The sequence below is a fragment of the Lepisma saccharinum genome, chromosome 25 (assembly GCF_977018435.1).
Source record: "Lepisma saccharinum chromosome 25, izLepSacc3.1, whole genome shotgun sequence".
Taxonomy (NCBI): Eukaryota; Metazoa; Arthropoda; class Insecta; order Zygentoma; family Lepismatidae; genus Lepisma; species Lepisma saccharinum.
The window spans coordinates 2,632,169-2,776,347 of record NC_139253.1 but is presented as its reverse complement, the minus strand read 5'-3'; the positions used below and the strand labels follow the sequence as shown (position 1 = coordinate 2,776,347).

Sequence of the window (144,179 nt, the reverse complement as noted above, 5' to 3'; positions counted from 1 at the left end):
TGAACATTTCCGCAGAACACACACTATATTACGCTGATGTGTCGACCTCTTGTCGGAGTGTTTAGAAGAGTACGTTAGCTACGACGCTAGAGGTCCGGGGTTCGAATCCCGATGGGCATGGTGTTCTTTGTGAGTATCCCTTCATCACTCATCCTCATCGTTGCGATTAATTATAAGTGGCAGGCTTTTAAGTAAAACACAAAAAAATACGCTGATGCATTTGCAGGAGGTAAAGGTAATACTACCTCTATACCTTGGAACATGCCATGGAGTGGGATGTGTTGACGTAGGGGCTCCACGATGTCGGCAATTTGTGGAGTTGGTGTGATGAACACCATGCTCCGGCCGCTTTCGTCCCCTCCCCCCAATGTTTCCCCCGCTCAAGAGGCTGGGAAAGTCCAGAACTTCTCCATGCAAGTGGAGAGCTTGAAAATTTCCCACCAGAGATCAACAATCTTGGGCCTCCTGCGCAGCAGTCTAACGGCATACAGACTACCAGAGGGGGGCTGTAGCCTCATTAGGCAACTACATTCTTGATGAAGGGTCTTTGGACCCACTTGTGTACATTTTAATCGCTTGGATCTCATTTTAAAACAGCCAAGTCCAATCGCAAGAACTTACCTATGGACTAACTGGAATTTTGATTCAAGTTTTCCAAGAAGTGAATGGGGTAGGATGACATTTGCTTGCTTGTTCCTAGACGGATCATTCGTAATTATCTTATCGCTCTGTTACTTGCAAAACGGGGCTGATTGAGAGACAAGTGTTGCGGTACTGCCGGCGGACTAGTTCCAGGTTATCAAGACCAAAGGATTCACGTCAGGTTAATTGGAAGAATTCCTGATAAAGTAAATGCTCGCGTGCGCGTATAACCTTGAACACCGTTGCTCATTTCAGTCTCCAACCAAACCGTAGAAACAGGAATTACGTCACAACCGCGCCCACAAACGTATGGCAACCAGAATCAATTTCTCCGAATCCACGCGTAATTCACCATCACAAAAGTTATCAGGAGGATGTCAACAATAGCGGTTTATCTTATCTCGAATGTATTTTCCACCTGTTGTTGTCAAACCCCTGGTTATTTCTTGATTAAAAATTAGAATTTATCCAGGATTTTCGTCCAACGATGGATCAAGCACACGCATAATTTATCATGACTTGCCACGTATGCATTAATTCACAAAAGTTGCCTAATTAACATAACTATCAATTATAACTTCTTAACGTTTGAGTAATTAGTGGCGTATATATTGTCAGCAAGTCTTTATCTGGTTAAATCTTATAATTCATTCCCATTCTGTTGGTTTTTATTTCGAAGCATATATTCTTGGGTAAGTCCCACTGGAAAAAAAAAAGTTTTGTTTTGACTGGGTACGTGCGTGCGTGGAGCTTCAGAACTCATGGTATGGTAATTTTGGTAAAAACTACTTATATATGTACTATATATAACTAATTATATGTATATAAAGGGTGTCTCAGAAATATTTTCGTTTTTGAATCCGCCCTCTGGGGCAATTCGCACATTACGGAGAAATGAGATAGATCGCAAACACTTGGCAACATTGTTAATATTTAGTTGCCGTGGAGCGCTTTACGGGGCAGCAACGTGCTTTTTGTGTTCGTGCGTTTTACAGTAAAACCTGTCTACCCCGGAACATGATGGTTCCGAGCAAAATTTTCTGTCTTAACAGTTTTCCTTCTTATACAGGGTTGACTTTAGATACAGTATAGAGCGCTGCAGGAAATAATGGAAAGACAGATTTACATTTCGCATTACTTATAATGTAGAGTACTAATGAATGTACGTACATGAATAACAAAATGCGATACATTCATCAATTTCATCATATCATCACTCATCCCCATCTTCGCAAATTAGCCAAAAGTGGCACAAAAAGCGAAGTAAAATGGACACTCACAAACATCCATACCAGGATTCGAACCCGGGACCCCTGGCGTCGTAGCGCGATGTGCATAGAGGGAAAGAGAAAGATTGAAAGATGGAATAAGAGAGGTTAAGAAAGATTGAGATAAAAGTGAAGAAAGAAAGAAACAAAGAGAGATAACAAGAAAAAAGAAAGATGACGAAAGAACAGGAGAAATAGACAAAGAAAGGTGGATAAAGAGTATTGTTGCGCATTCTTTCATATCGACAATGTTACCGATAAGCGAGTGGCAACAGAGGCGCGTTCCACTTGCATTGTTTTCTTGCGAGCGAAAAAAATAAAGGAAAAAAAATTTCGTCTTACTGACAATAAAAACATCTCGTTGGTCTTAAAATGGTGTTCAGTTTCCGCTTTAAGGAGGTTTCCGCCGTAAGCAGGTCATTTACAGGCATAAAATCGGTCCGTTCTTGGAACTTTTTTTTTCGTATTTACAGGATTCCTTCTTATAGAGGTTCCGGGATATGCAGTTTTTACTGTATTAATAATAATGATTATTATGTTGTTGTGCATCGTTTGTACCGGCATCATTATAACCTGGCAGGAATGAGACGTCCCAAGCGCAAATTTAATTAAACATTGGGTGAGAAGGTTTGAAGACACTGGAAGCACTATGACGAGTAAACCGCCGAGACGTCCAAGTCATCAAGATCGAACAGAAGCGTTGACCGTGTGCGCCAGTCTGTAAGTGAGGATCGTCGCCAATCTGTAACTTCTGAGCGCTGCTATTCAAGAATAACTGAAGTGAAAACCTGAACGGTCACCATTTGTCCAATACTCTTTTCCACAAATAAAAATTTAATGTTTAAGCTTTCTTTTGGTAATACATTTATCTTTAAAGGTAAAGTGTTCCCCTGTGCATAGCACCACGCCATGAAGGCGTATAGGGGGTGCGGGGGTAACGCCCCACACTTTCTTGATCCGGTCGTGAGTGGGGGTGATGTGATCAGCATCACGCCCCTGACCGCCTTTACCCCCCAGGGTTTCCCGCAGGTACCCATGTTATTCGACGCTGGGTGGGCGCCGGGGCCGCTTCCACCGTTAGAAAAGTTCCCGGATTTGAACCGGCCGGGGATCGAACCCGGGACCTTGAGCATGGTAGTCAGACGCGTTACCGACTGAGAAGTATTTATTTCAGTAGTTTTAGAAACGAAAATATTTCTGAGACACCCTTATTATGTACATGCATTCCGGAACCACGATAAATAAGGACATCTAGACTCACCACAATTAAGTCATTATCCCATACAAGTTCCTGTAAAAACTAGTTACATATGGTAATTACTTTCGGCGAGTTCCTCAACTGCACTAGCAATTATTATTAGTGCTGCACATCTATATATTTCCGCTCTGAAGCAATCGTTGTGGTATACGAGCGACGGAATATAAAAATATATACTTGCCTGAAGAGTGACATAGAATAAGCAAGAAAAGATTGAGTAATTTATCCTGCAAATTACTTGCACACCATATTGTAATTGTCTACTGTAGTGCAAAAAAATATATATATATATATCGTACATAAAGTATTGTTCTGCTCGTAAAGTAATATTATAAATGTTCAGCACATTAAAAACAAAGGCTGGCAACCGTATGTAATGATGGGTAGGAAGTTAACGAACATCCACGCCGTTGACGACCAGGAAACTCGAGGGTCGCATAAAAAGGTAATTCGTGGCGAGTCCTTCAAGGCGTTTTATGTAATACCCTTCGTCACGCAAACCCTTCACGGAAGACGAGTATTCTGCTTGCATTCCGTCCATAAGAAATGCGACGCCGAGACAAATTCCGCTTGAATATCAATCAAAAGAAAGGTCTGTGAAATTTACTTCTAGCACTTCGTATCTCAAGAAACAGATGTTAAAGAATCCTTTTCTGCATACGATGTATCTGACATGGGAGGAAGAGAGGTATAAGTGCAGTTCTGCCCAAATAAGTTTTGAATATGAAGTACTATTTTAAGTACACTTTATGCACACAAACTCTAATCAGGACTGGACCTGCTGTTTTAAGTGAGACCCGAACCACTGTGCACCTCCACCGGGTATCGAACCTCAATTACAAGGCAACGACGTTGCTACAACACCATCCGGACGCCGAAAAATCATCTCTTATCCCTTTCTTCCAAGTGCTTCCTTACCTTTAACTCTTAGGTAGAGAATTCCTCCATCACATCAACTTCGGTCTCTTATATGTATTGTTACTATCTATTGGGTGTTTCATTGTGTCTACGCCCTATACAGACATCACCACTCTAGAATTAAGGCTGTACTAACGTACTTAGTATGTTCTCTTACAGCAAAACCACACAAGCCGGCGCCCGTTGCGGAGTGGCTAGCACATCGCGCTATGTCGGCAGGGGTCCCGGGTTCGAATCCTAGCCCTGGTATGGATGTTTGTGAGTGTCCATTCATCGATTTCATCATATCATCACTCATCCTAATCTTCGCAAATTAGCCAAAAGTGGCACAAAAAGCGAAGAAAAATAAAGCAATCAAGCAAAACCCCCAACCATCTGAGCTACTGTGGGGGACTTCAAACCCCAGCTGACCGTTACAACAGACAAACTGTGGCGGAGTGGTTATCATATCGCGCTTTCGAATCCTGGCCTGAGCATTCATTCTGAGTGTCCATCAATTTCATCGTATCATTCTCATCTTCGCGATTAGCCAAAAGTGGCAGAAATGCGATGTAAAATAAAACAAATTATCAACACACAAACTATAGTAAAAATGCAATTCATAGATACAGACACTGTTCGAGGCTACTTACTCTGTCAGAGCCTACAGGACATGGGGTTGAATTTATCAAAGGGTGGAAAACATGTTATTTGCGTCGGTATGATTTCTGTTTCCCCCCTCAATACAACACAGTATATACAGAATCTCGCTCTCCCCTCTGTAGATAACATTGTCGTTCCCTACAGCCGATGAATAAAATTGAGCCCTGACCTCGAGGAGAGACGACTTATGCAACGTAAATAACATCGTGAACCACATCTCTATTACATAAGAGAACTAATCGACGATTGTATTCAAAGTACACTCCAGCGACCAAATCCCAACAGGGGAAACTGAACGAAACGAATTAGCACGTTCTGTGCCATTACTTAGAATAGAAGCACTAGATTTTGTTCTATTCAGCACAAGGTCACGTATGAACAAAACGTCCGTCAATGCTCTTCGCTTCTTGGCTACCAGCCACGTTCAGCCTATTTACCTTGCGAACACACATCGGGACCAGTGTTATAATTTTCAACCTAGGATCTCTAGCCCAAATGTATATCAAATTGTTTTAATTCCTCAAAATTTTGATGCCAGCATGAATATATGTATTTAAAGGCGTAGTTTTCGGAACAAAATCAAGATGGCCTAATGGCAGGGAGGGATGGGGATGAGTGATGATATGATGAATGGACACTCACAAACATCCATGCACAGGCCAGGATTCGAAACCGGGACTCCTGGCATCATGGCGCGATGTGCAAACCACTCCGCCACTGGGGCCGGTTTGACGAACTAGAAATGTGGATCTTGTACTAAGAAGTGTTGTATTATAAACAGCCTCTAATATTAACAACGATAAAAAGTGCCATCTATTTTCACCTCGAGCGAGCTGCAAAAAATATTTTAATTCTTAATAGATTTTGACAGTATTTTCGTAGCAACTTTCTGTCAGGACATGGTGGCCTTTCCCCTCTGAGGGTCCTGGGATCACAGGTAAATAAAAATCATTGTGCTATCCACGAATCGAACACAGGGGAACGAAATGTCGACCTGAGACGTTGAGTCAGAATGCACGACTCATTTTTAAAATCAGGATGCTCGAACACTAAACCTTATCATATCAATGTCTGCTACAGATTTCCATCATGAAGTATTTCATTTATTATATGTAAATCCTTTACTGATAACTTTTATCTATAATGGTTCCAAATTTCAAGAGCAGAGAGCACTGTCTGCAGGGGAAAATACCGGATTTTATAATGCCATTTACTGTGCTCCTTGACACCTTCACTGTTGACAAGAGCGGCCTCTGTCACCAAAATTTCCGGCTTTGATACAGCATCGAGAAAACGATTCAGGAGCTACTTGAAAAGACGGGTCTTCCCAGTGGCAAAATGTCTTGTAATCAGGGGGATTCGGGTTGATTCCTCGGTGGAGGGGCATAGTGGTTCGCATCCTACTTTAAACTGTAAGTCCAGTCCCAATTAGCTTATCTGTCCGTAAAGTGACAAAGTCAACTGACTTTGAAAAGCAAAATGTAGACATTACAGGGAGCCGCGATAATAGTCGTTAGGGAGTCTGTCAGGCGGAAGATGCGGGTTCGATTACCGGGGCGGGTGGCACAAGGTGGGAATTGTCCCTGTATAAAGTGTCTTTGGGGTTCACCCCATGGTGGAATGACAAACAGGTGGATGCACGCGCATGGCTCTCAGCCATACGTCAGAGCTCTGACGTCAACATAGTGGCCACAGCCAGGAGAGGGGGTGCTTTTCAGAGGGTAACAAGTGGAGTTTCCGGGTTTGTTCTTTTCTGTAGACCATTGAACTGAGTGTTTATTTTTTTGTTGTCTTCGTTTCACTTCTAGTGAGAAGAATCTAAGTGCTTTGCGAAAGAAAATATGCCTAACTGTACTATTTACGGCTGTAGCAATCATTACAAAAAGACGAAAGGAGCGAATATCAAGTATTTTGGGTTTCCTGTTAAAGAAGAATTTTCTTACGAATGGGTATTGGCTTGCAGGCGAAAGGACCAAATAAACAATTTTATCTCTCTCTCTCTCTCTCTATATATATATATATATATATATATACACACACACACACACACACACACACACACATACATATAATATATATGTGCATGTATTATGTGCTTTCACATCACATTTTACGTTGCTTTTCTGCCTACTTGGGCTGATTGCGGCATAAGTCATATGAAATTTGATCAAGGGACAAACACAAATACTCTTACCCAGTTCAGGATTCAAACCCGATAACTTCCGTGGCAATATCGCGAGTCAAGAACCCGGCGCCCTCAGTCACCGAAGCGACTCACGTATATGTATATATGCAGTCTTAGGTGTGTGTATATTTACGTATATGTATGTATACGTACTATACATATGTGTATATATAAGGTTATTAATGCAGTCTGTGTTATATGCTCTTTCGTGCCTCAAATTTATTTCTAAGTTCCCCGTGCATATAGTACCGTACCATGAAGGCACATTTTAGAGGTTTTAGGTGTAGGAACCCACACATTCTAGATCTAGGCCATTTAGGAGGTGATGTGATCCCTACCACGCTCCAGCCGCCTTCTCCCCCCCCGGGGAAGGAAGTCTTCTACAGAATACAGCTGGATCGCGAAACAATTTTTGCACAGTGAAAACCCTTCCGTTCCCAACACATCTAATGTTTCTTCTTCCAATATGATCAAATGCTTACTCATTTAGGTATCTCCAGTGACGTGCCCAAGGGAGGGTTGGTGGGGTCATTACCCCATTTGACACAGTCCTTAAAAAAGAACGTCAAAAACAGGTAAATATGGCCAAATGAGGACTGACCACCAAAAATAGTATGCGTAATCCCTCTCCCTGCCGAAAATCGTTGGCACGCCACTCTTTATCTCGGACACATTTTTAAAAACAACTCACCAGAAGTTTTTATAATTTCGTATTACAGACTGAAGTAAAGCACCTTTAACACGATCAAATGAATCATGAACAAGTCCTTGAATTGAACGCTTAAAAGGAAATGATGTCAGAGACAACGCCATTTTTCTCTTGGATCCAAGGTTCGGTCAAAGAATTTCTATTTAAGAATGGTTCTAATTAACGCGTATTTACGTATATCCTCAGTATATTCTAGAACGTTGCGCAGATAAATGATTTATAAATATTGCCAGTAGTTCGACTCCACTATTGAAGAACATTTCCCTCTCGCGCCTTCCAGAGATTAAAAATTACAACGAATCGCTCTACGTGTGGCGATACCTTTGCTGTGCAGCTTCCAAATGCTGACAAACATAGTGCTCAAGTTTGCTGCGACAATACTGAAAGCTCAAGAAAAGTTTACGTGCAATATTATCAACAACAGGGTTATAGAACATTCTCCGTCTTGCCTTGATAAGTATTTCTTCCCTTAAATTATCGTCACATTATTCAAAAAGTAAAAATCCTAGTTTTATCTAATGTAAACAGAAATATTTCCTGAAGGTGTGTGGGAGGGGGGCTCGAGCCCCCTGATTCCCACCTTGGATACGCGCTATTAACAATAACAGGGTTATAGAACATTCTTCGTCTTGCCTCGATAATTGTATCTCTTTAAATTATCATCACATTATTCAAGATGACAAGAACCTAATTTTATCTAGTGTAAACTGAAAAATTTCCTTTCCTGGGGAGGGGGACTCCAGCCACCTGACGTGCTAGTAACAATAACAGGGTTATAGAACATTCTCCGTCTTTTCTTGATAATTATTCTAGTGTAAACTGAAACATTTCCTGGGGGGGGGGGCTCGAGCACCCTGATTCCCACCTTGGATACGCGCTATTAACAATAACAGGGTTATAGAACATTCTTCGTCTTGCCTCGATAATTGTATCTCTTTAAATTATCATCACATTATTCAAGATGACAAGAACCTAATTTTATCTAGTGTAAACTGAAAAATTTCCTTTCCTGGGGAGGGGGCTCGAGCCACATTCTCAGTCTTTTCTCCATAATTATTTCTCTCAAATTATCATCACATTATTCAAGAAGCCTAAATCCTAATTTTACGTAGTATAAAGAGAAAAAAAACTAAAGGGGGGGGGGCTTGAGCCCCCTGATTTCCACCTTGGATACGCACTATTAACAATAACAAGGATACAGAACATTCTCCGTATTGCCTCGATAATTATTTATTTCCTTAAATTATCGTCACATTATCTTATTTCACACCACAAGAAACCAACAACCTCATTTTATCTAGTGTAAACCGAAAACTGTTGGGGGGCGTCGAGCCCACTAAGCCCCCTCCTTGGATACGTGCCTGGCTCAGTGCACCATGTATGGTTATTCCGCGTATTTTGAAGTTATATTGAGTCTGTAGTTGAAATTTGTTTCAAGAAGAACGCTTCACTGTAAAGCGAACGGACTCCCTGTAGTCCTCTCCTGCAACGATGATGACGTCATGCGCCGGAAGGGAGAGTTTTCAGGATCGGCTTGCATCCACCTCTTTAGTCTTTACACCATGGGTTCACCCTGCCTCGAATATAATTGGCACCTGAGGGCAACCCTGGAAAGGGGGGGGGTAAGGGAGGACAGAGAGTAGTGCTTGCTGATCACATCACTATACCGCGTTTGGTAGAACCTGTCCCGCTTCCCGCGCTAGGGAGCGCTCAACAGTTTCGGTGTCAATGAGAAACGAGGAAAAAATCGTCTGCTGGGCAGCGAGGAGCGAATGAAAGCCAGAAGAGAGGCGTTTACGTAGACGCTGTTGCGACGTTGTGTATTTTAATTGGCTGCCTGGCTTTGACTTTCCCCAGCACGGAAACTGTTGAGCGCTCCCTAGCGCGGGAAGCGGGACAGGTTCTACCAAACGCGGTATAGTAACCCCCCCCCCCCCAAAGGCCAAGAATGTAAGCATGCTCTTCTACTTCAGATGTCCAAGTTTTTAGTTGATGAACTACGCTTTTGCGTATGCAACAGTTTATTCTTCACACAGTTTAAATCACCGGGTGTAATATATTCCCTATCAACCCCCACCCTTTGTATAACAACATATACACAATCGCTTCGAAGGAAATCAACCTCGTGTCCCAGGATTCAGGCAACATAAAATTTGTATTAATTACTTCATCCGAGGCAATGGCCAGACGAGAGAACACGGGGACAAAAATAGATTTTGCAGAATCTGCCAACATATCTAGCCTATGTATTGGAATAGGGGAGAAGCTCATACGTCTGGATAAGAACCCAACGCAAACACTTTACGAACACATTATGTGCGCACAAATATCTACGAAAATATAAGTGACAAGAAATGGTAAAGGAACGTGATTAACAAACAGTTTGGCTTAAACTGTGTGAGTCATTAACACCCCAAAAAAGTCGTCCACTGACCTAATTATTAGTAAATTTTTCAACTGTTCTCAATAAACAAAATTAATAAATTAGACAGCAGGCTTATAGGTACAGATGTATCTTCCTATTCCGGTTATTTTACGCTGCTTTCCTATGTATTGGATTAAATGGGTCTTGGTGAAATGTTCATAGATGTGACAAACAATGATATATATCCATATATTTTGTACAGTATATTTATTATTGAGCATCACTTTTCTGCCACTTTTATCCAATCGCGACGATGAGTGATGATATCAAACCGGTAAAGGGGCACACAAGGAACACTCATGCCCAGGTCGGGATTCGAACCCAGGACACCGCGCTGTGATTACCACGCCGCCACGGAGGCCGACAGGATTAAAGGAATCCGGCATGAAATATATTACCAGCAACAATGTCACTACAATGATTTACGATTAGAACCAACGACTAGAAATTCCTTACACAAATAGCTATTCCGTGGGCATCGATTACAAATTATAAACAGTTAAAATCCTTACAAAGAGGGCAACATAGTAATAAAAAGTAGCGAGGGAAATCGGTTTACCATTTATCGAAAACAACTTCTTGTTAGAGGAATAATACACACATAGAAAGTCTGTCTCCATACACAGTTGCAATGACGTGGAAAATTTGTAGTTTAGAAACGCTTTCTTGCCAGGAATTTGCTGATACTATGTGAATCATGACATTCCAATGAGCAGCCTCCTCTCAGCAAACTGACCCAGGATACCGTTGATGCTAATTTAAAATTTACAGCCGCAGTTCTCTCCCATATTAACTGTATGTGTTGATACGACCACGCATAAAATAAACAGCTGTTATAAATCATACTCCACGCTACAACAATAATACGCACGGACCATTTCTCAATTCGTGGACCGTTAATCACAGGAAAGTTTCAAGGCAATGCCTTGCTATTATTTAAAATTAGAACGCGCAGATGGTGGACGTAGCAGCCTGTTCACTTCATATTGCAGTGAATGTTCCCACAACACCGGCTACGTCCCACTTCGGATAAACCATCAAGGTTCAAATTAGGGTTAGCTACAAAATGCGGATTTAAAATTATCAGATATCCGTTTCGGACGCAACGGATTATCCGAATATTCGGATTATTCGTATGTGCAGAGTTATTTCTTTTCTTAAGTTCAGTAAGTTATTCGGGTAAGAATAGTTTCTGAAATTAAGGCAATAATCCTTGCACAAATGACCACATTGAAACAAACAAACGTGATAGACCCTGAACTTAGTAATGCAGAGATCTGTTTCAGAAAAAAAGTAAACGTTTAAGAATACGCTGAGAACTCTTAAAAGGATGAACTAACAGATTTCATGACGGATATACGAACAAGCAGAGAGGACGTAAAACGGATAAATGATAAAACTGGCCGGATAATGCACATATTTGGATATTTCGGACAAAAATTTTATCCGGATCTGGTAATCTCTAGTTCAAACCTAGGCCTCCCGCGTTGTAGTCACTGCAGCCACTGAAAGCATAACAAGATAAAATCCTACATGGCAGAAATGGAAATTTACCTATCTAGCCAATATAATTCAAATACCGTGCCCCTCAGACATACGTGATCTAGCTGGAAGTAGAACAGGCAAGACTGTGAACCCAATACTAAACATGCTCCACATGACACATTATTTAATTTTAAATTTTTGGTATTTAGCGTCGTTTTCTACCACTTTGGGCTAATCGCGAAGAAAAGGATTAGTGATACGAGCGATAAAGGATAATCAGAAAGAACACCCATGCCGGAATTTGAACCAGGGTCCCCTGGCGTCGTACTCTTCTACTCAGAGGGCCTTCCCGATGGTGTAGTGAAACGTCATTGCCTTGTAATCAATAGGTTCCAGGTTCGATACTCGGTGGCTCGGATCATACTTTACACTGTAGGCACACTCCCGATTAGCCTATCAGTGCACAGAGTGCAACTCGAGTGAAACTCTGAATGAAACAAAGAAAAAGAATTTCAACGAACATTTATGGCGCTTAAACTGGAACACTAATAATTGGAATGGAATGTTTGCACAGGACTTAAGTTGTTTAAGCAATAGAGCATAACAATATTGCAAACACGGAAAAATTACGTCGTCTTATAGAGGAGGGGAGTTCCGAAGATTTAATAAACTTTGGACAAACACTCGTGCTAAGCAGTTATTTATCGATTTACTGATAACCAAATCTACAACAAATTAACAGGTGATGTATTACGAGACTTTAGTCTGCAACATGCGAGAAATTACGTTATCTATACAATGATGGACGCGCTAATGTGCAACATTATCAAATAAATATCTGCCGTTACATTGTTCTAAAAGATACACACAGAAATTCCCAGACGTTATTCTTTTTCTCAATAAGTAATTTATCAAGTGTGATAATCAGAAGGCAAGTTGGACTCTGGTTAAGCATCATGCTGTAAATTAAAGTGTAAAAATTTAAAAATAATAAAACGAGCGTGTGTCGTGTTATCGTCTTGTACTTCCTCTAATGAACTGCTTTGAAGTTGTATTTACGCCATGCAAAAAATGTCATTTCCCTTTTTCCAGCTGCATTAAAAATGCAGGAAGCAATGTCATTACAGTAATCACTTTTACTTTTTAAACATAACTTGAATTACCGTAACATTATCACTCAATGCTTTCCGAGCAAGACCAACTCTGTGGGTGAATCAATTTTTCACACTCAGTACTATGCCGAGTTTGAGTTTGTATGTAAGTCTGCTTTATGCAGATATGATCATCGGGACGGGACCTCCAGTTCGAGTTTGCATTATTGTTATTTGATGTCACTTTTCTGCCGCGTTTAGCTAATCGCGACGATGAGGATAATTGATAATTGGATGAAAGGCCACTCGCAAAGAACAACCACGCCCAGGCTGGGATTTGAACCTGGACTCCTGCGGTTGTAGCGTGCTGTGGAAATGGATGAACTTAAACTCGCAAAAACACCCAACCCGCGAAACAGCCAGCTTCACGACCGATGCGTTAAGTGGTCGACTTTCGGATCGAAGTTCCCGAGTTCGAGTCCCGGCCTGGGCATAGACGGCTTTCCTTCATCAATTTGATCTAATCATCACTCATCCTCGTGGTCGCGATTAACAAATAATGGCAAAAAAACGTCAAATAAAAATACAGGAACTTGTAAATTTACCGAGTAGGTGGCGAGATTTAACACGCTCGGCTTCCGAACATGTGGTTACTATTTTAGTGTGTACGAATGCGCTCTCGAAAGACATTTAAATAGAATATTTTGGGGGTACGAACATTATTGAAAGGCCAAACTGAGAAACTGAGACAACCGCTATGCGGCCAGCACCAGTTGCTGCTCATTTCGGGTAGTCGTACTCCGAGGATCCACTTCATTCCGTGACGTAGAACATGTAAACGAGGCCCCAGTGACAGGCCGCCACGTAAAGACGTCCCCAATGACTCAAGGCCAGCTCGGATTGATGTGTTCCGCCGTGTACTCGGGTCGGGCAACGAGTCCATGCGACAGGCATTCAAGAAAACACTGCATACCAATTCCAGCCGAAATGTAAGACCGTAAGGAAAGATTATTTTCTACCATATTTTTTCCCATATTTTGCCATCTTTTTAGGAATCACTCTCCTTGGCCAAACCACTGATGGTTAAATCATATCTATTCACATTAGGAAGAAAAGTGGACCTACTATATGTTGTGGTTTTGAGTTTGTGTTTTAAGTTCACCTTATGCACAGTAAGGCTAATCGGGACTGGACGTACGGTTTAAAGTGAGATCCAAACCACTGTGCCATGTGCCTCCACCGGGTATCGAACCCGGGACCCCTTGATTACAAGGCAACGATGCTACCACTGCGCCATCGGGGAGGCCCACCTACTCTATGTAAATAAGAAAACGAATTAATATGGAAAATGTTATTGCTTTTAAATTGATTAATTGCTTTGTTTTACTTCCCTTCTTGTGCCACTTTTAACTAATTTGCGAAGATGGTGATGAATGGACTCACGAACATCCATGCCCAGGCCAGGATTCGAACCTGGAACCCCTGGCGTTGTAGCGCGATGTGCTAACCACTCCACCACGGGGCTGGCTATTGTTTTTAAATGCATTAAGGTTTTGGATGCTTGTGAATGCATATAATTTGCACATTTCACCAATAAAAGTTACTACCATCTGCAGCCTATATGCTTCACAGACAAATGAAGTCAAAATTTGCTACATTTTTATAGCGTCACACACGTTTTTGTTAATGCATTTAGCCTATGCCATCAAGTTTACTCAAGTTTGTTTTCATTTGATAGGAGACACCACACAGTATTATCAATATTTTAATCCAATCTCATGTCTAGAACCTTACATTTCCACTGTAAAATATCACATACAGAAAGCTGGAATGTCCGATTTCTCGTGCCAGTTGGGACGTAAATGGTGATCTTTTGGTAAGGCAACCGAGGGTCAGCCTCACTTCCCCGGTAACTGTCTCTTGCAGGCCAACGAGGCTCTGGCGCGTATCGGCCAGGATAATTCTCTATGTTGTTCTCGACTGTTTTGAGTGCCCTTCACAGCCTCAGCTTTTAATAGCTAAGGAGATTTATCCTCTGAAACAGTTTAGTTACCGTTACGTAATGAATGAACGAGTTTTAAAAGCGAGTTGTGAAGTTTCTAATAAACATCTTTCATTTTCTTGTTAGGGGGTCGATCCTCAATTTTGTTTTAGTTAAGGGGCGTATCCCCGTATTGTGTGAGGGCAGAAATAGCCAATGTCCTGATACACCCATAATATAAATATCAATCAATCAATCTAGTTCCAGCTGACATGGACCAACACCGGTTCTTTTTTTTCCACCAGGTTTGCTAGCCTTAAACAGGAAAAAATAACGTTGGTATTGGACGGGTTCGCTTTTGGTGAAAAGAGCCATCCAGTTCGTATCTGGCCTCCGTATTCTGTCCTGCATGTCGCTCTTGACAACTGTGAGAAGAGACACTCAATGTAGGTCATCCGTCCGCGTATCCAATAACTTTGGGAGCACGCCAGATAGCAGACACCCAGTGCCCATAACAGCTTACACTTTCCAGTTCTGTCTTTTCCTCCTTTCCTTCGAAGGGAAGTTCCCGAGGTACAGTGAACAAAAAGTAGGCGTTCATTTCGACAAGGAAATTAGCAGGTTATTCAAAAGGCAGTGGTCTTGATACTACAAGAGTTGTATTTGGCTGAGGATTGGGTGAGATTACCCCCTCTGGATAATGTATCGTCTCGTCTCTATAGTTACAAATTTTTGACCCCTTCAAAAGGGGGGGGGGGGGTAGTGCATACCGTATTTTAGACCGGAAAATTGCGCTGAACTGCCATGAAGAATTTATGTTCGTCGATTTGTATTATTCCATTTTTAACGTATATATACACGACTATTCCGTGCATACTAATCTTGCACCAAAGGCAGTTTAGTAATAAATGATTTTTCCGTACTTGTAATACCGGCACTTAAAAAAGAAATAATAAAGGTTTCACCGCGGCTCTCATAGTAAAATGACGGTAAAGCAAAGGAACAAAAACGTACTTCAGAAGATGAGATATGCCATCTCGGTGGGCAAATGCATCGAGTGGTCGGCTCAATATCCTGCTACCGAAGACTTCGGATTCTGGGTCGAGTGTAGATGCTTCATTCTGAGCGTTACTTCATCAATTTGCCAAAAGTGATACAAAAGCGTTGAAAATAATGGGGGAAAAATACTAATTCGAGGATAACATCCTTGTTAAGCCCACATTTTTCTAGACAACCAAATGCATTCAACACTTTAGTCTCAAATATAATATTAAACATTATGCCACAAGAGCTCTTGGACGACAGTTGAGACGCTCGATTGTCCCTATCGCCCTCCAAGTAGATTCGCTCTTTGCAATACAAATCCTCCTATACATTCCACGATTACGTCAGAGCTTGTATACTCTGTTCGATATTCGCTCACTAATCAAATCAATACAGAAGTCGACAAGTCCACTAAGATCAATATCACCGCAGTGCTAAATGACGCTTACTAAGCGATAGGTATTATGAATTTAATCTTTAAATCTCAGTGGAAAGTTACAGTTTAAAGTACGACAGACTGCTACAGGTTCTACGAAAAATCGCCAGGTGGTGTTACGTAATTTGACTTTGTCGAAACCTGATGACGTCGCATGGTGAACTGTTGCTAACTCTATTCTCTTAGGAGCCAGACCTGGAGATTTTATCCTAAACGAATTGGTACGTGAAGCTTTTTCAGACGCACGAAGAGAAATCTAGCCCCTACGCTGGGCATTTTAATGAGGACAGATCAATAATTCATCACCACGTGAGAAACAGCATAAAATGTGTAAGATCACCTATGTTTTCGGGTGTTGAACGGGCCCGGGGTCGAATCCTCGCCTCGCCAAAGTTTCCCACTGCCAGGGGGTCGGCCGAGTACTTTGAGTATAATGTGTACCCTGTACACTATCTGTGGAGCAAGGCCGCGCATAGCGGCACAGAAGGGGAGAAATCGAGTGGGCAGAACGAAGCAGTACACGCTGCTGCGAAGGCTGCTAACTGCAGTCGCTTTTCCCTCCACGCAATCCCGTTCCCTCTCACGTGTTCATTGGTGAAGCCGTCTCGCGTCACTAATTACGCAGACACTTGTTTTCGCTAGCTCCAGACATAGCCGAGACAGGGTATAATTTTGTCATCTCAAAGATTTATTGCGTAGCGTAATGTGCCAATTTACAGGATCGTAACACTATGTTTTTCATTTAAGTCCCCAGGAACCAGGGTGGAGAAGAATGTGGAAAGACATTCCATTTCTGCAGGATAATGCTCCCCCACACTAGGCCGGGAAAGGATTTTTTTTTGTTTTGAAGGATTTGGGGTTTCAGTGCATAGATGATCCATCCTACTCACCACATCTTGTTCCGTCTGAGTGTTAATATTTCCTAACCTTAAAAAGACACAGAAAGGGCAGAAAGTTTGCAAGGGTTCAGAGGTGATAGCAGTTTCTTGAAGACCAAATAAAATAATTACTTTTGGAAGGGGCAAAGTACTTGAGACACGATACGCTAAGCGCGTTGAACTTCGGATTGAACCTGTGGAATAGCAGGAAAATTTGGGGGGGGGGAAGCGAACCGTGCCACCGCCCAGAGCGACAAATTTTAAAGAGAAGAAAAAATAAGCCTATGAAAACTTGAAAGTTATAATATTATAACTTGGAAGTTAATATATGCCAACCCACAGTTTTTAAGGAACATATCAGCAGTCTCATTTTAAAACCAAGTGCCACAAATTGGGAAAGCAAATTCGATGCCTTAACTCTGTTGAGCTATCGAGTGGGAGAGGTCTATGATGCGCTCCTTATTGGCGACAATAAAACTGTCCAAATGGTCGCACATGAGGCTCAATGTATTGCAAACCAGTTGTGTGGCTTTCCATTCTTTTTCTCACTAGTTATCCACGTAATGTAATGAGCAAATGTCTTCAAAACATTAATCTACGATTTGTTAGATGCTGTTATATTACTTGGAAACATATCAGCACTTTGAAAAAAGCAGGAGTGATGAAAAATTTCAGTTTCTTAGACGCCACTTGGCAGCCTGGCAGGGCCTCCCTCCTTCCACTCGCGGAGGTGTCTGGGGGGGGCGACCTGTGAGCCCCGGTCGGTGAGAAAGAATTGCCATCGAATTTAGATATAGATGATCCACAGATATGCAACAGTGTACAGAGCCGAAATCGAAATAAGCAGTTTCAGTATGATGAAACTGTTGAAAATCCACAAAAACGGTACAAAGTTGATTTTTATTACCAGGTCCTAGACTATTATTTTAGCTCTAAGAGAAAGATTTGATCAGCTAAAAGATCATAGTGAATTTTCAAATTTATGTTATGATATTAGTAAGCATAAAGACTGATCTTTTGTCTGAAAATTGTAGAAAACTTGCCGGAATGTTAACACATGAAGGCTACTGAATTAAAGTACTTTCGGCTATAATAAAATAATTACACAAAAGGAGAACAAACTGATAAATGGTCATGATTTTGCACCTAATGTGGGTGTAGAATTTATTAACTTTGTCGGTAACCGTGGCAAGTGGCGAACAAATTTTTTGTTTTGGAAATTAAGGCTAATAAAAAAACTATCTTTGGTCAATCATGTCTGAAAAAAGTTTGTTTCCATTTTACGCAAGATAACATTATACGAAAGAGAATATTACATGCAAAGGTAAAGTTCCCTGTGCATTTAGCACCATGTAATCAAGGCACAATTAGGGGATGTGGGTGTAGGGCCACACACATTCTCGATGTCGGTCATTTTGGAGATGATCTGGCCAGCACCACTCTCCGTCCGCCTTTACTTTCCAGGGTTGCCCCAGGTACACATTAATTTGAGGCTGGGTGAACCCCAGAGCCGCTTTATGCGGAGACAACGCAGGAAAGAATTCAGACCTCAGATCACCCACGCAGGAGATCAGGGAATATTACATGTAATTATCTTTAAAATCCAATCATATATCACAGACCTACAACGTAAACATATGAAGTCAAGCCTTGATTTGTTTCGTGTCGAGCGAGATATCATTTTGTGCTAATTGTATTGAAATAGCGTAACAAGTTTCAATATTTATTTTATAGTTTGATATTTTACTTAGGAATATATTGATTTTCAATTTCCCGTTTCTGCATAATGACGGGGGGTCGAAAGGGAGCGGCGTCTGCCGCCACCGCTCAGGGCGGCAAAATGACTAGCGCTGGCCCTGCGGAAAAACAGGAGGTGCAAACAGCGCGTCGCACGGGGGGGGGGGGGGGGGTATGCTCCGTTCTTTCTGTCTGTGAAGTACCCCTCTCACTAGACTTGTCGGGGCCTCTTGAGCCACTACCTGCACAGTCTGGTTTTCGTTCGCTCGCTCCAGAGGTTCCAGGGAAAAGTATAGTTTCTAGTTTTGTACTACAGATGACATGAAATTCATAGCACAGGGACTTAACGAAAGCGCTGTTTTGTATTGAACGCGTAACTGCACTATCGTCCTTAAGGGTAGACATGCGTTGGTTTATAGGCACGGGGAGCAAAAGGAGGACACGCACCTGGTCCCCAACGTTTTACTCAGCACACTGCTTCTTAGTCTGGCCGCGAACTCTTCAGCCACCCCTCATACTTCCTATTACACGCTCTGAAAATATGGTAGCCTTGTCTATGCAATCCAATAATACCTTGGGGTCTCCCCGATGGCGCAGTGGTAGCGTCGTTGGCTTGTAATCAAGGGTCCCGTGTTCGATAACCGGTGGAGGCACATAGTGGTTCGTATCTCATATTAAACTGTAGGTCCAATTCCGACAAGCCTTTCTGTTTATAAAGTGGACTTAAAATCTCAAACTCAATAATACCTCTAGTCGGCCCGCGCTACGACGCCAGGGGTCCCGGGTTCGAATCCCGGAATGGGTGCGAGTGTCGCTTAATCCATTTCATCATATCCTCAATCAATCAATCTTCGCGATTAGCCACAAGTGGCAGAGAAGCGCAATCAATAATACCTTGATGGAGAGAACTGCGGTTGTTTGTAAAGCTAGCTCTCACGCGATACCATTGTGTGGCAACACTGCCTGAATCCTCGACGCAAAGCCGCGCAGGTACGGTAGTTACTTCAAGTACACTCGAGACATTTCACTGTGCACACACAGGAAGAGCGTATTTTCCACATCTTTCTCGCGTTGCTGAATCGGCGATAATGCACGGTATCTCGGAGGTTCATTGAACACACGTGCGACCACGTAACTTCCCGCGCCACACGGCCAGGTAAACTTCAATGTCAAGTCGTGGTACGCTGACCTCTGCTTTGCATAACCGGTCCGTGTGTCAAAACGTCTACCCGGAAAACTTATAGAGTGCGAATAATACGTGGACAGCGAACGAATTGCCGAATGATCAGATCAACCCTTGGAAATGACATGTATAAAGGTACCTACCGCGTATTTTCAGCACTTGTAAATCACTTGGAAGCTCAAAACATTTCGGTGTGATCCTTTCTGAGGACATCCAAATGTCAACTTCCCTTCCACGTAGTATACCCTGGCCTGCAGTTTGCAGACTAGCGAGGCTCTGGCGTCTGGATTCACGGCCAGTATAATCCTCTGTGGGGCGCGTGTTGTGTCGTCCTTGACCCTTCATTCATCATCACAATTCATCCTTATCTTAGAGATTAGCCAAAAGTGGAAGAAAAGCGAAGCAAAATGAACCAAATGAAATATATTTGGTGTTGACCCAGCCAGCATCGTTAAGAACAATTGGGGAGCTAATTACTATATTATAAATATTATCGCCACGAGGGTGGGGGGCACAAGGAAGTCTCCCGAAAAAAAATCACTTGTCATATTTACGGGTACAACACCGGTGAGCCCTTCATTAAAATGGCTCCCGCAACCCCACCGACTTTATGACATTCCTGCCACATTGCCCAAAACTGTAATTTTCTTCACTGCGTCTGTCTGCCATTTTTGGTTAATCGTGACGATGATGTGTAGACAAGGGACACTGGCAGGCACCCCTGCTCAGGTCAGAACTCAAACCTTTGGTGTCGAGATTTCCCAAATCGTTAATGTTATTTTAACTCCATCAGCATCCTCGCTGCTTCATTTGTGTAAAGACTGGGCAAGGTGACAATTTTGTTTCTACAAAGGGTTAATTTACGTCGCTTTTCTGCAACTTTTGGTTAATCGCGAAGATGAGGATGAGTGATATGAAACTGATGAAAGGACACAAAGAACAGCCATGCCCAGGCCACACCATCCTTCTCCCAATAACATACTTAACATATTTAATTTGTATTGAATTATGTTTACTTGAGTATATACACATGTTCCTAAATTTCAGATATGTGCTTGTGAAGCTTTCAAAGATGTCAAGTCAACTTTTACCAGTAACATGTATGCAGTGCTGGGATTTATGTCAAACCTGTTCTTTGTTCACTGCATGAGGCAGGTTTTCTGCATACTCTCACTCTCTCTCAGTGGAGGTGATGTGATCACCACCATTCTCCAACCACTGCTACTCTCCAGGTCATGTTGCCCAGAGCTATGCATGTACGGACACTGATGGAAAAACTCATCTCTGAGATAACTTCCACTAGGAACTGAAAGTAACTTTCCAGTGCATAACTTTATTGGTATTATTGTAAATATTGATTGATTTGGTTTATTTTACTTCCCTTTTCTGCCACTTTGATTAATCGTAAAGATGAAGATCGAGTGACGAAATTATGAAAGGACACACAAAAAACACCAATGGCAAGGGCAGGATTCAAATCTCAGACCCCTGGCATTGTAGTGTGCTGCGCTAACTAATCTGGCATGGAGGCTGGCAGTGTTTCTTTAGACATAATTTTTATTTTTCTTACATGCAGCTATCCTGAATTTGATAGGGTAACAATTAGTTACTTACACCTTGATGGGTAAATAACAGCAGCCATCAACATGACATCCTCACCTTCTGTAGCGATTGTTCATAATTGCAAAAATAAAATGAGGACCACACACACTATAGTTATTACTTAGTCAATGAGAGATTAGTACACGAGGTGTCGACTGGTCAACTCACGAGTTCAGAATTAAAGAGGATGGGTTTGAATCCTGGTCATGATATGCATGTTTCATTGTGTTGTTCCTCTCACCTATTTTGATTTCAACATTCAACCTGATCCTAGTTAATAAATTCACGATTCAGAATACAGAAATAAATGAAAATTACTCCTTATTCCAAATACTGGTGTCTCAAATTAGTGCAAATTGCCAGTGTCATGTCCAAAGGGGAGATACCGAAGGAAGATCATAGCTATAATCTGTGTCGATATATCGGCAAAGAATTGAAAACCACATCATACATCAACATGAAAGTTGGAATGGCAAAATATCAAGTTTTGATCTGAGCCTTGGAGTTTGGACCATGTGTACAAAAAGATAACTGTAATGGACTAAACAAATTATTTAACAGTGATTGAATATCACAGCAAAATTAGTATAAGGAAACATATGTAAAATAATCGTAAAAATGTTACTTCTATTATCCAATATAATGCACAGGAAGGCTAGTCAGGACTGGGCCTATAGTTTAAAGTAGTAGAGTCTGAATCACTAAGTGCCTTCACTGGGTATGCACACAGAAGAGAATCTATCCCAATAAGAAATACAATCACTTTATAAACCATGCAAGATGTATCTTACATCAAGGACTTGCACGTTCCTGAACATTTAATTCGCCCCATAAAATCATTCCCAGTAGTCATTTTGCCTATTTTCAACTACTACGAGTACAGATCGGAAGAACTTGTTCTTAACGTGGAAGACATTTTTATTCAATAAATTTCTTCAACTTATTTGTACACTTCTGTTAAGATCAAGTAACATCTTCAGTGTAGTTAAAGAATTAATGCTATTTTATTTGATGTGTAGATTTCCAACACAGATAGTGAACATAAAAAAAAAGTTCCATCATTTTCTCCAAACCTCTCATCCAGATATGCATTGATTCGAGACTAGGTAAGCCCCAGAGCAGCTCTATGTAGGGGTACTTTTACAATAATTCATAACTGGGATCACTAATCATGGGAATCAAACCTGGGCTTCCCCATGCTGGTCAGGAGACACAGATGTTCAAGCTAATTCTTGTATCAAACCATAACAACACTGTTACTACATGAAATATATAAGAACACTGATATTATTCCCATGTAAATTGAGTGCACAAAGTGGAGAGAAAGAGAGACTCTACACCTAGTCCAAAATAGCCTATGTGCATACAATGGATAGTTTAAAATCATAAATGTGATTACAACAATAAGCTTCCGGCAAAATTCAACCTTATGTAATGGATGGGCCTTAAAGTCCACGTAATGTCGATCAAGCTATGTAATAGATTGTTAAATTAAAAACAACTATACTATTGCAAAATTTGCAACGTAACTACTTCATTAAATAATGACACACTTTCACTCAAATTTCAGCTACATATTCATGAAATCCTACAAAAGCGCAAATCGACATAATTTAAAATGTCCGTAATTTCAGCTTCATGCAGTTTGTATAAAACACGTTTATAAAACATTCCCAACTTTCCTATAATGTAAAACAGCGATTTGGAAAAAATAGCATCGTCGTTCACGTAGTCGATGAACCAGAAAACTCAGTTTCGTATATGTTACTGCATGCAACATATTTCATTGCTATTATTCTTCGGTCTGATTTGGAGAATATTTTATGGAGGTCCTTCATTCATTTTACTTTATAATCGACGCATGGAACAGGTACTTGCGACCTACTTCGGCGCCTGTACACACGTACATTCACCTTGCACGGAAATATTCTCGAGTACGCTTAAAAACCCGTAGACAATTTTAATGTCAACGTCAACCAGGATTGCTTAATAAGGTTTTTTGTATATAATTCAATCTAAATTACTCTACGAAGAATATTTACGGCAATTTGTTGGCGGCATTGAATTTGGTAACCCCACAAATACATAATCCAGAAAAATAACAAATCGCATTACTTGCTTGTAAGATTACTTTTGTACTATTACTATAAACACTGACCTGTTGTGTGGTTATAAGTCGAGATGAAGCTATTCGAAACAGTGCCATTTTCGCAAGTTTTCTGCACTCTGTGGGTCACCGGCAGCTTGCTGTTTCAATCTGGCAGAGCAGGGGAGACTAAAAGGATGGTCACGTGACATATATCACTACTTCGACATCAGATGGCACCACATGCCGGTTTCCTTTTCTTCCTTTTTCGGAGAACGTCAATAGCTGTGAAAAGGAATCAGGTGGGTGTCACAAGTGCTCAGCTGATAATTTTCTTCTGATAACAGAAAGGGAAATATTCATGCAATTTACGAATTTAAGAAAATAATTATGCTTATGTAGAATTGCACCCTTCCTCCCAATATCATTACAACAGGTCATTTTTTGAACTTTCGCATGATAGACTGTAGACAGCAAGTGAACACATACGTTTTATCTATAAATATTGATACTTGAAAATAATTACAGCACCTTTGTACACATAAATTCATAATAGAAAACGCACAAAAGCCTGTTGTGTAACATTCATTTTTGCACAATTGACACAAAATGCAAAAGTGTTTAACGTCGCAATGACAAATATAGTGTATTATGCGTTTTAGACTATTTTCTGCATTTCTATAAGTTTAAAACTCACCATTAATGTAATAAACTCTTTTTCACGTGGAATTCAATGGAATGTTATTTTGTTTGTGATGTTCATACATGTATTCATTGAATGTTGATGCTACTCCAAACAGAATGACACATTTACTTAAACGAAATTTATATTCATGTTGCTCTAATTGTAATTAAAGTGACGACCATTGCCACTTTTGATCGTTATGCATGCAGTCTGCACAGCGTAGTTTTTATGTACGACACTGAAGAACTGTATAATTTGAAAACGTGCAAGTTGTTTTGTAACCAATAATAAAAATAGAGTAAGTATGAAGAGTGTATGTACCTCATCATACTCAAACTGCATCTTGTGGTACAAATTGTAAGTAACATTTTTTTTTTAATTTGAAGAAAGGATCTGTTACACCCCAATGTACTTTTCTTTTTCCAGCATATTACTGTAATACAATGGATGGCATACCTAAATCTTGTGATACCTTTGTTGTACTTCCTCCAAATACTGCTAATGGCTTGGTTGTATTTGGGAAAAACTCAGATCGTCCAAGAGACGAGGTTCAAGAGGTTATTTATCAAAAAGGACAGGATCATCCAGATGGAGCAAAGTTGAAGGCAAGACTTAAATATTTTCTTACTATAAATGGTAACGATTTTGAATGTGTCTCCGGCTTATACTACTGTTACCTCACAGATAATAGCTTCACTAAGTATTAGTTACTGGAGAAATTATGATTTGATATGTAGCTTACACAAGCAAACATTCAGCACCTCCGACTGACTCGGACACAGGTTTTTGCCGATTTTAATTCAAGCTTAAAGGGAGTTTTGGGCTTGAGACCGGATATTATGCGATCAGGTGGGTGTTATTTTTTAATGCTAAGAGCCCTAAACCTGACCAACATAACCTAACAGCGAAAGCATTTATCAATGAAATACCCTTTCGCATCCAACACACATGAAGTAGATGACAGAATCAGTCGATATCCAAGGCAACAGTAAGCTAATGGCTGCTCACAAACAAATTATCATATGTGAATATATTTAAGGGAAAAATTATGTTCCAGGAAATGCACAGTAAGTAATCACTAAGTCTGTGAAGTGTGTGTTATCAGACAATTAGAAATCGAGCCATGTAAAAAATGTACACCATGATAAATTCAGAATTACTCAATTGGAACATGGGCCGTATACATTCATGGCCAACGTACGAGAAAAAAAATCATCATTATGTTGAGAAATGTGATTTGAATTTAGTGTCTAGTTACATAAAATTTAGTTATGTTATACCAAATTCCTCCCCCCCTGCATTTTACACAGTTTTTTGACATTTTAATATAAGAAAGTTTTTTTTTTCTCACCTACTTGTGTATAAAGATGTGGATGGTACTTTTTAAAGTAGCAAATCACCATGGGAGAGTGGTTAGCACAGCATGCTACAACTCCTTGGGTCCCCGGTTCGAATCTCAGCATGGGTGGTGTTCTTAATGTCATTTCATAACATCATCACTCATCCTCATTTTCGTAATTAGCCAAAAGTGAAGTAAACTAAACCAAATCAATAACAATACTTGAAAGTAATTTTGTTGGTGCTTATTGGTAGCTTAAATGTAATAGTTCCCACTAAAAATATTCTGTGAGAAAGTTTCACATGTACATGTTAAGAGTGTTCTGAGCCTCTAAAATAATTGTCAATATTTCTGATTACATGCACGTGATATCAGTTAAGATTATGTGGCAAATGGTGAAATGATGCAAAATTTCTATGTAAGTCAAAATTTGCTAAGTACATGGAATGTAATGTCTGCTTATTACTAGAATAATTGATAGCAGTTGAATATTAAGTGAATTTCCTTGCTCTACAGTGCACCTACGTTGAGATAGACCAAGCTCCCCACACGTATGCTGTTATCCTAAGCAAACCAGCTTGGATGTGGGGAGCAGAGATGGGTGCCAATGAAAAAGGAGTGTGTGTCGGGAACGAGGCTGTGTGGACGAAATTGAATGGTGCAGATGACGAGACAGAGAAGTTGCTTGGAATGGATCTTGTTCGGTATGTATTCATGCAACCTCTCTTAACCCAGCCTGGCCTTAGATTTCTAATACTTGAGGAGGTGTCACTCCTCCAAAAAGTCTTCAAAGATGGCCATTGTTGACCAGAGTACAGTCCCTAGGTTCTATCTAGAAAGCAGATCATCCCATTTATCTATATTTGAGAACCCGTAAGTGGGTAATTTGCAATGCGAAATAACTTCCGTAGTGGGTGTTTTTAAAAATGACAATTCCTCATCACTCTCCAAAATGCATATTCAATACTCAAAGACACTTCTTTACATATAAATAAAAGTACTCCTTTTTCTGCTTTGAGCCATTGTGCAAATACTCAATATTTCAAATTGTAAGAAGCAAGGGGTCCTGTATTTGAATCTCTGCCTGTGCATGGGTGTTCTTTCATCAATTTCATCATATCACACATCCTCATCGTCGCGAATAGCCAAAAGTGGCAGAAAAGCAACCTAAAGAAACCTATTATTTTCCTGTAGTTTACGGTTATTACAAGCATAAGAAAACAGTTTTTTCTTTGTGACGTTTCAAATAATAAATAAACAAAAAACCAAATCAAAAAACAAGTTGCAAGAAAACTAAAGGAAAAGAGAAATACAGACAAAGATGAAAAATCTGTTGAAAAGAAATTTGTGTGCATTCCATTCCACAAGGGATTCTCACATAAAATTGCAAAAATTTTTAAAAGTTTTAATTTTAAAATTGTTTTTAAAGCACCAAGAAGTTTGGAATGTACATTTAATGAATTCAAAATGAGAAACTCGCTACCAGATGTGGAAACCACAGGAATATATAATATAAGTTGTTCATGTTCAAAAGATTATGTGGGACAAACAGCAAGGAAAATGGCAATAAGATGGCACGAACATGATTTGGACATTATAAATCTAAACCCAAGAACAGGTTTGTCAACTCATATCATCGAAGAGAAGCATTTGATTAAAAAGAGAAGGGTTTTAAAAAGATTAACGGGAAACACAGAGTTGAATGTCTGGGAAGCCTCGTTCATTGCAGAAGAACACTGGAATAAATTAAATAATGAAAATGGTAACATAGATCCAGTGTGGAGTTTTCTTTTTCACAAATGGAGTAAGCCACCATCTTTAAAATTTAATGTAACAGAAAACATCAAGAGACTTTGTGAAAACAATGATGAATTTGAATTACCTGATGATATTTGGGATTCATAATTTAAAAAATTCTAAAATAAAAATAAAATAGACTGCTTTTTTCACAGTTAAGTTGCTATATTACAACAATGTAACATTGACAACATCCATTATATAACAGATTCTTTTTCTTTTTGTTTAAAAATTACTAACCATTGTTATAACTGTATCTTTAGTCAAAATGAAAATAAATGTCTGATGAAAGGAGCGTGTGTTCTCCTGAAACGTCACAAAGAAAAAACTGTTTTCTTATGCTTGTAATAACCGTAAACTACAGGAAAATAATTCTATCATGCAAGCAATGCGTACATACAAGAAAAACTATTAAAGAAACCTAATTCAATCAATCATTCAAGAAAGATGCTCACGCGGCAACTGAATTGGTACACACTTTGGCTCCAAGAGTAGATTATATACTATCTTATAAAGAAGTGTAAGATAAACACAGCTAGCAGAGTGCCAACATGGAAGCAGTATCTCCATCCCAAGGTGATTGTGACAAGTTAAATACTGTGGAGAGTGGTATCTCATGGCAGAAATGTAAACTAACTGAATAGTGAAAGAAGCAGGTCTGTAGGGTATCATGCGCAGGAGATAATACCCAGAGAATTTTAAGGATGGCATGACGGATATTCCATCATACCAACTTGAGGGGTTAATGTTGAATAACGTGAGCCATTTCCTACAGAGTTGCAACACAAAGCAATTTGTTGCTTGTTCTCATTTTTGACGGTAGAGAGAAATGATTAGGTTAGAGAAGAAATGAAGTGCTTGTTTCACTTTTTACAAGATATCAAATATTTTAACAAATGTTCATATCATATGAACTAAGGAAAAGTATTTCTTACTGCTGATGCAATTTGGTCATCTGCTAGCATTCACAATTAAAATCTAAATGGAAAGAAATAATATTCCAAGCTGTGTTGTGTGCACTAACAAGTGTTGAGATGTAGTATTCTTAGCAGCTAGTAAGCTTTGTCTTGGTGGTATCAAGATAAGCAGATTTTTATTTGTGAGTTTGTTCCCGGTGAAGAGCGAAGGCACTATTTGTGTAACTTTTCCAGCCTAGGATTGGAGCGTGGTGCCTCAGCCGAAGAAGCCTTAGAAGTCATAACCTCCCTCTTGGAGAAGCACGGCCAAGGGGGCCAGTGTTCTGATGCCTTTAACTTCACCTACCACAACTCGTTCCTCATAGCTGACCCAAAGGAGGCCTGGGTGCTGGAAACTGCCGGGCAACTCTGGGCTGCCGAGAGAGTCACAAGTGAGTCTCGCACTATCATGGTTCTTTTATAAATAATTGCACCACTGAGTGCAGTTTTCAACATTACACAATGTATATTATCACAGTTTGCAAGTTTACCTCCATGAAAACTATTTTGTACGTTTTTGTTCTAATTCTTCCAACAGTGACATATCCAAGGATTTTGTCAAGAAGTGGTAGGTCTTCTGCTTTTTTTTAGCAGTTGCTCCCACTTCTTGATATCTGTTTTCACATTGAATCTCTGTGTCATGTCACTGTCTTTTAACATGGTTGTACATAAGCATGCAACGTGGTTCTGCACAGGTTCTCTTGTTTGTGGTCCAACTATAACAGCACTTCTCTTGTCTTCAGGTGAACAAATTTCTATTTTTGCTGGTGGTGGGGATCAAATGTATGACAGACCTGTGAATTTACTACAAATCGGGTGCTCTAAAAGAAACATAGGTCTGTTGTAGGTTCAGTCCCCACCACCGGCACAAGGAAATTTGTCCACTTGAAGACGAGAGAAGAGGTGCTCTCTTGAAATACAGTGTTATAGAAAAGCACTAGACAATGGATAATGTCTAATTAAAATTGCATTCTAATGCAGAACAATTGTCACTAATATTCAGAGAATTATGGTTGTACATGCCTCCACACTGGCCATGGAAAGAAATGAACAATATTTGGTAACTGTTTGTGAACAAGTTCTGTCTCAAATTGCACATGAATTGAAATGCACAGTGCACTAGAAATGAGAAGTCACTTTGTTCTCTTGGGAATGTTTTTAACGTGCGTTGTACAGGGTGGAGTATATTGTATCTAAAATTGGTAACTCTGTCTCAACCCAGTCATGCACGTCGAGGAATCTCCCATGCTTATACCACTTCAAGACTTGCCGTCAGTCTGCCATGATTGGTTAAGACACGAATGTTGGCAGTGAAGGTGTTCATCCGAACAGGTTCCATTCAGGACTCGCTCCTTGTGCTGTAGCATCTTGATGCTTCTCCTCCGACCTAGAGACTTCTAATTCTACACACTGTCAATGGTTCTTCATTGTCTGATGCACCTCATCACACTGTGCTGCTCTGGCATTGGTTCATGGCAGTCCTCGTTGGACCGTCACCACAGTTTCCACTTAGTCTTCTGAATGGAACCTATTTGGAGGAACACCTCCATTGCTGCAATTTGAGTCTGAACGTGCCAGTGTTCCATTGTAGACTGATGTGAGCCTTGAAGTTACCTGAGCATGGGAGAAATCCTGTGCATGCATGCGTGCATTGAGACAGTTTATAAGCTTACAATTGGTAGATACAACACCACTCCTGTAGTTATAACAATAATTATCAACGAGTATTGTGTTGCACAAACTAAACACGCTTTCAGTAATTGAACATATCACTCTAAAGAAACTAGAATACTGCAGTAGGATTTTCTCTTGTGTCTGCTGGGCATTCAAAGTTTGCTTCATATCTGGTCTTTGTAGTATCATGTTATGTTACAGTTTGTTATTTTTTAATTCATAGCATGAGTATGGTGCCTCTCCGATGGTGTTGTGGTAACATCGCTCCCTTTTAATCAAAGGGGCCTGGGTTTGATGCTCAGTAGAGGGACATAGTGGTTCAGGTCCCACTTTGAACTGTAGGCCCAGTCCCGATTAGCCTATCTGTGCATAAAGTGGACTTAAAACAAAAACACACACCTAATAGCATGGACATGGTTGAATTCTCTTCTGACACAAATGTATAACTCTGTGTATATGTGCAAAGTGAATTATTCTATTCGCCTGTTGATTTTGGTGAGTCACTGTCACCATTCACAGAAGGCTGTGGGAAGTGTACTTAGTTTGTGCAACAAGATACTCAATGATAATTACTGTTTATAACTATAAGCTTTGTTAAACCTGTTGGAACCTACTCAAACCAAAAGCCTTCTGTGAATGGTGACAGTGAATAACCACAATTGATAACAAATAATGTAATTTTTTGAAAGGACACATGAAATTATTATATATTGGTGTAAAAAGCATATAAATTGTAACTTTTCATAATCTAAAATAAAATCTCCAGCGGCACCGAACATAACCTCATATAAACAGCTGTGGATTATTAAACAAATCAACATTGAGTGGCATTACAAATGGAAAAATAATAAAAAATCCCTTTGTTTGGCAATAGTAACAATCATTGTTCACATTGGGATGCTGTTGCAAAGGCTTTGTTTCTTTTTGAGCATACCTTATAAATTGTTTATTTCCATGTTGATTATAGGTGGCTGTCGTAATATCTCCAATACACTGAGCATAGGAACAAATATTGACAAGATGTCATCAGCCTTAAAGGAACATGCACAGAAAGAGGGCTTTTGGGATGGCCAGGTATGTTCAGCAGCTGCTTCAATATATGAACCTTATTGGTTCTTAGTCATTTACTTATCACAGACCCCTTTAAATATCTTTTTTGTTCGCAGACCGCCAGGACTTTTCTTAATATTTTACATCCTAAAGTGTTTCAAATGTTTATTTAAAGTTGCTCATTAAGTATCTTTTATTCCAACGACACAATACAATTTATTATGTGATAGATTAATCGGTACTCTATCGGTACTAGCCAATAGAGGCATATTGGTGCATAGGTTTATCAGTAAAATTGCCGATAATTTTACCGATCCGATGTATCTATAAATATCTAATAATTTAGTGCAATATTGTGCCATTTTGTTGTAATTTTGTGAACATAAACAAATCTCCATTTCATACTTTTTTTTTAAAGTAAATGTCTAAGTATGCAGCTTCTTTGCATTGCAAAAGCTTGAGTCATCTGGAAGCATACAGTTTTTTAGGAGGTCAATGAACCATTTGGAATTTTATATCAGATCGGTAGAATATCGGTATCTCTAAATTTATATCGGTGCTTTATGGGTATTGGCCAAAATTTCATATCAGCCCATCCGTAATTATTATTAAGGCTGAGCCAATACCCACACTGATGACGATACTCTTACTGAATATCGATGATTGAAAATTGTAACAATTAGAAGTTGTTCAAAATATTGATTACTATTATAGGATAAGCATTCCACTCCAAGTATGTGCACCTATTTAAGAGAGTTTTGATTTAAAATACTTAAGAACTACATCAGAATATCAAAATCAGAATATCAAAATTCCTGTTATGTAATTACAAAATGCAGTTTTGTTTACACAATCTGGGCACAAAGTAATGGAAAACTGAATTTTGCATAACCTTCCAGGATAATTAGACTGTCAAAGTTTCGCATGGCATTTTTTGCAGACCCCACGAAATACGAAACTGACAGTAAAATATTGGCCAGTATTGGTAAATAAAATCCAACCAATACCAGTGGTATCGGCAAGTACTGATACATCGCTGTTGAATTAGCCCTAATTGTAACATTTACAGGCACTTATGTGGTTTTAACTGGCACATATCTGTTTCAAATGCATTATTTTACCTGTATCAGAAACTCATTTACCATAGGCTAAAAGCTTTGTTAACTATTTAAAAGTGTATTGCTTAAAAGATGACTGAGTGGAGGAAGTTACTTTACTTTCATTTTCAAGGTCGTGTTTTTCCGTAACATAGTAACATTTTACTTTGAAAGGAACGCATTACCAATAGCTGAATCATATTTATTAAATGTGTTATCGCACAGCATATACTTTTGTGTACATTTCTGCCACTGTGATTCAAAACACTAAAGTTTTTCCAGTAAAGTCAAACCGTCATTCTGTATTTGGTTAAAAAAAGAAAGGTTCTATTCTGGTGAATATATTGGCCAGTTCTGGAATTACAAACTAATGCAAATAAAGTAACATTACTATTTTAGTTCCTCATGTAATCTCAGTAATGCAATATTGTCATAATTATAAAAAAAGTAAAGGTGACAACTGTGGTTGCATGATCAGTTGAATTTTTTCCTATCTTCTTCCATTTTAGGGAGACTTTAATTTCAGCAGTGCATATGGTGTACCAAGTGAATCGGCTGTTAGTCGACAGAAGTGTGGGAGGAAGCTATTAGATAAATTTTCAAGTGAAGGTGAGTTTCTTATTTCAGTGCGTTATGCAAAGGTTATTTCTCTTTGAACGTGGTATCAACTTATCACATGATTTTTCTTTTAGTGTTACATTTTCTGCATATGGAAAAATGAGACAGTTGATGGAACTGAATGTGCTTTTGAATTTGGTTAGAGCTCTGCAAGTTATAAATTTCAAACAGTATAGTTCGTGTGCAATTAGATATTTGTTGTCTTATTATCAGAAACACCTTTTGAAATCAATAATTACACTTCCTGTGTGCTAATTTTACTCAAACGTTGTTTCATCTACATTAATATTTGAATTTTAAGTCTGTTTCTGTGTAGAGGGAGAGCCGTGGTTGTCTACTTGGTAGGGTGTCTGACTACCACACGGGAGACCCAGGTTGTATTCTCTGTGTGGGTGATCAAAGGTCAGAATTTTTCCGGCCTTGTCCTCGCATAAAGTGGCTCTGGAGCTTGCCCAGCCTCAAATCAGTAGGTACCTGGGGGCAACCCTAGGGGGTAAAGGTGGCTGGAGCATGGTGCTAATCACATCACCTCAAAAATTGCTGAGATCGAGAATGTGTGAGGCCCTACCTCCACATCCCCTGAATGTACCTTCTTACCTTCTATATAGAGGAGATGTATCACACTGACATACTCAACATGTTCAACAGTAAATTAGAAAGATCTTTTTCAGAATTGTAAGCCCCCAAATAATTTTGCTTAAAAGGATCTAATGTATTATTTTGCTTCTCTTGTAAAGTTTACTCTGAATTGTGCCACATGAACTTATCTTTAAATACACATTTGAAATGTTCTAGACCATCACCTTTGGGGAGCTGAGACCGCTAAACCATCAACTTTGGGGGGGGGGGAGGGCTATGGCAAGAGACAGCAAAACACATAACTTTTTACTATATACTAAGTATGTAATTATGAATATTGTTAAAATTTTTACTAAAAAGAGTTTCAGAAGACGATATGCATGAACTAGGGTAGTGGATGGGACGTTCGGGCTACAAGTGGCTGTCACATGACATTCAGAACGAGATCATTGATATATTATGGAGATCTGTTTTTCGCTCCGTGGTAGCAGTTATTATAAGTCTGGAATATTTGCTATTATGGTTGACGAAACTTGTGACATATCCATCCGTGGACAATTAATATTCTGCATTCGAACTGTGAATAAAAATTTTGATATCTTTGAGGAATTCATGGGCGTTTATGAGATTCCGAACACTGAGGCCAAAACTTAAAAAGGGAGAGAGTGAGTCATTCATTAATTTATTTCAGTGATCAGAGCCCCCCCAATAATTTTGACAAGTCAGCGCCCCTGATCAGTTGTTACGGTTGTTTTGTATGTCATTGTTTAGTTACTTGGCATAAGGGAACGTTTAATTTAAAACTGTTATGATTGTGTTTTTGTATGCAACATTTTGGAATTAGCCTGTAAAAGTGTGTGTAGTTAACAAAAAACAATTATGAATATTGTGGTATACCAATGACGTAAGTCCATAATATTTATTTGATGCCCAACATTAATAGAAACCTGTGTAGATGGGCATAGTGGTAACGTCATCACCTTGAAATGAAGGGCTTTTTGTTTAAATACTTGGTGGAGGCACATTTCACAGTGGTTCAGACTCCACTTTAAATTGAAGCTCCAGTCCCGATTAGCCTCCTGGAAACAAAAACTACATTGGTCAAATTTAAGCAAAAACTGCAGTTTTCACCTGGACTCAAACTGGTTTCACCTATTTTGCTGTTGCTGTTTCACTTGCACGGAATTATCTCTGTCAGTGACACCACAATGAAATCTGTTGTGTTTGAAACACTGATGATGTCAAGGGTGCCTAGTTGCTTCCTTCATGGAGCTGTACGCTAACAATATTTTGGCATGCACAGGATATGTAAGCAAGAAATGCTGAGTGTAATGCATGAATACATTTATAAATTATGTTGTGTATTTTATAATATGAGTTTGCTCATGCAACAAACACTTCAATACTGTTGATCATAATTAATTCACTATTTTTTTTCTAATTTATAATTGAAATTTAGATTTTGTTTAGTTGCTAAACTGGTGTTCTAAGCGTTCTGTCTAGGTTTCACAACTTTCAGGCTGCTTTTCACTCCAGCACATGGCGTCTGTGCTGCGGGATAGGCCGAGTGGAATATGTATGACGGGAAGCTTTGTTTCTACATCATCTCAGGTACAGCCACATAGTTTGATTGGTGGTGAATGAGTGAACACTTGATTTGTGGATTTTACTCAGATGTTTTCTGGACTCTTCTCTTTGTCTACTGTACTCATTTGAAAGATAGATTATGCACTGGAGAAAACAGCTGACCTCCGCAGCGGAGTGATTAGCACAACAAGTTACAATGCCAGAGGTCCTGGATTCGAATCCCAGCTTGGATGTTCTTAGCAAGTGTTCCTTCATCAATTTCATAATATCGTCATGCATCCACATCTTGATAAAAGTGGTAGACAAGCGACACTAAATATCAAAAAATAAATAAGAATGCATTGAAGAAAGGGATCTTTAAATTTTAAATGATTACACTGGGGAACAGTGAAATTGCGGCACAGTATTTGAGAGCTAATTTTGGACGATTACATGCTGCTGAATAATGATATAATAATATATTTCCTGAATTGGCTCTAATTTATGAAATAAATGCAACTAAACCAAAATGGCGGTAACATAAGAAACACATATAAATGAACTTCCAACAACAATTTAATATTTCTTTTTGTGATTACAATCATTATTATAAAAATAAATTTATATAGGCCTATGATCATAATAATTAAGAAAATATATACACAATAAAGTAACAAACTATGTGAAACGTTTTCTATACGATTTCCTGCTGTATTGCTTTTTAGGACAATCCCTCTGTAAGCTCCAACAGTAGTCGGCCATCATGTGGCGATCCCACCGTCCCTGGTACCTTTCTTCCATTATCCTTATATCCTGATGGAACCTTTCTCCCTGTTCTTCACTAAAATCACCAACGTTCTCAGGGAATCTGTCAATATGGCTATGTAGAAAATGTATCTTCACACTCATATTAGCTCCCAATTTCTCAAAATTTTTCAACATATTTCCAATTATATCGCGGTAGTTTTCTGCTCTGTGATTCCCCAAAAAGTTTTTGACGACGGACACAAAGCTCAGCCAGGCCTCAGATTCGATGTAAGACATATAAGTTGTAAAATTGGCATCATTTATAAGTGTACGAATTTGTTTTCCGTCAAAGATTCCTGCCTTCAATTTTTCAATACTTAGTCCTGGAAAAGTGTGGCATATATATTTGAAACAATCACCACTTGTATCTAAGGCCTTCACAAACTGTTTTATCAACCCAAGTTTAATATGCAGTGGCGGAAGGATGATTTTGTCCCTATCTATCAGCGGTTCATGAATGATATTAGCTTTTCCCACTGTAATATTTTCCCTTGGGGGCCAAACTTTTATCGTCCAATGCTTTTCTCTAGCACGACTATCCCACAAACATAGGAAACAGGGATATTTTGTGTACCCACTTTGCTGTCCTAGTAAAAAATTCACCATCTTCAAATCCACACACACGAGCCACTTATGTTCAGCATATTCAATTTTTTCTAAAACCATTTTTATGTTTTGGTATTCTTCCTTAAGCTTTGTTGAGTGTCCTATAGGAACTGAAGGATGTTTATTACCATTGTGTAGTAAAACACATTTCAAACTTCTTTTAGAACTGTCCAGAAATAAACGCCAATCCTCTGGGCGATATGTTGATAGACCTAACAGCAGCAAAAGCTCAGGAATATTGTTACAATACACAAGATCATTGTCTTCGCTAAAGTAAGGAAGAATATTGTCTTCTCTTGTTCTATATGATGTTACAGTAACACCAGGCTGAAGACAATGTTTTTCTCTTAGTCGCGATGCTAGAATCTCAGATGATTTTTTTGACAAATTTAGGTCACGAATCAAATCATTCAGTTCGCTTTGGGAGAATGCTTGCGGTGTAGAACTACATCCTTCAAAATCACTTTCGTTTTTATTGTCACTAGCACTTTCATCTGATATCTCAACGTCATTGTCGATATTTTGCGAAAAGGTACATACTGGTAAAGGTAAATTTTCACTGTGCAGTATTGGCCGCTTTGCTGACTCTACATTAGGGTATACCCAATTACGCTTTTTGAATCTATTCATGCCTTTAACTTTCACAGCACAAAAATAGCAATCATTAACATGATTTTTTGGTTCACTCCATGTCATGGGCACTCCAAATTTGAGTCCCTTTCGTCTGCCTTGGCCCCAATAACGAAGTGATTCCAAACAAGTTTTGCAAACTATATGTGGGACCCATTTTTTATTCTGTTGTCCCAGATTTTTGGCAAAATAAGCCTGATACAAATCTCTCACTACATCCGTGATATTTCTTCTCTGTGATGGTAGACAATATATTCCACATATATAGCAAAAAACATTTGGGTTATTGAAACACTTACTACGTGAGGAACTCATATTTCCAATGTATTCACATTAAACGCATTTCGCTTAGTTATACTACAAAATTCAACATTAAGAGATATATTGCCTAGCAATGATTCATAAGTTGCCTAGCAACAATTTACAACTAAATAAATAAGTTTGTTAATGGGAATTTCAGCCCATTATCAAATTTTGATATTACCGAGAAAAGCGTGGAGTAATTTTAGCTCCTACATTTTCCATGGTGTGTTTATTTTTATAACTGGAGTCAATTCAACTGAACCAATCATACAATTGGCAATCACAGCTGTTTTGTGTGATGAAACTGTTATTAAACTTTATGCCACAAAATAAAATATTTTTTTTGTTCCCCAGTGTTATTGGCCAAAATATTTACTTGTCATGAACTCTGGGAATTTTATGTCACTAACCTTTAGACAAATTCATAAAAAATAGGCACCAAAGCTGAAAACTAACTCAAATCAAATTTGAATCACAAGCGCAAAGTTAAATCTATGGAATAACGTGTCCAAAATTATATCAATCAACTCCAAAAGTCCACCGTCAAAGTGATAAGAGGGACAATAGAAATGGAACATACATGAACAGTATTTACTGTATTTAGGACCGTGTGAAGGTGTGTCCATGGCATCACGTGGCTAAATATTACGAAATGTACAACACACTTTGTGTGCTTGTTTCCATGTGTGTAAAGTTCATGCAGGGTGTTAATTTGAACATCTGTTGACGTAATACTTTTCCCTTGGTATGGGAGGAGCCTTTACATTTCAATAAATATGTATAATAAATACATTCAATCTGTATTACATTTTCATTTACTTTTCCTTATATGTCTTGCTTTTGGGACACCTGTGCATTTATTTTTTTAATGAAAAAACAGCAAAGGATGTAAAGTAATCTGAAGACAAAAAAAATAATGATTCATTTTTGTGTTGTCTTCAAAGAAGAAACTTAAAACCCCATGATACCTCACACCATGCTGATAGTGATTGGTACAGGAAAGCTGGAAGTCTCAGGTTGGAATATAGAATAAAGCATTCTTTGCAGTTGTTCATAGCTTCCACCTAGCTGAACGGGTAGTGCTCTTGCCTTTGGTGAAAGTGATCTCAGGTCTGATTCCTGGTGCGACATTAAACATTTCTATGTTGACTTAGCATTGTGAGTATAATTTTGGAACTACTTGAAAGCAATAGGAGCAGACTGCAATCTTGAATAAAAGAAAGTGTTGCTGTGAGACAATGCATCGATTGTGTATCACTCAAGAAAAGCCAGTTGGTGGTTAAGCACATTAAGCGGTCATCTTTCAATCTTAATACGTACCAACTTATGCAGGTTGTTCAAATACCATCTGGGTATTACATTCCCGGATTTTACATTTTCCTGTATTATACATTCAGTCTTCATGGTCCGAACATAGTAAAATGCTATACAATTTTCCTCCATTTTCAATTTTCCAGCATTTTAAGTTTTTTCAGCTTGGACCCTGAAAAAATCTAGGTTTCACTGTAGGCGTTCGTCGATTTCATTGAATCATCACTCATCATTGTCATTGCAATTAGCCAAAAATGGCAGAAAAGCTAAATAACCAAAGTACATTGTTGCATTTAAGGTACACAGAAAATATCAGCTATCAATTATCCAATGAAAGTCTATGAACAGTCCTGCTTTGTAAAGATCCAGGAAAATGTGCAAAATTTACATCATGCCGATAACCAGTTTCATTACAGTCAGATTTTACAACTTGGTACTGCTAATTTCAAACATTGATTTGCAACTATTGGAATGGAAAAATAAATGTAGAATCTACAATAAATTTTCTTCAGAATTTGAAATATTCATCAATTTTCAGTGGTGGTTTATGTGAATACAAAGTAAGGAGTTCAAAAAACATCTGGGGAAGTGAATGCATTAACTAGTATAGCTGAATAGTTGTCCGTAAAGTTATTTTCTATTTTAGCAGTGCAGTTGAGTGTGTGTTCTCCATATCATCTCCCTAGTATCCTTAATACTGTTCAAGCATGGCACATCATTTCAACCCTTGAGTCATTGGGTGGGGCACTGAAGCAATAATTCACACCTCATTCAGTGTTTCAGATCTTACCCCAGTAGTCAGCAGTAAATATAATGATAGGCAAATTGTTCATTCTCATGGGTGTTGGCAGAAATATTTGTAAGATGGTCAGACCATTGATAAAACTTGAATAGTAGAAATAATAATAGTAATAAAAAAATAATATTAACATCATTATTATGTTTTTTTTCTTTTATGTACACATTGCTTGCATTGTAGAATTATTTCTCTTGTACATTACGGTTATTACAAGCATAAAAATACCGTTTTTCATTGTGACATTTCAGGAGGACACACGCTCTCTTCATCAGACATTTATTTCTAGTTTAAAGATACAGTTATAACAATGGTTAATTTTTTTTAACAAAAAAAGAATCAGTTATACAATGGACGTTGTCAATGTTACATTGTTTTGTAGCAACTTAACTGTGAAATAAGCAGTCTGTATTATTATTTCAGAAAAAAGAGATCACCTTTTTTTTTTAAAAAAAAATATGAATCCAAAATATCATCAGGCAATTCAAAATCATCATTGCTTTTACAGAGATTCTTGATGTTTTTTATTACATTAAATTTTAAAGAAGGTGGCCTACTCCACTTGTGGTCTATGTTACCATTTTCATTATTTAATTTATTCCAGTGTTGCTGCAATGAGCTTTCCAGACATTCAAATCTATGTTTTCCGTCACTCTTTTCAAAACCCTTCTCTTTTTAATCATATGCTTCTCCTCGATGATGTGAGCTGACACACCTTTTCTTGGGTTTAACTTTTATTATCATGTCCAAATTGTGTTCATGCCATTTTATTGCCATTTTCCTAGTTGTTTGTCCTACGTAATCCTTTGAACATGAACAACTTAAATTCCTCTGGTTTCCACATCTGTTACAGATTTTCTCATTTTGTATTCATTAAATGTACATTCCAAACTCCTTGGGAATATAAAAACAATTTTGAAATTAAATCTTCTAAAATTTTTGCAAGTTTATGTGAGAATCCCTTGTAGAATGGAATACAAATTCCTTTTCAACAGATTTCTCATCTTTATCTGCTTTTCTCTTTTCCTTAAGTTTTCTTGCGACTTGTTTTTTGATTTGGTTTATTCTGTTAGTGTAAAAGCCATTTTCTTTTCCTATATTAAAAAAGCTTTTCTTATATTTTTGATATCCTGAAACGTCACAACGAAAAATTGTGTTTTTATGCTTGTAATAACCATAGACTACAAGAGAAATAATCTTTATTATGACTGTTACCGCACAATAATAACTATTACAAACTCATACAAATAAATAAGTTCTAGTTTTTCTTGTATGTACGTATTGCTTGCATTGTAGAATTATTATTTTCCTATAGTTTACGTTTATAAAACAGACTATTTCTTTTAACTGTTAAGTTGCTATATTACAACAATGTAACATTGACAACATCCATTATATAAGGGATTCTTTTTGTTTAAAAAAATGCTAACCATTGTTATAACTGTATCTTTAGTCAAAATGAAAATAAATGTCTGATGAAGGAAGCGTGTGTTCTCCTTAAACATCACAACGAAAAACTGTTTTCTTATGCTTGTAATAACCGTAAACTATAGGAAAATAATAAATAAATTCTTTATTATTATTATTTTTGTCATCAACCTTATATCCACCAGATGAGTTAGCACAACATGTTTTCATTATTTTGTATACAAAAAAGTTAGGAGGAAAATTTTAGTTATGTTTATGTTGTGTGACCTCTGACACAAAACACATTTTTTTGGAATTTTGAAAACTGAGGAACCTCTTATTCTTTGAATTAAATGGTAGAGTATGAAAAATAAACTGGTTCCTGTTACTTGCACCAATATTTTTCGATCTAACACAGTATTTATTTTGGTTATCCTGTTCAAGTATGTACTAACTGTCGTTAACAATAAAAATAATAAACCATCTGCTTTTTTGTAACTTGAAATGAACGATGCCAATTTCCAAGGGGTTTGATGGACTGATTCGACCTCTGCATTCCTGGCACCCATGTTCATTCATTCGTTCTTTTTTTCCCCCTTCCTTTCAATGTGGAGTTTAAGAACTGAAACAAAAAGCATAAATAAGCAGAGACCAGCCTCTGTTCCAGCACAAGTACAATTCTGTTCCCTCAAAATACAATGAATGAAGAAGAAAAAAGAACAAATACTCATGGACAATTTGCTGACCATTATCTTTATGGCTGATTGTACAGCTCGGATAAGCATAAATTTCGAAATTAGTTAATTTACTTACGTAAAGTGATTATATAGTTGTCATAGATGATGTTCTGGTGGCAACTGCTCCCTTCTTCAGGTTAATTTTTAATAGTAATTGAACATGGAGCTGTGATAGAGTAACATTATGGGTTTTAACAATTTTTACAGCAGTTTTAACAGTTTTACCATGTTTTGGTCATCCTAATATTCAACCTGCCCATACATATACCTTGATCCTTTCTAAATGACGAAGCTTTACGTATGCACATAATAGCCGACTTCATGACCTGAAAAAGGGGGCAGTTGCCACCTAAACGTCGTCTACGACAACTATATTCTCACTTTACGTAAGTAAATGAACTAATTTCGAATTTATGCTTATATATGATAGTGAGTAAGTTGCACGGAACCAAAAAATGAGCTCGGATAAGGGTAACCATAGTTCCTAAAATTGTAACCACATGAAATTAACACTGAAATACTAATGCCAGTTGTCCTGCACTGTTAAGATGGAAAATAAGCCTACTAATTTTGGAGGGGAATGCTCTAACCTGAGGGTGGTATTGACTTAACCAAGATGAGAGTGCATTGGTTTCAATGTTGAAGTAATTGACGATGGTTTTCTGCCAGCTGCCTTTTCCACTTTGGATATGTTCAGCGTCTTAAGGGACAAAGACAGCGGAATAGCCCGTGATTCAAGCCATGAGTATCCTACTGCTGCTAGTCAGGTAGGCTGTAGAAATGTGTGAGTGAAAGCATGCTGGTACTTTGTGTAGTTCGTGTTGTTCACTTTGAGTTAATATTTGGTTTTATAGTTTATAAATGCACAGTGACCACATTGGACTAGATATTGAGGTTAGCAGAGCACACTGTAATGCCAGAGGTACTGTGTTTGTATCCCGACTTTCTTTGTGTGTGTCCTTTTATCAATTTAATCATATCATCATGCATCCTCATCTTCATGATTTGCCAAAAGTGACAAATAAGCAAAGTAAAATAAACCAAATCAATAAACAATCAATAAATTAAGTTACTGAATATCTGATCAGTGGTTTCCAAACATTTTTTTCAGTTATAACACCATTAAGCCTTGTTTCCATGATAACCAAAATCTCAATACTTTTCTAGCAAAGACTTCTTCAGACTCTGTACCAAATAAAATAAAGTACAAAACCGGAAGATACAGAATATTCACAAAAATCACTCCCCTGCAGGCATAATATTATTAGAAACTTGTTTATCTGGAACATTCCTTTCCAGGTGTTCATTTGTATTTGGTCCAGAGTCTGAAGAAGACCTTGCTAGAAGGTTGAAACGTAACGTTTAGTTCATGTTTTAAAATAAATTCTGCCTTGGTACGCATATTGAGTTTTGATTTTTTTAGTTCATTTCATCTTCTCAATTCCCCCTTACTTCCACATGCCGCCTCAGTGGCAGAGCTCATTTAATGGAACACCAATGATCGTGTCAACAAAGGTTTCCATGCTTGAGTTCCAGATCTGACATGGGTGTTTCTTTGTGTGTGTCCTTGGTTGATTTCATCTAAGTATGATCCAATCACATTGTAACAATTGGCTAAAAGTGGCAGAAAAGCCACATGAAATGGGGAAAACACAAAAGTTCTTCTTTAGGTATGATGCATATAAATCTGTACCCTACCATTATTGGCAATGTAACTGAGTGTTAAAAGTTATTTGTAAATCAAAAATAGCTTTACAACAAGACAGTCCTTTATAAGTGGACTTTTATGGGTAATGTAAATAGATATGCACTTGCATGAAATTTGGATTGTATAACTGGATTATTTTACTGTTCTAGTGTTGTAGTATAAATGTATTCAGACTACAATTGTTGAATGAAAATACTTCTTGCAGGTACTTAAGTGGACAAATGGTGTTCCATTCCAAATTAAAAATTAGGAAAGTTTCATGCAAGAACTGAATGGTATATATAATCATTGTGTATGATGAGAAAACTCTTATGATTTTTTGTAGCAAAAAGAAACTGCACATTTAGAAATATACTTTATTGAAGCATGTATATATATATAAATTTTGTTTAGCTTACCTTGGAGTAAGTACATTAACAACACAGCAAATATAAATTTAAAACTTAATTCCGAACTTTTGACCCTTCTTGAGGTCATGATCAGAGAAAAATACATGCAAGCTGGTAGAGGAAGGAAATGTTAAAGGATTGTTTTCTTCTTCTTCCACCCTGCATGTTTTTACCCTGATGATGGCCTTGGAATGGGGTCCAAAGCTTGTAATTAAGGTTTTAATTTTGTGTGTGCTGGTGGTTTTGTAATGTATGTACTCTTGAGGTAAGTCAGACATAGATGCACTGCCACATGGTGTAAGAAGTTTTTTTAGGGATGGGCTGATATGAAATTTTGGCTGATACCGATAAAGTACCAATATAATATTTACGAATAGTGACAACTGATATTCTACCGATCCGATATAAAATTCAAAATGATCCTTGAAGATCCTGAATGGTTCATTGACCTGCTTAATAAATATACCAGGTGTTCCAGAAGTCTTTCCCTCATTACAAACTTTATTCATATCTGCTATATGCAAGGTAGAGATGTGAAAGTGGAGCCAAAATGTTGGAAAACTAACCAAATTTATTTGTTGCAGGTTTGAGTAAAGTGGATGTAGGGTAGCAGTGTCAGTGCTCAGAAAACCGGAAATGTTCACAAATCGGGAAAAAGCTCAGCATATCCTCTGGTATCACGAGACCCAGTCACCAATAACAGTGCAGAGGAACTTTCAAATGTACAGAATTCTTTCGTCTAGAATATCTGCTATCAATAAGTTGGTATTTAAAAAATGGAATTTATCTTCATTCCCAAATCCTGTCAAGTCCAAGAAACATTGTATGGAAAGATTCCACCCAATGTCAAGAGGATTAATTCGGGATTCCTTGGCACTGACACTGCTATGAGGGTCACTATTTATATTTTGAGCCTAACAATGAAAAAACAGGAATTTGGCATTGAAAACTGCTTTATTGTTTTTCGAAGTATTCTCCTTTATGGTCAATACATTTTTGCATTCGTTCGAACCATTTGTCGAAGCAGTTTTTCCAATCTTCTTGAGACACCTCCATAATATGGCTTTGAACGCATCAACGGCATCCTCCGCCGACGAAAATCGTTGTCCACGCAATTTATTCTTGAACATTCGGGAACAAGAAGAAGTCATTGGGTGCCAAATCAGGACTGTACGGCAGATGACCCATCAATTCGATATTTTGACTGTTCATAAAGTCGGTTGTTAGACGAGATGTGTGACAGCTGGCATTGTCTTGATGAAGAATGATCCGACGGCGTTTGTTTGTTTTCCGTATTTGACCGAAGACCTCTGGCAAACAAATTGTTGTGTACCATTCAGAGTTGACCGTTCTACATTCCTCTAAAGGCACAGTTGCCACATGACCAGTTTTCCCGAAAGAACAGGTGACCATTTGTTTCTATGTGTTTCGAGGGCGAACAACTTTTGTTGGATTGGGTTCATCTTGAAACACCCATACAGTCGACTGCTGTTTACGTTCCGGCTCATATGCATATATCCATGATTCGTCACCTGTTACAATCTTATATACGTCTTTTGAAGCACCACGATTGTATTTATTGAGCATTTGTTTGCACCAATGGACGCGAGCGTCTTTTTGAGTTTTTGTCAAATTGTGTGGGATCCAACAAGAACATACCTTTCTCACAGCTAAATGATCATGTAATATTTTATATATGCTGGTGGAACTAATACCTATGGTTGCCTCAATCTCACAGTATGTCACATGACGATCTTGCAGTATTAGGTTTTGCACAGCATCAATGTTTTCTTGAACAACAACTGATTTTGGACGACCTTCGCGAATCTCGTCGGTGAGCGAATGGCGGCCACGATTAAATTCGTTATACCAGCGTTTCACAGTGGCAAAGGATGGGGCTTTATCGCCAAATGTGGAAGTAAGTTGATCGATGCACTCTTGTCTTGATAATCCATGTCGAAAATCGTAAAAAATCATGTCACGAAAATGTTCACAAGTTAATTCCATTTTATTGTTGTTGCGCAATCTCCAAGGCAACATAAACAACATAAATGAAGCTATTGACAAAACATTTGGAGTACGTTATGGTCAATAATGCCAGATGATTCCGTGCAAACGTCAAATTGTGCCTAACTTCAATCAGTGTTGCCAAGGCTCAAAATATAAATAGTGGCCCTCGTACACTACAGCCACATTACTGAAACCTGCAACAAATATACTTGGTTAGTTTTCCAACATTTTGGCACCACTTGCACATCTCTACATTGCATATAGTGGATATGAATAAAGTTTGTAATCAGGGAAAGACTTCTGGAACACCCGGTATGTTACCAGATGACTACAATGCAAGAGAAGTTGCATATTTAGTACTTTTTTGAAAAGTAGTGCATGGAGATTATCTATTTTACACTAAATTATAAGAAATTTATAGATAGATCAGTAATATTATTGGTATTTTTACCAATAAACCGATAGACCGAAATGCCTGTATTGGCCGATACCGATAGACTACCGATTAATCTGTCCCATCTCTAAAAAAAAATACATTTTGCCTTATATTGATGGTGATGTCTTTGTTATTGGAATCAGAAAATTTCTGGTAGAACTTAAACAGCAAATACAGGTCAATACTTTCCTCGAATCTGCATATTCTCTTGAGTATGGAAAATCTGCAGTTTTTGTAAATTCTGTGCAATATTGAGTATAATAATTTTAACGTTAAATTGCCTCATGAAATTGGTGTAGATTTATTTGGCTTAGTTGCAATGGAATTTTTGTTTTCTAACATTTATAACTATTCAGAACAATGAATTGGCACTGCTCAACTTTATTTTGTATTCATAAGAAAATAAAGTGACAAAATTTTGTAAGAAAATTAGAGATTATAATGAATTAGCATTCATTGTTTAATCAAGCTATTCAGAAAGGGACATCTAGCAGGTTTAACAACTGACATACATTTGTCACAAATTTATTACCTTCAGAACCCTTACACTGTAAGCAACTTCTTGATAAGGTACGGGAAAACAGGATTTGAAGGCCTTCATTGAAGAAATCTGCTTCTTGATTATCTGTCAAGAGTACTAACTAGTTTCTATTCACACAGAACATATCACTGCTGTTCTATTGAGCGTGTGCATATTTCTTTGACATAGCTCCACAGCTGAATGAGGAAGGAAAAAAAAAACCTCTGGTGCTGTCACCAAGTTTACAAATTTATGTGAGCGGTAGGAGAGTGAATGATGCTGCTTGCATTCTGCCTTTGTGTTGCCTAAATGTGCAGTGCTGTCAAAAGCTTGTTGCCTTTGTCTTTATCCAATGTAAATACAGTAGTCTCGGTTTTACATTTTTTGAGAGGGCTTAGAATCCATGAAACTGTAAAATGCAAAAACCATAAAGACCAAGAGAGTTTATTAAAATTTAAAAACACTTTACATGTAATGTTTCTACCCTCTATCAGGATCTTCCTTAGATGAAGAACTGCAGGGATGCAGGAATGTAAAATTGAGGTTCCACCGTATATATGTTAAATATGAATAAATAAATAAAGCACATGTTCGTTACACTTGCATGCAAACATGGGACGAATGTAATTAATGTGGCAACACATGTACGATTGAAGAGGAAACAAGACTAGAAAACATATGGCTGCCCATGTTAGTTTGCAAGTTTGCTAGGGTCTCTCACCTTGGTTGAGCTGTACAAAAGTTTGTCTCCCGGTATGACAAGTGCCTTAACGCTCATTGTAACTCTAGAGATAAGTAGCTTATGATGTAAAGATTGTGATGAATATGGATGATGTTTGTTTTAAAAGCATAATGGAACATACATTCCAAATAGCCTAAATATTTATTTGCCACATATGAAATTCAACCTGTAATTGTGTAAATATATTTCAGGTTTCAATCCTTAGTGCCAGTGACGGTCGACCAAGTTGCCATTGGTTCACAGGGACTCCGAATCCTCTGATATCTGTGTTTAAGCCTTTCATTTTTACACCCAACGTACGAATATCTCCACATATCCAGAGCCCTGTGTATCCCGACGAGGAAGATCCAGCTAAGGTGAGTGGGTAGAACGAGTTTGCTGCTTTCAAGTTTTTAAGCAATTAATGAGTACAGGGGGAAAACCTGATAAGGCACATTTTTTTTGTTTTTACAAGAGAACAAAATTCAAAGTTTCGAGACTTGCTGCTTTTCCCCTGTATACCATTTTTAACCTTTTATGTTTCTCAGGACTTGCCAAGGTTTTCGCATGTATAGTTCCACCATTCCAGTTTAGTTCTCCATCTGAGGAACACCCTGATATAGGGTAGAAATGTAATGCGTAAAGTGCTTTTAATTTTTAATAAACTGCTTTGGTCAGCAAATTTAGGGTACTTACTATGCAGTTATTCTTTTTCAAACCTTTATCTTTTTAATCAATGCTTCTCCTCAATGATGTGAGTTGACAAACCCATTCTTGGGTTGAAATTTGTGATTCTAAAATAATTTGTTAACCACAAAATAATAATTAAAATTTTTCCCTTGCTTGCATTTGTAGGTTGTACCCAGATTTCAAAAGCAAGTTGATAGAGAGCATAGACTGTACAAATTGCATAAAGTAGCCACTGCTAGTAAAGAGGATGTTGTGAAGCTTCTGCGAGAGCTGGAAGCAAAATGCGTGGAGGACATGGATCGCTTCCTGGAGAATTTTGCAGAGGACCAGCTACCGGAAGTCGACGATCTGTTCAAAGACATCGTGGAAACTGAAATCAAATTCTACAAGTAAAGAAGCCATTATTTTTGTTTCTGTAGCTTCTTTGTAGCACGTGCGAAGCGTTCTTTGGTGCTTTTAGAAGGTTGAGTGTAAGCTCTCTCTCACTTTCTCTCCATATATATAGCTGCTGATCCATGCTCCTTTCCAATGTGCCACTTGTATTCCCCTACGGATATACTGCTAAAGGATGTTGACACTCTTAGGTTTGTAACAGATGCTTTTCATTCATCTGTCTTTGTGAATTTGTTACTAATATAATATGTAAGAACTTTTGCTTACACTGTGAATGGCTAAAAAGAAGGCTCAGACTTCTACAACTATGCTCATTAGAATAGTGTACTAGTAACATACTAGCTTCTTGGATGTTTCGATAAACACGAATCAGAATTGTATAGAAAGTTTGTTTTCTTATGGTTGACTTCAAAATTTCTGTTTTGGCTTTGCTTCCGTTTTCTAAGTACGTCTTGAAGAGCTATATTTGTAAAATCACCTCCTTGCCAAGTGAATTTTCCAGCGTTTCCTTACCACAGTTTAAAGTTTGCCATATTGACCAATTTTGCTTGAATGCGATACCAGCCTCGTCATTCAAGGCAGCTACCATAACAATTTAAGCTCTAAAACAGGGTGGCTTGGCTCTGGTTATTACGTGTGAATTTTGCATGATTTTTTCTTCATACTCGTAGATGTGAAAAATTACAACTGTTATTAATCCAAATCCCATTGAATTTATTTATATTTATAAATGCCGCGAGACAAGTTTTTCACTGTTTAGCTTTTATTTTTATCAAGGAATGAAAAGAAAGCTGCGTGGAAAATAAAACAGAATTATTTCAATTTGTTTACTTTGTTAGTTTCCTTTGCAGAACAATCTTATCTGACGAATGGAAGATTCTTGCAAGATAAGATATCTTTAAGTTGATTAGTTAAATTTGAGTTTAAAATTCTTATGCAATGAACAATTTTTCATAGATTAGTATATCCCGTAACATTTGTGACGTGTGTGTTTATGAAGTTGATGCATTTCAAGTCTGAATATGTGAAATGGCAAATGTAGACTCTGCACCTTCAATATTTTAAATATAAATACCATTTAATTTGTGTGCATATGTGTGTGTAATGAGAGACGGTAATGAAATAGAGAAAACATGCGCTCGACCCTTGAATTTTTGGAAAGTTCGCCTTGAAAACCGGGAATTATACTTGAATTTTATCATGATCCTAGAGTGTCACCTTGTAAAATTATGACAGTTATTGTGGTCAAAAAATTAGTATTTCCGTAATTATTGCACAAATTGAAAATGCATTTTCCTTTCTATAATGTCTCTTGTTAACTCTATGCCGGTCACCCTGTTTTTTTCATAGATTACATTATATGCATGTGAATATAGCCTATTGTTTATATGCAAACTGACGTCACTAGCATAAACTGTCAGCTTCAAATATAATTTGCCAAACTGAAAATTATGGTACGGAAAGGTGAGGAAGATGCAAGGAAATGGAATGATGCTGAAGTGCAAAGATTATCATAGCTAGAATATTGTGCCAATTATCATTCAACAATTTTTGACTACCGTGTTCTCTGTAATAAGCATTTTTTAACCTCCATCTAGAATTTTGTGAAGAAATGCAAACTGATTGAAATCTTCAGAACTTGGAAGTCAACCACATGTAAGCAAGCCAAGTTTTTATTCAGTCAAGATTGTTGACAGCTATTGTAGATAAATTTATAACCTTGAACAATATTGTGATTGTCGTAAACAATCGTTGTTATAATCATCATGAAATGGAAGTGATCTTGAGCTTTTCTAAATATAAGGACAATGGCTGTGATTGCATATTTGCATGCGTGTAATTTTTCTGTTCCTTGTGCATTGTTTCTAGTCGTTTTTTTGTAGCTTTTGGAATCCAACATTTATTCTTTTTGTTTTTAGTGTACTTGTATGAGCAGCAAAATGTTTTTGGTATTATATACTAATGTGGAAGGGTATTTTTAATACTTAATGACACCATAAACCATTAATATATGCTGAAATTCGTATTAAAAGACAGTAGCATATTTAGAGAATGCATTTTAGCAAAGTTGAAATACTAATGGAATGTTCCAGTTGTGGGTAGATTTGTATATTGTATTGGGTGCTTGACAATGAAGTGTGATTGATAGTCATTGATACAGGAGTACTTTAATATTTTGATCCTAATAGCTACACTAAATAGTGTTCATATATTATATTGTTAGTAAACACCCTATTGTGTTCGTATGTCAGTTTATTGGAGTGGATCATGATGTGTAAGTAGCAGTAACTATGTCATGCTGAAATTATATTGTGATGATTTTTAAAAAGAAATATTAACCTGTGGTTGTAATTTGTAACCGAGGTACCCTTGATGTAAATGTAGTTTGTTCTTGTATCTTTAAGATATCTTTTGGTTACACTTTGTAAGCTTCAGTGAAATTTTCATTGTATAACGGGAATCACACAAACAATAAAGAGCTTGAGGTATGCAACTTTCATTACTGTGTTTGTGATTTCTTTTGCTTCATATCCAGTATGTTTGAAATAGGGTCATTCCATGTCAAATCAACCAATTTTAAAGTAATTGGGTTCATGACAATTTTAGAAAAATTTAATTTTTAGGACATAGGTTTGTATATGTTTCTAGATAACAAAGCCAATGTTCAAGAAAAATTCGTCCTTAGTTCTCCTGGGTCAGCTATTTTTCCAACATGATGCATGGCTTTTTTTGCTCATGTAGCAGTTTACAGAAACCTTAATATCTCAAAAACCATTAAAGCCAGAGACCTGAAACAAAATTAATTTTGTAGCTAATGAAGTATACTTTCTATGATATTCAAGTATATTTTGCTCTAAATTGCATTCTAAGTACGAAAATTATGGTGGAAATTCGGATAAGAGTACAGTGGAACCCTGATTTTACATTCCTCGATTTTACATTTTCCCGCATTGTAAGTTTTTTTCAGCTTGATCTCCTCAAAAACTTAAAATCAAGGTTCCACTGTAGTTTAAAAAATTAGATTTTTAAGCTAGATTTTTTTTAATAATTGGATTTTTAAGCTAGATTTTTTTAAAGAAATGTTTTAGTCTAAGGCTTGAATTTTTTTATGTGTAGATCAGTGGCATGGCTTGACTTTTTCAAAAGTGTTACCACCCATCAGACATTATAATCTCCACCCTACCCCCCCCCCAAAAAAAAAAAAAAATATGCCTTCCATCTAGATTTTTGTTCATTTCGTTCTTTATTTGCAATCAGCTCAGTGATTTAGCCACAATCACTCCTAGAAAGAACTACCACTTGGAGAGTTACCGCGAAAATCCAGTGAATAGTCGAGCCTTGTCAATTCTTCACCTCTGTTTCTTTGCGAAGAGGTGGAAAGGGGAAGAAAAGAAGAACCACACATTTCTCGGGTCAGTTTGACATTTCTGCGGTGAGCAGACGACACAATTTTGCTCCTCCAGCAGTTTGAAGGGAACTCCAGCTGTACGTACTACTGTTGCCAACTTAGTTTTTTGGAGCAAGGTTTGTCCAAATCACGACTCGCACAAAGTACTTATCTTTTCGTCTATTACCTAACTGGTCTCAGTTGTAGTTAAATCCAGCCTTGGCTTTGAAGTCTACCTCTAGTTGCTTCACAGAAATTGTATCCCCATTTTAGGCGGGATTTAGCTCTCTTCTGCCAATCCAATGTGACAACACTGGCTTGTGTCTGGCAGGCCTGACCGGTAACTGGACGACTAAACAGGCATATGAATAATGCCATAATCACTCTTGCCCCAAAGTCTTTCCCTGCTCTTCCCTTGCATTGGCACCCTATCCTCTTGTTACCTTTTGAGGTTAGTTGAACGACCTCCCTCTTTGCTTTTGTCGGCTGCAGAAAAAATGTCCTCTGCAATATACACTCGACTGCAACGCTGTCGGTTAATGTATTTAACAATGTTGTTATTTTATTAAAATAAGTTTTTAATTCTTTTACATTTTCCTGTTACTGGTGTTACCCGGTTACATGCACACCATGCTTCTGGTGTAGATCTACCTGCAGGGTGTCTGCAAATAAAATATCAGTGCTTAGAAATGCAACCCTTTTTTTCAGCATGTTCCCAAACATGGCTGTTTATGGAATTTTTATAGTTTTCAGGATTAAATATCTCCGATGGGTCCTCCTGAAAAATTCTAAAATTTGGCATAAAGGAAGCTCTGCATGAACCTGGGACAGCATTAAAAATGGCCACCCCAGGAGAACTAAAGTCAGGATTTTTTTTAACAACTGTTTTGCTATCTTCAAACATGTACAAACCTATGTAATAAAAGTTATTTTTTTCTAAAATGGTCATCCAACCACCATTGGATGATTTGGTATGGAATAACCCAATATAACTGAATTACCAAAGCAGCAGTACTGAAAAACAAAGTGTGTATGCTACATGCTGCAAATGTACACCGTGATTCAAAAGTCTCTAAAGCATTTTAGAAATTCACTACTGATAAACTATGCAATGGATAGTCTCTGATACTGAGAGAACAACAGACTCTCCAAGTTTATTTAGAAAACCACACAAGCGCATTCTAGGGCCATTCAGAAAGTAAAGAATGTTTCTGCATATAAAGATATTTATTGATAATATTGCAGAAACAGAATATACATGTTTTCTACATACTTTTACCTACTTCTCCACATAGTCACCTTTGATATTGAAGCACTTGCCATACCTTGACACCAGTTTAACTATCCCCTCCTCATACCATGTTGCCGCCTGGCGATTCAGCCTCATCCTGTAGTTTCTCATCACCTGCAAAGCGCTTACCAGCAAGGTACTCCTTTATCTTCGGAAGAAAGGTAAAAGTGAGAAGCTACATCAATTCACTTGAATGACATGGTCCACCATTTGTTTCAGTGTGTCCATGATGATCGAGGGTTGTCCTCATCGCTCCGAATCATGAACATCTGTTCACCCATTCTTAAACAACACATGAACTGAGATGCTACTACACTGAGGCATTTGACTGTTCTCTTCTCTACCACTTCAAAATCATCCACCTCGCACAAGTTACAGAAAATGGTATTGCTAACCACAGGAACAGAATTCATTACAAGGAGTTAAACCTATATATTTCAATTTCTTCCCTTACTTTTATCATACATGGTCACATACATCAACTATAGACGTGAATGAATCACTTAGGTTCTTCATGAAATACTTGCCATTTTATATTGAATACTCGGTCAGTAAATTTTACATTGGTACTTTATGAATATCTGTTGGAAGAAATTATACCTACATAAAGTCTCGCTGCTTTTCTACTCGCCACTTTTGGTTTCTTTCTGTCTGGTTTCATTTTCTCTACCTTCTTCAGCCAGTTTTGCAGTAAAGTTTCAGACATTGTTAAACTAAGCAGAACGACATTATACACCATTTCTGGATACTTGCTGCATTCATAACACCTTAGCCACAGATTGCCGTCTCCGATGAATTTCACTGGGGCAAATGATTTCCACCTGAAAAGGAACTAATCATGCCATGCACAGCAGGATTTGCAATCAGCACCTTCATTGTTACTACTTGTTACACTTGCCACATGAATAGGTCAGCGGCGCACTAACTGCACATGCAGCTATCTACACCACACTGAACACAGCGAATGAACTACAAGCTGCAATGAAACAACTGTGCGGGCTATATGTGCAAACGTTCTTTCTTTTCCAAATGACCTATGTAGTTACCATGGTTTGCCACTAGAGGCACTAGTGTAGCAAAGTGGAGCTAAGTAAATGTGAGAAAGTGTTTTGTGTGTTGGAATAAAGAGAGCCTTGTTGCCTTTGATTGTGCGGTGAAGATTTCTACGACTTTGTGCCCCAAGTCCCTCTCTGATCTGGAGGAACTTCGCAACTGTATGACTGCAGCTGTGGCACCATAGTATGCTAATACGTGTATGTGATGAAATGCAGTATTGGTTAGATATCTGCCGCATCAGCAAAGGTGAACACACACAGATTTGTAATGTGTGTACAAAAAACTTGGAGAGTTTGTCGTTCCACTGGCATCAGAATTACCACTGTCAGTTGGATTACTTACCTGTAGTAAATTTCTATAATGTGTCGGAGACTTATGAATCATCCTGTATTTCATATCCTTAAAAGCTTAACAAATCCTGGTGTGGCAATACAGAAAATAAAAACCACACTTAGAAATAAATTAATAAATACAACACAGTATAATAATATGTTTGGTGGGGGAGGCACTGAAGAGCCAATCTGTCCAAGTAGTACTTGGCTGACCAGATTCTCCAGGTAATAAACCAGGACACAGTAGTTTGTGAATGTAACCATTCCATGTTTTAATTTCAGCAGCTGCAAAATCACAAGGTTGACTAACACCGTGTTCTTTTTCACACTTAGCATGTTGACCAAAATGTTCAGTACCAACTGACCACATACCCCCTTGACAGCGCTACCCTGTGTATGTGTAATGCTCACCACTGTTTGGCTACACTCCAGTTCCTGTCAACCCTTACAATGCTTTCTTTCGTTTCATACGTTTGATGCTTACATTCATCAAAACATATGTTTTTTGTATCTTTTCATTTATATGTGCAGTAAGGTTTTCAAATTAAATTTATTTTTTCTGGAGTTTGATGGGCATTAACTTAACTGTTTTTTCCTCTGACCCTTCAAATTCAAATTTTAAGAATATTATGCCCATTGCAATGAAAAAAATTTGTGTTGTGTGCAGGTTTGCTAACTTTAAAGAATAAAATTCCTGGAGATTTCTTTATATCCTTCAAACACTTTAAATTAAAATGTTATAGAAGACTAACCTGTTTCAGATGACGAGCAGCATTGTTGCTTTTCTGGATGAAATGCCTTGCAGTTGCATCTAATCATTCCTATTACACTTGTACAGTGGGATCCATAAGTATTACTGTGAAAATTGCCCATGACTATTTTCATTAATTTTTCTCTTACATCCTATGGGTTTTTAAGCGATGGATTTTTATATATGCTGGTGAAGAAGTTGTCACAGCTTGAGTTTTCTTTTAATTCTTGAAGATCTTATTGGGTCAAATAAAGTGCACAAACAGGGTGATGGACAATTTGCACGGTAATACTCGTGGATCCCACTGTACTGAACAGCACTCCTAACCAGTACTCGAAGTGAGGTCGGATGCGGGAGATGGTATCCCCAGCTAACAAAAGTTTTGCAAAGCATCTCCTCCCTTATTGTCACCATGTTAAACCTTAGAATCTTCAACCATCTTGACTCTGCTCGACCAAACATTCACCAGCTAGCAACCGTTGCTCCTAGCCGTTGTCATGAAGTTCTGATTTTTTAACAACACATTCATGGCATTCTCACCACACATCGTAGTCAAATTTGAAGTTTAAATTTGATCAGTTCCATGGTTATTTTACGTCTTTCTTTGGAAAATGATTGGGTCATTACATTGAACTGCCTCTCGCAAGTCATATTTGAGAGGAGAAATGAGGCCAATTTAAGTAATTCACTTCAATATTTTCTGTCTTGAGCTGTAACTTTTTTTAAAAAAAAATCCACACTAGCTGCACACAAAGACACACTAAACAAAAATCTTCATATAATTTGTCCATATTAGCATCAAATTTTAAGTTTTCACAGAGGCTTTCAAAGTCAGAATCCCATGAACTTGAAACAGGACTCCGAACTGGGCATGACAACAATGTAGGGTGACCATAATATTTTGACACTTAAGGAGATCAGTTAGGACTAATTATAAAATTATTGCTATTATTAACATATTATTAGTATTTATTAAAGGATGGATCACAAATAATACATCATAAACAATAAATGAAATATGATCTCTGAAATGTCAAAATTTATTAGTTATAATCTCGGTAGGACTTTCTCGTCCTTTCTGAACAACCTATGATGTTACTCCTATGCTGAAGTTGAGTAATGCCAGAAGTATTTAGCAGAAGAACCAATCTTCTTGAGAGCGGATTTATTCTTCATCAACTGTTTACAAATCTCCCCGAAAACCTTACCCCACATATCAAACACACAACTTTAGATTTTTCTCCTGAGTTTGTGTCAAGATAACTTAACTTTAAATTCTTGTTGCAATTCCGTAAAGAAACTCCATGCTTATTCACTGCTCTACAAATAATGGAAGACAAACGAAACAATACATCTTTTTAGCATGAAATGTCTTTCAATTTTAGACTTGGTTTTCAAGATGACTCCTAGACGACCGGAACACGCCTCTGAAACGGGGACTTATGATCACCCCACAACAAAGCGAACACCGAACACACTTAATCCTATTCTACGAATTAAATCTATGTAATGAGGCAAAATAGGGTCAAGGGGAATAAAGAAACATTGACGTAGCAACATATTCCGAAGCCCTGAAATCAATACAAAATCTTCAGGCATACGTCATCAAAAGTATGATCAAATAATAATTACTGATTAAAATTATATTTAATAATTTCATTCATAGAAGCCGCGGTAGCTTAATTGGTTGTCGACCTCCGTGGCGGAGTGGTTAGCACAGCACGCTGCGACGCCATGGGCCCCAGATTCGAAACCCGGTTAACACATGGATGTCTGTGTTCGTCTGTCTGGTGAAAAAGATATTTGAAATCAAATGATAAGAGTATGATGTGTGGGGAAGGCTGTCGCTGAGGGGTCTTCCTAAAAAAAAAAAAGTAGTGTCTGCTGCCACGTTCTTTTTCTGCTGTAACCTCAAAAGAGACATACGCGTGGCAGCAGACGCGGTCTTTGTTTTATCGTGATTTCATCATGCTATGTATGCAATTACGTCTGTAACACATACTGCGAAGATTTAGCGATTACTTACACAAAAATGTTTTAAGATTTGGTCTCTTAGCATTCTTCCAATAATAAACCTAAATGTTCTCGTAGTTAGGTTAGGTTCTGTTAGCATTAAAATAATATCGCTAAATGCTTTCTAAAAAAAAAGGTTCTAAATTACCTGTACATTCATTCCCACTAGTCATAAACTTGCATTTTCCTCGTCTTTATCTGTTCTTAAGATTTGTAACATCTTAGCAGACGAATTACGTGGCAGGAGCAAATTTGAAGCTTATTCTTACTGCTGACACGCGCGTGGCAGCAGACTCGGCCAAAAAAAATTGATAGAGCACTTAAAGCCCGATAAAAACAACATAATTTGACCCAATAAGAGCTTCAAGAACTAAAAGAAAACTCAAATCAAGCTGTTCGCAACTTCTGCACCCGCATACATAAAAACCATCGCTTAAAAATACACAGGACGTAAGAGAAAAATTAATGAAAATAGTCATGGACAATTTTAGACGGTAATACTCATGGATCCCACTGTACAGCGGGATCCATGAGTATTACCGTGCAAATTGTCCATGACTATTTTCATTAATTTTTCTCTTACATCCTATGTGTCTTTAACCGATGGATTTTTATGTATGCTGGTGAAGAAGTTGTCAACAGCTTGTGTTGAGTTTTCTTTTAATTCTTGAAGCTGTTATTGGGTCAAATAAAGTGCACGAACATGATGATGGTCAATTTGCAAGGTAATACTCATGGATCCCACTGTACAAGCACCTTGCACCCACTTCGTCCACCCCTTGCTACGCCTCTGTAAAGAAAACTCAAGACTTTGATGCAACAATGCCTTCGTTTTCGTTCGTTCTAGAGTTCTTCCTCAGTTTCTCTATCCCATTCTTTCTTTCTTTATCTTAATTATAATTTTCTTTCATTCTTACTCTGCTTGTCTCCCTCTTTCTCTCTCGCTCTCTCTCTTTCTCGCTCTTTCTTCTTCTTCTTCTCTCTCTGTGTCTTTTCTGTATGTTTCATTCTCTTTCTCCGTTTACCTACCTCCTCCTTTCTCGGTATTTCTTCTTTTTCCTCTTTCACTTTCATCCTTTCTTCCTATTCTCTTATTTTCCTCTATTTCTTTCTTTCTTTCTGAGTCGGGCGACACTTCCTTTAACTTTCTATTTCTCCGTCTTCCCACTTAAACAATCAGTGGCGGCGATTAGGGGACCGTGAAGGGCAGTCCACTCTCTGGCGGCTTTTGCGCCCACACTATGCCCCCACAAGTCTTGTTTTCCGCGAACAACACACACATGACTCGGTGTGCAGTTTATATAACACAGCACGTTATTAATTATAGAAATATGAAAGAAATTTGCTCTTTCAAATTAATTTTCACACATTCCGCAACATGGTTTACGATCGCGGGGAAAGAAATTGTTTTCTCACTTTTAAACACCTTCTCACTATAGAAGAAAGAAACCACGCATATATGAATAAAACCAATAAATAAAATGACATAGTATTTTAAAAACTTGTTTACTTACATTTCCAGACAATGGAAGAACTACAACTACCAGCTGATTGATTTCAGACGTCCATTTTTTTAACAAATGAAAAGCAAGCACAGATCGCAAGTGTGCACCGCTCGTGTGCTGCGTCCTCTGGTCTTGCACACTCGTTTGCTTGGCGCTTTCGAACTGCACTAGGTGACGTCACTTCCGTCAAGACTGTACTTCAAGTATGTACTTTGTACCTTTTGGACACAGCCTGAGAGGTTGGCAATAACAAATGTCTTAGCTCGGGAAATGCATACAATATGAAAATGAAAATATAAAAAATATATAAGAATACTAAATCTCGTCATTAGGGAAAATCGTGGGAGTGAGTTCAATCCCGGGAGTGTTGGCAAGTCCCACAGTTTCCTGTTCACCAGTGGCGTATCCTGGTTTTAACTAGTGGGTAATCTCCGACACTTGATTCATCCACCCACTCCTCAAGTCTCCCTGCAAATTTACCTCAACATCCATACAGGATTTATGAATATATGTGATAAAAATGTTACCTTATTGTTGCGACCACTGTCGAATAATTGTTGTGATTGCACTTGCAGTTAATCTACGTTTAGAATTTCAAATAATAAAACAAGAAAATATAATAAATCTATAAGAAAAAACCTGTAACAAAGAATATGAAAGGAATGCGGTAGTGAAATAAAAACCGTCAATATTAATTGAAGTCTAAAATTCAAGTTACCCCAGTGTCCAGTTACTCGTGCATTCCCGATTTTTGTTTGTATACATGGAAGTTTAAGTTCAAGACCTGTGTACAAGAGATGTTACTGGCCTACCTACATTAACTATTTCCAATTTCTCCGGAAAAGATCCCGTTCCAAATATTTTCACACGCAAATATTGTATTATATCCATTGCTTTTAACTTCAGTAAACACAGCACTAGCACGAATACAAACCACTAACAGCTAAACAAATATTACATTTTCGAATCGCTAGTAGGAAGAACAGCACAAAGCCACCTACAACACGCATTCAATTCCCTGCGCCAATCTTCTATTGTGGTTCCTTACTTCTTGACTCAGAATTAAATTCCCTATGGATGCTGAAAAATTCCCTTTCCCAGCTTTAAATTCCCTGCGATTGCTTTTTTTGTTTATATATTTTATTCATACATCTTTTATCTTTATGATCATTATTAATCTAAAGCGGGGGAAAAACAACTTAAATTAACTAATTTATGTGTACGTATATATATATAATTTATTTCTGATAGCTTTCCCTTTTAAAAATTATTCATTTCTGTGAAAGAAGTACTGGTTTTGAAGGCTACAAAGAAAGTAATCACGCATCTTAAAATACAAAAATGAAAAAAAGTAAGCATATAGTTTAATTACTTCATTAATCGATTGATTAAATTGTTATTTGACGTCGCTTTTCTGCCACTTTTGGTTAATCACTACGAGTGATGATATGACATTGATGAAGGGACATTTACCAAGAACACCCAGGCCTGTATTCGAACCCTGTAGCTCTGGCGTCGTAGGGAGCTGTGCTAACACTCCGCAACGGAGGTCGGTGTAATTTCTTGAATTTCTAGTTCAAATTTTAATTTATTTAATTTCCTTCATTTTCAATATTAAAGTTTTTTTTTCCTTTTACAATATCTGTTGAAATAGCAGAGATCAGTAAGACAGAAGCAAATGTAAAATGAGAATTAACATAGAATTGGTTCGCAAATGTTGTTCAGATTTCCCTGTTTCTCGCGCATTTTCAGATGTATTTTCTCTACTTTCTTTTTCAGTACGCAATTTGTGAACCCAGAATTCTGTTTTTTTTTCCCGAGAAATTTCCCTGTCGTAAACAACACAGCTCCTACGATACAAAGGCCATCGGGGAAGAATGGCAGAAGAGGGCGCCACTGCCAGCCGAGGGAACGGCAAAGGCTCTGGGGTGGAGAGTGCGACCGATGGACTCTCTCCAGAAGGAGCTTACCCTTGCCACGGAATAACCGCGCCTGAGAAGCAGTGTTTCCTACCCCTCCCGTAAGGGATTTAAAGGGAGCCGGTGGAATCTCACCATGACGTCACCAGATTCCACCAGCTGGAGAAAAAGCCTCACGGACATTCCGCGGCAAACGGTTGAAAACATTTTCGCGCTGGAAGCAAAGAAATATGTGACAAAGATTGGTTCGGAAGAATATTGTGAAGAAATAAAAAAACAACTTTTTAAAAAATTATAGCCGGGTCATCTCCGATTACCTAGGTGACCCAGAGTATACGCCGCTGCTGTTCATACCCCTTTCCAGCTATGGATAGAAATGTCATATGTACGAATATATGTCGTATATATATGGAAAAAATATTTTGCTAAGTATCAGCGTAACTTTGGAAAGGGTGGGGGGTGGGGGGAAGAAAATGAACCTAAGGTTCCAGAAGGTTCTTTAAAAATGTACATTTTAATAAGCCTGGAAATTTTTGGGGTCGAGTACCTCTCCTCCCTTGCCCCGCCAAATTAAGTCTATGTTGCCACGTAAAGGAGATATGAATAGAAAATAATTTGAACAAATATTTTTCTCTGTCAAAGCGTGAGGATAATTGGTCCAGCTTTATGTTAGCGATAAAACATTATTTTACGAGCTGCTGATAATGCAGTAACAGTCCGAGTCGTTTCGAGATGTACTTGCATGACACTAACCATTTGTTTCCTCTACCGTGTGTTCCTTGGAGAGCAAACAAACGCAATTTGAAGCGTGAAATAAGTTAACAACGATAAAAGCAATCGATTAAGTTCCTTGAGCACAATGCCTGTTTATTCAAGAGAAATGCAAATTGTTTACATTGCGTGGCGAATCGATTGAATTGAATGTCTCGCGACACTAGCGACCTCTGGTACTGTGTGCGGGGCAGAACACAATCGATGAAAAACAGTCCTTGAGAGTGTTGCGTTGCATTGTAGTCACACCAATAAAAATATCATTCAGTTTTCAGTGTGCTCTTGGCGAAATGGGACGGCGACATCCTGCTTTCCTGTTGAAACCTGCAGCTTTGATCTATTTCACAACGTTTCATCTTTTCTTCTTCTATCTTTTCCCTCCCTTTGCTTTCATTCTCACGACCGGAATTCTTCTGCTTGCTTTCTGTCTCCTTGTTCTCGCTGCAAATGTGCCGTATGCGTTCATTGAAATCCTGTCTTTAGTTTCATTTTCGTTCATATTCCTCGTGTTTCAGTTGATAGCAGTTATAACTACGCATTTCATTGCTGCTCTTTTGTTTTGTTCTATCTTACTTTTGCCTGTACTTCACTCATTTTGTCAGTGGTCGAAACTTCAACGAAGAGATATTTGATCAAAATACGTACGTACGTTACTTCGAAGTGGACTGATAGGGTGATAAAATAAGAAAGATTTTGCGTTGAACGTGTGCCTATGTGGTTTCATGAGCTTTAATTATTCTTTGCACATTTTGTGTGTGTGTCGCAGTGCTCTTCTGTAACGTGTGATGAAATAAACTCAATGATCGAGGAATTCAAGAATTCAATATAACAGCTGTTTGTAATCCACAACAACGGACACGTATTTTCCAGACCGATTATTACAATTATAAATAACCAGTTTGACAGTTCGCAAAACAGAAAGTGCCAACGATTGTTCGGTAAGTATTTCAGATTTTGTTTGTTGTTTGTGTGACTTACAGTTTGGCCTGAATTTTAAAAGCATTTTTTTAATATAACGGGAGCAGAGAAAGCTGCAGGTTAAGATTGCGAGTTGGTCAAATTGTTGTATGTTTCTTCATAATACTGCGAAGAGAAGAAGAATTAACATGTTAATGAAAACAACGAAAATATTTTTTAGTTCCCGGAACTTCCTAAATGTTTATGGATAGGGGTAGTATCGAGACGATACAAGTTTCGGGTTCAAATTTCTGGACAGCCGAGACGGCCCAAAATACATCGAGATTAGGTAAAGTCATCCGAAGATTGCCGATCTTGCACGAACGCGTGACGTCACCGGAGAAGCAGTGAGCTCGGCTGAAGCAGACGGCTCCTAGCATTTATATGGGAGATTCAGAGAGCGAAAGTATATTATTACTTGTAGCCGGAAAATAATAATTGTCATCCTCCAAGATGGTATTGAGGCATCCTTTTAATGATTAGTAACATAATTGAAAACGCGCTACTTTTAAACGGTGGCAAAGTACATGTGAAAAAATGTATTTTGAAAATCCATATTCCTGAAACTTTCTGACCGATGCGCTACAAAGAAAGTTGCGTGTTCTCCTTTAGAATTTCGCCATTTTACAAATCGTAATATAATTTTAACAAAAACGTGGCATGCTAAAGAATAATTAAAGAGTTTAAAAAATAATTGATTAATAGACTTAGTTTATTTTACTTCGCTTATCTGTCACATATGGCTAATCGCAAAGATGAGGATGCGTGATGATGTGATGAAATTGAAGAAAGGAAAGTAGACCCATGCCCGGCTGGGGATTCGAACCTGGGGGCCCTTGGCATCGTAAAGCGTTGTGCTAACCACTTCGCCACGGAGGTCAGCATTACAAGGAAATAAACAGAAAATTACATCTATGTTTTAATATGCGAGAAACATTTGCGAGGAGGTTATTGAAGTAACAAATAATTATTACAAGACGTTGTGATGAAAATTATTAATATATCTGAAATATCGAGAGTTGTCCTTGCAGTCTCTAAATGTACTTTTAGGGTTACGCAAAACCTTTACTCAAAATTGCTAGTGTAAATTTATAAGCTATTAAAATTTAAAACTTATTCCTGTTCGAAAAAGAAACTGCCAAGTTAAATTAATATTTCGTAGAAATACATATATTTTTCTTTCATGAGGCCAAGAGAGTATTTGGAGGGGACGGTGGCTTGGGAAGGCTATAGCCCCGGATCTCGATCTGCAAAGGGGCTTCCAGTGGGAAAACATTGCTATGAAATAGTCCAGAAGAAGGGGCGAAATTATTATTTTTAAATGGCTCAAGAATACAGATATAAGTGGACATTTGACAAGCTTAGTCTAAAACTCACAACTGAAATCGTACGTGTGTGTCTAAGGGGGGGGGGGTGGCTACGTGAGGTAACACAGTGGAATATGATTCACAATACTAAAATTAAAATAAATATGTGGGAACAATAGAAATCAAAATATGCTGTAGCTAGTGACGGCGCAATAGAAAAGATGGAGGGGTAAATCATATTTTCCCGGGGCGATTATGTTTATTATTCCGTTACATACGACACAAAAATGCATATTTTGGCTAAAGGAGCATTCATTCATTTATTTATTGTTGTCGTTTTACTGGGAGCAGATAAGAGAGAGAGAGAGAGAGAGAGAGAGATTGTCGAACGAGAATAGAGGGGCGTTCCTGCCCCCCCCCCCTCTAGTCTGGTCACTGCCTATAGCTATGCTGGAGAAGAATGCACCAATTAATACGCTATTAAATAAAACAGATACTTTTAAAACTTTTAATCAAATTATTTGTGAACTATGATTTAAATTTAGAGAGAGCACATACCTGTTTAATTTAATTTGGATGAGTTACCTTCTGAAGCCTGTCACTTCCGAGCCTTCTTCCGATGTAACTGCACTGCCCTTTGAGCCCTAGCTGCTGCGTTCAGGTGGCGGAACGAGCAGAATACTTATTAAAACAAATATGTGACAAATATATATATAAAAAACAACGTGTTGAAGCTATTGACGGCGCCAAAGAAAAGACAGAAGAGAAACGTGGAGAGTGCAGTGATATTTTACGGGAAGCAGTCACGTTTATTACATCCTTACATTTACATACAATATTAAAAAGTTCTGCTTTTAGATCTCGCACAATGCCTTTTTCACAAAAATGGGCAATCCCGCATTTTTTATATCAATCAAGCTGTGATATTTTAGATTTCTTCCGTTAGTTTTCTGATAATAGTTTTCACAGCTTTCCATAGCATTTAGGCATGATTTCAGTTGACAAGAACAAAATAATCTTATCTCAAAACATGGAGCAAAAAGAAATCCAATGCGATTAAGCTAAAACTCCCATACATTGGAAGCCTGGAGAGAACGAAACAGGGGTTCCTTCGTAACACGATTTCTTGAAAACCATTTTACACATTTGAATCAACTTTGTGATAAATTGATTAGAAAGGATTAATCTTAACAGTAAAAGTTGTAACGTTTCCCCTGCTACTATATTTTAGAAGATATTCGTTGTCAAATATTTCAATATTTGAATAAGGAACCAGCCTTTTCCGTGCCGAGCGTTTCGACGATGAAGTCATGCATCCACGGACAACTGCGCATACGATCTGCGCCGCCGAACGAGCACCCCCCTGGAGACGGCCTAGAAGAACGAGAGGCGTGCGTACGGGGGCGCAAGAGGTGGCAGTTGCCCCCGTAATACTCTCACTTGGAAATTTAGTATAGAGGAATCTTATCACCGTTATTAAAAAAAATATATTATGTTCTTTAAAAAAATAAGTATTTTCAAGCTGACGAGAGTTCAAAGATACTACGGAGGGGGAGGAAGGTGCATTATTCCCTATGAAATTGAACTATCCAACTTTGTTCTCTAGCAAATTTCTCGTTATTAACGCATCCACACACTTTATTGCAAATAAATTGCCCACATTGGAAATCAGTAGCGGCGATTGGGTGACAAAAGTGGGGAGTGGGGCAATCAGTTCACTTTTTGTTTGTAGACAAGGCTTAGCATTAAGAGGCAATAGTGCGGGGGCAAAAAGTGGAAAAAATATGGGGGCAACTACCCTCCTAATCACTATGACTTGGTAATACATACAATGTATTAAGGCCTAAAAGAGTGTCCTTTATTTATGACTTTGAAGGTCATTAGTTTAAAATTAACTTACATCAAACCGGGTCTAATAACCCACTTTCTATTAACAGCAATATAAACAAAATTCCATTCCATCCATATTTCTCTATAAAAGGTATATTAGGATTTATAGTTATAATCTTAATATTAATATAACTTTGGAAATGTTTAAATTATGTGTAGTTGTTTTGAATCTGCTGTATGAAACCATGTGTATATGTAAATTAGTCTCTGAACCACAGAGAGGGGAAATAAAGGAAGTTGGAATTCTTCTAATACACCCTGTTCCATATCCATTAGTATGCAATTAAACAGCGAGATGAAATAAGGTTTTTCTTTTTCTCCGATTGAACTTCCATCCCCCTAATCAGAGGGTCTGCGCACGCCTATGCGAGACTTGTCGATCCTCGGTATCGTTCAGTACTTTGATATCTTTGAAATATTTGACTAAACTAAATTTACTCTATTCTGTGGCATAGATATTTTGTTTACAGTATTAAATTCATTAGTGGCAACTGTTATCCACTAATGAATTTGAAAATGAACGTCAGCGTAAATTTATATATTTCACACATATAATTTCAACTTAATGATTTAGGGGAAAATGCGGACGCCCATGGCCAGTGATAGAGAGACAAAAGTATTAAAGAGAAAAGCTAAAGGAAAATATAGTGACGACGAAAGAAAAACGAGGGGGAAAAGGGATCGGGAAAAATTTCTGGGGACAGTCACAGTTGGGGTTCGAATCCCGGTCCGGGCATGGGTGTTCTCCGTGCCTCTTCATCAATTTCATCCTCATCTTCGCGATTTACCAAAAGTGGCAGAAAAGTGTAGTAAAATGAAACACCAATGTTCCAAAACACGAACCGACACTGACAAATTGAGAAAGAAGGTGCAGAGAAACAGAATGATTGTGTGTTTTATGCCCGGGGAATCACCGAGACAGACAGCGCTCCCTTTCCAACATGCCTGCGCATTTCCTAACAACGCCAACCGTGATCATGGCCCCTTAACACATATTAGGAAGGAAGACTGGCTGCTCTTTTTCTCCAATCTAAAACCGTGCCAACCGACAAATAATGCTAAGTGAGTTGCGTCAAACAAGACTTGTTACTTGTTTCTTACTCAATGCGCCGAACAAACAAGTTGTCAACTTTCTCTTTGCATGCAAAGAATAAAAATTCATGACGCGGTACTGGAATTAATAGAGTAGTGTTTAGATGAAATTCTGATTCGAAAAATGCTTATACGAAACCTGTTTCCATAACTTGAAACAGTTTTCAATATAATTAGTAGACTCACTTTTGACGTAACCGTTGAAAACTTTCCATTGTTATGGCCCCATAGTCTACTGCTCTCTTGTTTTATTATTTTAATATAGTATTGATATTAATTATTGATTTGTCATAAGATTCATGGTAGATGTCCAGGCCTCCTCAATAGCATAGTGGCTATCGCTGTCGCCTTATATTCAAGGGTATCCTGCCGACCTCCGTGGCGGAATGGTTACCACAGGCCGCCGGTTCGAATCCCGGCATGGGTGTTCGTCGTGAGATCCTTCATCTATTTAACCATATATTCACTTATCCTCATCGTTGCAAATATCCAAAAGTGTCAGGAAAGCAAAGTAAGATAAACGAAATCAATCAATGAATCGTCATGAAAAACAAATTCGCCATAATGCAAATGAATAATTATAAAGAAAATTACAGTTGTTATTATTAATTGATTTCATTTCTTTTACTTCGCGTTTCTTCCACTTTTGGCTAATTGCGAAGATGAGGATGGATGGCGATAAGACGAAATAGATGGAGGGATGATCATAAACACATATGGATAGCACACAACACAAGTCCTATACTGGGCATGGGTCCAGACGCCAGGGCCTCGTTAGTCTGCAAAATGCAGGAAGTGGAGTACGTGGAAGTGAGGTTGACATTTTGGTGTCTTGAGAAAGGGTCACCCCTTACACCCCAGGTTACTATTTGTACTATGAATCTATGTACACGGATAATCTGCAAATATTTAAAATAAGAATTGAATAACTTCTCCAATACAAAAAAAAAAATGTTTCCAATGAATACTAATGGTAGTAGTAATAATAATTAGAACATTAAACAAGTTGCTGCAAATGGAATTCTAAAAGGGATCCCAGGTTCAGTCTCCCGTGGATTCACTATGTGAAATTGACCACACTTTAAACTGTAGGTCCAATCCCGACCAGCCTGTCTGTGCGTAAAGTGGACTGAAAACAAAGTTTTACTTTTGCTATGAAAGATTCAAATTTACGCATTCGCCCCCGGTTTTAAAATTTGCTTCCTTTGCTTGCGCAACCGAGGAACTTGTTTGGTTGCAGCCAGTTTCTTTCTCGAGTGGAAGCGCCGCATTGGAAACCGAGAATGTAGCACGAAGGGTGTCCTTGACCACTAACGATTCGAAGGAAGCAATTGCATAACTTTCCGCTTTACCTCCTGAGAGAAAGTACCGTGCAGGGAACATTTCATTGGAGGAGGTGACGTCTGTAATCAGCTTCTTTTTTTTAAGCCCAGTAGGCCTGATCCTACGATCAGCACCGCCGTTAAACCCGAGCCTTGCTATCTCCAGGTCCCCATTCACAGCGCAGAACGGTTACGTTGACACAATCCTGTTTCTCTATTGGCTGCTTAGTGGATGAGGAATTCTAGGCAGCGTTGTTAAAAATGCAGCAACCCATAAATTCTAATGGGTTCTACTGGGTTCCGCTGCAGGAGCGGAACATTTTTCTCGCACAATTTAAATTCGATCCAAGTTGCGTATTGTTGCATTGAAAAAAGGTTCCTGGACCGTATTTAAATTCATCCGGAAAAAAGGTTCCTGGACCGAATTGAAATACTTTACAGATAAAAAGTGTTTTTACGGTCCAGAACCCATTTACGCCTGATGGATTTTCTCTCCTGGACCGGAATTGTATTTATTTAAAATTCCTGAACCTTTAACAACCCTGATTCTAAGGTCGGTTGATTGATTTGGTGTTTAAAGTCCACTTTATGCACAGTAAGGCTAATCGGGACTGGACCTATACAGTTTACAGTGGGATCCGAACCACTATGTGCCTCCACCGGGAATCTAACCCGGGACCCCTTGATTACATGGTAACGACGATACGACTACGCCATCGGTGAGACCCAAGGGATTCTAAGGTTGCAGCTTGTTGCCCAAACGAGGAGACAGCGGCAGGCCTAGATACTTGCCATGGATCCAGACGCCAGAGCCTTGTTAGTCTGCAAAATGCAGTCCAGAGTGTAATACATGGAATTGAGGTTGACGTTTGGGTGTTTTCAGAAAAGAGTCACCCTCACACCCCGGGGTTGGTAGGGGGTCGTAAGGCCCGATTTTTTATGTGGGCGAAAAACTGTTCGCGCGGAACTAGAGTGACAAGTTGGCGTATATGTTTTTAAATTTAGCATGCAACGAAGCCCAGCTTCCTTACTTTAGGCGATTCAACAAAATTCATTCACCTTAGCATCCAGAGAAAACACACAGTTGGAAACAGAGAGCGCCAAATTTCTCTTCCCTCACGTTACAAATTTACAAGTTATAAATTTAAGTGTGCTAAAGTAACTGTTGATAAATTTACTTTTATTTAAAAAGAAGTTATTCCGTTGCAGTTACAGCTACTTACTTTTAAAAGTAGCCGACCTTCGTGGCGTAGTGCTTAGCAAGTCACGCTACGACATCAAGGGTCCCGGGTTCGAATCCCGACCTGGGCATGGGTGTTTGTGAGGTCCTTTCATCAATTTCATCATATCATCAAAAGAGGCGTTTCCTGAACGCATGCGGTGCATGCTGTGCTTGCGTCAATTGTGGAGAAAAGGACAGCTTGCTCTGCGACGACATTAATGAGCATTTCTACATTCTAATTTCTTCATATAGGAGAAGTATTTATTTTAGACGGAGGGCGCTCAACTACGCTTGTATTACATTTCTTGGATCTGAAGTGAAAGAAAGTATTAATTATTTTCCCACAATTGACGCATGCGTCACTTTAGATCCAAGAAATGTAATATAAGCTTAGTTGAGCGCGCTCGTGTAAAATAAAAACTTCTATACGAAGAAATTAGAATGTAGAGATGCTCATTAATGTCGTCGTAGAGCAAGCTGTCCTTTTCCCCACGATTGACGCATGCGCAGCTTCCATTGCATGCGTTCAGGAAACGCCTCTTATCATCACTCATTCCCATCTTCGCAATTACCAACAGTGGCACAAAAGCGAAGTAAAATAAACTAAATTAATCAATCAATCGATTGAAACATATCATCAATTATCCTCATCTTCGCGATTAGCCAAAAGTGGCAGAAAACCGAATCAATCAATGAATTACTACTAAAAGTAACTAGTTACAGTTTAAATTCCTCAAAAGCATGGGTGTACCTTAAGGTCTAACTTTGGACGGGCAAAATCGAACTTGGGACTTTGAGGGGGTGCAGAATCAAACTTGGGACTTAACTTGGGGGGGGGGGGAGGGGGCAGAATTAATAAGTTTTCCATCCCATAAAAAATGCGTCCAGAATATTTTTTCCAAATAGCTTACATTTACACAACCATAAAAAATACACTTCAAAACTTTGCTACTCAGGTCCAATAAGGTTAACAAAAGCATAGGCGCCGACTCCATGGGACTTGGGGGGGGGAGCTCGACCCCCCCCCAATGTTAACGATGTGGGGGCAGAACCTCCCAAATAATTTTGCTTAAGAGGATCTAATGTAATATTTTGCTTCTCTTGTAAAGTTTACTCTGAATTGTGCCAAATGAACTTAACTTTAAATACACATTTGAAATGTTATAGACCATCAACTTTGGGGGGCTGAGACCGCTGGGGGGGCTATGACCAGAGACAGCAAACCACATGACTTATTACTATATACTAAGTATATAATTATGAGTATTGTTAACATTTTTACTAAAAAGAGTTTCAAAAGAAGATGTGCATGAACTATTAGAGTGGATGCGACGTTCGGGCTACAAATGGCTCTCACGTGACATTCAGAACGAGATCATTGATATATTAGAGAGATCTGTTTTGCGGTCCGTGGTAGCAGATATTAAAAGTCGGGAATATTTTGCTATTATGGTTGACGAAACTTGTGACATATCCATCCGTGAACAATTGACATTTTGCATTCGAACTGTAAATTAAAATTTTAATATTTTTGAGGAATTCATAGGCTTTTACGAGATTCAGAACACTGAGGCCAAAACTTAAAAAAGGGAGGGAGTGAGTCATTCATTAATTTATTTCAGTGATCAGAGCCCCCCCCCCCAATAATTTTGACAAGTCGGCGCCCCTGAAAAAAAGTATAATTAACCTTTAAATTTAGTAACCTGAAAACTTTGCGCGCGCAAGTACCTCCTTGCCCCCGCCAAGTTACGCCTATGCTCAAAAGTTACTGTTACTTGTAACTAGTTACTTCCGCAGGCTGTCTTTAACCATATGATTTCCACGTGAAATACCATAAAGTGGCGTTACCCTCACACCCCCTATACGCCTTCATGGCGTGGTGCTATGCACAGGGGAGCACTTTACCTTTTATACCATAAAGCCCACCATCGACTGAAAAGTGATAAGAAAATAAGGGAAATGAAGCGCCAGGACCACATTACGTCTGGGTAATTTCGCCCCCTTCACATTTGTGCACCCTTAGGCCTAGGGCCAATATCTGGCCCTGGTTGCATCGTATTGTTTGTTGTAAAAGGTTGAAGCAGAAGTGACAGAAAATGATTCAGTAGAGTCATGGTAGAGCACACTCACAATGTTTACCATTGTCGCTGTTTTTTTTCCTCCCTTAAAACAACTTGACCCCTGCATCTTCAGCTGCTGAAAGCGTACTGGCAGACTTCAAGGCCACACACTCAATCATTTGAAGAACGCAGCAGCCAATCGGATCACGTCAACCGTCTACTGCATAATCAAAAATAATGTCCATAGCTACTTTAGCCTTAACTATGGCGGATCTGTGTTTCGTAGGAAGGAGCACATTATCCAAGGTTTCAATATCTTTTGCAGCCCTGGCCCAAAACCATGGTAACGGTTGAAGTTTTTGCTTGCGATGACGTGTGACCGGCCAAGTGAATGCATCACTTCAATGTAAAGTCACGTGAAATGACAAAACGACAGTGCTGCAGTATGCAGATATTAAACACCAGAACAAGAACAATGTCTAGATGAGGATGTGTACTACAGGCTGTGGAAAAGGAGATGCGATAACCACTAACGCCGTCAAACGGTTGGGCGGGAACTTTACGTCACATACCATGAAGAAGTAATAGGATCTGAGCTGATTATGTCCTTTGCGATTAGTCACTTCATTAAATGATTTACTAAATCTCATCAATTTACATTGTCGAGTTTATTATTGGTGTTCTTTTTGGTTTAGGTTCAATATCTTCTCCGTAGAGAAAATTATGCTCATTTCTTTGTTTTCCTTGACCCTGTACATCCAGGGTCAAGGAAGTCAGTAATAAGGTGTGTTACATACAGTGTACACCAGGGCCGGCACTAGTAATTTTGCCGCCCTGGGAGGTGGCGGCAGATGCCGCTCCCTCTCGAAAGCCCCCCCCCCCCTCCCGTCATTACGTAGCAACGGGAAATTGAAAATTAATACCGTGCGTTCATTTCGATCTTCAGCCGAGAGATCGGGAGAAAGCGTGGCGGGCGGCGCTGGCGGAGATGCCGACATTTGCGGCCTGTAATGCCCGCTTATTTTTATGGACATATGCATACATTCATATAAATATTGCAAAACGAGCACTAACCTGTGTTATAAGGGTACGGTTTTAATTTTAGTAGCTTAGTAGCTGTATGTGCTGATGATTTTGACACGTCCATCTCACGGCGTAGAGGTTTGTTTGGAGAACGTCCAAACGCTTCACCAATTTCATCCAGTTTTGCTTCGGTTAGAATCCGTCGTTTTTTCTTAGGTGTTTTAAAATTTAACGATCCAGTTTCTCGTAATTTAAGGACAAGATGTCTAACCGTATCTCTATGTGGAGGTGAAACGCCTGGGAATTTCTGTACAAATTGCCTACACACGTCTCGACATGAGTCTGTTTTCACGTAAGTGTCATACATAAGAATTCTTTTTTCTAACGTGAACCTTGCGGCTGGCAATCCAATCGTCTCACTGACACAACACACATACACACTGCAATAACACAAACAAGTAACGGCAAGTAACCAAGAATATCACTCTTTCGCACAGTACGAAATTAACACGCTCTTGGTTTACATCTGCTCGCCACTATATTCACAGCTCTGTCTTCATCTAGTCACGAAGGAACAAAAAACTCGAGCTCGGAGATTTCGGATTGCAAGGTAGCTCACGAAAACCATTGACTTTTAACGGTTTTGTCTGCAGCGTAATCTTGATACAGTGTTGCACATTCGAAACCTCCAAACGATCCCCATCGACACAAAACTCTTTCAAGGATATAAACTTAAGCAGGACATTACTGGTCAAAACTATGATTAAAATGTTTCATTATCTGTGGCTCTTAACATCGTTTCTAAAGCGTATTTTTTTGTGTACAGTGGTGGAAAAAAGTTCTTCCCCATAAGACTTTAATGGCAGTAAATAATGCCGGAAGGGTAGGCAACACACATTGCACCATTAGGTGATCGGGTGATTCTGTCTGTCTCAAGAGCAACTCGTCTTTCATGCAAAAGCCAACAGACACAGGAAATGTAGGAAAGTCACGTGACTTGTCAGGTGGAATGTTGTTCGTCAGAAAATCGCCTTTTCTCAAGGCAGGTCGCAGAACCGACAAGAGCTACACGTTAGGTATATCTCCGAAAATGATTCCCCTAAAAACGTTGAACGAGACGCTAAAACAATTCTTGCCTTAATTACTGTATGTGCCGCAGTAGCACAGTCGTTAGGGCGTTTTATTACCATGCGAGAGATCTGGGTTCGATCCCCGACGGGGGATAATCGGGATTTTGTCCAGCTGTTCAAGCTGCTTCGGTGCCCACCCAGCGTCGTATAAAGTGGGTACCTGGAGGAAACTCTGGGGAAAGGGGGGGATAAGGCGGCCAGGAGCGTGGTGCTGATCACATCATTCCCACCTTCGGCCTGATGAAGAAAGCTTTGGGCCCCAACTCCACTAACTCCACACCCCCTATACGCCTTCATGGCTTGGTGCAAAGCACAAGGTAGGACTTTGCTTATTAATTTACTATACATCCCGATTTTGTCGGAACAAAACTTCCCAATCTCTACGTGGGCTTTCTTCCAAGTTCCGTAGGGATGTGAATAAGCTCCAATATTTCTTGACACAATTCATACATGTTATATTTCTTTATAAGAACAACAGCCGATATATTTTGTGTGCGTGTGTGTAAGGGGGGGGTATAATCGAAACATGTGAGGTAATCCTTTTCCCACTACTCACTCAATTCTCAGAAATAAATCTCAATTCCACACACTGAATATGCAGCACTTTCTACATCTTAGCATGCAAATATCTACATAGTAGCAAAGTAATGTGTGGAAACAGAAAAATTAACGATTTGTAACGGCAGTCCGGAAATTTTTTAGTTTATATTTTTTCAATTTAAACTGACATTCATAACATTCATTAACAATCCCAATATTGACAAAAGAATAGCTTAGTCGTTCTGCTACTTTCAATTCTTCATTATCGTAGTCACCGTAACTCTCTCTCTCTCTCTCTCTCTCTCTCTCATCCTTCCCGATGGCGCTGTTGTAGAGGAGTCGCCTTGTAATCATGGAGTCCCCGGTTCGATACCCGGTGGAGACACAGTGGTTAGGATCCCACTTTAAACTGTAGATGCAGTCTCGATTAGCCTCTGGGTGCATAACGTGGACTTAAAATACCAAATGAAAATAAAAATCAAAATCACCGTAACTCTATACAAAGCCAGAGGATCCATTTTTGAAACCTGTTGAGGCTTAGATGTAGCATTGCATTCGAATCATTACCCATCATCTTCATCGTCGCGATTATCGCAAGGGGTAAAAATGCGACACGAAATAACCCAAACAGAAGCTTGGAATCAATCTGAATATTGGTTACGTTGGATACGTGGTAGAATTGTCTTAAATATCACTTCCTGTGATGTAATAGGGTTTCTGATTAGAGACCATTTGTATAATACATATCGTTGTTGCGAACAATAAGTAGTTTCAAATTCACCACACTCTTCGGTTGTTTAGAAATCGTAAGGAAGAAGGATCTCTAAATTTCCGCTTTAACATGTCAAATAAACTTTAAAATAAGTTCAGTGTAGGTCATAAAAGAGATTTACATATTGTTATGATATCTTTTAAACACCACGAAATCGAATTCCAATAGAATACGATACTACTCCTTACGTTCCTGTAAATGTTCACCATTAGTCTGGCGAAAAAAGGTAACGAAGATTTCCGTGTTTCCTTGAGGAAAGATAAGGCGTCCTCTTGTAGGAAGCAAGCACTAACTGCTTCGATCATTGACCTTCACTGCCAGAGTGACTCACAGCTGGCCTTATCTCGTTCCAGTGTGCGTATAAAACAGGTATTTTATTTCGTTCGTTCCAATCCACAGTTATATCAAGCTAACATTCTAATATTTTCGTAAAATATGTAGTAAACAAATTGTATACATTATGGTCTTCCAGTGTGTTGTTGCCTCCTGCTATTTACACGCGGGAGATGGGGGTGTTGTAAACATTTCTGAACCCAAAGGTCGAGCACGAAGGAAAAGTTGTGTAAGCATTGGAGGCAATAACAAGGTAATAGAAGTTGAAGGAAATGCTGGAATGAATAATATCAGAAATTGAGTAAAAACTGTTCTCATCACGCATAGGGCTATCAGATCGCTCTTCAGCGGAGAGTAAGACAAATTGTCTCAAAATATTGGACACGAACGTATTTACTAGGACATCTTAGCATATAACAAGAGTATGACATCTTCAGCTCAAAAATTAATGTTGAAGTGAACGGTTGAGTTCAAAATTCCTCAACTGCTAATTAATAGCACGGCTGTATGTGATTTCAACTTGTGTATGTAAGACAGAACGTTTTTCGTCGATGTGGGGCCAGGAAGAGAAAACAATCCATGAATTCGGGAAGGAAAAAATTCAAATTTCGTAAACGAAGTCTGGAAGTTCTTGTTTATTAATATGTAAAAAACTACTATACACTGGGAAAAAACAGAATTGTGTGCCTTATTTCTCCAATAAGGAGAATAATTACTTGTTACTTCGAACAAATTACCGACACTTATATCGATAAAACTTCACAAAGTAAGCATTTTTATACATATATCCGGACTTTTCCGGATCTAGAAAATCGTGAAGTAATTTCTGAGCTTTTCCGAACATCCAGTAGCAATCATGCACACTCTTTGATTTAAGCATACTTCTCCAAGAAACCACGTTATCTTAGACTCCCCTCAGTTTTTCTGTTTCTCCATCTAATTTGAAGTTACGTGATGCCCAAAATACGTATAAGGCATTTGAGATTTCTTTCAAATTCCTTCCGGAGGCCAGACACAACTATAAAATGTAGGACACGTCCGGAAATAAGAATGATTCTTATAAGTCTTTTTATTTTCTTATTTAGCGTCATTTTTCTTTCACTTCTTGCTAATCGCGACGACGAAGATGAGTGATATGATGAAATTGATGAAGGGGCACTCACAAAGAACACCCATACGCACGACGGGATTCGAACCCAGGACATCAGACATCGTAGCGCACTGCGCTAACCACTCTGTCACGGGCGGAATTATTATAGCCCTAATCGTTCCTCAAGTATTTTTCCTATCTTTAACTACACACGAAACATAAAGAACAATCTAAATAAACAGGTGCCAGTTCACACTCTAACCGTAAAAAAACATATGCATGTGAAAATGCAAAATAATATTTATTTTTAGGTAGTTGTGACTTATTATTGTATATTAAAGAAATATATTAGTGATAAAATGACGGAAGTAGAGGAACATCTCCAATGAAACACTCATGCCTTATGGATATTTATATTTCTTGCCGAACAAGGTTCCGAGTTCGAGTTCCGACCAAAATGGGTTCATTGTGTATGTTCATTCCTGTCTTTAATGTGATCATAAATCGTCGTCATGAATAATTTAACTTCAGAGGAAGAAAACTGAGGTAATTACTAATAAAAACAATAACAAAACAAATTTGATCTTAAAGCCCTGCGTGCGCCCATGGGGCCAGGGGAGGGCAATGCCCCCCTAATCATGGACGTCTGCAGAGTTTTTCCACGAAGAGACAAGCAAGGTATTTTTCCATGGGGCATATTACCCCGATAATTGTGTTGCATTATCGCATTCCTGCATCCTCATTATAATAATTAATGTAAATTATTATGACTGAAATCAAATTATACATGTGAAAACGTACTTTTTGGTTGACATTCGTTTTCTAAGGGAAAGATGTGGCAATCCTTGCCCCCCTTCCAGACATCTATGCCCCTATATTATTATATTTTCACCTAGATATTTAGGATAGATGAATCCTATCGCCGTTATTAAACTATATTATACTCTTAAAGAAAGTTAAGTATTTTCAAGCCGATGAAAGTTCAAAGAAACTACGGGGGAAGGAGGTGCACTGGCGAAACCACAGCCCCCCACAACCTTGAACGGAAATCAATTTTAGGGGACAAACATGGAAGTAAAGGAAAGCAAGAGTAGCAGAATCTAAGAGTAGCAGGACAAAAGGATACTCAGGATGGATTTTGTTTTCACGTCTTTCGTGCACTATTTCTTCCAGACTGCCAAGAGCACCTGCGGGGGGGGGGGGGGGGGGACAGAGCTGCAATCGCCCCCTTGATTTCAAATTTTATACAAATATAAATACCTTTTGTAAAATGTTCTTGCTCGCTTCGCTCGCAATATCTGCTTTTCTTGCAGTCTATTCAAGTTCAGAGCCGTAGCTAGGGGTCAACGGGAGTTAACCCTGGACGCCAAATGATCTAAATGAAAAAAATGTAAAATAGAATAATATGGCGCTCCATGAATTTTTCCCCCATATTAAATCGACATTGTTTTCATTTTGCAAAAATTTGGATCTGAAAATTTATTGGTTGCTTCGCTCGCAATTTGTTTTCTGTAATGCATTTTAAATTACCGAGGAGAGAAGTACTGCTGCTAAAAGGTTTTCTCTTAAGTGCATGAACAATTGTTTGGAGGAAAAGGAACGCGCAGATTTGAGAGACAATTTATATGATTGTTACTGTTGGTATATAAGTATATGTGTGTGTGTGTGTGTGTGTGTGTGTGTGTGTTGTGTATATATATATATATATTTATATGTGTGTGTGGGGCGGGGGGAGGGGTGTATATATAAACACACCCATCAATGCAATAAAATTTAAACAAGTGAGATGAAATTACGTTATTCTTTTCCGGCCTGAACTATCATCAAGGCTATCCTCCCTAATCAGAGGGTCTGCGCACGCCTATGACGGGGACTGACACTTTACGTAGGTGTAGACACGCTTCGTACAATTTGATGATATCGCGATTACGTAATGGATGTGCAGCCACTTAACTGAACCCCCCAAAATTCACATTTTATTACTAAATTCTAAATTAGCATAATATCACATAGTTTACCTATTCATACCTTTGGTGCACTTTGTGGATTGTGCATTAATCAACATCAGGTTAATAGCGGCAGGCAAAGTGGTGGGAGAATGACAATGGAACACAACGAGGCCCTTGGTTCCCAATTAATGAAACTTTGTCTACATGCAACTGAGTCGCTGCGTGAAATCGCTGAAAATGTCATTTATTAATTTCTTAATTTTGCTTATTTTATTTGCTTTTCTAGCACTTGGCGTCAACAAAGGCGATGAGGATGATTAATGAAGTTATGAAATGGATGATAGAACATGATGATCCATGTCTTACACAAAATTCTAAGTTGGGACTAATGAATATCGATTCGTCTTATCATTTGTCAAGTAGTTACTTTTAACTCCAATCTTTTTCAAGGACTTCTGGGTTGACAGCATGTGTGTTGCGCGATGATGATTCGACGAAAACCACCATTTCAGTGAACTTTCTTGACAATGACTCTAATATCAATAAAGATAACATTTTCTTACGAATAGCTGTTGTTAAGAAACCAATTCCTGAAACTTTTTCTGGTAGTCTCACGGAACCCAGCTGTCGTTTGTTATGGCTGGGACTGGGGGTATGACTCACGCTGCTGTCAATACTCAATCATTCCCGAGAATCCAGGCCCGCCAGGCAAATCCAAGCGACAATTTTGTTATTTGGGTTGCATAGACAACAGGCTTTAAGATGTTACGATATCGTAGGTCTCGTGGCCCAAGAACTACTTTCCATGACTGTACATAAGGGCAGAACTTGGATGAATTACAGATGATGAATTATAACAGGTTAGTGCTCGTTTTGCAATATTTATATGAATGTATGCATATGTCCATAAAAATAAGCGGTCATTACAGGACGCAAATGTCGGCATCTCCGTCAACGCCGCCCGCCATGCTTCTCCCGATCTCTCGGCCGAAGATCGAAATGGACGCACGGTATATTCCTAAGTAAAACATCAAACTATAAAATAAATAATTTTATTATACTATTAATCAAAAAAGTATATTTCACTCATCCACTGTTAAACACTAATTTTATATTAGACTTATTATTATATTTTATGAAAACTCTCTCTTTCTCTTAAATGTATCTTAAATGTAACAAGTATTAGGAAAGAAATGAAGGCTTGACTTCATATGTTTAACGTTGTAGGTCTGTGATACATGATTGGATTTTTAAAATGTTGGTGATCTAAGGTCTGAATTCTTTCCTGCGTTTTCCCCACATAAAGCGGCTCTGGGGTTCACCCAGCCTCAAATGAATGGGTGTACCATGGGGGCAACCCTGGGAGGTAAAGGCGGCCGGAGAGTGGTGCTGATCATATCACCTCTAAAATGGCTGAGATCGAGAATGCGTGTGGGCCTACCCCACATCCCCTAAACGTGCCTTCATGACATGGTGCTATGTGCACAGGGAACTTTACCTTTGAATTTAATATTATTCTTCGTATAAAGCTATCTTGCATAAAATAGAAACAAGGGTGTTTCAGACATGATTGATAGGAGATAGTATTTTTATTAGCCTTAATTTCCAAGAAGAACTTTGTTCGCCACTTGCCACGTTTACCGACAAAGTTAATAAATCCGAAGTTCTATTATACACTCACATTAGGTGCAAAATCATGACTCTTTATCATTTTAAGGTCTCCTTTCGTGTAATTGTTTTCTTATAGCCAAACACGGTTTTCGTTCATCTTTTAATTCACTAGCTTTCATGTGTTAACATTCCGGGAGTTTTCTACAATTTTCAAACAAAGATCAGATTGCATGTCTTTAAGCTTACTAATATCATAAAAGAAATGGAAAATTCACTATTATATTTAAGCTGCTAAAACCTTTCTCTTAGAACTAAAATAATCGTCTACGGCCTGGTAATAAAAATCAACTTTGTACCGCTTTAGTGGATCTTAAACAGTTTCATCATACTGAAACTGCTTCTCCTTTCGATTTCGGCCCTGTACAGTGTTGCCTATCTTTGGATCATCTATATCTAAATTCGATGCCAATTCATCAACCTGGACTCAAAGGTCGCCCCCCCCCCCACCGACGCCTCCACGAGTGGAGGGAGGGAAGTCCTACCAGGATGCCAAGTGGCGTCTAAGAAACTTTGAAATTTTCATCACTCCTGCTTTTTTCAAAACGTGGAATAAGAAGTCATACGTACCATATAAATAGTGAGCAAAGAAATGTAAAGCCACACAACTAGTTTGCAATACACCGAGCCTCATGTGCGACCATTTGGACAGTTTTATTGTCGCCAATTATTTGAAGGAGCGCATCCTAGACCTCTCCCATTTGACATCTCAACAAAGTTAAGGCATCGAATCTGCTTTCCCACCATGTGGCACTCAGTGGTTTTAAAGTGACTACTGAATTGTCTTAAAAATCACTTACTGTGATGTAATAGGGTTTTTGATTAGAGACGATTTGTATAATACATATTGTTGTTGCGAACAATAAGTAGTTTCACGTTCACCACACTCTTCGGTTGTTTAGAAATCTTAAGAAAGAAGGATCTCTAAATTTCCGCTTTCACATGTCAATTAAACTTTAAGTTCAGTGTAGGTCACAAAAGAGATTTACATATTGTTATGATATCTTTTAAACCACGGGGGGGGGGGGGGAGACGATAACAGGGAGTATATGATACAGGAAATGGTATCTTGGCTCTGTGTAGTCTGTTAAAAGAGGCGTGTCTGTGTTTGTTCCTTAACGTGCAATGGAAGAATAGATAATTTGGCGTTTGTTTGATTACTCTGCAATCACATGTAGGAGATTCATAACGTGATGTTCTTTTGATTATATGAAAAAAAAAATACTGGTGACATTTTGAAGGATTCTATAGATCAGAAGTTTAAAATGTATTATACAAATTAGTAATAGTATTTTAAATATTTGTGGCAACGTGTTCAATTCACTGAAGTATTCTTAAAAAATGTATACTACTATGTAAGACCATTACAGACACATTAACATTTATTTCATAGAACGTATAAGCGATATTAAAAAATACAATACTTCTGCAACTGAATTCTGCTTTATGGCCAAGTTACGAAGTAAAAATTAAACCATTAAGCTAAACTCCTACAGCTGATCAAAATCTAATTACGGTTTCGCAGTAACGCAACTTAGCTTTGAACAAAACTTCGTGTATATTTTGTGCTTATAAAATACCAACACGAAAGTTGTATTAATCATTTTACACATCGGTAAGAAGCTACATTTGGTTTCTACTGCAGAAATTAGATTACACATCGAAAGGTGGAAAAAATCTGCCCTTGCATGTTAACCTGAGACTGCAGTGGCGTGCCCAGGATTTTCGAAAGGGAGGGGTTACGTACGCTATTTTTGGTAGTCATCCCTCATTTTGCCATCTTTTCCTGCATTTGACGTTCTTTCTTTTTAGGAATAGTGGGCCAAAGGGAAGGGTTATAACCCCCACCAACTCCCTCTTGGGCTCGCCACTGCCTGTGAGAATGAACTATTACTTTATGACAAGTTTGCGTGAAAGCAAAGTTATACAATATTACATTTCATGTTAGGCAGACTTTGATATATTCGCGGAAACATGTTGTGCACTGAAGAAAAAAAATAGAGCATAGCCCAGTGTAAATATAGTGTACATAAATGCTCATTTGAACTTGTCTTTTCTGGTATACACAGTACATTATGTTCAACGTACTTGGAAGATGTATCTTGTAATAAATAATAATAACAAGTGGTGTGCGGTATCTAGAAAAGTCGGGACCGGGATCGGAAAGAAAAATTCTGTCCTGATCCCGACTTCAGCAAATGACTTTCCTACTTTTCTGGATCCCGAGCAGTCGGGAAATTCCGAATGGTCATTTCAAAACGGTATTAATTCTTTTCTTTTCTACATTGCAAGTGCCTGGAACTTATCGGAAATTGTTAGTTTTCATTCCAGAAATGCAAAGACAATCACTTAAGATGAAAATGACGTGTAGAATTTGAAATTTCCAGAGCATCGGAAAATTTCCCGACTAGTCGAGAAATTGCAAATATTTCCCGTCCCGAATGACGGGATTTAAAAAAAAAATTCCGTTCCGATCAATAATATTCTGTCCCGCATAACAATAAGTACCTATCGATATTTATTTTCAATTTGTCTAAAGCCACAAAACGTAACTGGGTGGAAATGCTCATTTGTGTACTCGATTTCGTGTGTTCAGATTCTGGTATGGTTTTCCTATCTGCATAGTGCAACACTAGCGCATAGATTTGGAATTCATTTCATTGATAAATTCACTTCTTACCGTCGTTTCGTCATCACGAGTAAACAACGGATTGGCCCAACCTATACTTCTAATAACCTTGATCTTTTGCGAGTTTCTTAGGATCATATTTCCATATACGTTAAAAAAAAAAAAACCCGGGTTAAGCCAAGACCATCTTGAGGTTCAGGCCACAGCGCTCAGTCAAGACGTCATCATCTGGAGGCGAATGTCTTTACGCTGTAAACCCCTTGTCGTAATTTTACCGTAGATAATTAAGGTATATTTCTTTCTTTTATGAAGTTAAATGTTGACATTTACCCACCCGACGAATATAGAAGAAAAATGTATAATATTGAATATTTACACCAAGATTTTCATTCAGGCCACCACAAAAATTCCTACCATAGCACAAAGAAAGAGTTGAAAATCGTTAGAAACTTCCTGGCGGAAAAATTTAAACATTGTATATCTTTGAAAAATATTATCGGGAATATTTGTCAGCTACAGTAAAACTCGTAACCGCATTTGTATGAACTTTTGTATGTAAAATCAATTCATTAAATAAAGAAAAAATGTTAGGTTGACCGTAAACTTTCCAAGTTACCTAATCAATTAAATTGTCTTTAACTTTACCCAAAATTAATCAACCAGATAATGCAGATATTCTGCTTAGCTATACAATCTCAATACAAAAGCTTAATTTATATATCCTTGCAGCAAAAGCGAAACAAATTGGTGCAAGGGTAATGTTACATTTCTGTGAATAAAGACTAAACCTAAATCATTTGTCATATTGTAATTTCGATCCTATTGACTTTATTGAACGAAAGATAATAAACAAATGGAATCTTTTCATTGTCGTTAGTAAGATCTGTGACAATAACTTAAGAGTTTCATTGAAAAAAAGCAGACTAATATTTCGATCTTAGCGTTCACTTGGGATATAAACATTTGGAATATTTCCTTACACTGTTTTACATTCTGTTAATAACATCGTGAAGAATGTTAATAAATTATGAAACAATAAACATTATCCCTGATTTAATAATCAAAGTTACTAACATTGAAGCTTCACAAGGACAAAAAATAAAATGCAGTTCATATGAAACAGTTTTATAAAATTTAACACATTTGTAGTTCATATTAACATAGCTAGGTAACAAAATGCTTTCTGTGTGAAAACATTTGTATTTGAAACATAAGTAATATATTCTTGGATAGTAGCCTATTACACACGAATATTTCATCGAAGTTCTTATTACACAACGTACCCTTGTATTTGAATGTACAACATATCTTCCAATTAGCATAAAGAAGCATAAAGCGGGATACAATAAGAATGTAAAAGTACACATGTATCAACTTTGCCTCGTTGTATAGCTTTCTTTCATTAAGAACATTTTGAAAGTGAAAATTTGTGTAAATAATATGAAAATTTTATCGAATGCTTGCATAAAATTTACACTAACAAATTGCTTTAGTAGACACGAACGTAATATTTTAAACGTTGGCTAGATCTTGAAACAAATTAATTTGCAATCATAAACAATAATCTTAATGTTAACCAACGTTTGTAATAATTCAGGGTAAATTATTTGATATTTCTAAAAAAAATGTGGTACTATTATCGTATGGGTGAAACACCTACGAATCATATATTTCGGACTTCTTTACATTGCTAACGTGTTGCGGAACATTTCTTAAGGCGAAATAATGCATTTCTAACTAAGATAATGTTTATTTTCTCTATTTACGAGTACTTACTGTTACTTGTTGTTTCGAATCTGTAACACATTATGGCCGTGATAGCATACTGGTTTAGAGGGCGTTCTGAGAGTGTTTTGTCGATTTATGCAGTGGTGCAACCTCGTTCACCGGAAAATATCTACTTTCGTGCCCCTATTTGAAATTATGCTAATACGTCGCATTTACGTGTAGAACTTGTAAAATAACCTTGCGATTTACCACGTTCATTGTCCATAAACAGCAATTCGGAACCATCTTCCTTTCGCAATTCGGAACCATCTTTCTTTCGCAATTCGTTAATGCTCTTCCTTTACGCACAACACTCTTGCAACCTTGAATATTGACGTCAGACGAGGAATGCCTACGTGGTTAGGTTAGGCCTGTTAGGTTAGGTTCCATTAGCATAAATACAAAGAAAAAATAATATTTTCGCTAAGAGACGCGTTACCTTTGTATTGCCTAACATGAAAAAGGTCTCTCCTGTGACGTCAGAACACAGTGTTGCTAGAGTGTTGTGCGATAAGTGACACCCATTCGGGTCGGAACCATCTTTCTTTCGAAATTGGTTAATGCTCTTCCTTTACGCACAACCATCTTGCAACCTTGAATATTGACGTCAGACGAGGAATGCCTACGTGGTTAGGTTAGGCCTGTTGGGTTAGGTTCCATTAGCATAGATACAAAGAAAAATTATTATTTTCGCTAAGAGACGCGTTAGCTTGTATTGCCTGTTGCTACAGTGTTGTGCGATAAGTGACACCCATTCGGGTCGGAACCATCTTTCTTTCGTAATTCGTTAATTCTCTTGCTTTACGCACAACAATCTTGCAACCTTGAATATTGACGTCAGACGAGGAATGCCTACGTGCTTAGGTTAGGCCTGTTAGGTTAGGTTCCATTAGCATAAATACGAAGAAAAATTGTAAAAACAGCTCTCTCCTGTGACGTCCGAACACAATGTTGCTACAATGGTGTGCGATAAGTGACACCCATTCGGGGAAAATAGCTTGTTCCGAACTCGACAGGTGGTTCTAGTAAAAACACGGCGAGGCTGAAACACTGGCTACGGGGTTGCATCGTCTTAACACACGGAACATTGCACTCTCATGCAAAAAGCAAATGGCGGGAGCAGAAACAGCGTGTCGGACAGAGATTTTCACAGAAAACAAAACGCATTCACATTAAAATGGATCAAATCTACATTCAGGAACTTCCAAAACGCTCAAGAAAATGATTTCCGTAAGTACTTTCTCCTGTAAATTTGAAGGAAATTTGAAGGAATCCGTTTTACCCATACGATAATGTTACCAAAAATGTTGACAGGAGATAAAACATGACCACATTTAAGATTATATTAGAAGCCTATTCTGTACACATGAAATGTTTACATCATGAACTATTACTCTTATTTATTTATGAGTATAAAACCTTTGTTACTTAACTTGTATCTTTTCGTAGGGACCGAATCACATGGAATTGCCCTAACATTTCTCATTTTCACCAACATGTTGAAGAAATGTGAAGGTTACTCTTACCTTTTTCATCATGATTGCCCAAGGTAGATAGAGATTAGGTAAAGCCATCCGAAGATTGCCGATCTTGCACGAACGCGTGACGTCACCAGAGAGGGAGTGAGCTCGGCTGAAGCAGACGGCTCCTAGCATTTATATGGGAGATTCAGAGAGCGAAAGTATATTATTACTTTTAGGAGGGGGAAAATATTAATTGTCATCCTCCAAGATGGTATTGAGGCATCCTTTCAATGATTAGTAACATAAATGAAAACGCACTACTTTTAAAAGGGGGCAAAGTACATGTGAAAAAATGTATTTTGAAAATCCATATTCCTGAAACTTTCTGACCGATGCGCTACAAAGAAAGTTGCGTGTTCTCCTTTAGAATTTCGTCATTTTACAAATCGTAATATAATTTTAACAAAAACGTGGCATGCTAAAGAAGAATTAGAGAGTTTAAAAAAAAAATTGATTAATAGACTTAGTTTATTTTACTTCGGTTATCTGTCACATATGGCTAATCGCAAAGATGAGGATGCGTGATGATATGATGAAATTGAAGAAAGGAAAGTAGACCCATGCCCGGGCGGGGATTCGAACCTGGGGGCCCTTGGCATCGTAAAGCGTTGTGCTAACCACTTCGCCATGAAGGTCAGCATTACAAGGAAATAAACAGAAAATGACAATCATATGGAGGTGGTTATTGAAGTAACAAATAATTATTGCTAGACGTTGTGATGAAAATTATTAATATATCTGAAATATCGAGAGATTACCTTGCAGTCTCTAAATGTACTTTTAGGGTTACGCAAAACCTTTACTCAAAATTGCTAGTGTAAATTTATAAGCTATTAAAATTTAGAAGTTATTCCTGTTCGAAAAAAGAAACTGCCAAGTCAAAATAATATTTCATATAAATACACATATATTTTTCTTTCATGAGGCCAGGACAGTATTTGGAGGGGACGGTGGCTTGGGAAGGCTATAGCCACGGATCTCGATCTGCAAAGGGGCTTCCAGTGGGAAAACATCGTCCAGAAGAAGGGGCGAAATGATTCTTTTTAAATGGCTCAAGATTACAAAGATATAAGTGGACATTTGACAAGCGTAGTCTAAAACTTACAACTGAAATCGTACATTCGTGTGTGTAAGGGGGGGGGGGCTTCGTGAGGTAACACAGTGGAATATGATTCACAATACTAAAATTAAAATAAATATGTGGGAACAATAGAAATCAAAATATGTTGTAGCTAGTGACGGCGCAATAGAAAAGATGGAGGGGTAAATCATATTTTCCCGGGGCAATCATGTTTATTATTCCGTTACATACGACACAAAAATGCATATTTTGGCTAAAAGAGCATTCATTCATTTATTTATTTTTGTCGTTTTACTGGGGGCAGATAAGATAAGAGAGAGAGAGAGAGAGAGAGAGAGAGAGAGAGAGAGAGAGAGAGAGAGAGAAATTGTCGAACGAGAATAGGGGGCGTTCCTGCCCCCCCCCCGCCCGTAGTGTGGTTACTGCCTATAGCTATGCTGGAGAAGAATGCACCAATTAATACGTTATTAAATAAAACAGATACTTTTAAAACTTTTAATCAAATTATTTGTGAACTATGTTTTAAATTTAGAGAGAGCACATACCTGTTTAATTTAATTTGGACGAGTTAACTTCTGAAGCCTGCCATTTCCGAGCCTTCTTCCGGTGTAATTGCACTGCCCTATCTGCTGCGTTTAGGTGGCGGAACGAGCAGAATACTAATTAAAACAAGTATGTGACAAATATATATAAAAAAACAACGTGTTGAAGCTATTGACGGCGACAAAGAAAAGACAGAAGAGAAACGTGGAGAGTGCAGTGATATTTTACGGGAAGCAGTCACGTTTATTACACCCTTACATTTACATACAATATTAAAAAGTTCTGCTTTTAGATCTCGCACAATGCCGTTTTCACAAAAATGGGCAATCCCGCATTTTTCATAACAATCTTGTCTTTACGTTTACTTACGCAATTACCGGCTGGAAAGGCTGTGATATTTTAGATTTCTTCCGTTAGTTTTCTGATAATAGTTTTCACAGCAAGAACAAAATAATCTTATTTTAAAACATACAGCAAAAAGAAATCCAACGCCCTTAAGTTAAAACTCCCTTACATTGGAAGCCTGGAGAGAACAAAACAGGGGTTCCTTTGTAACACGATTTCTTGAAAACCATTTTACACATTTGAATCAACTTTATGATAAATTGATTAGAAAGGATGAATCTTAACAGTAAAAGTTGTAACTTTTCCACTGCTACTATATTTTAGAAGATATTCGTTGTCAAATATCTCAATATTTGCATAAGGAACCAGCCTTTTCCGTGCCGAGCTTCTCGATGATGACGTCATGTATCCACGGACAACTGCGCATACGATCTGCGCCGCCGAACGAGCACCCCCTGATGATTGCCTCTGCAATTGAGCACACAACACTTGTACACCATACCTCTTGCACATTTAAGCATATTTACACGTCATGTAAACTCGATTACAGTTCCTAAATTTACATTACAATTCCATATTCACTAAAAAGGTCCAACAATGATTCCGAAGAAGCAAATCAGACATGGCGGTTATCTCGCCTCCAGTTGATGACGCTTAGTCACGTGACCGGAGCAAGCGATGAGGCTTTCAAATAGAGAAGGTAATGGTTGAGCCCACAACTGGGCAGAGGTTATCTCTGTCAGTGTCCCTTCATCAATTCCGTCTAACCATCACTCGTCTCCATCGTCACGATTAGCCAGAAGTGACAGAAAAGCCACGTTAAAAACAAATATACAAATAGAGGTAAATAAAACTATGCCCTGCACGATGCAACAGGCATGAAGACATTTTAAAGATAAACAATACATTTAGAGCAAAACACAATGTAAATAATTAAATATACTTACGTAAACAAAAATTATGGAAAAAAGGAAATACAGTTACTATTTAATTCATGCTTGTTTTGCTCCAGAAACAAAACGTGTTGGTCAATTAGGTAATAGAAAAATATTTCAGCAAAGTAACATTTTTCTGATTCAAAATAATTGTACTTCCTTTGCAATGTCATTTGCGAGAGGTTGAAAGTTTAATTGGAGGCAACTGAAAATGCGTTACGGCAGATGGTACAGTGGGATGCACAAGTATTGCTCGGCAAATTGTCCATCACCATGTTTAATCTCTTGTTTTGCGCAATGAGAGCTTCAAAGAATTGGAAAAAAGAAGCAAAACAAGCTGCTTGCAACCTCTACACTAGCGTACGTAAAAATACAGCCCTTAGAAACACGTAGGATGCAAGTGTAAAATCGATAAAAAATGTCATGAAAAATTTGCCGAGCAATACTTGTGCATCCCATTGTACCATTTGTCGTAATGCATTTTCAGTTTTCCATATCCATTAGAGCGTTAACAATTGTTAAAATTACAAAGCTAAGAATTAGGTGTAACTTTCAAACAAAAATAGCGCTTCGCAACAATGCCCAACAATAACATCTTTAATATCCGTTTCCAATGCAGAAAGTCACAAATCATAGACCTTGGTACCAAAACATGAATCTACCTCTGGCAGTGATTGTTTTTTATATTAAGAGTGCGAACAGGTCGTGTATTAGTAAATCAACATTTGGCTCGTTTAAAGATTGAGCCATCAACTTCCTGCCAATGCGGAGAAGCTAATCAAACACTTAATAATTTATTTTTTGAATGTTCCTTAAGACAACAATACCGCGACTCTCTATATAAAAACTTACAACATGCACAGGTACCATTTCCGATATCCTTATCTACACTAATATCTGAACCTCGCACTGCAGTTATTTGGAATCTTTATAGTTTCGCTAGAAAACATAGGTTTACTATTTAAATTTAAATTTCTCGTATCGGACAAACGGATTTCTTCAACCACGATGATTCACACTACAATTTAAAATAATAACCTCACAAAACTGTTATACCATAAGAACAGGAAGACATTAGTGTTTCGAAGAAAGTGAATGATATTCAACAACAGTTTTGAACATAGATATTAACAATAGAACCTGAACTCAGCAACTTTGGCTAGAAACTGCAAACGCGGTGTGAGGCATAAAAATAAAGAAGAAGAAGTTTCCAATGCTTTTGTTAGAATAAGGATTGACATTGTCGGCACGATAGAATTGATCAGCAACTGCAAGCTACGACGATTCAGGAATGAGGAGAATACGAAACGTTTTCGTAGCTATTTTCTGTTGGCTGCTGTTGACAATGGTTTTTACAATAGTTACGTGTGTCGTCCTTTTTCTCTACTTCGTGGAACTGTACAGGAAGATACGGTGGTCGCCAGTGAACCGTGTGGACTGTCAACGAACTCATTCCCTTGCAGTAGCTAGCGGATGGAAAAGTGCAAGAGTTAAAGACACAAGGTCTTTCGAGGTGCTGGCATCATCATTCATCGAGTGCAGTGCTTGTGCTAAACGACGTAGAGAGTTTTATGATAGAATGGAAAATAAGGTTTGGACCTTTCAAGACATGATTTCTGAAGAAAGTGTGGCTTCGTTAGAGCTTCAAATGGTAGCAAAGCCTCACGTGTCAGATACAACAGTGAAAACTAAAGAAGATATAGAAGAAGAAGTGTCTGAGTATTTAGATGATATAGTCAAGTCAGTGATATTGTCCGTTATCAAGTCACCAGCGGAATATCTTGCAGTAATGTATGATAAAAGGAAAGAAGTGGTTGAAAAGTCGACACAGAGTGATTATGGAAGGGAAGACGTGTTGCAGTCGAACTACAGGCGGAAAGAACTCGCGGAAAAGTCTACACAGAGCGAATATGGGGTGGAAGAGATAGAAGAGTTACCACCAGCGCGGATTCAAGATAGTGGAAAGTTGATGAACAAGTCCAAAGAGGGATCTGAAGAAATCCTTGCAGAGAGGGACTGTTACGCGGAGGAGAATAGATCTAGTGAAGATAAGGATGACCAAAAGAACTCGAAGCCAAAAGGAAAGTTAAAGAGAGCTTGGACATCTCTGAAGAACCTCAGGACGAAAGTTGAAAGGCCAGTTCGGACAGATCTCTACCAGCCGCTGATTGCGGACCACAGAATGTTTGAAGGAAGTCCCATGAAGAGGGCTACTTTTGAACAACCTGGAAGATACAGGGGATCATTTGCAAGAAGCAGCGACTGCGAACCATTCAGAAACTTGCAAAGGGGAGGAGTGAGGAAGAGATGGGCCACGTTAAATTTAATCAGCAAAAAGGGTAAATTGTAATTGTTTTTCATTTGGCTTCAATCTAAAGGTTACCTCTTCAGAAGTGAGAACGTTATACTCTTCGTATTCAAGTGTATACCTAAATCTTATTCCATTGAATAAATCAAAAGTAAGAATTTTAATGTCTTTGAGTTAGGGTTAAAAGTCCTTTTTCTGTCTTTAGATGTATTTTGTTAAAACTCTAGACAAATGTTTTACTCAAACTTTACGTCAAATATTGATTTTAATCCATGTTTATTTCTCTAAAACAATATAATTATCGAAACACTTTTATAATAGATTCAGTTGATATATATAATAACATGTTTATATAATTTGGCGTTCCAAATTCATTACACATTTCTACATTTTTCTGGATTTCTTCATTACATTTTGAATGCGTAACATCTATTTGTAACTCCACACAGATACATTTAGTCCAAAGTCTACAGTGCTGTAGCACTTTTTTGTACTGTAGTAGATAAAAACCAAGGTATATTGTTTTCCATTTTAAAGCTTTATTTATGTGCACATTACCCTTATTTATTGGTACGTACACTTACGCCCACATTGTGCTCGCGCGAATCAGTTAATTTTTTTTCTCTGATTCCTGGTAATATGTCTGCATTTATGTTGACCTTAGTACCTTTGAATTGTAATCAAGATGGCGGATTTCAAGTAGACCGTCATGTTGATCACATATCTTATCCCGTTTCCTCTCTTACCCTCGATTACCCAATAGTAGCAGAAAACGAAGTAAAACATATGAATCAATTATTTGATTTTTGTTATTTAGCGCCACTTTTTTTACTAATTTTGACTAATCGCGAAGATAAGGATGAGTTATGACACGATGAAATTGATGAAGGGACACTAACAAGATCACTCGTGCCCAGGCTGGGATTCGAACCCGGGGGTCCTGGGGTCGTAGCACGCTGTGCTAACCACTACGCAACGGCAGTCGGCTTAACGCATTTTCAATGCAACATTAACTCCAATATTTAAACTTCCTACACCGTTTAATAAATACTTGTTTGGATCACGTAAAATCAATGAAAATATTAAAATGTTATTTTAAAAATGATTCCTTGGACGCAACTAAACTAATCCAAACCCTCCCAAATCTATGGCAGACCCACACATCAGAAGGTATGGCACCGCTACTGTGATCCAGTGGCGCAACCAAAGGGGGCGCAGGGAACTTGCCCCTTCCAACTTCGACGGAAGTCAAATCTAGGGGGGGCAAGGAGGCAAACATTGACGACTAAGGGCACCTGCAAGGGGGGGGGGGCACAGAGGAGAATTGCCCTCTTGGATTTCATATTTTATGCAAATAAAAGTACATTTCGTAAAATTTTCTTGATCGCTTCGCTCGCATTACTTGCTTTTCTCAGTTTCGCCAAGTTCAGAGCCGTAGTTAGGTGGCGGCTCGAGTCAGCCACGGGCGCCAAATGATCTAAATGAATAAACGTTGTGGAAGAGAGAACGCCTTGACACTCCCGTGATATTATTTGTGCCCTATTAGGGGCAAATAGGGGTGCAAGGGGGTGCAAACATTGACGGCGAAGGACACTTGTAAGGGGGACGCAGAGGAGAAGTTGCTCCCTTCGATTTCAAATTCTATGCAAATTAAAATATATTTCGTAAAATTTCCTTGCTCGCTTCGCCCGCAAAACCTACTTTTCTCGGTTTCGTCAAGTTCAGAGCCTCAGCTAGGGCACAGCGGGGGAAGGCCATGGATGCCGAGCGATCTAAGTGAAAAGCGTTGTATAAGAGAGAATGCAATGGCGTTCAGTGAAATTATTTGTGCCCTATCAATATTGTTCCAAATTGCAAAAATTGGATCTACAAATTTTCTTGCTCCCTTCGCTCGCAATATGATTGTTTTCTGTAATGTCATGTATTTAAATAATATGTGTTGTATATATGTATTGAATAGACTTTCAAGACGTACACGATTAATGTTAGCATGTTGCATATATATATTTCCTTATTTTATGTCGCTCCATGCTGCATATGTGTAAGACATGAAAGTTATATATGTTATATGTACAAAAATTATTAACTACGGAATGCATTTATCATTCATTTTCTACCATTCAAAAATACAATACAAGTTTGTGTCCTTGTTTTCCATTATTAGCTAATGTGAACTTGACGGTGTTCAAAAAATATTTCAAGTAGTTTGTTCCAAACAAATGCTTTAGTAGTACCAACTTCTACCCCCTCTTTGCGTAATTTATGAAGATAATAACGTTTTAGGTACTACTACTATTACTACCACTAGTAATAATAATAATAACAATAATAATAATATTGTTATTATTGTTATTATTATTATTATTGTTGTTATTGTTGGTATGTTATCCTGGTACTTGCCCCCCAGACAAAAATCGTGGTTGCGCCTCTGCTGTGATCCTAACGCAATAAAGGATTTCGTACTGTGACCATGGCAGTCGAATAATCTACATATCCCTGACCTTCGATATGTCAAATGCAACTGAAGGTCAAACATGTGATTTGGTTTATCAGAAGACATAAAAAACACCAACTTCACTGTGCAAAAATGCTTTTTATTGGCGTGTCTGAGGTTTAAGTCGCAAGAATATGCTCACTGTTCAAATATCATGCTGGTCTATCGTGCAGGTTTTTGTTCTTGTTATTTAAGCAATGTTATAAAAACATTCATTCAAAACGAGCATTCTTTTAAGGTCTGCAAACAGGAAAAAGTCACTGGGGGCCAGATCTGGAGAATATGGTGGATGGGGAAGCAATTTTATTACGGTTGAATATCGCTAAACATTGCTCCGAATCATCAAAACGTTGTTGCTTTTGATCGATTGTGAGCACGCGCGGCACCCATTTTGCACACAGCTATCGCATGTTCAAATATTCGTGCACTAACGGTGGAAGCGGCCCCGGCGCACACCCAGCGTCGAATAACATGGGTACCTGGGGGAAACCCTGGGGGGTAAAGGCGGTCAGGGGCGTGATGCTGATCACATCACCCCCACTCACGACCGGATCAAGAAAGTGTGGGGCGTTACCCCCACACCCCTATACGCCTTCATGGCGTGGTGCTATGCATAGGGAAAAAAAATATGTCCAACAAGTTCCTTTGATATTTTTAAAGTCTCAGCTATCTCGATCAACTTCACTTTACGATCATTTAAAATTATTTTGTCGACTTTTTTGATGTTTTCGTCGGTAACAGCCTCTTTGGGACGTCGACTGTGTGCATCGTCTTCGATGCTCATTTCGCCTCGTTTAAATTTAGCAAACCACTTCTCAACGGTTGATTTCCTGGTGCAGAGTCCGAATAATGTTTATCAAGCCAAGCCTTGGCTTCAACAGTATTTTTTTCTCGCCAAAAAGCAATGCTTTATTAACACACGAAATTCTTTTTTATCCATTTTTTCACAATAACAAAAGCTGCTTCACTCACAATGCTATATCTCACGAACTAATTATCCGGCAGCTGTGAAATTTATACACGTATCTTTTGAAGGTTAGTACTAAGTAAAAATCACATGGATTTAATTCTAGTAACGCCATCTATGAGTCAGCCTACGAACTTTTCAGCCCAACTGTTATTTATTTTATTTCAGTTAGCAATCATTGATTGTGTGTTTGCAAGAAAATTTCCAGTAGAAAACAACTATAACTGAGTTGCTTTTTAAAATGAGTAATTGTAACTCATTTAGACTACTTTTAAAAAGTTACTTTCCAAACTCTGCTATGGGATGTAGCAACATTTAATCGATTTCATATAGTCCCTAGGAAGGGTCAAGGTGAGTTATTGTACCCCTGCTTCACTTTTCTTTTTCTTGTATTCCTTTCTCCCATTTCCTTCTCCACAGTGCTATCTAGAATTTTTGCCTTCCTGGCTTTGCTTACTCACTCTCTTGTCGGTTATGTCGACCACCTTCGTTTTCTCAATTATTCTCGCTTTCTCTCGAACTTCCTGACTCTCTCTCCTTCGTTTTTATGTGTACTTTCTTCTCTCTTTATATTTATTCCCATCTCTCTCTCTCTTTTATTACTTTCATGAGCCTTGCCGTCAAGGGTCATGGTTACTGAGCGAGTGAGGGTGTGAGAGAGAGAAGAGCAGAGGCTGAAAATGTATTCGCTACTCTAACAGCAAGTGTTATAAAACTGTTACGTAACGCACGTCTGTCGTTTCGCATTTGTAAACCTTCCGCCTACTTTTATTGACATGCTTTCAGTGACTTTTTAGCACCATCATTGTGACAAAGACTCACTGAAGAAGCAGATAACGACTCTTCATCGTGCAAAGGGGAACAATCTGTTACGTAAGATAAGTAGACAACGCTATAGGCACGACCACGACCTTCAAACCATTGAGAGAGAGAGAGAGAGACAGTCCAGGAACACGTACCGGTTCACGTGGTACACCCCTCCCTCGATGATCAAAACACTACATTGAAGATAGCTTTCACATTGTAGTAGTTTCGTGCCTGGCGTGCGGTTCTCTGCTTGTGTGCAATCAACGTGGACCATGAGGAGTGTCGTGTTGCTGTTGTTTGTTGCTTTTCTGGGATTGGTGTCCCCTGAGGATGTTCCAGTTGTTACAGTGGCCCAAGGAAAGTTGAAAGGGAAAGTGCTCAAGTCGTTCGGAGGAAGGGACTTCTTGGCGTACCAGGGAATCCCTTACGCGAAACCACCAATAAGAGAGCTCCGATTCAGGGTGAGTTGCAATCAAAAGGTTGGATACTGGCTTCCTTTCACTAGAGGTTCGATTTGATTTTTGATATTTAGCGTCGCTTTTCTTCCACTTTTGACTAATCGCGACGATGAGGATGATATGAAATTGATGAAGAGACACTCACAAAGAACACACATGTACAGGCGGCCGGGATTCGAACCCTTTGTAGAGATTAGGGAATTACTTTAAACGCCGTACCGTATTAATCATTATATTCACAGGGTTTGCAGAGGGCGCCAAATAATACGGACATCACAAAACTATTAAATGAACACCAGTGGAGGCTGGAGCGAGGTGCTGATTGCAACACCTTTATTATGGTTCATAACGAGAATATGCTGATCTGCGGTTAAGAGGATAGTGGTGATTGTAGAGTGGAAAAAATTTACTGGTTTAAATTCAGTAACGACAACACCTTCCTGTGTGTGGGAGGGGAGAGGGATGTCCGGGCCTGCAGAAGCCCCGTTTTGCAAGGGACACTAAAGTCCATGTAGATACTTTTCGACCATACTGTAGAATTGATTGTGTCCTAAATTTTTCCCTTTACAGTTACTTCAACACATAATCTTTCAAAAATTCATCGCTTGTTGCGGACGCTCGCAGACAGTTTTCTGAAGAGGGGAGGGGGTTGGTATACAGTTGAATTTGCGTCTTGGGATGGGATGAATATTGAAGTCCGCGTGACCACAAGCGTAGAGTTTGAGAACAGAAGGCAAGATAGATGAGGGAGTGCGAGTGGATATGGTTCCTCTTGACCACGTACTTCAGTCTAGCAACTTTTGTCACATTCATGGCTTTATCTTTAGGGAATGGGGGGGGGGGGGGAGAGGGATGTTCAGTTTTCAGTAGTCCGAAGATAGTAAAATAATTATCTGTAATATGGACATCACAATCATGATTATGTTTTTCACTAATGTTAAACTGGTTAATAATTACATTATTATGGCCTTTAAACAGTTTCGAATGAACAGTTCTAAATATTTCACAATCGACGTGCACTAATTATATTTTCAATGACAACATTATATCAAATCCTTAAAATTATATCTGTGGGTTTTATATTTTGAACAATTGGACGAATTATTGCCATGCCGATACAGTTATTCTTAAGATACGATATACGAGTAATATTATTGTGTATAAAGAATATAAGATAGTTCGTTATGTTCGTGGACCTATAAACCGTAAGTTCATTTTCAATATAGTGATTTGATCAAGTGTTGATGCGATTTTTCAGTTACTGCAAAATTGGTGTTTTTTTTACGAATTGAATAAATTGCTTTGTAAGACTTTTTAAAGCTCATCAATGCCTTTCTCCAATCAACGAACTGAGGAATTCTAAAGGGCTATAATATAATATCCCTTGCATTTTACAGAATTCCATTTCAATAATAGTTCCTACATTATTGTAATGATTGATTGACATGTCCGATATCGCATCATGCATGTGCAAACATACGATTCAAGGATGAAAATTAATCTAATGTAATCTAATATGACTCAAGGTATTCCGAAGAAATGAAGTGCGTGGCAGACTGCCAATTTTTGTACGAGCAGTTTTCTCCTCGAGTTAAATTCAGCAGTTATATTATCGACATATTGACAGTTTATGTAAACATACAATTGACAAGGTGTGTTCATTGGCGTAGCCATGGATGGGCTCATCTGTCCCTGTCCATGCCGAAATTTTGCCAAAATACACTGCTCTTCAATGACATATTTATCGGAACAAAAATAGCAGTTTTTATGGAGTTGATATTTGAAGATGGCATTACCTTTTCTTGATTGATTGATTTGCTTTATTTTACTTCGCTTTTTGTGCCACTTTTGGCTAATTTGCGAAGATGGGAATGAGTGATGATATGGTGAAATTGATGAATGAACATTTGCAAACATCCATGCCCAGGCCGGGATTCGAACCCGAGACCCCTGACTTTTCTTGATTGACTCTGTTTTTATGTACAGTCAACGGCAAAGATAATGGCAGGCAAATTGTCCACCGCTATTTTAATTATTTTTTTATTCTACATCCTGTGTTGTTTTAAGGAATGAAACTATGTTGGTTCGAAGCAGACATTGTTCTCTGCTATTTGACGTTATTATTTCAAGTCATTGTCATCACAATGTGTAATACAGACCGAATTAAAAAGGTGGTGGGCAATTCGCCTACTGTTTCTTTCCCCGTTGGGTGTACACAGGATACACAGGATTTTTCCGAGGGAGGGGCAAGTAAGTTATTTTTTTACCAATGGAGAGGGGAGGGGTGCAAACGAGGTCGAAAACACTCCTTTAGTTTGATGCAGTGACGTCGTTAGAGGGGGGGGGCCCTTGCCCCACCAGTTGTGGTTCTGGGACCCCCAAACAAAATTTTGATAGATTAAAAATTAATCTAAATTAATAATTTGTATATAATTTTCCGGTAAATTTGTAGCGGAGCTCGAAACACTGCGTGGGGAGCAAACTTGTTATTCCGAAGAAAATCTTCAGAATCGGATGTAGGACACCAAAATTTCCACCATTTGGAAGCTTTGGTTACTTACCGGTTTGTAACCAAGGTCATATAATCTGCCTGCCTTGATGTTATTACCCTTGCCCTAAGTTTCTAGAAACCAGGGAACCATACATTTTTTGCAAATGTCCCTTCCCTTGCAGATGGAATCAAAGAATCAGCCGAGCGGTCAATAGTAAGGAGTAGAACATCACATTGATTTCTCCAACATGTTCTTGCAAGTTCGGGCCTCCCCGATGGCGCAGTGGTAGCGTCACCGGCTTGTAATCAAGGGGTCCCGGGTTTGATACCCGGTGGAAGTACATAGTTGTTCGGATCCCACTTTAAAATGTAGGCCAGTCTCGATTAGGCTTACTGTGCATGAAGTGGACTTAAAACACGAAATCAATGTTCTTGCAAGTTATCTCGTATCGGGTTGCTTGTATCTTCTTCGCTTTGCCATAAATCATGGGCGTCGGGAGGGGGGGGGGTCGAACGGGTCGGTGGACCCCCTGGAAATTGACATCGTTTGTTTAAAGATACAATAAACTCGAAAGTTTGTTACTCTTATTGTTACGAACAGAAATAAAGTTCATTTAGTTAGTATTCGAACAGAATAATCAAAGTAAAAATGCATTGGATCGAAAACATTGAGTGAAAAATACAGGAACAAGGTTATATTCTACCATCTCATCCAAAACACAAATGGTTTCACAGTTTTCAAAGTTCTAATAATTACAGTTGTAGGTGAGAGGTCACACAACAAACTTTATGAAAAAAATCCCCCTAACATTTAAAACCTGTTCTTGAACGAGCGAGACGTGCAAAGGTTAATATCAAAATGCATTCAGATACTAACTGCAACCCATTTATATAATAATAATAATTATTATTATTTCGAATAAATTTTATTTTTGTTAGTTTATAATATTTATTATTGTATAATAACACTTATAATCATTGTAATAATACTTATTATTTATCTACTATTCAATTTTTATCATTTGCCCGACTCCCCTGCAAAACTTTCTGGCGACGCCCATGCTCCAAATATAAGCCTTTCTAATAAGTATCAAATTTTACTTGCTACTGGAATTAATTTGCCTTCCTGAAAATTGTTTAATTGTAATTTTTATTTGACCACATATATATTGCATATACTTCGTTGTATTTTTATATGCATGTGCACTGTGTCTAAACATATAAAATTATATGCGATACATATTATATATATATATATAAGCTTTAGATTCTGGTAATAATTTCATAGGAACAGATTTCAGATTTGCTCTCCCCCCACAAACTGATTAACCTACTACGTCCCTTGTTTGATGTTGTCATGTCACAACGCCCTTGTAATAATTAAAATAAATTACTCTGACTGAAATTATATTGTATGAGTGAAATAATTTTAGGTTGACATTCATTCAAATATATTATTTAAAAAATCAATAAATTCATGTTACCGCGCTTACCACCGTTAAACTAACTTTTCTCGTGCATTATTTTAAATATAATTTTAGCTTTAATATATGGGAAATCGCTCGTTATATATTATGCAAGCTATTAAAACAAGTTTTTAATCCCGAATTTAATTGAATTATTTGAAGAACAAAGACTGGTTTATGTACGCCACTGATCGTTCGCCATGGCACCGCTGGAAACAACGTTGGCGGGAGAAAACGGCTTGTTTCTTTCTGTTGCTGTGCGGCGCTTGGCAGAGGCAGTATTGCTATATGAAGGGAAATTTCCCTTGGTCCAATTTTCGGTGAAAGGGGAAATTTTATGAAAAATTTCAAAATTGCCGGAACACTTGAAGTTGTCGGACTCTTTTGTTTTACTTGCTGCCTGAATTTGTGTTTTATTTCTATTATATCTAATTCATCTAGATGGAGTGTATAATAATTATATACAGTAAATAAGAATTGTTGTGGTAAACAAGGTCAAATTTTCAGGATACGCCCTGCATATTTTATGCATATTCTGTGAAAAATATCACGAAAATCATACATTTTATGCTCTTTGAGTCTTAAGCGTTTGGTAACATCCTGACAAGGTATATTTTATGAATTCAGTAATTTTCAGTTGATATACATAGAAGCTACTATCTTTCCTTAACAATTTACCAACACACGTTTATAAATAGATGGTTGGGGCCGCACCCCACGCAAATTGTAGCTACGCCTCTGGGTGTGTGAAACAACAATAAGTAACACTGTGGAGGAAGACGTTAGACGAGTTCGTTATTTTGTCTTTGTTGACTAGTTTTCTGACACCTTGTTTGATTTTGCGCCCGCAGGCTAAAGTGTACGTACCTGTACTGCTTCATGTGCAAATGATAATAATATCTGTTTTTGCAGTCTTGCAAGACTACCTTCTGGTGATACAAGCTGCTGAGGAAATCACTTCATAGGAAGCGCATTTCGCAAGCCTCAAATATTGTTGAGAAGCTGACGCCTTTTGGAGGCCTGTCCTTGACCATTGCGTGTTGCTCATGTGAATGCAGATTGAAGAGAATTAACTTTCTATTTTCGTATGGTTTGCACAGGGCCAGATTTAAGCGTGGGGACGTTCGAATTTGGGGCGGCACTGACCTTTGCCATCCAGGCGCTTCCTTTCGCTTGTTTTGCTTCAATTTGTAAAGGTAAAAATGACCCAGGCGATTTTGAAATATATTTGTTGACGATTTCCAATGAGTGCCTGAGGACAGTACGTTTCCAGTGAATTCTTCCGAGTGAAAGACCTTGAGTCAGCTGTGAGACTTCGTTAGTTCCGCTGGCAGGGTGTAGAAACATTGCCTGGGTAAATTTTACCCACACGCATGCTCTTTCGTTTCAGTTTGGTATTTCAACATGTTCTTTTCCCATTGTTATGAATCCGGCCTCCGCGGCGGAGTGGTTAGCACAGTGTGCTTCGACGCTAGGCGGGTTCGGAACCAGTCCCAGTCATCTTGTGAATGCGGTTTCATTTCTTGCTCTCTGATTGGCTGCTAGAAAGTTACGGTGCTGTGACTGTGAGAATATCTTGTTTGCGCTGTACGTTAGGTTAGGTTAGGTTAAGTTAGATTAGATTAGAAAGCAGCAAATTTGCGCTAAAAATAGGAAATAAGACATTCTCACAATCACAGCACCGTAACTTTCCAACAGCCAATCAGAGAGCAAGAAATGAAACCGCATTCACAAGTTGACTGGAAAAAAAAATCGCGTCCAGGCCTGGGCGTTCTTTTTGAAAGTGCCCCTTCATGAAGTTCATCATATCATCACTCATCATCATCATCTTCGTGTTAGCCAAAAGCGACAGAAAAAGAGAAGTAAAATAAGCCAAATCAATCGATCATTTTTATCAACTGCGTAACGCAAGAAAATGTTCAAACTTAATAAAATTAGTTTAATCAGTAAAGTTTACTGAAACTAATTTTATTACGTTTGGACAAAAGGTATTGTTATTAACATGCTATAAAACAATTATACTGTATTTCGTACTAAAGAGTGAATTGTCCTTGTAGGTAATATTTAACCAGCTCGCGTCTTTGAGTCCTGGCGGAGAGCGCACCTTTTACAGTCTTTTTTTCTTATTCTTATCAAATTGCGTAATCAGATGAAAATGATTGAGCTTTATAAAATTAGTTTCATCAGTCAACGTATTATTATTTACATGCTTTAAAATTATAAGTCGGACTTAAGAAGCAGTTTTGCTTCCAGCTGATAATTTTTAAATCCGGGGCAATTGACGCCCTGGGTAAGATTGCCACTGGGTGATGGATGTCCCATAAAATCTAGGATGTCTAGCAACCCTGAGCACTGAATTTTAATGAAGTCTCCTGCTAAGTCTCCACATACAGTGCAAATATTGCACTTATTTGTGTTTTAATAGTACTTTACCTGTAAGGTGTTCAAATTTATATTAAAACATAATAACACACTTCCTTTTGCAGGCTCCACAGCCTTCTGAACCATGGGATGGAATAAGAGATGCAACAAAAGAAGGCCCAGTTTGCCCTCAAGCACATATGATGAAGAAAGTTTATGAGGGAAAGGAAGATTGCCTCTTTATTAATGTATATAAACCAAGAGTAAGTAATAGTTCGTTTAGTTTGTGAATAAATTGTCTATATTTTATGTAGAAAATGAAACTTACCTTTACAGAAATTTCCCATTGAAAGATTCACAATTTTCATTCTGCCCACTCTAAATATGCATTTTAAGAATATGATCTTGTGTCTCCACCATAAATTTTACCCTCTGTTAGGTGCCAACGAGGTTAGGTTATTTATTGTCTTCTAGGTACAATTTTCTATATGGGGCTGATAATTCATAACAATTACTAGTGCAAAATCAATTTTCTGTTGGTGAGCATGAAACCAATAATCCCAACACTGTGTGAGCAAAATGCACCACTTCAACATTGTCCATCTTGGAATGGGTTTCTATGAGCTGTAGAGTACCTGTTAGTTCACCAGAAACAGTTTCTTTTTAATGAATGCGGAACTTTCTGATAATGTTGCAAGTGCACTTTGCATCATGTCTTGAGGCATATATGTGGGGCCCAAAAATATCTTCGATCTTGGCTAATTTGGAGGCTATGTGATTAGCACCATGCTCCAGACACCTTTACCACCCAGGGTTGGATGAGGCCACTTTATGTGGGAACAAAGCCGGAAAAATTCCGACCTATACTCTGTCTCATGTATCTGTGGAGCAAGGCCGTGCATAACAGCAGAAAGACAGGGAGAACCTAGTGGGCAGAGCAAAGCAGTATACCCTGCTGCGAAGGATGGTAACTTCAGTCACTTCCACCTTAATGCAATCCCATTCCCTCTCACGTGTTCATTAGTGGAGCCGTCTCGCATCACTACTTACTCAGAGGTTTGTTTTCGTTTGCTTAATCCAGAGATAGCCGGGACAGAGTATAGATCACCCACCCCAGGAATCGAACTCTGTTCTCTTGTGTGGTAGTGAGACGGCCTACCGATAGGTCACCATGGCTCCTGTTATCACAGGTAATAGCACACCTCTGATATTGATTTCCACCTCAAATTAACAAAACCTATACAGTGTGTCAAAACCAGCATTTTAGTGTTGGAATTGTTTCTCTAAGAAGTATTGGTAACCTGTATAAAAGACAGTGCTTTAAATTGAATATCAGCATTTGCCGTAGTGCGATATGTTTTTGTTTGTTAAAATACAAAATATTCAAGTGGATTTTAAGTGATGTTCAAATTTAAAATCAATAACAGAATTGTAGCATGTTGATAATGCTTCTCTTATCTTCTGTGCTGGTTGTTAGGTCCCTGTGGATTCTCCACTGGATGTACTGGTGTGGATCCATGGAGGAGGGTTCACGGTTGGCACTGGGAACGCTGTCATGAATGGGCCGGACTACTTCATGGACAAAGACATTGTGTTCGTCTCGTTTAATTACAGACTTGGAGTCCTCGGTACGTAATAGTACAAATCCCTATGCCACACATGAAAGTTATTCTTAGTGTATCCTCTGTGGATTCCTGATTTTTGTTGATGTTTCTGCAATTTACTTTCAAAATAATAGAAAGGATTAGGTAGTAGACACTCTGACATGCACATGTAAAGAGGTCATTGTACAATTCCCATGTGCTCTAAATAGGACCAAACTATTCATTGGTGCCTTTCTGAAGGCACTCAAATGTGAACCTCTCTTCCACATAGACCTAGTATACCCTGGATTGCATTTTGCAGACTAACGAGGCTCTGGTGTCTGGACTCAGACAGTATAATCCTCTCTGGGACTTCTGCGTCCTGTCCACATGTGTTTGTCATTATCCCTTCATCTCATCGCCATTAGCTAAAAATGACAGGACAGCGAAGTAATATAAATCTTAAAAATTAATCAATCAATGGACTATTCATTGAAATATGTCCTGCTGAATGCTTCATATATCGTGAATGGTTTCTTGTTGCATTTGCTTAATTTTTCATTCACCACTTACAGACCATCCCAAACTTCACCATCCTTCTGGTTCAACTTTCTTTCTATATATATATATATATATATATATATTGTTTAACAGTGTCGCCGACTTTCCGTAGATATGTTAGCAAAGCACACTATGATGCCAGGGATCGCAGGTTGGAATCCCAGCATGGGCGTGGGTGTTCTTTGTGAGTGTTCCTTCATCAATTTCATCATATCATCACTCATCCTCATCTTTGAAATTAGCCAAAAGTGGCAGAAAAGCGAAGTAAAATAAACTAAATTAATCATTCAATAATAGTGTCTCTTACTTTCTGAACTATCTTGTTTACTGATACAGTTTTTATGCTCATCAACTCTGGGTATATTCTGTAAAATATGCTTGTTTGTACCCCGTTGCTAGTCATCATCAAATACAGGAAACCCCAGAAGGTAATTAAAAGTTCTCTCCATCCATGTGCAATGACTGCATTTCCACAGACGATCAGCAAGATGTTAAATTTATATCACAAACATGGTTGAATTGTTTTCTTACACAAAAATATAACATTTCTGTGTGTTTTTTGTGAAAAGAATTACCTATCAATTTTGATAACTAACTTAACCCAACAGCTTGCTAACATCCATGGGAGGGTGTTCAGTACAGTATGATATGCCAGGGTCCCGGGTTTGAATCCTGGCCTGGGTGTTCTTTGTGAGTGTCCCTTCATCAATTTCATCATATCATCACTCATCTTCATCTTCATGATTAATCATAAGTGTCAGATAAGTGAAGTAAAATAAACCAAATCAATCAATCAATTAATCAACAGCTTTCTGTGGAGACAGTGAGTCAGTCACTGTTGTAAACAAATGAAGGGTATAGAATTATATTTTTTGTAGGCAGAGAAAATCCGTAAGAATCTTGCAAGTCATTACATGCTGAACTAGTATAACAGCACTTGGAAGTACATGCTTTAAATTGGTTGTTACTGCTATCTACTCTTCCTTATAAATTAATGGAGATCTAGCAGAAAGTATGAACCAAAGCACCAAAGATGAGTGTGATAACTATTTGGCTACGTGTGGTTTCCTTATTCCATGTATAATTTTTTTTTTCATAGCTGATTCATTGTTTATTACTATATTAATATTATTGTAAACCAGTTCATAACAGAAAATAAATAATATCAACAATTATAGTGTACTTATAGTATACTTATTGAAGTTTTTATCTTTTTAGGTTTCTTAAGTACTGAAGATGAAGTCCTGCCTGGTAACAATGGGCTGAAGGATCAGACGTTGGCTCTGAAATGGGTGAAGGAAAACATAGCAGCATTTGGGGGAAATCCTGACAGCATAACAATATTTGGAGAAAGTGCTGGAGGTGCTAGTGTGCACTTTCATATTCTATCACCTTTGTCCAAAGGTTAGTTTGAAAGTTGTTTTGGTAAAATTTGTTTGCATATCATTTATAATCTCAGTTGTGCGTTTAGAAATATTGTAAAATGGAAAATATAACTTCCTCTTTTGAGTAGTCAGAGTTACAGTATAAACGTACAAGCTGCATCATTGATAGATATTTGGTAACATCAGTGTCACCTGCAATTTAAAGGCAACGGACTCTGTTGCAGTATTACTGCTTGCAAGGTTGGGTACATGTTAAAGAGAAGTAATGCATTACAATTACTACTACATTACTTCAAAAGTGATGCATTACTGTTATCATTACTTTGTCATACAGTGAGGCAAGGTGCGATTTGTGATTTGATCAGAGGAGGGAATGGACTTAGTGGGTTTATAATAATAACTCATGGCAAAACAGCCTATTGAGGGCCTGGGTCTACCTACCGACTGCCGGCCTCACTCCCACTTGATCCTACTTAATCACTCACCCCAGGTGGTAGATCATCCAACCAGTTATGGGGTGACGTGTGGTCAGCACGATGAACCCCCAGTCATTGTTGTGGGTTTTCAGGACAGGTTACTCTACTCATTCCTAGCTCCCCAATTTCCTCATGATGGTGGGTGCCAACTGGTCCCATTCACAGGTTGCCGAAACCTCAGGAGAAAAGTTGTTACGCTTCCCCCAGGAGACTCAAACCTGCACGAGTCCCGTAGCTGGAGCCCAATGCATGCCTTAAACTACACGGCCACAGTGCAGGACCTTTGGGGGTTTACTATCTTAATAATCTTACAGATAGTTGCCAATAGATTTAGTAATATTTTTCAACTTAAAACTTGTATGTAGTATCTCTTTTTTTTTCACATATATTATGTATCTTTAGAACTGGACATTAATTGCATAAAATCTGCATGCTGAAATCATTGCACAGGGTGACAAGTTTTATTCTTTCCTGGCTATGAAATCTCTAGTTACGAGCTTAGTTACTTATGTAATTTTTGGAAGCACATTACTAATGCAAGTATTGAAAAAACAATTTGTTACCAAGTAATAATATTTGACTTATGATACAGTACTCCACAAACCGGGTTGGCTTACCCAATCATCACAAGGGTTTCTCCAGAATTTTCTGCCTGGGGAATAGGAGGTAAATTTTTATGGAAATACTCTGTGAGTCAAAAGTCAGGAACCATATGACTAATGTGCGACTAATGTGGAGGGCACTTTACTGAAGTTTCCGGGGAAGTGGATAGGTCAGCGAGGCCCCGTTGAGTGGCATGCAAGGTCTCCAGACATCACACCAATGGGGTCACCTGGAGGCAATGGTTTATTCCACCTAGATTCACGACCTACTCCATCTGCAAGGGAGGATAACAGAATGTGTGTTGCAAATACCACCTGCCACAATCCTCAGTGCCCTGAAGAACTGGGAGCGTCATCTGAACATGTGCATTGCTGAAGAGGGTAAACATATTGAGCACATCATATAGGCAATATAAGCCAAAGTGAATAACACTATGGTTCTTGACTTTTGACTCACCCTGTATAATGGAAAATTTACCACCACAATGACCATAAATTGGGTTTTTGTAAACCATTTGGGTGATGTTGGTACAGTTTTGGGGATGTGTGTTAGGGGTGTGTGGATAATTCAGTGTTAAAGCAGAAGTGAAAATTGAGGATAAAGTAGGGCTGGTTCAGTAGCTCAGTTGGTAGAGCAATGACACAGTATGTCGGAGAGCTGGATTGAAATCCTGGTCGAGCTCGTATTTTTCACTGAAAATTCTATTTTTCTTCTTGTTTTATTGTATTGAAATAAAACTATTAGTGTAATAAAACTCTATTGCAAGGTAAAATTAATTTTATGCTTGAAATGTTCGCAGTATATTATTTCATGTTAGAAGTGACTGATAATTGAGCATTGAGTTCTGTCAATGAATGATTTCTAATTTTTTAAATTTTTTTAACAGGTCTTTTCCATCGAGCCATTTCTCAAAGTGGTACAACACTGTGTCCTTGGGCTATGGCACCCGAAGCACGTTCCCTTGCTTTCAGACTTGGTAAAATTCTTAATTGCAAAGCTGAGAATTCTAGAGAACTTCTGGAATGCGTCAAAAAACAGGATCCAAAAGCATTGGTTGTATCCACAACAAAAATAAGGGTATGATTGATTCACCTTTAGAGATTATAGTAATCCAGTAATTTATAATGATGATATCAAATTTCGCTTGTGGAACAATGTACAAGAGAGAGTCAAATGAAAACCTTTATTTGTTTTTGTTTCTTATCTAGTAGATTTCTGTTTGTAGGGTTGCACAAGTTTGCTGCATTTTAGCGCAGACCTATTCTTGATATACATACATTTTCAACTTTGAGTTAGTGCCTGTGTACGTTAGAAGAATAAGACTTATGAGCCACTGCGAAGGCCTTTCCACCCATCTGCCTGCAAACTGAGGCCATTGTGGAACTTTCTCCTCCAATAGTAAACTTACTGGAGTGGTAAGCATGCACAGATATATTGCCGAGAAATTTCTGTAAGTTTTAGGCTGACAGAGGGCAAGAAACCACTCCTCTTCACTGGTGCAAGTGTGTATAGAAGACAAAAAAATGGCCTTTTGAAGCTCACTTTAGTGTTGCAGCCTTGAGGTCGTTTTGTAAATAGCAATTGATAATAATAATAATAACCCATCGCTCTACAACCCGTAAGGGCCTTGGTCTATCTCCCGACTGCCAGTCTCTCTCCCACAATTCTACCTAGAGGTGTGGAGATCTCCAATTGGTAATGGGGTGACGTGGGGTCCAGTGACATATACTGGCTATAGAGCCTGGACTATCTCACTACAACATAATGTTCGAATGGACAAAAATTTGTTTCAGCAGAAAGGGGTGGGGGGGATCTTTTTTATTCATTTTTCGGGATTTTAAAGTGATACGTCACCACCTCGAAACAAGGGTGTCCTGGGTTCCATACCCAGTAAAGGCACATAGTGGTTCGGATCCCACATTAAACTAGAGGCCCAGGTCCTCTCTCTATGCACAAAGCTGATTTAAACAAGACTTCTACAACGATTTGAAGCTTGAAGCTTATTCACATACGTAAGCTGAGTAAATTGCTCGTTAATTATGTCACTCATTTTAGTTCACTACACAACACAGCACATACGATTCACATCTGCACCAAGAAAATGAAACCAACGCGTTTCTACTATAGAACCGAGTACCTGGGGCGGACCTTTATCAGTTCGGGTATTTTTAGGTGCAGTCATAACCATACTGAGGCAGCCAACAAGCTCCCCAACTTCCCCTCACCCCCGGATCTACTCTGGTTGTTGTTGTCAGCGGCCTCTCCCTCTTGTCTTAATCATCTGCAAATGATGTTCTTGGCCCAGATGGGAATTTCCTTGTCTTGAGCAATCCCTTTCCCATTTCCACGCTCCAAAATTCCCCGTTCCTATGAAGATTCCACATTGGGAACAGTGTTTGCAACACTGCCGGCATTCATATTAGATGACCGCCATGCTAAACTCGCGGGACTCCTTCCACGTCCAAAGAACGTGGTCAAGATTGCCAACTTGTAAGAAATAAGTGTAACAACATGCATGATGTGCCAACCCCTGAGACGTCATCATGTTGTTATTAAAATGAACAATTTAATGCACATTCTTCGATTTATTTTTCTCTCTTCTGAGCCTGGGCCTAGCAGGTAGCCTAGAATCTATGCCTCTGGTGGGGCCAGAATGCCAAACCACCAGCGTTATAGGAGATTTTGATGACCGGGTTAGGCTACTCACTCGTAGCTCCCCAATTGCCACCGGTCCTACACTCAGGCCAAGAACCCAGAGATTGAACCCAAGTGGACTCGAACCCATGCCGTCCTGCAGTCGGAGCCCAAAGAACAGCACCTTAGACCGCATGGCCATGGAGGAGGACAAATATCAGTTGATACCTCATGTAAATTTGAGCTCTATACAGTGTGCCCTACAATTTTTATTGGACTTTCAAGTTTTCATTTGACTCTTGTAATAGAAATTCATAGTTGATACTCATGTGGCAAAGTCTAATGGATCTACACTGTAAAAGAGAAGATATACAAAATGTGGCCAAAGTGTGAAGAAGCTTTCTACATTCCCATATTGATTGATTTTGTTTATTTTATTTTACTTTTCTGCCACTTTTGGCTAATTGCAAAGAGGATGAGTGATGATATGATGAAATTGATGAATGGACATTCACAAAGAACACCCATGCCAAGGCCAGGATTTGAACCTGGGATTTCACATGCCCCCAGGCAAGATTGATTTTTTTTATTTTATGGCATCAATGCTAACCACTCTGCCGTGGAGATGAGCTATGTAGGCAAAAAGGAGAGTGATAAATCCATTTAGGTTGCATGATGAAACAGCCATGCTGCACCTTTGGTCAGTATCAGCAAAGTCATTTTCGAAATGTTTTATCCTTAGAAACCACTATGGCACATCTGTTTCGAGACAACAACAAAAGGTGTCATATGTATTTTTTCCCCCCAGAGAGCATGAAAAGGAATGAACTCAGGTTTATTTGGAAGGACTTGAACTTTCAACTAGTTCCTTCCTTTGAGTAACAGTACAAATTCTGTTTATTGTTTATAATTGATAAAAAGTACAACAAAAAAAAAGCAATTTATAAGAACATATAAACTGATTTGAGATAATATACCAGGAGCATGAGAAAGATATAATCTGTAAGAGAAGTATTTCAAATCAGTAATCCATAATTTTAAACTTTCAGGAATGGGGCTCAGACTTCTACTTCCCCTTTGTGCCTGTGGTGGAAAAGTCTACCTATGGGGATGAGCCTGTGTTCCTGCCTCAGCATCCCTTGGAAATCCTACAGCAAGGGAAGTTCGACAAAGTGCCCTGGGTCACTGGATTCACCTCTCATGAAGGAATTTTGTCCATCGCCAGTGAGTGTTTCGATGTTTTCATTATTTGCAAGTCAATTTGTAATATTATATTGTAGGAACGGAACACATTAATCGATACTGTGGCAGTATCAGTCAATGCTAAAATACCAGTATTACCAATAATGATTGCACAGTTCTTTCATTTATTAGCATTGAATTGCAAATACTTCAAGAATTAGCCTCAATACAAACATTTGTTGATTTTTTGAATTGATACTACTGCTCTTTAGTGGCAATAATTGAAACTACCCAAATGTCAGTTTTTGATATGAAAGAGTCAAATGTTGTTTACTTTACCAAGTGATGAGCATTATCTTGTATAGTCAATATACATATACTATATATAACTACAATGTGAATATACACATATTTTGTTTGTTTTCTCAACAATGTTTCATTTTGATCAACATTTATCAGCACAAGTATCTTTATCAAGATAAAGTTTTCACTCAGGCAAGGTGGATTTTTGGTGCCCCGTAGCTAATTTCCAATCAGCCAACCCTTCCACCACCCCCACAATGAAAAACATGACCATGTTATTCATGTACGGTTTCAACGAGGAAAAATAATAGCCTCATTTTTCAAGTACTTTTAAGAGTTACTGTCATAGAACACATTTATTGTAGGTATGTGTTTGTGTAATGCCTATGTAATGATATGAAAATAACAGTAATCTCAGTATAAATTGGTACATGATTTTGCAATATGCCTTAAATCACCTAGACAACCAATGTAGTTAGAGCACTTGGGTAAAATAGGAAGATAGATAATTTTAACTGTCTACTTGGATTGAACACAGAGTAGGAGGAGAAAGATAAGTGGCTGAGGGTTGCGCCAGCACTTACTTCTCCTTCCTGGCTGTGGCACTGGCTGCTACTCTCAACAATGCACTAGTAAATTGTTACTAAAAGGAGGCCTGCCTCAGGACACACTTAGCTTATATAGTAGCCAGTTCCCCTGTACTTTGTAACCTCAGTTTCGTGTGGAATTCTCCTCTGCAAGTCAGAGCATTCCAGGAGATGGAGGATACCGGATGTGTAGCACACCAGGAAGCAAATGTTCTGCACCCACATCTCTAGCTATCTACAATACTTATGTACTTATTAACGTTATGCAGCAGTAACTTCAATTAATTTATTTGGTAACCTCCATATTCATATAATCCAATCCATGCATTTCTTTAGACAATTAAAAAAGTTAGTAACCAGAATTCTTATAACAAGTTTTATACAGCTACAATTAGTTGTAAAACTGAAACTTGAAAGAATATTTCTCTAACAATTAACATATTGATTCCAGTGTTGTTTGCTAGCCCTCAGCTGGTGAAAGACGTTGGTAATAAGTTTGACACTGTTATGCCCATCTACCTACAGTATGAAAGGAACACAGAAAAGTCAAAGGAAATATCACAGAAGATAAGACACTTCTATTTTGGAGAGAAGAAAATATCGCAAGAATCCGTCAATGAATTTATTCAAGTAAGTATTACAGTTTAGTTTATGAACAACTTACAACTTCTAACATAGTTTAATTTTATATTATGTTTAAACATTTCAATTATTTATTTATATTTCTGGAAAAAATCTTTCTCTGAGAAATTGTTGCCTCATCCTTCTTCTTTTTCTAAAAAAATAAGTAATGTAAATATGAAAATATATAAAAATGTAGTACTGTTAGGAAAGAGCATCATACCACTTTTTGAAATTTCTGGGCAAACTATTTATAATTTTTCTTTAACAAAACTTTGATGAGAATAATGATTTTTTTTTTTTGGGAAGAATTGAATCCACATATGTATTCATGATATGGGTTGTTTAGTTCCATTCCAGTGACAGGGATTTAGCGTGTGCAACTCTGTCATAGAGTAGAGAAGATCCAAGACTATTAGAAGGGAAGGGGCTGTGGTTTTTTTTGGGAAGGTTAGGGTAAAACTGTGACCGTGGACTGACGTCTGCTTACATTTTTCTTTCTTATGCCTTTATCTTGCAACACTTGACACACAATTGAGAAAATACAGTAACACCTCTATTTGAATTGGGGAAAGAAGGTCATATTGATACAATCAAAGGAGTGAATTTATTTTAGTCCTCTTTATGCAAAGAAAGGCTAATTGGGTCTGTGCCTATGTTTAATGTAGGATCCGAACTGGTATGTGCCTCCACCGGGTATCGAATTTGGGACACCTTGCTTACAAGATGACAACGTTACCAGTGTCCCATCAGGGAGTCCCTATATGTGTATGGAACTATACTAATTGAGACGCTTTTGTGTCGGCAACTTTCACTTCTTCATTTATCACTCCATCTCAGTCTACAATGAAAACTTTTGTTGAGTTTAAAATATGTCCTTTTTTGAGTCAATTATTTTTCCACTTATGTTATTTTAACTTACATTCTGTTTTTTTTATTTTTATAGATGGATTCTGATAACTTTTTTGTTACTCCAGCACTAGCTACAGCCAAACTTCATTTAGACAATGGATCTCCTGTGTATTTCTATATACTTACTGTACAAGGAAAATATAGTCTTGGGAAGATTTTCTTCGGCCCAAAAGCCCCAACTGGTAAAGTATTTTGTGTTTCAATTTCATTACTTTTGAATATTCTCATAATTGTGTGAAACATTTAATGTCGTGATTTGATGCTGATTATAAATTTTCCCTGTATATCAGTATTTTATATCCAGGGCATGTTACTCAAAGAATTATATATCTGGTTAATATCCATGGTTGATCCAGTGTGTCCACTTTCTTGACAGAAAATTCAAAGTTTGTCTGTGAAGGTGAAAATCCAAAGTATCCTATTTTGGGGTGACACTTTATATTAATCCTGTATGATATTTTCATAATTTATGAATTTATAGCTGGAAGTCTATTGTTAAAATGGTGCTCTGATAATATATATTTACCTGACAGGTGTATCTCATGGGGATGATCTTATGTATATGTTTCCTGTGGGTGAACTAAACATGCAGCTTAAACCCACTGATCCAGAGGTGACAACTAAAGACAGACTGATCACAATGTGGACAAATTTTGCCAGCACAGGGTGAGTTTCTTTTACATGACTTTCAGTAAAATTTGCTGAACGTACAGTATTGCAACCAGTATTAATTTATATGTTGTGTACTATCTATGGCTTTTGAGTGAAGTTTTTGGTTAGAGTGTTCATTTTCTAATATAAGCAGTAGTTATTATTCTGCAGACTGTTTATCCTGATAGTTGCTTCAGTGGCACAGGCACTGTCAGTGGTCAACCCACCATCTTCCTACCAAAGTATTTGGATTCAAGTTCCGACATGCCAATCTTCATGGCAGAGTGGTTAGGACAGCATCCTGCAATGCCAGGGACCTCGCTTTCGAATCACAGCCTTGTCATGGGTGTTCTTTGCGAGTGTCCCATCCTCAATTTCATCATATCATCACTCATCCTCATCATCGTGATTAGCCAAAAGTGTCGGAAATGCAACACTAAGTAACAAAAATGAAATCAAGTCTTGACCTGAGTATGGATGTTTGTTTATTAGTGGCACTACAGACATCCATGACTGGAGAAGTAGGGGAGGTATCAGAATATTTTGTTTAGGAGCAATCATAGAGGAATAGACAAACGTGTGGTGGAAATTTAATGTTTGATCTACATATTTGCCTTGTAGTTCAATATATTGACATTACCACTGCAGAAGCTTCACGATGGGTGACCTTTTGGAGTCAGTTCCTTGTCATAGTGTAACAGAATTGCTTGATTACCTCCGGAAAGACTCCCCATCTTGCTCAATTTGTTGAACAGTGTGTAATATAAGGGGGCTAAACAGGGGCATATCCAGAAATAAAATTTGAGGGGGCCCCAGCTAGGGGTGCCCATTCACCAATGCATGTCATAAGCCCCATAAAGTTTTAAATGAATTAACAGTGATATATTAATAATACTATCCTATTAAATATTACTAATAATAACAATAATTACTACACACACACACACTGACAAATAGTGTTTTTTACTGCCTGATACATAATGCAACATATTGTTTCTAGTATTACACCACTGCATGTGTTTGACAAAAAAAAAACAAAAAAAAAAACAACAACTTTACTTACTGTACCAAAACAGTTTCTCACAGTGGAGTTCGATATGGCTGAAGATAGGACTATATTTAGCGTATGAAGAGTGCACACACATTCCTTTTGGGTATTGTTGATTTATTCATGATTGCATACCATTAAATCTGCCACTCACATCATAACCTTGACTCATGATTTTTTTCATGTCAAGACCAAGTTTGTGACATTGTTCAAGAAGAACTGATTTTCAGCTGACATATCACTACCCAGTGTGATATACAGGGGTGCTCATCCCCACCACCAAGGTCAATGGCGCATCTCCCCCCCCCCTCAAATCATATCATGTGTTCCCCTCAAATCATATCGTGTGTTCATCCCAAATCATATAATTCGCGCCCTCAAAGTATATTGTAATCCCTACAAAGTATTTAATTACAACAGTGTGACTACCGAAAGTAACTTTTTTTTTTTTTTTTTTTTTTTGCTTTTTGTTCCAAATGATGCAGCTGCTTTAAATTAAGCAGTATACCAACATTAAGCATTATATTTTAAGAAGTGATGTTATCAATGAATATCGAGAATATCGCTTATGTCTTGTAATGCAGTTATACAGGGTAAGTCAAAATGATGGACCCGATTTCAGACATTTATTCTGTGAAATATAATAAACAAATGTTATTGTGAGACATGTGCTAAGAAAGGTAAACTGTCAAAGTTTTTTTCAAACAAATCACAAGTGTTCTATGTGAGCACCTCGCGTAACACGGCACACATCAAGCTGATAGTGTATCTCCTGCCAAACCTTGTGTAGCATGTTGCGGTCAATATCAGCAATGGCTGCTGTGATGCGGGCACGCAGGTCATCCAATGTTGTTGGAAGTGGTGGTACATAAACATGTTCCTTGACAAAACCCCACATGAAGAAATCACATGGGGTCAAGTCGGGGGAAGGAGGTGGCCAATGAAGGAGAGGTCGATCCTCCGGAGATGCACGGCCTATCCAACGTTGTTCCAATGTCCCATTGAGATGGTCCCGAACGCTGCCATGGTAATGCGCAGGGGCACCATCCAATTGGAGAATGAAATCTGCGCTATCCTCTGCAAGCTGTGGAAGGAGCCATAGTTGCAGCATATCAAGGAAAACAAGTCCTGTCACAGTACGTTCATGGAAGAAAAAGGGCCCATAAATCTTTTCATGGAAAATGGCACAAAAGGCATTCACTTTGGGAAAATTGCGTTCGTGTTCCACAAATTCATGGGGGTTAGCAGTTCCCCAAATCCTTACGTTGTGTCTATTCACTTTCCGTGAAAGGTGAAAAGTTGCTTCATCACAGTAAATTAACCTCTCAGAGAACCCATCTGTTTCCATTAACTCGAGGAAATCAGCACAGAAGGATGTGCGCAAAGCATAATCAGTGTCTTTTAAGGCTTGAACTAGTTGCAAGTGGTAGTGTTTCATTTGTAAACGTTTCTACAGAACCAGCCAGATTGTTTTCTGTGGAAGTTGAAGTTCTCTCACTGCCCGGTAGGTAAACTTCTGTGGACTCCACACGAAACATGTGTGCACTCGTTCCACTGTCTCTTCCCCAGTCAACAGACAGCCAGACGATTTTCGTTTACAGATGCAGCCCAAATGTCTGAAATGTTCATACCACTTACGAATGGCCTTCCCCATAGGTGGTTCTCTCCGATTTTTGGTACGGAAATGCAATTGAATACTAATCACAGACTTGTTCACATGATAATCAAGCACACAGAAAGATCTCTGTTCTCCAGTCCACGCCATTTTCCTGCTCGCTGCTGACTCCTAGCGGTAGAAAGTGGAAACACTACATGGAAACTAAACTTTGAAAGTTAATCTTTTGAAGCGCATGTCTCACAATAACATATGTTTATTAGATTTCAGAGAATAAATTTCTGTAATCGGGTCCATCATTTTGACTTACCCTGTAGTATTAAACTTCACATTCACCTCAGTAAAGCACCAAACATGCATTCTCGCAATACATTATTGTGAGCAAAGCGAGGAAGAAAATGTTTTCATCCATTTCTTTGTAGGCTTTCAATATTAATTTAATACTTTCTTAGGATCCCCCAGATATTTAGTATTTTCCAGCATCTCTTTTGGCACATTCGGGGTCGAAAACATGTGGATACCATATCACTAAATACAGTCTCCAAAATTAAATGTTCGAACTCTCTCTCCACTATAGAAATCCCTTGACAATCTAAGATTTAACACTTTATCAAGAGCTTCATATCTCTTCATTTATGTTTAATACTCAATTCTACCACCAAAATTTCCATGCCATAATCTAAGACCTAGAGTTGGATACTGCCCCACCCCCAACGTTTAATTCAGAATCCCCTCCAGAACCCACATGTCAATTAAGGCATAGTATGTAAAAGTTGGATATTTCTCCCCCCCCCCCTTGATAATGCCCTTAAACACTTTCTTTTCTTTATCTAATTGATTAAATATGGTGCATTTAAGATGTAAAATTTTTACATATATTCTGGAAAAATATATTAATGTTGAATTTTACATTATTTGAAGGGAAAGAAATTCCCCCCAAAAATTTCTATGGCACAGCCTGTGCCATGATCCCCCCCTGTGGGCACCGCTGGAGATACATAAGAACTTTTAGTGGATATTATTTTCAGAATCCACAAACCATACACACAGAGAAAATTGTTCTGTATCTGCTACCTCATGTGTCTCATCGGGAAGTATTCTGAATCAACCATAGTATTTTCAAATATTTTTTTGGGGGGGTCCAGACCCCCTGGACTCTCCCCCTGGATATGCCCTTGGGGCTAAATCCAGAGATTAAGGAGAGTATTGGAAGGTAGTGCATCCAAGTTCATCCAGTGTAGCTATCATCTGTTGAGGTGTGTGTGTGTGTGTGTGTGAGAGAGAGCATTGTCATGCAGCAGATAAACTTCCTTGGCTTAGTTGTTCCTTCCTCCACATCCGAATTCTGCATCACAGAAGGGTCATATTGTCACAGTAGAGGCTGTAATCATGTTCCCATTGTAGACCATTCTGTCTTTTGTGATATGAAGTTGCTGAATGAAGACTCATCCACAGATATCAAACTAGCAGATGATTCTGCTGGATTGTCATCATGGAGTGTAAAGCGCTCTCTGCAACCACTATCTGTCCACGCACGACCTTTACCACTAGGAATGACCACATTCAGGCACGTATCCAGAGGGGGGGCTTAGGGGGCTCGAGCCCCCCCCGAAAGTTTTAGGTTTACACTAGATAAAAAGAGGTTTTTGATTTCTTGTGGTGTGAAATAAAATAATGTTACAATAATTTAAGGAGAGAAATAATTATCGAGGCAAGACGGAGAATGTTCCGTAACCCTGTTATTGATAATAGCACGTATCCAAGATGGGGCACAGGGGGCTAGACCCTCTACCCAGGAAATTTTTCAGTTTACGTTAGATAAAATTAGGTTTTTGGCTTATTAAATAATGTAAGGAGAGAAATAATTATCGAGGCAAGACGGAGCATGTTTTATACCCCTGTTATAGTTAATGGCTCGAGCCCCCCACCCCTCCCTCAGGAAATTTTTCAATTTACACTAGATAAAATTAGATTTTTGGCGTCTTGAATAATGTGAAGATATTAAATTTATAAATCTAAGAGAAATAATTATCGAGACAAAACGGAGAGTGTTCTATAACCCTATTATTGTCAATAGCACGTATCCAAGGTGGGAATCAGGAAGTTCGAGCCCACCTTTAGGAATTTTTTCTGTTTATACTAGATAAAACTAGGATTTTTTCTTCTTGAATAATGTGATGATAATTTTGGAGAAATAATTATCGAGACAAGATGGAGAATGTTCTATAACCCTGTTATTGTTAATAGAACGTATACAAGCTGGGGTTGAGGTGGCTCGAGCCCCCCCCACCAGGATTTTTTTTTATTTTACACTAGATAAAATGAGGTTTTTGGCTTTTTGAATAATGTGACGATGATTTAAGGAGATAGACAATTATCGAGGCAAGACGGAGAATGTTCTATAACCCTGTTGTTGATAATATTGCACGTACACTTTTCTTGTGCTTTCGGTGTTCTCACAGCGCACTTGAGCACTATGTAGATACTTGTCAGCATTTGGAAGCTGCACAACAAAGGTAGCGCCACACTTAGGGCGATTCGTTGTAATTTCTAATCTCTGGAAGGCAGGAGAGGGTACGTTCTTGAATGAGAGAAGGAGTCAACTACTGGCGATATTAACGAATCGTTTTATCTGCAGAACGTTCTAGAATATAATGAGGATATAAATACGCGGATTCAATTTTTTGGTTGATCTGTACAAAGAATCGGTTAATGAGATTTCAGAGGTAAGTGTGACAATTCATACAGTCGTTGGTGATCATATCAGTCAGCGTCCTCTAATTGCTTTATAAGATATAGTGATTCGAAAATGAAGACATTGACGACAGCAGAATTTCCGGGGCCTCAGTGCAGTGCTAGTTCGGTTCGAGGGCCGAAGAGATCAAAGGTCTCTCTCTAAAGTGAATATTTCAGCAGTACCGGATATTGGAGTGGTTTATTAAAACAGAAATAAACTGCATAGATCAACTGAAAATCAAAGTTTTGAGTGATGATTTAGTTTTGCCAGAACTAAATTTCGTATATGCAGTCCGAGAATTTCATGGTATAAAAAATACTTTTGTTTAAACCTACTGGGTTCGAAACACATTCAAACACTTAACTACTATAAAGAGAGAGCCGAAAATTTTATGAATGTCGAGAAGAGAAAGCAAGAAGATGTTGCATATGTAGACATTTTAGGTGGAAATTGCAGGCTCTACCAGGACCCAAATCAGGGCTCTACCAACTGAGCCACCTAGCCATCCTTGACTTCAACCGATTTTTCGTTAAAATGTCTACATAGTACATGTCCTGTGTATATCAAATCGTAAGGTGTTGCCTGTATAGTGAACAAGCACAGAAAATATAGGAGAGAGAAGAAAACAGGAGCATTATCACCGGTTGAGGATAATTTTTTCTGTGGTCAACAAGAGCTACTACTTCGAGGTGACAATGACAGTGGCCTAATAAGGGAGATTTCACACCGTGTCGCCTGAGGATTTCACAAATCGAAATTATGTTTGTGCGGCCTTTTGTGTCGCTACGGTGTGAAACGTTGCTGTTGATTGGCCCATTCCAATCGACATGTATCGCGTGTCCCTTCAGTCTGAAACCTTCCTAAGTCTTGAAAATCCAAGTCACAAGGATGGAAAATTAGGGTCTTGTTAAGGTTAGGTGTGAAGGCAGGCAGACGACAGCACCCTAAAGGATCATATCCAAACCTGCAGGAAGAACGCATCTTACTTCAATCTCCAATACGATGATAAAAACTTCTGGTGAGTTCATTTTAAAAAATGTCCGAGATAAAGAGAGGCGCGCCCAGGATTTTCGGAAGGGAGAGGGGGAATACTGGGTCAAATGGGGTTATTACCTCACCAAACCTCCCTGGGGCACTACACTGGAGATAAATGAGTAAGCATTTCATCATACTGGGAGACGAAACATTAGATGTGTTGGGAACGGAAGGGTTTTCACTGTGCATTAATTGTTTCGTGATCCACCTGTATTCGAGAAGACTTCCTTTGTTTCGTGCCGATATATGACAAGACAGCGGAAGCTGTGTCAGGCATTTTTGAACACTTGTGAGTGCTAAGGCCTGAATCTGAACAATTTGGTGGGTTTCGGCTTTTATAAGAGCTGAAAAATGGGAGGACAAGACACGTTAGTGGTGTTCAAGCTCGAATCAGAGAGAAATATACGAGAGCTGTCTGCGTCCAGTTCGCAGTCCACAATTTGAATCTCGAGTTGTCGAGTGGATTGTCCATCCCGTGCATGTGTAACAGCTTCGTAAAAACACTCAAAGATACCATAGATGTTTTTATGTCTGATGAGATGAAATGGACAAACACACATACTGAGATGGTTCCGGCAACAATATTAATGCATGGAAACAGAGGAGTCGAGTGGTAAAAAATGTTTCGATTTCACGTTCTGATTAAAATGACAGCCTTACAGTGGCAACGATTTAAGATATAGTTGTTCCCCATTTTTTATTTTTTTGCCTCAACATTATGACCTCTTAATGTTAAGCCTTGGCTACCAAGAGAAAGTAAAATTTCCTTGCAACGCGCTCCGCACCACCCCCCCCCCCCCATTTTGGAACCCAATTGCCACCTCTGGTCTTAAACACACAATTGTGAAGTTCTTACTATACCCCTTAAAAAAATGATGTTGAGCCCCCCCCGAAAGGAATTCCTGGATACGTGCCTGACCACATTGTGCCACTAGAAGTGGGGCCTACCATCTGCAGATTCCCCACTTACAGCGCCAATTCCTGGAGTACCAAATGCTACCTCCTATTTCTGAATATCATCTTGGGTCAACCATTTTTTTTGAGTGACCCAGTACGTGCATGCGTTCAGTGTTTCTTATCTTGTGGAAAAGGAGGAGGCAGTAAGATAGGGCAGATAAGCTAAGTGGAAATCATCTGCTCCTGCCTCTTCTTACTGACCTGCCCGTATTAGCATAAAACAGATATATAGTTAAAGAAAGTTTTCCGAGGAATGGGTTATTATAACCTTTCAACAGAATCTTTCTTACCTCTCCCAACAGATTGACAGGGGAACATAGTTCAGGAAAGGTTTATAGCATTACTACATTATTTGTGGTTCAACTTATCCCCAGCCCCTTGCCTGCTTTTGAACTTTCCATACAGAAATCAGAAATTAATTTCCCTCTGATCACCACTGCACCTTCCATGTAGTCTGCATACAAGAATTGGCAACATCGAAGGGGCATGTGCTGGCCACATTCTTCTTCACACCTCATTAAGATGTACATCAAGATTGTGGGTAAGACAAGGTTTGACTCTCTGTAACTTTGTAGTCTGGCGCAATAGAACTTAACCTACCAATTACCAGCCTCACTCCCACCTTCCTCAGCTGAGGTAGCCAATCACCCAACTAGTTACGGGGTGAGGTGTGGTCACACAAACCCTCAGTTGTTGTTGGTTTCCATGACAGGTTTAACGTTACTCATTCCTAGCTCCCCAATTTCCTCACGATGGTTGGTAGCCATAAGACCCATACAAAGGACGAAATCTCAGGAGAAAAGTTGTTATGCTCTCCCCCTAGAAGACCTAGAATCAGCGAGCATCTTGTAGCCCAAAGCCAAAGCCTTAGTCTCATGGTCAGAGTGCAGGACAACTGCCTATAAAGCATGCTATAAGACAAACTTTGTTCAACTTGACTTGTTCCTGAAGGCGATTTATGTTGATTTTGCAGGAACCCAATTCCTGAAAAGACTGAGCTTCTTCCTGTGGAATGGGAGGAGGCAACCAAAGATGAATTGTGGTATCTGGACATAGGGCAGGATCTGCAGATGAAGAACGATGCTCATACTCCAGGAGTGTACCTTTGGGAATCCATCAGGCATTACTTATCAAGTGGCACTTCTAAAGATGAGCTCTAATAACCAAAGAATTTACCGTGTGTGTAAAAATTTAAAAATGAACAATTGTATCAGGGAGAATACTGGCATATGAACTGTACTTTTGAAAATGTTTGGTGCCCTTTTAGTTCAGACTGATTTTAGGACAGGCTAATGTGAAAAAAAGTGTGTAGAGGTTTAATTTTGAACTTTGTCATTAAGCATTTTCTGGATACTTGATAAGGAAGACTGTATGTGGTCATCAGATTATAGATACGTCTTTAAAGTAAAATTACTATTATTTTTATTTTAGGAAAAGTTCTGGAAATATAACAAGCTCATGTAAACTATATGTACTAAATACTACTGAAAGTAAAGTTTAATCTACTACCTTAGCATTTCAAATCGAGAAAATAATGAATCATATAGTAAAACAGTTTCATTGAAATTGCTCCATGTACTGTGAAAAGTAACATAATGGATGATTACTCTATACTTGAGTACAAAGAGCTTCTTTTGAATGATTATAATGGAATATTATTTTTTGTTGAATTGTTTTTACTGTTGTTTACAGTGATTGTTATGCATTTTTTACAGTTAGAATACCCTTATACATTAATTTTCATATTGCTGATGTGAAGAAAATTGCAAAATGTGGTCTCTAGATTATACGTATTTTTTTTCTGTACATGATTAACGGACAGCATTTATTGTGGTAATTCAATATTGTTTCTTTCAAACTGTTACAGTGAAGGCAACTTACAATTAATTTGACATCCCTTGAGTTCAAGCCATATTGATAATTGTGTAAAATAAACTATTTTGTTTTTATATGTTCAGCAACTTTAATTTCTTTCCCTGATGAATAATCATTTACATGGTGGTGTGCATTTGAGAAGCATATATATAAATTACAACAATATGTTTGAGTTTTTGTTTAAAGTTCACTTTATGCACACATAGGCAAAGGCAAGGCGAGGGGTCCGGTCATCGGGAGATGTGGCGATGACCAAGCAAAGTTGCTAAGTAATAAAAATATTGCATTGTAAATATTTTAGAGAAGAAGTATAAAAATAAGTCAAAATATTTGCTTATTTGTGCCAGGGACGTAGTTAGGTTGATCAGTTTGGGGGGGCCCAAATCCAAAATGTAAGATTTTTCTATCAAACCATTAACAATTAACAAGCTATTAATATAATGTACCATTTTTCTACCTCTTGGGTTAAATGCAATGATGAGATTGAATGATGACACGATGAAATGGCGATGGGACAGACATGATGCAACAACCATAACTGTCCAAAGTCCGAACCTGGGACCTCTGGTTTCGTAGCGGTTTATGATCACGCCAGGGGTGCGGTTCGAATCCCGGCCTGGACATGGGTAATTGTAAGTGTCCCTTCATCAATTTAACCATTAAACACGGTGAAACACAAGGACTCTTTCTCATCGACACGGAGACAGGTCAGGCCATAAACATTTTTGGGATCCAATGATCAGATGGTCACACTTTGAGGTCCCTCCCCCAGCACAAACCGCTCTGTCCGCCAATTGTTTCAGTTGAGCGGCAATAGTGACCGTGTTACGTAATTTTCTTTTAGATAAAATGTCAATTGATATTGGTAGTGAATATTAAGATTAGCTTGCCATTAGTTTCGAATATTTGTGTAATTTCGTGTGAATAAACTTTCAAGAAAAAATAAAATATGCAGAATGAACGTCTTGAAACCCCCTTACTCCTCTGCATTTGCATAAATTCGACACTGCTAAGATGCCAAGATGCCTAAAACTAAAAGTAAATTATCAATTACGAAGCTTAGGAGTAAAATGTGATCGCCCGACTCCGCTCCCCCACCCACTTAAATATAAGCAGCCTACTATTTGATAGTCTCATTGTAGAAAGTAAAATTGTTCACGTAAAAATACGTAGCACAATATATTGCATGTGGCGCGAGCGAATCGAGTAATAATAGTGGTTGAATGATTTGGTTTATTTTACTTCGTTTTTCTGTCACCTTCGGCTAATCGTGATGATAAGGACAATTGACGATACGAAATTGATGGAGGGACACACACAAAAAACATTCATGCCCTTGCCCGGATTCGAACCCGGAATCCCTGGTGTTGTGGTGCTCTGGGCTAACCACTAACCACTACGCCACGAATTACTGTAAATAATTCTATTTGGATGGAATAACAATGGGTCTACAAATACATACAGTGTTGCTAATGCGAGTAGTATGGAATTATATTATTATTAATATTTTTACTCTTAATTTAAATATTTCATGTGGTGTAAGGCTTGATGTGTAAATAAATAAAACTAGTATTCCACCTGATAATACCACAAATTGATTTAAAAGTTACACATTCTTCTGTGACACATATGGATCTTATACTAATGGAACCATTATGGTGGTGATTACGAGAGTAATGTATATTTCCGTGGCGGAGTGGTTAGCACGCGCTACGATACCACGAGTCCAAGTATTACTTGTGAGTGCCCCTTCATCAATTACATCTAACCATCACTCAACTTTTTCGTCGCCATTAGCCAAAGTGGCAGGAATGGGACGTCGAATATCTAAAAATAGAGACACAGTTAAAATGATTAATTAGGAATATTGTTGGGATATATCGGTCTCTGAATCTTTCCATATATCCGTAAAAAAGGGCGCTTAAACATTTTCTTTGCCGATCTATGGAGCTACGTGCTTCCAACATTTGCAAGACGGTATTTAATGCAATTTGCCGGGCCCCGTGGCGGAGTGGTTAACATATCACGCTACGACGTCAGGGGCCCCGGATCCGAATCCCGGCCTAGGCATGGATGTTCGTGAGTGTCCATTCATCAATTTCATGCTATCATCACTCATCCCTATCTTCGCAAATTAGCCAAAAGTAGCAGAAAAAGCAAAATAAAATAAAGCGAATCAATCAATCATTCAATCAAAATTTCATGCAATTTATTGCATATCGCAGGTTTATCTCTATTTACCGTGACGAATTGAGCTTTCGTTTCATTCATATTAAAACATTTTCAGTTCCTATTTATGTCACAGTAGCACGTGAAAAGGGCAGGAAAGGGTTACTTCGAGGGAGGGGGAGTAACCTTGAGTGGGCCAATCACAGAGCTGCCACTTGGAAAAAGGGACCCAAGATCAAACCTTGTTTGTTCTTGGGAACCTCTCGCCAGGAGCGGGGCTCCACTATGCTGTTCTCCATTTAACTCCATGGGTTTGAATTGCCTGAAACTTCTCCTCGCGAGTTTCTGGCAATGTGAGACTTGTTCAGTGCTTCACTGTATTTTTATCCTTAGGCTTCGCCGCCCTTGGCCTTGTTGAGGGTGCCACCTATTTCGGAAACGACTCGAAACTAAAAATTTGGCAACGCAGAGTACCACGAGAATTTCCCCTCACCACGGCAACTGGACAAAGTCGATTGGTTCAGCCGTTCGTGTGACCCTCCTTGGCTTTCGACGGAAAAGATAAAAATATAATTTCCAAGTCCATTCTTTGGCCGGAACCACTGTAGCAGTCAAATGGGAAAGAAAGGTATTGCTTGGGGGTTCGTGAAACTCAAATTGAAGAACAGTGTTTCAAACTGAAAGCAAAATTTATTAAAATCCTACTTTGCAATATTTGTCATCAAAGTAAAATTTTCAGCAAATGTAGAACAGTTTGCCGGGGCCACATGAACATTTCGGGGGGCCGGTGCCCCCGCAGGCCCCCCCCTAACGACGTCCCTGATTTGTGCGAAATAAGCCAAGCGACAGCATGAAACAGCTTGAAATACGCAAGAGATTCGCTTAAGTTTAGCGCATCGAAATGAGGGTCTGGTACTACCCCTCACGCCGAACTGTCCCGTCAAGTTTCCTGTTGAAGGCAATGGTGTTCAACAGCTCTGCTCATCACAGAATGGCGCAAATCTCTGGTCTCTGCTGACCCAGACTACAGTGCCCAGACCTTCAAGAGTTTGGGAAAGTAGAGGTCATTGGATCTTGTCGTAGGGTGTTTGCCTGTCCCAATTGTCAACTGTCTTGAGATATGTGCATAAGGAGGAGGGTTGTGTTAAGGAACAATTTATCGGTTTTTCTGATGTAAGTGCCGACCGAACATCCGATGGGTTACTTCTTCATGTAAAAAATGTTGTCAAGAAGTATAAACTGGAGGATAAATTCATTGCTCAAACTTATGACGGGGTGGCAGTTATGTTGGGACATTTAACTGGTTTGCAAAAGAAGGTCCACCCGAAGGCGTTATTTACGGATTGCTATGCTCACGTACGAAATTTAGTGCTGTCTCAGGGAATGAATGACATAACAGAGTGTAATGTATTCTTTTTAACTTTAAATGGCATCTCTATATTTTCCTCACATTCCAGCAAGAGTGTTTGCTATGCAAGAACGTTTAAAGAAAACTATCCCATCCTTTTCACAAACCAGGTGCTGTTTGACATCATGCTTAGTTAACACAGTTGAGCAGTACAGGGAGTCAATAATTGACTTTTTTTCTAGTATTCATGAGAACAATGACTACAATTGGAAGGGACCAGACAGGTGTGCAGTTTATGCATTTGTGCAATTTTTGGAAAGCATTCAAATGCATTTTTACTGAACACATTTTCTCCTTTGTTTTCTCACACTGATGTTATTTTTAACGTCCTGTAAGCAGAACATGTTGATATCATGACATGCTTAAATGTGATCAGAGATTTCGAACATGAATTAAAGTGCTACAGGAAAGGTTTTGTTCACTGCGACGATTGCAAAAAGAACTTGGCAGAAAATACTATTTCGGAAGAAGAACAGTGTGAAAAGTTATAACCCTCTGCCCACAAATGCATTGAATGTGCTGGTAACATTGCAACTGATGTCATGCCTGGATTTGATTGGCTGTTATGCTCAGAGCCGCCAGGAGGAAACGAGCACGGTTTGTCTTGAGGCAACGGTCACGGGGGAAAGAGCAGTGTAGCTCTGACTGTAAACGTGTATGGTAAGTGTGGCGATATGATGGGGAATTTACGTAGTGTGGTTCCTTTAAAATTCTATAGTTTATTTGTTCATTTCTTTACCCTATATTAGGTTGTTGTTATTGTAACAACTAATTAAATTAATATTAGTTTGGTATTGAGGAACCTATTATTAGAATTCTCGGTCGTATGGCCGCATTCACTATCCACGCATTGACCCCTAATTATTTATCACTCAGTTTAACTTGCATATCATACAATTGTCTGATTAAGGATATATATATAAAGGAAGGGAATATATTTACTTTTTGATTGTTAGCATTCTATAAAAGTACCTTTGCACTGTTAAAATAAAAAGGAAAGATCTAAGTTTATGGTTTTGAATTCGTAACTAATTTCCTAGAATAATGGACTCTGATAACAGCTTGCTTTCACTGTCCCTCTGTATGGTAGATCCTGCTTTATGCAGTTGAGGTTGAGCGTGACTACAATGAGATGGGCCTTTTTTTTACAGCTTAGTTGCAAAGTGTGAAACAGTTGGTTTCGAAGTAGTGTGGGAAAAAAGTCTTTCTGTGGTAGGCACACCCTCATCTCTGAGTTCAAGAAAAAGGACACAAGATGAAGTCATGGATGGTATATTGCCTGAACAAAAGTACAGGAGGCTCTATTTTGCCGTTATCGACAACCTTTTGTGTCATGTAACTGGTCGCTTTTCTTCGTTGCAGAAATTGCTGTTTTTTTTACTTTTAAATCCAAGAAAATTCCAATCATATTCGGAAACAAACAATTCCCTGATAATCTGCTTACTGACTTGCAAAGAGTTTATTCAAATGTCTTTGATTTACAAGGCCTTAAAAATGAACTCATTCTGTTTTATAGAACTGCTCGTACATTCCACGATAAATCTCCATGCAAATTGGTAGCATTTTTGATAAAATAAAATTTAGAGAAGGCTTTTAAGGAAGTGTTCCGTTTGGCTAAATTAATTTGCACCGTACAGAGGAATTCCAAAGAAACGCCTCCCTTACGGTTATGCAACCCGGTATTTTATATCGTCTAGTTTCGCCTGGTAGAGTAGTTCCCGAGAGGAACAGTGTTTCCAAACCTATAACCGTAGTGTTTCCAACCCCGTATTGGTTGGTTGGCTGTTGATTTGGTGTTGTAAGTCCACAATGAACAGTATGACTAATCGGGACTGGACCTACAGTTTAAAGTGGGATCCGAACCACTTTGTGCCTCCACCGGGACCCCTTGATTACAAGGCGTCGACGCTACCACTACGCCATCCAAGCCTGTATTGCTTCGTAGAAGACGAAACCTTCACGTAACTTCTTCATTCGTGATTTACATTTGGTTTACAGACTCACATTACAGGACACTCTTTTCCTGTAGTGCATGTTTTCTGGAGCATTTATTTTTCCTTCTGTGGAGAAAATTCTGTTATTATTTTACATCTTATTTTTCGCAGCTTCTCTACCATTTATTGGCTAATCGCAACAATGAGGATGAATGATGACTCGATGGAATTGATAAAAGGACAGTCATAAAGGAACCATGGGGAGCTAGATTCATATTTTTATTATTACTAATATATTTCTCTTTTTTTACTTTACTTTTGGCTAGTCGCAACGATGAGGATTAGTGTATGATAAAATTCATGAAGGAACACTCATAAACAATCATACCCAGGCCGGGACTCGAACCCGGGAATTTCGGCAGCGAGATCAAAAGCCGACGGCTTACAACGCTCGGGCACAGCGGCGGCCAATTATTATTAGTGATATTGTCTCAAGTAGTGTATTTTTCCACCATATTCTTTCACACAATCATGAAACGGATAAAAATTAAAATGTTAAAATACCTGCCTACGTTGTTTTTTTTAGCTTGCAATATAAAGCCCTACTGCACGAAGCTAAATTGTGGAAATACGAAACAGAACCAAGTTAACATATCTTGGCCGTGGAAAGTGTTAATAGAAAATCTAGAAAAGAGCCATTTAACAGTTGCCTGATTGCTTTTCCATTTGTTGTATGGGAAGAATTGTCTGAAATGTGTGTGTAGTGGCAGGCAAAAGAGAATACAAAGATCGAATAGAGAGGCAACACTGTCATTGTTCTGCACTGCACAGACCACGCGTCTCGTCGAGTGGGCGGGGCACTGTGTGTGCGAGCGAGCCGCTGTTGCTTCTGCAAAAAGAACACTCACAAACAACTGAATGACGCTCCGCTTAAAATCTAGTCAATCGAGAAAGGATTTGTTGAGGAAGTGAATTGAAATATAAACGCCAGAATTTGGTCTAAGCCTATAATGGTTACTAGCAATAAGAGCTGATCAATTTTTACATGTGGAATTCCGTAATGAACGAGGCAACAGGCCTCACTCCACACCTTTAGTCTGGTAACACTAATAAATCATCTCATTATATGCGTCCGGTTATGCTGATAGTCATGTTTAATATATTACCTTCAAACATAAACAATATCATGGACTCACTCAGAGGCAGAATTCAATTTTACGCTTTACTTTCCTGAAGATATTGTAGCAATATAATCATTCCGCTCTATTTTCGTATTCTCAATTGAACTCGCACTATTTTCCCCCCTCCCTTCTCCCACCTTAAAAATTTTTGGGTGAGAGGCTACAAACTACACTAAAACTGAATTACAGACAATACTTTACGACTCAAAGTGACGTGACCTAGAACGTAGTGAAAAATCACTGGTGCAAAATTCAACGTAATGATGATAAAATGAAGGTAGGAAAATGGATGTGCTAGAAAGTTTTACATACATACACACAGTTAGCTCCGTGTAGAAGATAGTTCTTCACATTTTTCTCACCTTGGCTTCCTTGAATTCACGAAACTGTAAAGCCATGAACGCGTTAACCCCCTATAATCACGGAATCCCAGGTTCGATTCCTGGTGGAGATACAACTGCCTAGTGGTTCGGATCCCACTTTCAACTGTAGGTCCCACTTCGGGTAGCCTTTCTGAGCATGAAATGGAATTAAAACAAAATTGGAACACGGTAACCCATCACAACACACGCGCAGAGAGCGTTGAACTTAATGACTGACAACTACATCGAACTTTCAGCGAAGCTGGAATAAGGTCTATTTGCCATGACAAATAGTGTGAATTTTCAGTCTCGTGGTGCTTTCTATACGAAGTGCAAGCAAGTTATCTAAAAAAATTCAAATGTGAGGGTGAGTCGAGCTATGTTTCATTCAATAAGACTCTTCACTTCAAACATATTTTGCTCTATAGCTGTCGATTTCGAATGGGCATCTAAGACTGGTTGCTTAGCGGACCGGATTTGGAAAAAATCACGGACTGTCATTGTTCCAATCACACTACAGACATAGCAAAAATTGATCGCCTGAAGATGAGAGAAGAGGTGATCTCTTGATATGTCTCGAAATATATAGATAGAATATATAGTCAATCAAAAAGAAAAACAATGGATAATGTCCAATTAAGTATAGAAACGCTGTTAGAAACGGTGTTCATTCACAGAGCAGAAGGGTTATTTTGACAAAATTCTGTTTCCCGGCTGGCTGCTTCGGAGAAGAGGGCTTTGTGAAGTTGCCGCTTCTTGCCCAAGCGGTAGACCTAATTCGTTGTTTGGCCACGAGTTCCTTCGTAGGTAAACGCGGCAACAGAGGATCACTGCCATAAAGGTGGTTCCCGCGCCGGCTGAAAGAGCGACGGAAAATCAAAGAACCATTGTCACTAACTACAGACAGACATCTAATCATTTCCTTATGTTTCGAAGCTGATCCGAAGGGACAACAAATACCAAAAAAACGTCATGAATTAAATGATCGATTGGTCCGTCCTTCTGTTGATGGATGGCAATCCATATTAACAATAATAATCGTAAGCTTATCATTAAAGAGTCAACAATCAAAGCTAATACGCATCTATTGATCAGAAATTACTAGAGAGTTAAAGATGTTTTTGTACCTCTTTGTTATTTTAAGTCGCTCTTCTGCCACTTTCGGCTAATGAGGATGAGTGACGATTAGATTAAATTGACACCATGATACCAATACTGAAGCCGTGACTCGAACGCGGAAATTTCGTGGTATCGGAAGTGGACCATTTAACGCGCTTGGCCACCAAAGAGAACCTTCTCTGCGGCCAAGCGCAGTTAGTGATGGACTAACGATCCAGACACCGAATGTTCCGGGTTCGAGTCCCTTCACAATCTAAGACATAACACTTTATCAAAACTTTATTCACCTCTCCTCCACCTCAAATTTAATACTCAATCTTCCCAACCAAATTTCCAAGCCAATTTTAGACTTCCTGTTGATATTGCTCCCTCCAAAAAAGCAATCTAAGACGTAATAGTAATACACAAGAGTTGGGATTCCCTGCCCCCAAAATAATTATCAATCCAGCTACCTGAAAATCCCACTAACTTCATTAATCGCCCACCATAATTTCCCTATCAATCTAAGGCCTAATATGTAAGAGTTGGATATCGTCCCCCCCCCACCAATATTACTTATTACCCGTAACAATTCCCCTGACAATCTACAAATTACTATTTGTATAACAGCAATGGCTAATTGATAACGTAATTAAACTTGTTCCCTGTTTACTCAGTCAAATTTCCATCACAGTCTGTGCCATAATGTCCCTCCCCCTGGGCACCACTGATTTAGAACTGTGACAACGTGATAGGTGTAATGTAACTAATAGTTAAGTGTTAGGGATGGGTGCATGTGTGCTGCGCATTTGAATTTTATGTGAATCATATCTGTCAATAATGTGAATATTAATATTATAGAATATAATATAATGGTGCAGGTGTGTGAAAAAGTAACCATGAGCACCAAGGTATCAATAAAAAAGAATTGGAAACATAAGTTGCATATGGAGATGTGTGTAATTAGTTTTGTTCTGGGATGTAGCAAAGAACATCGGTTAAACCGTGCGGGGTTTCAATACTGTGTCCACCCGCCGTTGGATTCAAGCACTGCATCTAGTCGACGAGGCAAGGATTCCACGAGCAGATGTTTGGTCTTCTCCTTAAACTCTCCCAAACATCAAACACGTGAAAATGTTTTCGATTGGGAGACTTCGCTGGCCAATCTACTCTTGAAATTCCTGGGTGCTGATTAAACCAGGTGGTGTTCGCTTTCGATGTATGGACGCTGCTGTTGTCTTGATCGAAAGTCACGTGCGAAATCTCATCTTCAAGGTGTCTCTCTCGCACGCTGGGAAGCGTGTGGTTTTCCAGCACTGCGATGTATTCCTGCGAATTCATTCTCGAGGACACTTCCACCAATCCACCTACTCCAGACGAACTGATCCATCCCCACACCGCCACGGATATCCTGCCACTCCTAGCATGGGTAGAAATGTTCTCGGGGCCGTAGCGAGTTTTGTTGCGCCTCCAAACATAAACCTGACCATTTTCGTCAGACGAAAATACTTTTTTGTCGCTCAAAATTACGTTCTGCCAAAATTCTTGAGGAGCTGGTAAATATTGTAAAGAAAACTGATCCGTGCTTCGTGATGGAAATGCGTCATTGCTTCATTCTTTGCCGCTCGACGGTGCCGAACTGTTGCAGCATGGCACTCCAGTTTCAACTCTTGGCGAATCTTCGTTGTAGCCATGAAGGGATTGCCCTCGCTCATCTCAATAATGCCTGCATCTTTTTCCCTGGTTGCCTTCCACGGCCGGCCTTTATTGGGTCTTCACTTCATTCCTTGGTCACCTTCTTCCTCGTAACACCGAATCCAACGCCTGACGCATGAATCGTCCACACCAAGGGTCGTAGCAATCTGTAGTGCAGCAGATCCGCCGCACAAGAACATGCGGACTATCTTCTCTCTTGTAAATTCCGAAAGTAAGGCATGATGAAATGATATCGTAAAGGAACATTCGGACCGAAGGGACATGCTGCACGTGGCACATGCCTCTTGAAAACACCTTATCATTGGTGCATGTAGAGTTTCACGCCCATTCCGGTGCAGAAAGTTTCATTTTATTGGTTCCGTTGCAAGTGGCATGCTCAAGGCATAGATACGAGTAAAACTGCTGCAGGATCTCGAACGAAGCACCCACCGGGGCTCGAATTAAAGCCAAAGCGTGGTGGCAAAAGGCAACCGTGAAGTTACTGCATCTGAGATTTACGTCAAGCAGGGCCTGCGTGGTGTGTGCAAAGAAACTCACGCTTGCTTTAGGAAATAAGGATACTATTGAATCAATGCAATATAAAAAAGTATATACCGTAAAATATACATTATTATTGACTCATGCATTCCCTGAAAAAAATGCATTGTTTTCTCGCACATTTCTGCCCGCAATGAATATAAATGTATAATCTATTAAATTAAGCAGGTGCATGCAGATTTAAAAATATTGATAAGATAATTCAATTGAATTGAATTGAATTGTTGTTTTTTTAAGTCCACTTTATGCACAGAAAGACTAATTGGGACTGGACCTACAGTTTATAGTGGGTTCCGAACCACTATGTTCCTCCACCGGGTATCGAACCCGGGACCCCTTGATTAAAGGTGACGACTCTACGATTGCGTCATAGGGGAGGCCCTAGTCCTCTTACGGAGATAATTCGTTCGGAGCAATAGAAATGCCCTATCAAAACAATTGGGGAATATTATTTTCAATGTGGATATTCTTCGGAAAATATGTTTCTAACAACAGTTTACCTAAATAGTGGGGACTTGGGATGAGAGAGAGGGACGGAGTTGGAAGAGAGAGAGAGAGAGAGAGAGGAAAAGCACACAATTTTCTGTTCAGTGCGAACCTTTGGGATTGCTTTTTTCTAGCGCACCAAAAACACAATACGTATAACCCAAATACAACCCAAACCTTCAATGGCAAAATTGTGAGTCAATCACTCAACTGGAATAAAAAGTACGGATTTAAATCTAGGCCAGAAGATAGTTATTGCGCTACCATGTGCCAAAGAAATCCACTTTGCCCGCGAGAATTGTCATGCCTGAGTGATATGTAGTTTACGTTAGTTGTGAGAGTTGCTTCAATTCCATTGCCTGCCAAGAATAATGATAGCGCTGAAAGCATAAAATACAGAAATGTGCATGTTTGGCGAGCTATGAGAAAAGCAGATCCTTGTGTTTTCTTTTCAAAATTTACTAATTTTATGTCAATTTTTACATATAGCCAATGGCGACAGAGGATGAATGATGCTTCAGGGAAATTGATGAAGATTGAAGAAACAACGAAAAAGAAAAACTCATTATCAGAGGCCCAAGAACCCAAGAACCCTGGCTACGCAGCATGTTATGATATTTAAATATATCACGGATTGCTGCTAAATCCATTAATAGATATTTGTAATGAATGAACCCCCGCCCCCGCTACGAGAAAAAGAAAGACTATAGGATGTGAAACATTCACAATGTAATTGCATTGCTTTACATCGCTCTTGGCTGTATTCCAAATGTAGTAAGAGATCAGCGATAAGTTAGATTTTTTTGTGGCAAGGTATAAGTGTATTTGAGCGCAAGGGCTACCTATTGCATCATTTATAAAGAGTTAACTTCGTCGTTACACTAGCACCAGGCACAAATGCATCAATTTCTATTTCGGTTATTTTACATCACTCTTCTGCCTCTTGAGTTAATCGCGATAATACGGATGAATTATCAATTTATAAAATTGTGGCGGGACAAACTCAGTGATACATTCATGCCTGACCAGAGTTCGAATCTGGAACATATGACCTCGCTTCGCTAGAAAGGCTGGCAAAAATGTATCGGAAAAGTGTAGGAGCACCAAGAACCGGTTTCACCCAGCACAGACAATGAAATCATTTACAGCGACTCGCTGTGGCAGTGTTGCTCGTCACCCCCTCCCCCTCACTCGCAGATAGAATAGCCTTCTCAGCACGCACCTGCTGATGGAAGAGTGGAACCACAAGCAAAACAACCTGCGCAGACCCACGCCTCCTGTGCACCGTACTCCCGCGAGGAGGGGCGGGGGAGAGTGGACCATGCTTCCTTATGGCCCGAACTGAAGGGAAGAAGGGAGATCTGCGCGGGTACTTTTCGTCCCAAGGATTTTTTTCGTTTTGGTCGATCTATACTTTTCGTTTCAGGCATATTCCGACTGGAAGGTTTCTGGCACCCCTCCGCCCCCTCCCCTTCCCAGCATGGTTAATAAATGAGACCCTTGCACTTTCAAAAGCCTTATCGCAAGAAAAAGCTGGCATCAATTTTACACCACCATACAATAAGATTTACACGGGAAACATTTCCCAACATATTTTCTTGATTCGGACTAAGGGCAAATTAAAAATAATCAAAGAATTAAATTACTGAAAATATGGAAAAGCGCGATACCAAAATCTGTAATGAGTGCGAAGGGAAAATCGAGAAAAGGAAAAAAAAAATAAGTATAAAAGTATTCGAATAACCAGATTATGAGAGAAAGTTATCACTGCTCGAACAATGCAAATGAAAAAAAAACGGGAATACGAATTGAAATATACGACAATCGGAAGTAGGCTGAAGGAAGCAAATTGTAATAAACGTGGAAAGAAAACATAATGAAAGGAGCGCTGGTTCGATTCGCGACGGAAGCTCATATTTGTTGTTCGAATCCCACTCTACACTGTATGTCCAGATGCATTTACACTTAAAACAAACTTCGTGGAACTTTTTCCAAATCAGATGTCGCCAAAAATTTAAAAACAAAAAGAATAACTCTGAAGGAAAAATGCCGAAAGCGTTATTGCAAAATGAAAAAAAAAAAAATCTTCACATATTCGTTCGGAAGTGGTAAAAGAATAATAAAAAACTCAAGCATAAATGTTAATAACACTTGTTATTATTACCAGAGACATTCTCAAAATAAACTTCTTGTCCGTTAAAATCAAATCAAGAGGAAAGCAAGATCTCCACCCGGTCGCGTGAATCTGTGGCTAGATTCAAGAGTTGGAAACACTACGCTTCTCGCGAGCTGATATTCCTGGCGAAACTAGATGATATAAAATTCCGGGTTGCATAACCGTAAGGGGGGGCGTTTCATTCGATTTTGAGTGTACCAGCCACAACAGCATCAGTTGAGAGAAGCTTTTCTGCTCTCAAGAGCAGCCATACTTTTAAAAGGTCAACCCAAGGAGAAGAGCGGATGTGCAATTTGACCCTATTATCCATTGAAAAAGAACTCTTGGAGTCAATAAGAGAAAATGAAGACTTCTACGACACAGTCATCCTCAAATTCGCCATGAAAACAAGGAGGCTCGAGTTTATGTACAAGTAAGGTAAGATGTTTCATATTAATTAAATGCCTATTTTACTTTGTAATTCGTGCATGCCAGTTTGTTTTATTTAATTACAGGAATACAAATTAATCATATTTAATAATGCTCATCGTATGGGATAGAATTATGTCTTTTAGAGTCGTAATGTCTGCGGTATGAGCTTTTACATTGAATTGGCAATGATCTTGGCGTTTATCGCAGAAAAATATTGTAACCTCTCCCCCCTCCCTTGTTGAAACATCGACCCTGACGTTTGGCAAATCTAATGGATGGACGGTGTCAAGAGGGACGCCTTGGCGGATTCAATGCATCGGTAGGGGAAAGATACCCTACTTCTGATTCATCCCTTGTGAGCCCCGCTACACTATTTCACTTTACATCACCATTAATGCGTGTAGAAAAACTTATATTTTATCATTATTATCTCGTGCTGAGTCTTCTTATACACATGATATAATGTTACTACTCAAGTTCCAAATAACAGCCTTGAATCACAGTTCATATTTTAATATTCTGCTATTGCAAAACCCTTATACACGAAATCAACAATATGTTTTACTTATTTTAAAACATAGCAAGAAGAACATTCAACAAACTTACAATTTGTTCCATCCATGTTCATATCCACAAAGTCGAACATTCTCGATCATAATCTTTCATTCTACTTTTTAAAGGGTTTTACACACAAGTTGGTCATAATCTACAAGCTCTTGTAATTGCATCATACCCTGTAATGCATTCTGGCATGGCCTTTACAAGCTGCTGATAGCACACTTTGCTTGCTTGAGATTGTCGTGCTGATCGAAGTATGTCCATGAAAGTTCACTTATGTATCTGGAAAGAAGAAATGTGTTTTTTGCAATGGATAAAACAGGAATAATATTAGCCCCCTCCCCCTATGCCCCAAGTGGACGGATAAAACTATGCCTATGCTGTCAACCTCCAAATTTGAGGACAAGAAGCAAGTCTAGCCCCCCACCGCTACCCTAGGTTAGACAGTTAGATCGCTCACTGCCACTGTCATGGAAGTATTGTGAAATGCCGTCTTTCCAGGTGGTTGCCAGCTCGGGCTGCAAGTCTCTTCACTCTTCTGGCCTTGACTCGAGAACGGTTCCATGGTTGTGATTGCAATTTTGGAGAATGCATGGATGACAGTCCTCTCTCAGTTGCTATCATTTTTTCACTAGCAAGGGCGTGAAAGAATTTCCACTAGGGGCATTTAAGCTTTACTCTTAGTTTTGGGTGCTGACTGATCACTTAGTTTTAGACGTTCATTGGTGATTTCTTGCTATTCGGGAGGAGTAATCGGTTATTTTTACTGTCGAAGAGGCATGACCTCTTTTCTGGACGTCACGTGGTGGGGGGACGATTGCCTCCTCTACCTTACCTTGTAGCTTCTCATCAAATATTTATCTCAAATCTGAAACATCTGAAGGAAGGGTCATTGATGATTGCTAAGAGGGGGGGGGGGCACCACCTCCTGGTGCAACATAATTTTTTTCAAGCCATACCTTATGTTCCATTAACTAAAACTTTGTTAAACAACATCTAAATTATTTTGTGTGGATAGAATTGAGAGAGAGTAAATACGTGTCCTGTAACAAGGAGAGCAAAATGCGCTTGGGAATGATATATAACCGTAGCAAAGGTTCAACCAGATTAAGATAAAATAATTCCGTGGTTTGATCAGTGCTTGAAGTGGAAAATGTTAGCTGGGGGGATGCTCTTGTGGTTTAACATAGTGACAATAGGACAGCTGGGAGGATGCTTTGCGAAAATTATGCTAACTGGGGAGTTAACATTCCCCCCGCATCCGCCTCTCACTTTGAGCACTGGGTTTGATAGCGAGAAATTTCAGCTTTCTACATCGTTGCCCCTTGTCATGTAATTTGTAATTCATGTTAATTGTCCGTAACTTCTTGCGCACCGCCCCCGCCAAGGTAGCGGCGGGAACTCCGATTTTATCGGTGCGTGTGCAAAATTCGTGTCAGTGTCATCGCCGATGATGACTCCGACAAAATATTGTTATGTGCGCAAGCGCTCTAAGCTGGTAGCCCAGTGGATCTGAAGAGAGGGGAAGGTGGAGAAGGGACGGAAGCGTCAATATCCCGGTACGCCCTCTTCTCTTAGCACTCTTCCCAAAACAAGGACGTCGGAACCGGGGGCAGCCCCCCCCTCCCGGTTGCGTGCTAAAAATGAGACTATATTTTTTCCAACTTGTGTTTCGTTTTGCAAAAATTGGAAAAATATTTTTGCACTAGTTAAATGAACGTGGACTCAAGTTTTGATACCAGCAAGAAGTACGTGACAGAAAGATCCATGATTCTGATAAGAATCGCAGCCACGTCTCCGCAAATTAAGTGAAAGGTGGAATTATCCCCTTAGAAATTCGCCGCTTCGATTTTACGTACAGATGCGGTCGGTGTGAAACAATAAACCCCGGGTACCCCGATGGGAAGGGGGCAGAGAGCAGACTATGCTTACCCCATAACCACCCCTTTTAATTTAAAAATCTCTTCTTTTCCATCTGCAACTACATTCCACGGATGCAAGGACTCCGAACCAGGGGGGCAGGGGGAGCTTGAGCCTTCTAGGTAAAAAGTTGAAGGTGGGAAAAAATTCGAGACGTCGCGGTGGTCTAGTCGGTAAGGCGTCTGACTGCCACGCAGATACTCGGGTTCGATTCCCGTGGTGGGTGATCAAAGGTCGGAATTTTCCGGCCTTGTCACCGCAAAAAAAGCGGCTCCCGGGCTCATCCAGCCTAAAATTAATGGGTACCTGGGGGGTAAATGCGGCGGATCATGGTGCTGATCACATCACCTTCACAATGTCCGAGATCGAAAATATGTGGGCCCTACCCCCACATCCCTTAAATGTGCCTACATGGCACGGTGGAGGGTCACTATTTATATTTTGAGCCTAACAATGAAAAAACAGGAATTTGGCATTGAAAACTGCTTTATTGTTTATCGAAGTATTCTCCTTTATGGTCAATACACTTTTGCATTCGTTCGAAAAATTATGTCAAAGCAGTTTTTCCGATCTTCTTGAGACACCTCCATAATATGGTTTTTGAACGCATCAACGGCGTCTTCCGCCAACGAAAATCGTTGTCCACGCAATTTATTCTTGACATTCGGGAACAAGAAGAAATCATTGGGTGCCAAATCAGGACTGTACGGCGGATTACCCATCAATTCGATTTTTTGACTGTTCATAAAGTCGGTTGTTAGACGAGATGTGTGACAGCTGGCATTGTCTTGATGAAGAATGATCCAACGACGTTTGTTTGTTTTCCGTATTTGACCGAAGACCTCTGGCAAACAAATTGTTGTGTACCATTCCGAGTTGACCGTTCTACGTTCCTCTAAAGGCACAGTTGCCACATGAGTTTTCCCGAAAAAAACAGGCGACCATTTGTTTCGATGTGCTTCGAGCGCGAACAACTTTTGTTGGATTGGGTTCATCTTGAAACACCCATACAGTCGACTGCTGTTTACGTTCCGGCTCATATGCATATATCCATGATTCGTCACCTGTTACAATCTCATATACGTCTTTTGAAGCACCACGATTGTATTTATTGAGCATTTGTTTGCACCAATGGACGCGAGCGTCTTTTTGAGTTTTTGTCAAATTGTGTGGGATCCAACGAGAACATACCTTTCTCACAGCTAAATGATCATGTAATATTTTATATATGCTGGTGGAACTAATGCCTATGGTTGCCTCAATCTCACAGTATGTCACATGACGATCTTGCAGTGTTAGGTTTTGCACAGCATCAATGTTTTCTTGAACAACAACTGATTTTGGACGACCTTCGCGAATCTCGTCGGTGAGCGAATGGCGGCCACGATTAAATTCGTTATACCAGCGTTTCACAGTGGCAAAGGATGGGGCTTCATCGCCAAATGTGGAAATAAGTTGATCGATGCACTCTTGTCTTGATAATCCACGTCGAAAATCGTAAAAAATCATCGCACGAAAATGTTCACGAGTTAATTCCATTTTATTGTTGTCGCGCAATCTCCAAGGCAACATAAACAACACAAATGAAGCTATTGACAAAACATTTGAAGTACGTTATGGTCAATAATGCCAGACGATTCCGTGCAAACGTCAAATCGCGCCTAACTTCAATCAGTGTTGCCAAGCTCAAAATATAAATAGTGACCCTCGTATTAGCATGGGTTAAAAAACAAAATCGCATGCGAACATAAGAATGAATGGTGTTACCTTTCTCTGAGGTATAAAACTAGGCCATTAGCTATGAACATGACGTTTAAAAGAAACAGTAAACTTTTATTAAATCTAAGTGGCCAAGAAATGAAAGTTCCTCCCTTGGTTGTTCCGCCTCTACCCACAAGTTCTTTCAGTATTGCCTGATGTTAAGAAGCCACAGAGGAGGAGTAAGAATGTCTTCTTGACAATATTTGGAAAAATATTTTTGCACTAGATTTGTGAACTTGCACTCAAGTTTCCGTTAACAACAAGAAGCAAGTGAGATCGCAGTCAGGTCTCTGCAAATCAAGTATCCCCTTCGGAATTCGCTGCTTATGTTTCCAGTTTTGCTTTTGAAGCCTGCCAGGTTTTGGACCTACAAGTGTGCTCGCATATAACAATATACCATGGGACGGGTACAGGATGGGATACGGAGCGGCGATCCTCCGCCTCCACTCGCCACTCTCACTTTTGGTACCCTCTCACTCAGATCTTCTTTCTTGATCTTATCTGAGTGTGGTATCCGTATCCCGGAATAGGATATAAGGATTAACTTGGTAAGTGGAGAGGTCAGAAGGTACGTAAGAGAGAAGAGGCAAGTGCTCTGAGTCTTGGTACCTAAGATTTAAACCAAGACGTTTTTGAAAAATTAATATTGTGAAATTGAGTAGCTCCAAACAATAAGCAAGATATGAAATATAAAGATACATATAACATAGAAATAAAATAATGAATATATAAGAATACAATATAAGAATGAGAATATAGAATAAGATATTCGAGGAACCCTTAGATCCCATAAATAAGAGAATAATAATGGCACTTGATGAGGAATCCTTAGATCAGAAGACAAGTAGATATTCATAAGAGTTATATTGAAGAGACATCCCTGAAGAATAGGGAGTTCTCAAGCCTCCTCTTCTGTCTTCAATCTTCTACTCGCAGTCCTCAACTGGTAGACAGCATCTGGATACTGGAAATGTATATATTGGTTTCAGTCATCCAATTCTCGTATGTCGGGTTCTCTTCTGAGGGATGTAATGTAGTGTTTTCTTCTATTCAGGGAAGCCGGTCCTTCTTCATACTATCTTATTTCATTTAAGCAATTATTTTGTGCACAGCTGCTTTCTCCCATTAATTGGGCAGCAAGTCTCATGCTCGATCTAGTCTTAGTTCCAGTGGGTTCCATGTTTTCAATAAATGATGATATTGGAACCACTTGTCGGGCTCGTGACTCTTGATGGTGTTTGAATTCCATTTCCTCAAGCGTAGATATCAGCTCAGCCAAAGCATTAATTGTAGGAAAGGTTCGTTGACAAGTAAGTTGTTGTCTTACAAGGTCTGGTTCTAGCTTAGCTCTAAGTTCCCTTATTTTGGGGTCTTGAAATTTATTGCAACAAAACACAGCATGTTCTGGAGTATCAGTAGTCTTACATACTTGGCACTGGTCATCTAGACTGAGGCCAAAGCGTTTCAAATATGCCTTATAAGGGCCATGCCCTGTAATGAGGTGTATCAACCCTTTAGTTGGTTTAAAGAGTGAGTTCATTGTCCAGAATTTAACGTCGGGCATATATAGCTTCGTGTGTACTGATCCCGAGTATTGTCTCCACTCTTGTTGCCATTTGCTTTGTAGAACCTGGTCAATGTCCTGCATGGTATTCACATTAATTCCCAACAGCATGAATATCTTAGCTTGGTCTCCCTTCCGAAACCAATATCTAGAAGCGTGTCTTTGAACCTCAAAATCAAGAGGCAAGACACCAGCTAGCACTATAGTAGACATAGTTGACGTTGTGCGAAAGGCCCCAAGAATTCTCAACAAGACGTTGCGCTGTGCCGATCTCAGACGGTCCCGGACAACTTTCTTCCTAGAAAGGAAAGCCCAAGTAGACGCTGCATAACATATAGTTGTAACAAATATCGCTTTATAATACAGCATTGCGATCTTGAATGGTATCTTAAATGCAGTATTACCCATGTTTAAGATATTGTGTAAAGCTGACTTGGCCTTAGCTGTAACACTGTTCACATGAGCTCTTAGGCTCATTTGAGCTTCCATGTGAATTCCAAGGTATTTGATGACTTGAACATTTTTAATTGAAGAGTTCTGAAACTTAAATATAGGCGCTCGAGCCAGTTTTCCCTTAAGGAGGATTTGATATGTCTTCTCCTTAGCTATGGTCAACTTAGATTCCTCAGACCAAATGGCCACTTGATTCAAGATCTTGTTAGCATTGAACTCCAAACCTTTGCGATTATTCGATCCGGTTATGATTAATAGATCATCTGCATAAGCAACACTATCTATGATCTCATCCATCCTGCTGAGAGCCAGCAGTAGTGGTTCCAAAGTTATATTCCAAAGGACTGGCCCCAGGACAGAGCCCTGAGGACAGCCTTTGTTGACACTCCTGCAGATCGTCTCATGTCCCCAAACGAACTGTATTCTCCTGTCTTTCAGGTAATCACAGATTAAGCTGTATAGAGGCTTAGGAATCTGCAACCTCCTTAATTCTCGTAGTAAGTATGGCCACCATACATTATTGAACGCTCCGCTAATGTCAATTGTAATTCCAGTAACATACTTATAATGAGTTTGGTTTATAGATGTTATCACACGATTGACCGCATCCTCAGTAGAGCGTCCTTTAATAAACCCATACTGTTTGCTGGAATTCCTTATTAGTGTTAATCTTTCGTTTAGTCTCTTTGTAATCAGCCTCTCAAAAACTTTGCCTAAGACATCCAAGAGGCAAATTGGCCTGTAGGATTTTACATTGGATGGATCTCTTTTGGTATCCTTTAAGAAAAGCACTAACGTTGCTAATTTCCAGTCTTCAGGAAAAATCCCTTCTGCTAGACATTGGTTATAGATTGTCTGTAAACCTCCGAGAAGTTGGTTTTTAGTAATTTTGATTAACTCGTTTAGAGTTCCATCAGGACCCGGGGCTTTGCCATTTTTCAATCTGTCGATCACCGCGGCGATTTCTTCCTGTGCAAACGGTATCACCAGTGTAGGATTTTCATAGGTTACATCAACTGTAGATCTTATGTTGTTCTGGATTGGTGTGTCCTCTTCAGAATCGTCCAATGGTAGTAGTCCATCCATTATGAAGCTTACTGCCTCCTGCCATGAGCTTGTGTATGTATTGTCACTCTTCTTAAATGGTACAGGGACGAATTTCTTTGAATTTTTTTGGGCAGCTATTTTGTATGGCATGCTCCAAGGATTTTTAAGGATCTCCCGTTGTACTAGACAGGCCCAGGATTTGATCTTGTACTGTTCAATAAGCTTACCGTATTTCCATTTGGAGTTTCGGTACTTCTCTAGATAGAATGTTCTGTCTCTATCCGTCTTGGATTTTTGATAGAGCTTTCTGAGTCTCCGCGTAATGTTCCGTCTTCTCATGATATACTCTGGCCAGGCTTGTTTAGGTTTCTGCTCCTTCATCTTAGGAATATGGCCTGGCGCAGTCCCCAATATGTGCGCAACTGTAGCTACATTTCCAGAGATCGTGTTATCCAAGGTTATCGGATTGTGCCTTAATTCATTTGCCACAAGAGTGCGTAGCATTTCTTGGTCACGCATATTCCATTTTCTTTTGGTTAATCTCTTGTTGACTGTTGTGTGTCGTCTTTTAAGTTTGATACAGTAGCTAATCAAGTTGTGGTCACTAACTGTCAGCTTCTCAGCAACCCACCAGTTATCTATTGATAACCGCCCATTCATGTTTGAAATTGTCAAGTCAATA

At 38.7% G+C, this 144,179-nt stretch overlaps 3 protein-coding genes across 7 annotated transcripts in view; 2 read left to right on the top strand and 1 right to left on the bottom strand.

Moving 5' to 3' along the window:
* Positions 1-23,800, bottom strand: part of kdn (citrate synthase) — a 55,558-nt gene extending 31,758 nt beyond the window's left edge. Inside the window, exon 1 of the mRNA XM_083112010.1 lies at positions 23,643-23,800. Within this exon, the coding sequence (XP_082968136.1) occupies positions 23,643-23,690 (48 nt within the window). The 5' untranslated portion in view covers positions 23,691-23,800. The remainder of the gene's footprint in view (positions 1-23,642) is intronic.
* Positions 23,801-23,824: 24 nt separating this feature from the next.
* On the top strand, positions 23,825-50,895 carry LOC145978971 (secernin-3). 4 transcript variants are annotated; one of them, XM_083112011.1, is made up of 9 exons: positions 23,825-23,872; positions 24,682-24,860; positions 26,111-26,298; positions 28,543-28,739; positions 30,989-31,095; positions 32,678-32,777; positions 42,198-42,295; positions 47,525-47,689; positions 48,168-50,895. In XM_083112011.1, exons 2-9 carry the CDS (start codon positions 24,699-24,701, stop codon positions 48,393-48,395), a joined length of 1,245 nt encoding a protein of 414 aa, XP_082968137.1. In that variant the 5' UTR covers positions 23,825-23,872; positions 24,682-24,698; the 3' UTR covers positions 48,396-50,895. The 4 variants fall into 4 exon arrangements, with proteins under 4 accessions (XP_082968137.1, XP_082968140.1, XP_082968138.1 ...); XM_083112014.1 differs by lacking the exon at positions 42,198-42,295 and adding an exon at positions 34,885-34,976; XM_083112012.1 differs by lacking the exon at positions 23,825-23,872 and adding an exon at positions 23,884-24,006.
* A 10,782-nt stretch (positions 50,896-61,677) lies between these two features.
* LOC145978924 (carboxylic ester hydrolase-like) lies at positions 61,678-122,792 on the top strand. 2 transcript variants are annotated; one of them, XM_083111911.1, is made up of 10 exons: positions 61,678-62,359; positions 102,077-102,214; positions 103,429-103,579; positions 105,314-105,499; positions 107,446-107,636; positions 110,243-110,417; positions 111,717-111,895; positions 112,833-112,980; positions 113,332-113,464; positions 121,815-122,792. In XM_083111911.1, exons 2-10 carry the CDS (start codon positions 102,152-102,154, stop codon positions 121,999-122,001), a joined length of 1,413 nt encoding a protein of 470 aa, XP_082968037.1. In that variant the 5' UTR covers positions 61,678-62,359; positions 102,077-102,151; the 3' UTR covers positions 122,002-122,792. The 2 variants fall into 2 exon arrangements, with proteins under 2 accessions (XP_082968037.1, XP_082968036.1); XM_083111910.1 differs by lacking the exon at positions 61,678-62,359 and adding an exon at positions 95,292-95,636.
* The last annotated feature ends 21,387 nt before the right edge of the window (positions 122,793-144,179 follow it).

Coding starts and splice junctions, on each gene's coding strand:
- LOC145978971 (XM_083112011.1), top strand. CDS start 24,699: ATGGATGGCATACCTAAATCTTGTGATACCTTTGTTGTACTTCCTCCA. Junction 26,299..28,542: donor CTTGGAATGGATCTTGTTCG/GTATGTATTCAT, acceptor TAACTTTTCCAG/CCTAGGATTGGAGCGTGGTG. Junction 31,096..32,677: donor AGGGCTTTTGGGATGGCCAG/GTATGTTCAGCA, acceptor CTTCCATTTTAG/GGAGACTTTAATTTCAGCAG.
- LOC145978924 (XM_083111910.1), top strand. CDS start 95,448: ATGAGGAGTGTCGTGTTGCTGTTGTTTGTTGCTTTTCTGGGATTGGTG. Junction 103,580..105,313: donor TTACAGACTTGGAGTCCTCG/GTACGTAATAGT, acceptor TTATCTTTTTAG/GTTTCTTAAGTACTGAAGAT. Junction 105,500..107,445: donor TCTATCACCTTTGTCCAAAG/GTTAGTTTGAAA, acceptor TTTTTTTAACAG/GTCTTTTCCATCGAGCCATT.